At 40.0% G+C, this 117,537-nt stretch overlaps 5 protein-coding genes across 13 annotated transcripts in view; 1 reads left to right on the top strand and 4 right to left on the bottom strand.

Moving 5' to 3' along the window:
• Positions 1-10,490: 10,490 nt before the first annotated feature.
• Positions 10,491-13,682, bottom strand: ubc (ubiquitin C). Of its 3 annotated transcripts, none has more exons than XM_034312276.2 (2): positions 13,518-13,682; positions 10,491-11,049 (listed from the first exon to the last, which is right to left on the bottom strand). In XM_034312276.2, exon 2 carries the CDS (start codon positions 11,040-11,042, stop codon positions 10,581-10,583), a length of 462 nt encoding a protein of 153 aa, XP_034168167.1. In that variant the 5' UTR covers positions 11,043-11,049; positions 13,518-13,682; the 3' UTR covers positions 10,491-10,580. The 3 variants fall into 3 exon arrangements, with proteins under 3 accessions (XP_034168167.1, XP_026799417.1, XP_026799416.1); XM_026943616.2 differs by lacking the exon at positions 13,518-13,682 and adding an exon at positions 12,272-12,335; XM_026943615.2 differs by lacking the exon at positions 13,518-13,682 and adding an exon at positions 12,276-12,335.
• Positions 13,683-15,546: 1,864 nt separating this feature from the next.
• On the bottom strand, positions 15,547-19,194 carry tpst2 (tyrosylprotein sulfotransferase 2). 4 transcript variants are annotated; one of them, XM_034312498.2, is made up of 5 exons: positions 19,062-19,194; positions 17,138-17,652; positions 16,597-16,914; positions 16,264-16,462; positions 15,547-16,118 (listed from the first exon to the last, which is right to left on the bottom strand). In XM_034312498.2, exons 2-5 carry the CDS (start codon positions 17,632-17,634, stop codon positions 16,053-16,055), a joined length of 1,080 nt encoding a protein of 359 aa, XP_034168389.1. In that variant the 5' UTR covers positions 17,635-17,652; positions 19,062-19,194; the 3' UTR covers positions 15,547-16,052. The 4 variants fall into 4 exon arrangements, with proteins under 4 accessions (XP_034168389.1, XP_034168388.1, XP_026799423.1 ...); XM_034312497.2 differs by lacking the exon at positions 19,062-19,194 and adding an exon at positions 18,875-19,009; XM_026943622.3 differs by lacking the exon at positions 19,062-19,194 and adding an exon at positions 18,326-18,454 and having other exon boundaries at positions 17,138-17,685.
• Positions 18,603-88,857, bottom strand: LOC113544706 (seizure 6-like protein). Of its 4 annotated transcripts, none has more exons than XM_026943618.3 (17): positions 88,584-88,855; positions 67,828-68,220; positions 63,720-63,859; positions 62,557-62,752; positions 61,862-62,047; positions 56,147-56,318; positions 48,499-48,668; positions 48,121-48,315; positions 37,490-37,628; positions 36,989-37,185; positions 25,951-26,145; positions 24,124-24,315; positions 23,834-24,028; positions 23,705-23,740; positions 23,325-23,439; positions 19,364-19,463; positions 18,603-19,225 (listed from the first exon to the last, which is right to left on the bottom strand). In XM_026943618.3, the coding sequence occupies exons 1-17, from the start codon at positions 88,666-88,668 to the stop codon at positions 19,196-19,198; spliced, it is 2,736 nt and encodes a 911-aa protein (XP_026799419.1). In that variant the 5' UTR covers positions 88,669-88,855; the 3' UTR covers positions 18,603-19,195. The 4 variants fall into 4 exon arrangements, with proteins under 4 accessions (XP_026799419.1, XP_034168385.1, XP_034168386.1 ...); XM_034312494.2 differs by lacking the exon at positions 88,584-88,855 and adding an exon at positions 64,576-65,030 and having other exon boundaries at positions 67,828-67,944; XM_034312495.2 differs by lacking the exon at positions 88,584-88,855 and adding an exon at positions 64,576-65,011 and having other exon boundaries at positions 67,828-67,938.
• Positions 88,858-101,902: 13,045 nt separating this feature from the next.
• npm2b (nucleophosmin/nucleoplasmin, 2b) lies at positions 101,903-103,497 on the top strand. Its single transcript, XM_026943760.3, has 9 exons — positions 101,903-101,995; positions 102,094-102,157; positions 102,268-102,350; positions 102,433-102,549; positions 102,631-102,724; positions 102,804-102,919; positions 103,003-103,034; positions 103,120-103,156; positions 103,232-103,497. The coding sequence occupies exons 2-9, from the start codon at positions 102,121-102,123 to the stop codon at positions 103,271-103,273; spliced, it is 558 nt and encodes a 185-aa protein (XP_026799561.1). The 5' UTR covers positions 101,903-101,995; positions 102,094-102,120; the 3' UTR covers positions 103,274-103,497.
• A 619-nt stretch (positions 103,498-104,116) lies between these two features.
• Positions 104,117-117,537, bottom strand: part of LOC113544796 (unconventional myosin-XVIIIb) — a 52,943-nt gene continuing 39,522 nt past the window's right edge. The window contains exons 35-43 of the mRNA XM_026943758.3: positions 116,636-116,749; positions 116,441-116,557; positions 116,229-116,312; positions 115,863-116,000; positions 115,286-115,471; positions 108,253-108,386; positions 107,984-108,025; positions 105,511-105,690; positions 104,117-105,345 (exon numbers count right to left, since the gene is read on the bottom strand). Of these exons, the coding sequence (XP_026799559.3) occupies positions 104,424-105,345; positions 105,511-105,690; positions 107,984-108,025; positions 108,253-108,386; positions 115,286-115,471; positions 115,863-116,000; positions 116,229-116,312; positions 116,441-116,557; positions 116,636-116,749 (1,917 nt within the window). The 3' untranslated portion in view covers positions 104,117-104,423. The remainder of the gene's footprint in view (positions 105,346-105,510; positions 105,691-107,983; positions 108,026-108,252; positions 108,387-115,285; positions 115,472-115,862; positions 116,001-116,228; positions 116,313-116,440; positions 116,558-116,635; positions 116,750-117,537) is intronic.

Genomic DNA, 117,537 nt, shown 5'->3' with positions numbered 1-117,537 from the left:
AATCTTGAGAGGAACCAGACTCAAAAGGGAACCTATCCTCATCTGGGTGATATTGGATAGTGCAATTATAAATAAATCCCTTCTATAACTGTGTAGTACGTGGACAAATAGTGCAATTGTGCAACCAGTAAATTCATAAATTTTTACAAGAAGTTTGTTGGTTGTTGAACCTATCCATTGTCCACTGATGGACCAAACCCAGCCCCAAAGCAACCACAGCAATCACAGTCCCAAGCCATCACAGTACAACTCCCCATATGAGTTCCCCAAGCCATCTCCACAACCCCCAAGCGACACCATCCCCAGCAATCCCAATGATCTTCAGGCCGTCCATGTGGGGCCACCCCCAGCAGCAGTGAGCGATCTCCAACCGATGGGGTGATGTGGTCATATTTTCTGGTACTGGTTCCAGTCTTTTCTGGAGTCAATGATCACACCAAGGTCTTTTACTGCTGCACATCATGAAACAGAAAGGCCATCCAGAGTTGTTATGTAATCAGAAAGCTTACTTCTAGCTGCATGTGGTCCTAGTACAAGTACTTCTGTCTTGTCAGAATTAAGTAAAAGAAAGTTAATAAGCATCCAGTGTCTAATGTCCTTTACACATTCCTCAACTTTCTTAAGCTGGTGTCTGTCATCTGGCTTTGGTGAAACGTACAACTTTGGGTCATCAGTTAAATAACAGTGGAAGCTAACACCATTTTTTACAAACAAGTTTGCCCAGAGGTAACATATATAAAGAAAAGAGCAGTGGGCCTAAAACAGAACCTTGTGGAACACCAAACCTTACCTTAGTATGCAAAGAAAAGTCACCATTTACATCTACAAACTGATAACGATCAGTCAAATAAGACCTGAGCCAGGAGAGGGCCTTAACGCCTACAACATTTTCTAGTCTATCAAGGAGAATAGTATGATCAGTGGTATCAAAAGCTGCACTACGGTCAAGCAACACAAGCAAGGAGACAAAACCCTGATCAGAGGCCAGTAGTAAGTCATTTATCACTTTAACCAGCACTGGCTCTGTGCTATGATGAGGCCTAAATCCTGACTGATACATTTCATGAATGTTATTCCTATAAAGGTATGAGCATAACTGCTGTGCTACAACCTTTTCTGATCTTGGATAAAGCGGAGATTTGATATTGGCCTATAGTTGGACATTTGACAGTGGTTGAGGTCAGGTTTTTTTAAGCAGGGGTTTGATAACTGCTAGTTTAGAAGATTTAGGTACATAGCCAGTGCTAAAGGAAGAATTGATTATTTTTAGAAGAGGTTCGATTGCTTCTGGAATTATCTGTTTGAAGAAACATGGTAAGGGATCTAGTACAACCCCTGGCAAAAATTATGGAATCACCACACTTAGAGGATGTTCACCCAGCTATTTTACTTTATAGCAAACAAACAAATCACAGATATGACACAAAAAAAGGTTTTGTTCAATAGCTTAACATTCTGGTTTGTGAAATATACATAAAAAAAATTCAAGGACATTTTTTTTTATTAATGGCATGTCTTTTTCCAAATCAAGTAGAGGAAAAAATTATGGAATCACTCAATGTTGAGGAAAAAATTATGGAATCCTCAACAAAAAAACACAATTAATACTTTGTTGCTCCTCCTCTGGCTTTTATTCTTTGAGGCATAGACCTCACTAATGAAAAGCAATCATTAGTGGTTCCAACTTTCTCGAATAGCAGTTGACAGATCAGCTTTGCAGGGTGGAGCCTTAACATGGACCAGTTTTTTTACTTTCCACCATAAATTTTCAATTGGTTTGAGATCCGGACTGTTTGCTGGCCATGTCATTGAGTTGATGTGCCTTTCCTGAAAAAAAGCTTTAAAACTGTTTGCTCTGTGGCGAGATGCATTGTCATCCTGAAAAATTATTTCATCATCACCAAACCTATTTTCTATGGATGGAATGAGAAAATGTCCAAAATTTCACTGTACAACTGTGCATTGACTGCTGAGGTAATGTCTGCCATCTCCCCTGGTCCTTTACCTGACATGCAACCCAATATCATAAATGAGTTGGGAAATTTGATTGATTCAGGCAGTCATCTTTATATGTTTTGTTAGAACGGCACCAGACAAAAGTTCCAGTTACAGTATCATCTCCTTGGCCAATGCAGATTCATGATTCATCACTGAATTTCACTTTCATCCAATCATCCACACTCCATGATTGCTTCTCCTTAGCCCACTGTAACCTTGTTTTCTTCTGTTTTGGTGTTAGTGCTGGTTTTCTTTTGGCTTTTCTATATGTAAATCTCATTTCATTCAGCCGGTTTCTTACAGTTCTGTCACAAACATTGACTCCTGTTTCCGCTCATTTGTTTTTCATTTGTTTTGTTGTGCGTTTTCTATTTTCAAGGCATAGTGCTTTGAGTTTTCTATCCTGATGCTTTGACATCTTCCTTAGTCTGCCTGTAGATCTACCTTTCATAACCTTCCCATTAAGTTTATACTTGCAACAAATATTAGACACAGCTGACTGGGAGCAACCAACCTCTTTGGCCACACTCCATGTTGAAATTCCTTGTTGAAGGAGTTTTATAATCCTTTCCTTTGTTTCAACTGACAACTCTCTCATTGGAGCCATGTTTCCTTTCAATTAGCCAAGTCCAACAGCTCATTAAAGTGTGTAAGCACTCCATTTTAACTGCTGACTTATTAGCATTTTTAGACTTGTCCCAGTATTTGTTTTAGAAATGGATATTAAAAATTGATTCCATAATTTTTTCCTCAACATTGATGATTCCATAATTTTTTCCTCTACTTGATTTGGAAAAAGACATGCCATTAATAAAAAAAAATGTGCTTGAATATTTTTTATGTATATTTCACAAACCAGAATGTTAAGCTATTGAACAAAACCTTTTTTGTGTCATATCTGTGATTTGTTTGTTTGCTATAAAGTAAAAAAGCTGGGTGAACATCCTCTAAGTGTGGTGATTCCATAATTTTTGCCAGGGGTTGTATACATGATGATTTTGTTAAGGAAATTAGTGAAATTAGTTAGGTCTCTCGAAGGGGAATAAAACATTCTAATCATTGATCTGATGTTGTATTATTATCTACAGGGTTAGTTATAAAACTGTTTGGTTTTAAATTAATAGTCTGAGTTTTTTGCCTGATACTTTCAATTTTACCATTGAAAAAATTCATGAAGTCATTACTGCTATGTAATGATTGTGTGCATGTTTCTATTGTGGTCTTATTCCTACTTAGTTTTGCTACAGTATTAAATAAGAATCTAGGATTATTTTTATCTTCAATTGGGGTGGAGCGATACATTGATCTAGCAGCACTAAGAGCTTTCCTACAGCTCAGAACGCTCTCCTTCCATGCTGTTTGAAATACCAATTTAGTTCGACGCCATTTACGTTCTAATTTTCCAGTGGTCTGTTTTAAGGTGCATGTATAATCGTTATACCAGGGTGCTAGCTTTTTCTCTCTAATTATTTTTCTTTTAAGTGGAGCTACCTTATCTAGCATGTAGCAAAACATTGATTCTAAGCATTCAGTTGCCTGGTCAAGTTCTTCAGGATCAGACGTGATCCAATCAAGGTTGGTAACTATGGGAGATTACTGATAAAATGCTGTGCAGTTGCTAACATGAATGTATGTTTGACGCGGTAGCATGGCAAGGTGCATATATTATGATTAAGACATATTTTAAATGGGATGAGCTAATGATCTGAGATAGCTTCAGACTGCGGAAATGTGACTATATTTTCTATATTTAATCCAAATGTTAGTATTAAATCAAGGGTGTGACCACCACTATGAGTGGGTCCTATTACGTTCTGATTAACCTGGGAGTCTGTAAATAATAATTAGTGGAATCAACTGGGTAGACTTATTTTTTGTGGCTACGTACGTTATGTTGGTATACAGAACTTCAAACGCGTTGAATTTATGACTAGTTTTTGTGTGACGCCTAGATTATCATTATAAATAATTGTGACACCTCCTTTTCTGCAAGTTAGACGGGGCTGATGTATATAACTATCTGGGAGGACTAGCTTCATTTAATGCTACATACTCATTTGTTTTAAACCACGTTTATGTTAAACACAGTATATTAAACTCCTGAGCAGTAATAGTTTCATTAACAATAAGCACTTTAGATGTAAGAGATCTAATATTTAACAGTCCTAGCTTCAGATCAAAGGTGCTGGCAGTGCATTCGGTATGATTTAATTTTGTGTTAATTAGGGTAGTAAAGCAAACTTTGAGTATTTCTACATTTCTGTTTAGCTCAGGAAACAGACACAGTCTCAGTATGGTGGAGCCTAAGTGACGACTCAGTGAAGCTAGCAGATGGTCAGTTTAGCCTGCTTGCCTGCTCCCTGGTCTTGGCTCTGGATTGTCACTGATTAACTAGGCCTGTTCTGAGACTATGTGCTATGCTGCAAGAAATGAAGGCAGCACCTTCCCGAGTGGGATGGACACCGTCCCGCCCTAATAGGCCAGCCTTGCCCTCAGAACTACTCCAATTATCTATAAAGCCCACATTGTTTTCGGAGCACCACCTGGACATCCAGCAGTTCAGCGACCATAACCTGCTGTAAGCTACATTGCCATGGCACATTGGGATGGGGCCAGAGCATATTACAGCATCGGACATCCCCTTTGCTAATTTACACACCTCTACAATGTTATTCTTAGTAACCTCTGACTGACGAAGGCATACATCATTAGCTCGTACATGAATAACTATCTTTGAAAACCTATGCTTGCCTAAGACCCTAAGATTACTTGCTATGTCTGGCACCCTGACCTTTAGTTAGTATACACCTAACTAAAGCTGCTGGTGCCCCTAAAGGCCTAGCTAATTTCACATGCCTTAAGATAGAGTCTCCTGTAACCAGAGCTGTTTCAGGTTTCTCAGCGGGTACTTTGAGGAAACCCGTTGGACACGTGAAGCGGAGAGGAGTGGTGCTCCTGTGGATGAGCCTTAGCGTTAGCTTTGGCTTTGTGATTATGCCGCCAAGTTGTCACCCAAAGTCCAAAGTAAAGTCCCTCGCAACCTTGAATGATTTCAATACGTCGTTCTTTTGTCAAAGGCATTTTAAAGGCTATCTGAAAAAATATATAATATACACTAAGTATATTATTAATATTATTATTAACACTAAGTTCTAGAAATACCCCTGCTAGAGCACAGGTTCCCAAACTAGGGCTTGAAACCCCACATGGGTTCGCATGATTTACAAATGGGGTCACGAGAGAAACTCACAAACTCTCTTTTTTTGTCAAGTTCGTTTATTTTACAAATGAATATTGGAAATATCAAAGACAGATTTTGTGTGCTAATATTTTGAAATGTTAATGGGAATCACATTCAGACAAGCCACAGTTAAATGAACAGGATAAATGTTATTTTAGTCTTTTTCTCTATCCTGACATGCTAGTGAACTAGCGTAGTTCAGCAATAAAATGAACAAATTTCCCCATCCATCTACCTCCGCTAAACAAACTAGCTTTGTGTCTCAAATCTCATATGTATGTAGGCTACTGCTCCATACTGTTAACATTATTGGAGTAAGTGTTTGAATTTTAAAAACCTCTCATGATGCCTTCAAACCTACTGAAAGGTTTTGTGTATCAGTGTTCTGATTTTCTAGCTTTCCTAGTATTTCTAGCAAATACTTTTGAATGAAAGGTCAGTTTTCTATATTAACTGCAGCCCATGACAATAACCATGACAGAGGTGGAAAGTTTTAAGAGAGACAGAGCTCGTCAGTTTGTAAAATATCTCTGTGCGTAAGATTGCTAAGCATTTTACAGTTCAACCTGGAAACCAGATGGACGGGGATGTTTGGCTCTGACCTGCCATCTAGTGGATGTCGCTTTTGAATCTTCTGAATGTACATAAAATATGCATCAAGTGTGTGACCAATGCTGCTCCCATATAAGTAAGTATAAACCAGAGCCCTCAGGGCCATATCACACCACCCTGGCATGGATTATTTTCCTATAACAACACAACACTTCCCACAAGACTGGTAAGTCTGTGTAAGGAATATTCTTTTGGTTTTAGTCACCGACATTATACATAGGTATGTTACTAACATAATAAAATGTTGAAATATTACAGTAGTCACATATTATAAATCTGTTATTTTTAAAAATTTAGTGTTGTCAAGTCTTGGGGACCCAGAAAATTTATAATGTCCATTTGGGGTAATTTGCCCAAAAATTTTGGGAACCCCTGTGCTTGATACTATCTTGAGTAAGAGCAAAGTAGGTAGCTTAAAGCCATCTTAACCTGGGCCAAATTTCTAGGTCCCCAACAAAGGTTCTAGTGTGTGAGACCAGTGTGTTTGTACGATATAGCTTTAGCTTTTCCACATTCTCTGTGTAAAGGCTCTTGGACAGGTGTATTGGGGTAGACCCTGGCCTGTGTCTGTTAAGGCGTAGTCTATCAAGGAATCTAGCATGGCGGAGTAGTCTGGCTTTCTACACCTCCAATAGAGGTATCAAGGCCTGTATTCCTACTAAGAATTTCCACATTCACTGTAGTGATGGGCAGAACAAAGCTTTTGAGACAGTAACACGTTTGAAGCAAAAATTATTTGGAGCACCAAAGAATTTGGCACACAGCTCCATACTGACATCTGCTGGATAATAAAAATTCTTACACCACTCCCATGTCAATTGAGTGTATTGTTGAAATGCTTTGTAGATTTCTACACAAGAGCTCAAAAACCAAACAAAAAACACAATTTTATCTGAATTAGAAGTGTTTTCTTATATTAGATTCCAAAGGACTGTGTATCTTATCAGCAAACTATTCATAAATATTTTGATAAATAAGACAATAGTAAGACACTGTGCCTGTGTTTGTATTAGTCTATATAAGCTATTTGCTTTCCACATTCTCTGTGTAAAGGTTCCTGGACAGGTGTATTGAGGTGGACTCTATGTGTCTGTCAAGGAATCTAGCAAGTCAAAGTAGGCTGGCTTTCTAGGCCACCAGTAGAGGTACCAAGGCCTGTGTTCCTTCTATTGGGAATAGTGCTGTCTTTTCCACATTTACAGTTCCGTATAAATGCCCCTGGGCTAGTGTACTGGCATGGAGTCTGGCCGCTGGAACATAAGAAAAATACCATCTATGTTCATGATGCTGTTACTGTTTCCTCTGTCTTTGCAAGATAAACAATAAAATGAACAACCACTTATTTGCACTGTCTTGCTCTGATTGCATTTTTACACTCTGTTCCACTGCTCGTCTTGTGACTATTTATGACCTTTACAACAAGGGGATTTTTTTTCCTCATTTCCTGAACTGTCAGATAAATTCTCCCCCATTCCAACCTCTTCCACTATTTTCAAGCAGTTGGATGAGCAGTTGGAACACATACTTGACTTGGTTCAAACCTCCTCTATATGTGGTAGACATGGTTTCATGCAGTGTAAGGAACTATACATTCCATCTGAACAGCACAGACTAACAAAGATTTACCCAGACAGAAGTCAAGTCAAATTTTATTTATAAAGCACATTTAAAGACAATAGTAGTTGACCCAAAGTGCTGTACATAACATCATTACAGTGGTAGTAGACAGAGGTGCCACCTGTAACGCTAGCTGATCTAGTCCGCGTTTTGGTCTGTCTGAGACTAACTGAACTTCGGTCCAAGATATCTGACACCCTTGGGAATGCTCTTAAAGAACTATAGGCTCACAGCCCTATTTAGAATCCCTTCTAGGCCCAGTACACCCACACCTGCATAGCACCATTACAACCTTCTGGCCAGGGAGCTCGTTCTCCTTAAGTGGAAACACACCATGCCACCTACCCATGATAGAAGGTTTCAAGAGATACTTCAGTGCATTAAACTAGAAAAAATGTGTTTTTCCTTAAGAGGTTCTCTCAAATCTTTTTATGAAACCAAGATACCCTTTTTAAACTACATTCACTGAGCACTTTATTAGGAACACTATACTAATACTGGGCCTCCCTTTGTTCTCAAAACAGCCTCAATTCTTCAAAGGGAATGCACATGGTCAGTAACAAAGTGATGACTGACTGGGATTAATGGGCCCAAAGTGTGCCAAGAAAACATTACCCACACCATTACACCACCTGCACCAGCCTGGAATGTTGACACAAGGCACGTTGGGTCCATGTATTCATGCTGTTGATGCCAAATTCTGACCCTACCATCGAGATTCATCAGACCAGGCTACATTTTTCCAGTCTTCAACTGTGCAGTTTTGGTGAGCCTGTGCCAACTGCAGCCTCAGCTTTCTGTTCTTGGCTATCTAGAATGTCCTATTGTAAGATTATAATTAAAAATATATAAGATTATTAAGTATATTTCTAGGCATTTTTACTAATCTATAAATCTAATAAATCTAATTTATTTTACATGAAACAAATCACAGTGAACTGCAATGCAGATTGCATTTAATGGTGGACATTATTTACTTCTGACCTTCATTCAGCATTTAATTCTTAAAAAAAGGTTCCCTGCTTTCACAGAAGAGATCAAGAGACATAAGAGCAATGCAGTGAAGGTCTTGCTTTTTGGTGTGGTGTGTTGTCATTGTCTCAAATTTAAAAAAAAAAATTCCATCTGTGTATTTCATTTCATGTTTTCCCCACAGTGTGATTGCTTTTATACCTGACACGGAATCTTCTACATACAGGGATTGTCAAGTTTGATCCAAGAATAATTGCTGCTGTCTTACTTTACTCCTTGCATTGTACCTCAAATAACATTATGAGTATAATGCCCATTCTTCTGATCTGTTATACTACAAACATATTACAGAAATAGTTCTACTTTTTTCTAAGGTATTTGCCCAATTAGTAGCACTCAGTGCATTTACGTGTACTCAGCAAAAACACATCCCTAGGTAATATAATTTTTATAATAGAACATAATCAGATGTTCATACATTCTTGTCAATTCCAGTCTGCTTTCTAAATTCACGAATGCGAATTCACTCCCTCAGAACTTGACATGAAGGCCCCTATATTTTCATAATACTGCTACTGTCTTCATGCAATACATTTGTTCTGACTGTGTCCAACACAGGTAAATTGTGTTTGGCTGGGTCACCACTCAGTCCAAAATAACCAATACCCTTATTTCTATTGTACCCTTATGACATGGCTCCACTACATATTAGGAACCTAACCTATATATATGACACTATACACCGATCAGCCATAACATTAAAACCACCCGCCTAATATTGTGTAGGTCCTCCTTATGCTGCCAAAACAGCTCTGACCCGTCAAGGCATGGATTCCACAAAGACTTCTGAAGGTGTGCTGTGGTATCTGGCACCAACACATTAGCAGCAGATCCTTTAAGTCCTGTAAATTGCAAGGTGGATCAAACTTGTTTGTCCAGCACATCCCACAGATGCTTGATCGGATTGAGATCTGGGGAATTTGGAGACCAAGTCAACTCTTTGTCATGTTCCTCAAACCATTCCTGAACAATTTTTGCAGTGTGGCACAGCACATTATCCTGCTGAAAGAGGTCACTGCCATTAGGGAATACCGTTGCCATTAAGGAATGTACTTAGTCTACAACAATGTTTAGGTAGGTGGTACATGTCAAAGTAACATCCACATGAATGCCAGGACCCAAGGCTCCCAGCAGAACATTATCCAGAGCATCTGCCAGCTTGCCTTCTTCCCATAGTGCATCCTGGTGCTATCTCTTCCCAAGGTAAGTGATGCACACGCACCCAGCTGTCCACATGATGTAAAAGAAAACGTGATTCATCAAACCAGGCCACCTTCTTCCACTGCTCCACGGTCCAGTTCTGATATTCGCATTTTGGAGATGCTCTAACCCAATCGTCTAGCCATCACAATTTGGCCCTTGTCAAAGTGACTCAGATTCTTACGCTTGCCCATTTTTCTTCCAACACATCGACTTCTAGATCTGACTGTTCAGTTGCTGCCTAATATATCCCACCCTTTGACAGGTGCCATTGTAACAAGATAATGTTATTCACTTCATCTGTCAGTGGTTTTAATGTTATGGCTGATTGGTGTATATTTGATCTGGAAAGATAGTTTATTTATTTGGCTTAAAAAGATGAATTAGCTCTGATCTGGCCCTATAAGATTAATTGTGAATAAACTTCACAACACTGCAACATGTACATACCATTCCGTGGAAAGTACAAGAGAAAACTGACACACCACTCTGAAATTCTCTGAAATAAGTTACACATTGAAGTACTGTTTATTTTCTGTAGTGAATGTGCATACATTGTTTGTCTAAAGTGGGGGCTTTAGGCCTTTCTAGAATTACTAGATTAAAGGACAGTGGTTATTACACTTGTCACATACCACATGATACCTACTGGTACATAAAGTGCTCAGCAATCCACTAAATTTCTTCAAAAAAAAAAATCATTAATTTAACCATCATTAACTGGCTACTACCCCACAATATTGCAGAGCCATTGTGCAATTTTAGCAACTGTGCAAAAATGAGAAACAAATTCATGAATGCTTTAAATTTATTAAACATCTGTATCAACAGGTATATGGAATGTCAGACATTTAAGATTTAAACAGCAAAAATTAACAGATCAGTTGCCCCCACGAAGACGGAGTACAAGATGGAGAGTGGACTCCTTCTGAATGTTGTAGTCTGAAAGCGTGCGGCCATCTTCCAGCTGCTTTCCAGCAAAGATAAGCCGCTGTTGGTCAGGGGGAATGCCTTCTTTGTCCTGAATTTTGGCCTTCACATTCTCAATAGTGTCACTGGGCTCCACCTCCAGGGTGATGGTCTTGCCAGTCAAGGTTTTTACAAAAATCTGCATACCTCCTCTGAGACGCAGGACAAGATGGAGAGTGGATTCCTTTTGGATGTTGTAGTCAGAGAGGGTGCGGCCATCTTCCAGCTGCTTTCCAGCAAAGATAAGCCGCTGTTGGTCAGGGGGAATGCCTTCTTTATCCTGAATTTTGGCTTTGACATTTTCAATGGTATCACTAGGCTCCACCTCCAGGGTGATGGTCTTGCCAGTCAAAGTCTTCACAAAGATCTGCATCTTTATGCTGGAACAATTGAGATAGGGAAATTAGCAAGCTGCTGAAAATCAAACACAGGAAAACACTAAAACCAAGGCCAGCCCTCATGAAAGGGAAAAAACACTATGGGTGCAACGTCTGGCTAAATGACAGTCCTAGAATGAAAGCGCATTGTTTACGGTTATTTCACATATATATTACACACACACACACACACAGACACGCATACATAATTATAGACAGATAGATAGATAGCAAGACAGAGTGTCAAATTTGCAAAAGACTAAGTAAAAAAATGAACAAACCATGCATCACATTGCATTTTTATGTATGGTGCAGAAACTGCAATACAATCTTTGTTTACATAAAATAAGTGTTTAGTTTTATTGTGTCTTGTGGACTGTATGTAAACGTCTGTTATGTGACATAGCTTATTCAGCACAGTACGAAAAAACTAAATGCAATTTATGATCCCTCTTTTATTTATTTATTTATTTAATTATTAACATTTTGCAGATTTTTTGCAGAGGCATATGTAAACTTATGACCCCAACTCATATATATAATTTCATTAATAAACTGCTGATAGCTCTCTTGAAAATGCTTATTTTTTCACACAAACTGCATTAATTGCACTTCGAAGCAAGGCGAAACTACACATATATTTTTCTATTCGTTAGTCACAGCGTAAAACTATAATACAAATTTAGCGTTAACAACGTGAAGTGCTGCTGTTGCAGCGTCGAATACCGCCGCAAGATGGCGAACCTCGCTCAGCCATTGACGAGAAAACGAGGCTAAAGAGGGAATACGGCATCTGACTTCATCCCCACCAGCCATTCCAAGTACCAGAAATATCATGGCCTAACAAGTGCCTAACAACTGATTTACGTAAAATATTTACCCGGCAGTTACAATAGTCATATTTTAATATGACTAGAAAACACAAGAAAGTCATGTAAAATCAAGTAAATAAACAAAAATGGATTTCACTCATCAGCTGTGCTGCCAGAGAGCTAACGTTAATCGAATTCGCAGCTGGCGAGCAGAATAAAAGCAGCCAACAGCCTCGACCTACTTGTGTTTTTAACAAATATATTCGAAAGTCAACAAACATGCCATTGTTCGTCGCCTAACGCACACTCTATATATATGTGTATACACACACATTATTTGTGTGTGTGTGTGTGTGTGTGTGTGTGTGTGTGTGTGTGTATATATATATATATATATATATATATATACACACCTACCAACAAATGTTCTTTCCTTGAGGAGTCGCTACGCCTGAACCCTGCCTCCGTGGAGCAACTCTACGAAGAAAAACAAAGGGCGACGGTATTTATACAAATACGGAGGTATCCTTCCGCCGTTACGCCCAGCGAACTATAAAATGCATGACTCGGCAGTAAACCATAGTTTAATTAACAAAATGGTTAAATATTTTAAGCAGTGGTCTAAAACAGAAATTATATAAAACGACGGGGAGGGATTAGCCAAAGTACAGTGAACTAGAAGAATCCAGCGTTGCCAGGTCCGCGATTTTCCTGCCAAACCGGGCTAGTTTGCAGTGGCGTCTTGCCCACAGGGGAAGCTGAGGCAGAGCAATGCATATGCACTAAGTGGCCAAAAGTACACGGACACCCGGACACCTAGGGATGGGTAAATGAAGTTTTCTGAAGCAATGACGCTTTTAAGGCAGTTGTATAGAAAAAAAAATGCTGCCAAATGCTGAGAGCTGAGCAAGCACCGCACCTGATATAAAATAATTTTTAACACAGCATGTTTTATTAAAAATGAATAACTAGAAGCAACATAATCTAGGACAATATATGTATTGAATAAAATGTGAATAACTATACGTGCTGTTCAAAATGTTCCCAAGCTTGAGTACGACCCTTCTTTCTTTAAGTTTCAACTGTTGGCAAATAGTGTGTTTGACAGTTTGAATCCTAACACCACCTTACTGCCTCACGCGAAGGTTTCAAGGCTTTCTGAAACACTGCACCTTCAAATGAACCGCTTTCGAACCAGTCACGTGAGTGGGTGTCCCGAATCAAGCGTCAGACATCAACGATCACGTGACTACGGCAAAGGTATGCAAGCATCAGCACACTGCTTTGGTAAACAATGCTTCGCAATTTACAATACAAGTGCCAGACCGTAAGTGTTACTGTTACATCACTATGAACAGCTAACCATCTCAATCATGTGTTCTTGTTGACATCCCATTACAGAGTTTGTCCCCCCTTGCTGTTATAATAACCTTCACTCTTCTGGGAAGGCGTGGCTGTAGGGAATTGTGGTCATTCAGCCACAAAAGTATTATGAGGTCAGGCACTGATGTTGAACAGGGCCTGGGGCACAATTGGCATTCCAATTCCTATTTTAGCTATTTTATTAACCTTACAGTTGCAAAAAGGCCTTAAGGCAATAAAGTAATACAAATCAAATATTGCAACAACCAAGAGAAATGTTCAACAAGTCAAAATTACCTTAATTTTTAGATTCTTCCAAATAGCCCCTTTTGCTTTGATGACAGCATTGTAGACTCTTAGCATTCTTTCAACCAGTTTCCAGAGGTAGCCACCTGGAATGCTTCTCCAACGTTCCTGAAGGAGTCCCCACAAGTTCTGGGCACAAGTACGCTGCCTTGCCCTCAGGGCCGGCGCTAGCTGTAGGCAGAGCAGGCAATTGCCTAGGGCCTCGGGCTTGGAGGCGGGGCCTCCATAACCGTAACAAACCTATACTCAAAAGAAACAAAGAAAGCGCAGCTCGTGATGCTGATGCAGGTATGTGAGCTGTCATCATGTATTTTTGATTGTAAATGTATATTAAAATAAACGGAGCCTTATTCTGCCGATTCGCGTCAGCGCCATTTGAAGATGGATCATTATTTGCAGCCGGTTTAATCTGAGTTCAAAACAGCGTGAGCGTCGTGACGCGTTAAATTCACGTATGACGCTTTGAATCCGAGCTGATCGACTGTACAGTGAATCAGCAGGAGCTGATTTTCAAAATACTAAAGAAAATGTAAAAGTTTAATAAAAACAGCAATCGCAGCTAGGCTAGACCATTGTTTATGGTTGTTTATTATTTCAAAAAAGTACCTCAACTGTCTGTATAAATTCCGGTGATGTTTACATTATCATAATAACCTACTTCATACATTTTTTTTAGTTTTCAAATAAACTGTGCTGTTGTATTTACTGAATAAATACAATTTAAGCATACAAATACAACTGATGAAGTTAACTATTCTTTCTGCTTAGTAGTTTGTCTTCTTCACTTCCACTGTTGATTTGGTATAGTGCATATTTAGGGTTTATAAATGCAATAGATAATATGACCATCTAGCCTATATTGCTTCAGTAGGAGGGGGAAATTGTGTCCATCTCCAGCTAGAAAAATGACATCTTACCCCCCATTCTACCATAAAGACCTGATTCCCACACTCTCCTCTGAATAGTTGGAAAGCATTTATTTCAGCTTTAATCTTGCAGTGCTGTTAAACTGCCCATTTCTTAGGCTGACGACTCTAATATGCTTGTCACCTACAGCAGTGGTAGCACATGGTCTTCCTCTCCTGGGCCAATCTTCATAAGAGCCAGTTTCTTTGTAGTGTTTGGTGGTTTTGGCCACTGCCTTTGAAGAAACTTTCAGAATTTTTGCAATTTTCCAGATTGACTGGACATCATTTCTTAAACAATTATGGACTGACATTTCACTTCAAAAAGAAGAGAACAACAATTCAGCTTTTATTGCCATATTATTGATTATTACAAGAAAAAAAACAAAGCTTTCTACCAAAGAACGAACAGTGCGATGTTGCAGGGAGATATTTGATCACAGAAATATTGAACTCCACCCAGACTGATGATTAATATAGACACTTTGATAAACATTTCATTTCTGCAATTTAAAAGGTGCATGTGGTTTACACAACTAGCCATCTTGGGTTCTAGTGGGGTGAGAAAAACACTGTACCTGGCTGACTGGGGTGTTTTAACCTTTTTCTTATCCTCTTGTAAGTTACTAAAATTTAAGTTGCGTTAGTGCAGTTTACTAATGTTTAGATGAATTTTTAGTTGTAAATTGCAATAAGTATCATATTGTTATATCATGTAGGTATTACCCTGCATTTATATGAACATGTTTGTAGTTTGAGTTTATAGAATTTGAATTTATTGTGTTATTTCTGTGAATTAAATGTATTCTCATATTTCTGAATACTAATATTACTTCCATCCTTAAACTTTTTTGTCATGGACATCACCTTTTAATAAATGGTGATCCAGTTTTTAAATCACTCCTGCCTGTGAAATAATTTATCAGAATACAACCTTTGACAGCCTTATTCTACCAGTGCAAGTACCCTAAGAAATTTACCTTCATATATTACTCTAAAACTCTATTACTCTAATCCTCATACTTCAGCTTATATATATATATATATATATATATATATATATATATATATCAGCCATAACATTAAAACCATGGACATGTGAAGTGTATTTTATTTATATATATATATGCATGTGCTCCCTCAGCCAGAGGCCTTACTAGGGACTATTGCTCACCCAGTACATTATTGTTATTGCACAAGTGCAGTTCTTGATTTGTGATTAAAGCCACTGGTGTAAAATGGGAGGAATGTTTACTGTTTTAAACAAAAAAGTACAGGAAACAGGAATTTTGTTAACTCTTATCATTTGTTACAACTTTAATTATAATTTTTCTCTATATTTGTCAAAAATTACAATACAATTGTGTAGTTTAAACTACAAACAGTAATAAAAAAAAACAGTGTTCCAACATGAGCAGGATGGTAGAGTGCGTGTAGCATTGCAGGTTACTGTATGTGTGGAGTTCTGCATGTTCTCCTAGTGTCCACGTGGGTTTCCTTCCACCTCACGAAAACATGTCAATAGGTGTAAAATTTGTGCGCGGAGCATTGTCTTGCTGGAACATGTTTTAACCTGCACTTAATTAAAATATAAAAAAGGACCAGATATATACAGATATTTTTATGTCATACTTTCTTGTGATGGTCTTTTCAAACTTGCTGGAGGCTTAAAATCTCCCTTGAGCACCTGTGAAATCAGGCAAGAGAATTGTGCCTTTTACAACTTAAATATGATCACCAAAGTGTTGTATAGGTACATTAAAAAAGAAAGCTATAGTGCCAATTGTGACCTATGGTAGAAGCACATAAATGAGTTCACATATTTAACATACCCTTTCTGTATTATGAATCACTTCGGGATCTGGTTGGCCATAGTCTGGGGGATTGGCAGTGGGGTCATAGCCCAGCTTGTTAAGCATTGGAGCAATATTATCCATATCTTTTAGAACATCAGTTGGAATGTGGCCTACCCAGCGAGTGAGTGCCTCTAGGTTAACTGGTTTGATGACCTGGTCAGTGGAGCGCTCTATTCTGAAAAATCACAGAAATGAAAGAGTTGCAGTTGTGTACAGCATTTAATGCCATCAAATAACTCAAAATCAAAATTGGGCCCATTATTCAGTTATGTATTCTGCAAGTATTCTTTTCAAAAGATAGAGACTGACCGAGATAAAGAAACTCCTCCAGGCTGCCCAATAGCTTCCTCATGGTGAAGTACCCCCTCATGCCATGGTACATTCAGGAACTCCAGTACTTTCACCATTGTGGTGCGTGGCTGCAGGACCAAATTTTCATAGCGAATGGTCAGACAGCGTGTAGAACCTACCAATGTGCACTGAAATAACATGACCTCTATTGCTTGGCTCCACTTGCTAAGGCAGTCCCTGTAGCTGGAAAGGTCAAAACCAGCAATTGTAACTTGTCTTGAGATCATAGAGTGCACTGAGGCCCGACCATCACGTACCATAAGAAGAAACTTTGAGCTGAAAGCATAGTATAAGAAAACTGGTAAGAATAAATATGGTGGATAGTGACAAGTGGAAAAGGATTAAAATCAAGTAAAAATAACAAGTGGTATTACTTAGATCAGAATATGGCTCAGATTAAATTGAATGTAAAGTAACAATGCAAAAAAAAAATACTGAAGACAGTTTGAAAACAAATCTGCAGGTTTCTCTATGAAATACTCTACTCCAAACCTCTTACTTGGGAAATAATTTAGAGAGGTAGATGGAGCTCTTCAGCGTAAATGGGTCCTTATTGCAGAGCAGCGGTGCAGGCTCACCATGACGAGCAATGACCTCAAGCAAGAAGGCAGCTGTGGCTGAGTCCAGCATCTCCTGGGTGATCTCTTCTTCATCCAGGGCCCAGCGGTCTTCTGCCGACCTCCTCCAGCCATGACGCAGAGCCAGAAGCCGGGGGATCACCCGGGTCTCCTCTCCACAGCGGATATCCGGGTGGGCATCAAGCATAGCACGCATCAGCGTGGTGCCTGAGCGAGGTACTCCACCAACAAACACCATTGGTGAGTCCTGGCTGTAGTGGTATAGGGTCTGATTGCTGCCCTTAACTAGTACTGACACTCCTAGGCTATGAGGATATCCACTCTGGCATATAAGCATATAGTACAGTGCTTTCACAGCAGCATACAGTCCAAACAGACACAATAGCAGTATGAATCCCCGTCGAACAGACAGCCGCATCACTCAGTTAGCTGGCCACTGTATTCAGAAAAGCCAACAGACAGCAGAAACCTGTCAGTGTGAGTAGTTTTACATATAAGCAAAGACAACGTGTGAAAATGAGGAACTCACCCAACTTCCTCTATTACAATCAGTTACAGTACAATCAGATAATCTAAGTCTTCCAGAATTCACACTTTTTCGAAGTGTTTTGAAAATGTTTGCAGGCACAATGGCCCAGAAAAAGTAACATCATATTTGTTAGAACATTGTTTTGTTACTGCATTTCTGTAATGAGTAATGCTAATTGCAGTACTAAAAAATGTTGTACAATAAAAAAATACCAAATGCAAGCACTGCTCATTTGCATGACTTGCACCGCAAGTGTGCCTTCACCAGAATGATGCTTGAAGTTCATTAATGACTAAGAGTTTTACGCAAAAGACCTGGTTTGAAATCTCTAATAAGGAGGATGTGTGCATATTTTTGTACTTCTAACATGTCAGCTAAAGGACTTCCTGAAACAACTTCCTCGCATGACAAGGAAGCTTGATTATGATTTTAAATTCTTTTAACCAAACACGAGATAAAATGCAAAACTGCTAATGGGCATACATAATTCTTATAATATTTCATGTTGTGACACCACTAGTCACAGAACCTGTTTATTTACAATATTCCTTGAAGAGGCAAAGAGATTTTAGCAACTTACTCTAGTGAGAAATCTGGCATTGTATACTAACACCTGCAGCTACATTCCTCATCTTCATAGTAATCCATTCTTCAACCATTTTTTTTCAATAAAAGTTGTAGAAAGCACAGAAGGCAACATGTAAAAAATACCAGCTCAGATAAAATACAAACAGCTTCAGGAAGTAGGCGGGTTGGAAGAAAGAGGCACTTTTCATTTCGTGTTTCAACATGCAGACAATTTTCAAGTAACAGGAAACAGAAGAGACTGACTGAAAAATGCACAATTGTGACAAATCTTTCATAAATAAGAACACAAGTTTATTACGAAAGTTATTCAGGTTACCAATGATTTTATTTCTATGGTTTCATCACTATTCTGTTCAAATGTACATTTATATATATATATTATCTGTTCTCTGTTGTAATATGACATCACTTGCATGAGAAAAATACTACTTTCAAACCTGCACTACAAACGTGTTTAGGTACAAAGCCTTAAAATGACAGACAGGAAGTCAGGGCAGACAGACAGAAAGACAGACACGCACACACGCACACGCACACTTACTTTTTTAAACAAGACAGCTCCTGTCATAAGTGCATAATATTCAAATTGGATAGTAAAACCAGTCACTTTTTCAATTATTCACCTTCTGTCCAACTGCTTTACACAGCCACCCTTCCCTATGACCACCTCCCTTCCCTACTTCATCTCTCTCTCTCTCTCTCTTTCTCTCTCTCTCTCTCTCTCTAACCTGATTTAGCTGCCTTGCATCCTGCAGATTTGGAGTTTTGGGAGGTTGGGGAGGTAGGGTAGCAGTGGAATTGTCAGGAGCTATATACATCACTTCCTCTGAATTTGAGAATTCATCCACAACAGCAGGTCTGTTCATATTGACACTTCATATTCTCTTGTGTCCTGCAAAATATGACAGTTGCAACCAATAACTTATATTCATGCAAACAAGATTATGCTAACAGACACCCACATTTAAACACTGTTTGCCATACTAGTCTTTTAGGTGTACCCTTTAAGAATGTTCTGTGTTATACTCACCCCTCCAGTCTCATATAAAGGATTGTCAAACTCAGTTTCCACAGTGATCTGTCTGTATGGGTGAGGGTACATAAGAGGCAAGCGCAGGTTTGAATGACACCTGGATAACGAGAGTGGGATATTATGTATTCAAACAGAAAGCCCAAACATTTGGTTTCATAACTGTGCATGCCAGCAACTTTTCAAATCACCTGGTCTTATTTCTCATATGCCAAGGCATTTACATTTATGGCATTTGGCAGACACCCTTATCCAGAGTGACTTGCAGAAGTGCTTTGAAGTCTCTATCAATAAATACATCCTGATTCTGGTTCACTAGGTCATGGACTAAGAGTACTATCAGTCTAAAACACTCTGTTGGGGAGGTAAGAAAAACACACAGCACAAGAATCTTGTTTAAAATAAAGTGCTAATTTAAGTACTCCATGAAGAGGTACGTCTTCAGTCATTGTTTGAAGACTGCCAGTGACTAAGATGTTCGGACATCTTGGGTAAGTTCATTCCACCACCTAGGTGCCAGAACAGAGCCTTGATGCAGGCCTTTCTTTTACCCTGAGAGATGGTGGGACCAGTCGAGCAGTGCTAGAGGTGCGTGGTGCAGTGCAGTCCTTTTTTTTTTGGCTTTATAGGCAAGCATCAGTGTTTTAAATTGGATGCAGACAGCAACAGGAAGCGAGTGGAGGGAGCAATTAGGAAGGCTGAAAACAAGCCATGCAGCTGCATTCTGGATCAGTCGCAGAGGTCAAATGGCGTGCAGAGGCAGACCTGCCAGGCGTGAGTTGCAGTAGTCCAGTCTTGAAATGACAAGGGACTGAACAAGCACCTGAGTGGTCTGTGTGAATCGAAATGGACAAATCCCTCTGATGTTGTAAAGGTGAAATTGGCATGAGTGTGTCAGATTAGCAATGTGAGAGGAAAAGGACAGTTGATTGCCCATGGTTACCCCAAGGTATGCAGTGACAGAAGGTGAGATCTGAGAGTTGTCCAGGAAGATCACAAGATCCTGACATGGGGATGAATTACCTGGGATTAACAGCAGTTCAGTTATGCCGGGATTAAGTTTCAGATGATGCCATCCATGATGAGATGTTTGCCAGACATTCTGAGATCTGGGCAGAAACATGAGTATCTGAAGGAGGAAAGGAGAAGATAAGTTGTGTGTCATCCGCATAACAGTGGTATGAAATCCCATGTGGGGATATGACCTCACCAAGAGATCAAGTATAGAGGGATAACAGACCAAGTACTGAGCCTCGTGGGACACCAGTGGAGAGTCTGCATATACAGTCAGGTCCATAAATATTGGGACAGTGACACAGTTTTGGTAATTTTGCCTCTGTACACCACCACAGTGGATTTGAAATGAAGCAGTCAAGATGTGACTGAAGCGTAGACTTTCAGCTTTAATTCAAGGGGTTTAACAAAAATATTGCATTAACCGTTTAGGAATTACAGCCATTTTTTACAGAGTTACTCCATTTTCACAGGCTCAAAAGTAATGGGACAATTGACTGATAAGCAGTTTCATGGCCAGCTGTGGCCTGTTTCCTCCTTATACCTTATACTTAGAATTTGCATTCGGTAACTGTTCATGGGAACTCTCAATATGCCATCCAAAGAGGTGTTGATGCAAGTGAAGGAGGCCATCATTAGGCTGAAAAACCAAAACAGACCTATCAGAGAGATAGCAGAAACTTTAGGAGGGCCAAATCAACAATTTGGTACATTCTTAAAAAGAAGGAATGCACTGGCGAGCTCAGCAACACCAAAAGGCCTGGGAGACCACAGAAAACAACTAAAGTGGACGATTGCAGAATTCTTTTCTTATTGAAGAACAACCCCTTCACAACATCTAGCCAAGACAGGAACACTCTGGAGGAGGTAGGCCTATCATTGTCAAAGTCTACAATCAAGAGCCACCTTCATGAATGTAAATACAGACGGTTTACCTCAAGATGCAAACCGCTGGTAACACTCAAGAACACAAAGGCCAGATTAGACTTTGCTAAAAAAAACTCTAAAAAGGCTGACCAGTTCTGATGCAAGATTAACTTGTACCAGAATGATGGGAAGAGAAAAGTATGGAGAAGGAAAGGAAGGGCTCATGATCCAAAGCATACCACATCATCCGTCAAACATGTGGAGGCAGTGTTATGGCATGGGCATGTTTGGCTACCAATGGAACTGGGTCACTGGGGTTTATTGATAATGTGACTGTTGATAGAAGTAGCAGGATGAATTCTGAAGTGTACAGAGCTATACTTTCTGCTCAGATTCAGTCAAATGCTGCAAAACTGATAGGACAGCGCTTCACAGTACAGATGGATAACAACCCAAAACATACTGTGAAAGCAGACCAAGAGCTTGGAAATTAAATGTTCTTAAATGGCCGAGTCAGTCACCTGACCTCAACCCAACTGAGCTGCTTTTCACTTACTGAAGACAAATATGAAGGCAGAATGACCCACAAACAAGCAGCAACTGAAGATGGCTGCAGTAAAGACCTGGCAAATCATCTCAAGGGAGGAAACTCAGCATTTGGTGATGTCCATGGGGTCCAGACTTCAGGTAGTCATTGACTGCAAAGGATTTACCTCCAAGTAATAAAAATAATCCTAATATTTATGATTATATTAGTTTGTCCCATTACTTTTGAGCCTGTGAAAATGGAGGAACTCTGTAAAAAATGGCTGTAATTCCTAAACGGTTAATGCAATATTTTTGTTAAACCCCTTGAATTAAAGCTGAAAGTCTACGCTTCAGTCACATCTTGACTGCTTCATTTCAAATCCACTGTGGTGGTGTACAGAGACAAAATTACCAAAACTGTGTCACTGTCCCAATATTTATGGACCTGACTGTAGCAGATGTGTATCCCCTCCATGTCACCTGATATGACCGACCCTCCGAGTATGAAGCAAACCACTATCATGCTGTGCCACAAATTCCAGCACCCATGAGAGTGGACAAGAATGTCTTGTGGTTGACTGTGTCAAATGCTGCTGAAAGGTTGAGGGGGAAGAGGACATTTTGGCTGATCTAGCGGCACGTAGCTTCTCAGTGACAGCCATAAGGGCAATTTCTGTGGAATGTGACGCTTTGAAGCTGGACTGGTTTGGACTTTGGAGGTTGTTCTGGGTGAGATAGAGAGGCAGTTGATTGTAGTCAGTGCGTTCAAGGATTTTGGAAAGAAAAGAGAGAAGTGATACCGGTCGGTAGTTGCTGATGCCTGAGGGATCCAGAGGGTTTTTTTTTTTAGGATGGGCATAACCCTTGCTCTCTTGGATGCAGTTGGTACATGACCAGATGTTATGGAGCCATTAATAATAGTAATGTTTTTCAATCTTCCCATCATAAAAAGTAGCAAAGTCTTTAGCAGTCAGAGAGGATGGACCCAGAGGAGCCGGTAGGTTAAAAAGTGACAAAAAGATGTTGTGGAGCTTGCGAGGATCTTGTGCAGATCTTCCAACGTTTCCTTTTAGAAGGCAATCTTAGCAGAAGTCACATCCGATGAACAGTGAGTGATAAGAGTGGTAAGAGACGAGATCCGTGTCGAGTTGTGATTTCTTCCACTTTCTCTGCTGTTCTTAATTCTCTCTGATTGTTTTGGAACACATCCGAGGAATAGGGCAAGAAACCTTCCTGGGTTTAGAAGATAGAGGGCAGAGAATGTCCTTGGATGCAGAAAGTGAGAAGAGGAAAGTGTATGTGTGGCTAACACCAGTGGTAGAGAGGAAAAGGAGTCAGGGTCTGGAAGGGATGATAGGGTGCAGGAAGCTATGGAGGAAGGGAAGATATAGTCGAGGTTTCGGCGAGTACCAACAAATTATACCAGTTAGTTTAATTGTAATTTATTTAATTTATTATAATAGTATTGACCAAAATTGTAATTTGACTTTAATTTATAATAAGGAAATAAGCAATTAGTATTCTATTCAAGCTTTTAAAGAAGTATGCTAACCTTCTGACATAGATATAGGTGCCTCCAAAAAAGACAGACAGTAACAGTACTAATATGAATATGGCCAGAGCCATGTTTCCCCAATCCAGCGATGACTCTGACGTAGCCTCTGCCACTAGAGGAGTATAATACATTAGTAAAAGATAAAAAAATACAGAAATACAACTCTTTAGGCCAAACAGAGAAATACGACAATGTTACACAATAATGACAGAAATAATGCACTTGTTCATGGAGTTGCATGGATCATAGTAGTGGTCATTTAAAACACATCTTCTTCTCTTCATTGATGTAAAGTTAAAAATAGGACTAAAATGAGTACTTGCACTGGTGGATCGCTAAATAACTATAAGTTGGAAGAACACAATAACAAGACCTACCTTCTAAAGCATGGTTGCCAGAGCATTCATGATTTGCTACAGTTGCAATTGAGAAAAAAATGTATCAATAAAATATTTACATATATTTGCATACAGCTACATATATTTATTATATATGACAAGCTTTACCTCTACACATGGGTAATGGTCCACTCCAAAAGGAGGGATTCCCCAGTATGCACTTGATTGTGATCTCACCGATGAGCTCATAACCCTGATAGCACATGAAGTTCAGGGACTCGCCCGGCAGATACAGTTGCTTAGACAGAATCTGATAGCCATTGTCAGGAAGGCCGGGATTCTCGCAGGACACTGACTCTTCCACTAGGATAAAGAGAAAGAACATGATCAAGATAGAATGTTTGAAGGAGAGATGTAAATCCTAACTGAATTTTCATAACTGAGTTATTGAAACTCACAGATACAACGTGGCAAGTGAGATGTCCATACTGGAGTTCCAGGTTCACGGCCATAGCAAGTTAAAATGGCACCACCCTGCAGTATGTAGCCTAGATTGCAGCTGTACTGAATGGTAGTTCCCACCAGCAGTTTGGGATCTGAGAGCGTCCGTACAGAGTGCTCAACGTGACCTGGGTCTGTACAGTACATAACTAGCAGAAAGAGGACAGACAGGACAGATGCAACATTCTCCATGCTCAGCAGATTTCACAAGCTTGCTTGAGTGCTACTTTTATCTCCAATCTGCAAGCACCCTTAATATTATAATTTTTTTTGGTGCTCATCTAAACTGCATGTCATTCTCAACAAGCAATACATTGGGATGTATCAAGAATGCATGATGTTATTTGAGAACTGAAGATGAGAAACTATATTTACAATATTACTCAAACAATTTCAAACACATCCTCAGAGCCGGCACCAGCGGAGTACTGAAGAGGGGGCATTTGAAACAAAAGGGGATGATAACGTAATGCAGAGTATTCCCAGCTAGAAAGACAATTTATTTGTCGGGCCGTAAACAAACATGTCACTACTACAACACAAAAATAAAAGCTACAGAGCAATGTACAGATGGGAAAGTATCGAATAATCTTACTACATAAAATAAAAAGCAAAATAGCCTAGACCTATTCGAAAACTCGACTCATCGATTGCCATGATAGGTATAAATACGCCGTAGACCACTAGATGTAAATACATCTTAGATACACCATTTCAGTAGTTTTACTGCAAATACAGACAAGTTACCATGACACCATCACCACCACAAGCAATTAATTGTGCCTGCTTTACTATAACACACACACTCATTGCAACCTGTTTAACAGGTGCATAATATATGAGTGATTTTGAGCAACGGGCATTGTCCAGAATGCTTGTTTGGAGCCCAGGACCAGAGGTAGGTTGTAGGTACTTTCTTTTTAATCCATTTCTGAATTTCCATGTTGAAATGATCTGACGCAATGCAATGTTGAATTTACGCAATGCACGTATGTTTATGCTTTTCGTGCCGCAGAAAGTTTAACATAACGTAACCTAGCCTAATGTGTGGGAGCACACTTCATTAGACAACCAATCGAAATGTGACTTTGTGTGAAAGACTGCCCTTAATTAAACTATTGTTATTTTAGCATAATATTCACACTAGAAACCCACTTGGCAAATGTGATTTTTTTAAAATAGTCTATTTCATCATTAAAATCCCTTTTCACATTCATCTTGACTAAGGGGGCGGGACAGTCCCGGTGAGGGGGGCATCACCCCCACACGCCCCCTTGTGGCGCCAGCCCTGCACATCTTACATTCTTATCATTCCCAACACACATCTCATTGTACAAAAGCAATTCCAGATAACCATTTGTCTTATGCACAACATCATCCTTGTCTTTCGTTTAAAAAAAATCTGTGGGGTTCAGGTTGGGTATTTGGCCTACCCATAGTGGTATGGGCATTAAATCACTGGCAACAATAATTCACTTTACTTCACTCTAATTTACTTTACTCTTTATGTTGAGAGAAAATAACAGACTGAAAAACGCATATTCTATTATCTAGATTCAGATCCACCTAGAACAGACGTATTGTTAGATCTCTTTTTCATGAACCAACAATGATACTACACACAGCTGGATAGGAAATAATGAAGCAGCCAACTGTCCAATAATTTTTGGGCCCCCGAACATGAATATAGTGGAATGTGATTCCTAAAATTAACTCAATATGGAAAAATAGTAAACTGGAATACTGTACTGTCAGAGTCTTATTATCACTGCTGCTAGACTCACTTTTCTCACAGAAGGGTGGCTGGGTGCTCCAGCTTAGGTCCAGCTGACAGATGAGGGTCTCTCTGCCCACCAGGTCATAGCCTGGGTCACACTGATAAGTGATACGTGTCCCTCGCACCAGTGCAGTGTGTGATGTTGTCTTCCAGCCATTCTGAATCTCAGGCAGGTCTGGGCATGAATCATTACGAGACACCTCTGATATAAAGATAAAAGAACAATTGGTTAGCCTAAGAATAATTATTAAAGAATTTTAGTGTTTGACACTGAAACTTCAAAATGTAGATTATTGCAAAATGGTTAAACCCTTCAGACAACCCTAAAAACAGAGGAACTAAATATTTTGCTTAATTTCATTCTAATTGATGAGGGGCAAACATGGTTTCATTATCATGGTTTCTCTATTTTTTTTTATTGTTTGTTTTTCCATGGCTCTGGTATAATCATGGAATTATTTCCAATAATAATGCTCTTACTATTATAACTTTAGGGGTTATTTAGGGTTATTATGAATTACAGTTTTACCATGGTTACTATACCATAGCACTCATTGCAAATTTTACCGTAGTATATAATAACCACTATTATAGCATTACCATTACATGTATTGTTGTGTATTTATAGTAAGCATACTAAATAATAATCAACACAACACAGATCACAGTAGATTATGAAGATTTATTAAAATTAATTATTAAAGAGTTAAATAAAAATTAAACGTGTCATTAAAATAAAAAAGAACATTGAAATGCTGCAAAGCAGTGGGGCCAAGACTGCAGTTCGGGTATACGCCACTGTATCTCTCCAGTTGACCTGCATATGAGACAGAAAAAGAGGAAAGTATAAAGAGAGAGAGGGAGTTATCAAGACAATTAAAAAATTGTGAAACATTGTACACAAAAATGTTGCTATACTCTCAAACTTTCAGAGTCTGTAGTCAGTTTACAGTCTTACAGATTCAGTGTCGTATAGGTTTCTCTGAGTAAGTTAGTTAGTTTGGACAGCTGCCTTCAGATCTTTTATATCACTTTTCTAGAATTTCCTTAAAGTTTACTCTGTAAGACAGTGTGACAGTCATGCAACAGACATACACAGACACATAATAAGCAATTAAACACAAGATGAATACATAAACAGGTTATCTGGTACATCAAGGTGTACCTTGCAGAAACAATAAAACAATACCTACGAAAATAGCATTGACAAGGTGATCAGTTGAGGTTAGTGATTTTGGTTTTGCACTCCCTTTGCAGCCATTTAAGTTGTCTCTTGGTAAGAACAGAAAACTAAGGAGGCTGAAGACAAGTTTTGCTGGTTGCTGATGGTTGCACCTTGGCAATCTAATGTGAATCACCTCTACACCATCTATTACAATCTGAAAGTTCATAAATCACACCAGCTATTGTGTGCTGACCACTAAACTAAAGCAACAGCAATTTAAAGTACAACAGCACTTTAAAAATTGTCATTTATAGGTTAGACATTTGTTTGAACTTGTATGGCCCAAACATACTTTTCTGTCACTACATCTGAACTTACCATCAACAGTATGCCCTAACTGCTCCTCTTCCAGCCTTCTTACTTGCTCCTCAAGTTGTCATGTAGAGTTGAAGGCCAATGTAGTTTGCACACTGTTTGGCTGAATTCTGAAATGACAGTATCATAGCCATTAAAATTTCTTTACATTAATACATTTAGGAAAGCCATTGTGTTTGTATCATTACGCTGACTTCAACCTCTTAAACCCTTGGCTAATAATTCACTTAATCATCTTAAAGCACATTATTCTATATAATATAATGTATATTATAAAATTATGAATTGTGCATCTCATTACTGTGCAATATAGTACTAAAATTTCATTAGAACTTAATTATATAGCTACAGTATGTTTTTTTTAATCTTCCCTGACTTCAGCTGCAGGGGCAGTGGTAGCTCAGATATTGGGCTATTGCTAGGAAGGTTATGAATTCAAATCCCAGTGCCGCTAAGCTGCCACTGCTGGGCCCTTGAGGAAGGCCCTTAACCCTCAACTGCTCAGTTGTATAAATGAGATAAATAAAAATTAAACAAAAAGTAAATCTGGATAAGAGCATCTGCCAAATGCTTGAAATGAAATGTACACTATATTACCAAAAGTATTCGGTCACCCATCCAAATGATCAGAAAGTGTCCTAATCACTTGGCCTGGCCACAGGTGTATAAAATCAAGCACTTAGGCATGCAGACTGTTTTTACAAACATTTGTGAAAGAATGGGCCGCTCTCAGGAGCTCAGTGAATTTCAGCGTGGAACTGTCATAGGATGCCACCTGTGCAACAAATCCAGTCGTGAAATTTCCTCGCTCCTAAATATTCCACAGTCAACTGTCAGCTTTATCATAACAAAATGGAAGAGCTTGGGAACAACAGCAACTCAGCCACGAAGTGGTAGGCCACGTAAACTGACGGAGAGGGGTCAGCGGATGCTGAAGCGCATAGTGCAAAGAGGTCAGCGACTTTCTTCACAGTCAATTGCTACAGAGCTCCAAACTTCATGTGACCTTCAGATTAGCCCAAGTACAGTACGCAGAGAGCTTCATGGAATGGGTTTCCATGGCTGAGTAGCTGCATCCAAGCCACACATCACCAAGTGCAATGCAAAGCGTCGGATGCAGTGGTGTAAAGCACGCCGCCACTGGACTCTAGAGCAGTGGAGACGCATTCTCTGGAGTGATGAATCACGCTTTTCCATCTGGCAATCTGATGGACGAGTCTGGGTTTGGAGGTTGCCAGGAGAACGGTACATTTCGGACTGCATTGTGCCGAGTGTGAAATTTGGTGGAGGAGGAATTATGGTGTGGGGTTGTTTTTCAGGAGTTGGGCTTGGCCCCTTAGTTCCAGTGAAAGGAACTTTGAATGCTTCAGGATACCAAAACATTTTGGACAATTCCATGCTCCAAACCTTGTGGGAACAGTTTGGAGCGGGCCCCTTCCTCTTCCAACATGACTGTCCACCAGTGCACAAAGCAAGGTCCATAAAGACATGGATGACAGAGTCTGGTGTGGATGAACTTGACTGGCCTGTACAGAGTCCTGACCTGAACCCGATAGAACACCTTTGGGATGAATTAGAGCGGAGACTGAGAGCCAGGCCTTCTCGACCAACATCAGTGTGTGACCTCACCAATGTGCTTTTGGAAGAATGGTCAAAAATTCCTATAAACACACTCCTCAACCTTGTGGACAGCCTTCCCAGAAGAGTTGAAGCTGTAATAGCTGCAAAAGGTGGACCGACATCATACTGAACCCTATGGGTTAGGAATGGGATGGCACTTAAGTTCATATGTGAGTCAAGGCAGGTGACCGAATACTTTTGGTAATATAGTGTATATGCATCTTCTAATGATGATTTGAAGATTTTATGTCTTTCCCCTCCTACATATCACATATAGAGAAAGAACATTATAGAATGACTATGCAGCCTTCATGCTAAAAGGGCTATTGTTATGTTCACTAGCTAACATCCTAGCTGATAAGCTACCAGCCTCAGAATGCATAAAATACTAGGAAAAATGTTCCTTACCTGATATTTCCGGTATTTATGGATGGAAGGAGCCTGGAGATTCCAAATTAATGGTCCAACTGCAAGTGAATTCTTTTAAACAATCATATCATCTGCATGATGATTTAACCATTTTCAGTGGCTCAAGAGAACACAGCTCTCTACCATACTCCAAAGAGTTTGCCAAACCAAACTGAAAACACATTCATACAATAGGTCATTACTGTATTCTGTTAAGAGAAATGGTTAAAAATTGTTAAATGTTCATAAACATATTGTTAACAGTCAAATCACAGCTTAATTTGTCCCCTACTACTCCACCCCAATTCCTGACAAAATAGGAGGAATTTGCCCCTAATTTGCTCTTCTCTGCAGGGCTTCTTTGTCTGTAAGCCCAAAGACTGACCCTGTCACATGGCTGATTTACATGTAGGTTGATTTAAATATGTCTGGCAATACAGATTTATGCTGGCCACACTTGGCCCATGTATGAATGCTACCAGTCCAGCTAACTGCACAAATTCAGTAATGGAGAGCATGGTATGACACTCAACCATGCTAGCGGCAGGTATACACAAGGCCCGCAGGTTGTAGATGGTGGGCAATGTGAAAAAAATCTTTGAGGTACCTGGCTAGGGACAAAAAGATTGTTGCTATACTGAGCATCAGAACAGTCTGTAGCTCCAAGGAGTGATGGAAAACAAGGCTAGCAAGCTAAAGAGCGATTTCCACTCAAGCTAGTAGCTCTAAAAAGGAGATGATAGTAGTCTAGTCCAGTAGCTGGTTAGAAAATTTTAAAACTCTTGAGGTGGAATGAGCACGGAGGAGGTCAGAGATATAACTTGTTTAAAAACAAGCATAAAAATCTTGCATTCGAATCTGTATTTGACTAGTATCCAGTGATGTGGGGCCAGGACAGGAGAGATGCTTTCCCTCTTTTTGGTGCCAGTCAGGACCTTGAATGACTGAGTCTTGTGTAGAGAGAACTACAATAATCAATGTGAGAAATAAAAGAATGACTAATAATGTCTAGATCTTTGAATGACAATGGTTCTAAGTTAGAAAAAGCTAACTCTCACAACCAAGTTTACCTGCTTGTTTTAGGTCAGAGTCAACAATGTCAACAAGATTTTACATAGCTTTTTATGTTAGTTGATAGAGATCCCAATTTGGCAGCTATAGATCTTGTAGCGAATGGATGACCAAATATAATAACTTCTGTCTTGTCATTATTTAAGAGAGTCAAACACAATTTGCAGAGAGACATTTTCACTGGGTTTCAATGGGAGATACAGTTGGCAAACATGGTAGGAAATATATTTATGAAAGATAGACCCAAGAGGAAGCATGTACAAAGGCCCAGGATGATTATCACCTCTGGAAGAAGAGAAATTTCTAATCCTTACAAAAAATGTCCTATCTTTGAAGTAAGAGGCAAACTATTTTAGAGCAGTCCCCTGGATGCCAACACCACATTTAAGCTGATCCAGAGGAGTGCTGAGGTCCAGTAAAATTAAAATAGCACAATTTCCAGAATCTTCAATTAAAAGTAGAACATTGGATACTTTGAGGAGGGCAGACTCTGTGCTATGGTGTGCTCTAAAACTGGACTGGAATTTCTCCAGAATATTATTTTGCTGAGTAAAGACAATTTGTCCTAAAATGTAGCTTAGATGTTGGTCTGAAGTTATTAAAAACAGATTAGTCTCGACTGGGCTTTTTGATAAGAGGCAGAACGATTGCATCTTTAAAACAAGACAGAATGGAGCCACTGGCTAAGTAGCTGTATATTATAAATAGAATACTAATGGCAACAATATGCAGCACATCTCTAAGAAGAAGTATGGGGGCTACATCCAAGGGACAAGTAGAAGGCCTCATGTGTAAGATCTGTCAGATAAGCCAATGACACAGGCTCAAACTGTTCTAGTATGGCAGAACAAATAGATAAATAAATAGATTATGCACTGGCAATAAATAATTTTTTTAATAAGAATTCTTTGCACGTTTCAGCAGTAGCTTCTGGAATGTTTGTAACAGCAGGGTTCAGTGCTGCATGTATTGTTTTGAATAAAACTTTGGGACTATGGGATTTTTTTTTAAATGATGTCAGAAAAGTATTGTGTCCTAGCTGTTTTTACAGAGCTCTGATAGGTAGCCAAACAGGATCTAGTAAGGCAGGTGCCCCAGGCCTCCACAGGACTTCCCCCTTCAAATCACCTGCAAAAGCCTATGGAGCGGTGCTGGATATAATAAAAAAATGCTGGTAAGATTTTCCATTGCCTGGTCGCACTGACCTCATTGAGCACCACACTGAGACTGCCCAGCCCAGCTTTGTGCAACTAGCTGCATACTATGTGCAACTAGCTGCATAGCAGCAACTAGCTGCATAAAAGAAAACTGGTTCATGGAAAAGGACAAATTGCTGGATATGGGAGTGATAGAGGAATCACATAATAGCCCTATTCCGCACAAAATGGGACAGGGAGTTCTGATTCTGCATGGTTTTCTACAGATTGAGTGCGAATTTGAAATTGGATGTGTACCAAATGCTGCTGAATAAGGTTGGTTGCAGCTTGTTTTTTATTCAACACTGGCTATAAAAGGTCTCTTGTATCCAAATAAAAAAAATCTGTTTTCTCCACCCATTTGTTTTAGACCAATTTGTCATCCTTCTGGGCTTTGGGCATTTTGGGGTGTCAGCTTATGCTTCAAATTTCAACGGCTCATGCACCAAGTTCTATGACCCCACTGTGCATAAGAGATGGCCTATTTAAATGGCATAATCATTTACAGTAATTATTGGCAGCAGCACATTCAGCATAGGCTGTATTCAGAGTTGAGTTACATATGTGTAGTGAATGCTGAAATTGCATACATCGGTGCAAACTCTGTTATGCAGGCAGGGTGGAGTTTGCCTAAAACAGAGGAGTTACGTGTCATTCTGACCTCTCCCCTTTGCTGTTAGAGTAACCTCCACTCTTTTGCGAAGGCTTTTCACTAGATTTTGGCTGTGGGGACGAACCTTGGCAAACCATGAATTCATGGACGTTGCTTTGTACACAGGGACACTGTAATGCTAGAACATGTTTGGGCCGGCCTCTTGGTTCCAGTGAAGGGAAATTGTAATGCTAATACAAAAACATCCTATACAGTTGTGTGCTTCCAACTTTGTCGCAACAGTTTGGGGAAGGCCCACATATGGGTGTAATGGTCAAGTGTCCACAAATGTTTGAGAATCCTTTGAGGATTGTTAATGCACTGAAAAAGTATGGAAAAGTATGGAACACCATATGCTAAATGCTGTAAAAATGTATTAAATACACAAAATAAATACACTGCAGGTACCATGCATTCACAGATAGGGGGTGCACCTTCATTAAATTACTTTTACAGCAACAGGAAGTACATAAGACAAGTATACGTCACCTCCGCAAACTATCAAAAGGTTTTTTGTTCACTCTCCCTGGGTCCACAGGCAACCAGGATGAACCATAAAAAGAGAGACACTCTCTCTCTTGGGCTGTGTGATCTGGCTGGCTGAGGCCTATTTTTCTCTCATCTGAGGTCGTATTGAGAGAATGCTTACCTCCCCAATGACATAAAATCAACCAATGCTATCCAGCAGTATCATACATGTTTTTGTCTTGCTTTTTTCATGCAAGTTTACTTTTCACTTTTAACAGTAAGCGAAACAACTGCTTTCAACATTGGTGGATGGCCAGACCTCTGCGAGTTATGAGGCTGACTGAACTTTGCCAGGAAGTAAATCTACGGATAGATCAACCTGCAAAATGCACATGAAAATTCCAGCGCTCTTTTACACTTATTATTGTCATACTGTACGAGATGATCTCAATAAGAAAACAGACTGTGTGATAGCATGTTTTCTTCATGTCAGATTAAACGATAGCTACTATGTTGTGCCTTATTCGGTGTGCAGGGATGCAGTACAGGTATAGCTCTTCAACTGGAAAGCATAAAAATTTGTTTCACATTGTGACAATCGTAAATAAACTCTATGAACAGAGCATTTGCAAGATAATTAGCTAACTACACACCTGGAAGCCGTAATTCATCCTCTGTTTCTTTCCATGTAGTGTCTGTTTTTGTCCTCTCATGATATAACTGTGACGAGACATTATGGAGACATTCTGTCTGCTGCCGCAATTCAACAACCTGCTCTTCTTTTAAATCCAATAAATTTTGTTAGTGTTTCACCATTGCCATTACCTGTTTGTATCCGTCCCATGGGTTCTGTGTAATCATATGCCATCCACCTATTGGTAGATTTTAGACGAGTGGCATAGCAGTTCTCACACTCTGGGATTTTAAGCAAAATTTTTTGACACTGCCTGGACTTTGTCATTGGCTATCTTGGGTCGCAGCTGCACTACATTGTCCGCCGTTGAGTGTTATACAATCTAAGATCACCAATCTCAACTCCCAACCAAATAATTATACTTTATGATGTGCTACTGTGCCTGTGACAGCAAAAGTGGGCCAACTATCGTACAGTGCAAAGCCGACTTAAGGCTGTTCATCTGGTCAGGAAAACATAGTGTTTGCTATTGTTTCTTTCTAAGTTTTACTTTGAGTAATTTTGAGTTGAGTAATTTGAAGCAGGATTCTTTTAAACAAAGGGTCACAAACACGGTCACTCGGCTTATATCCAGGACTCCACTGTTATTCCTATTAAAGTTATCATGTTTTGGAACTTATTTTGTCATTGGAAATATTTTTATATTTTTCTCTTTCCCACGTGCACACCCACCCACACAATCCTTTCCTCTCACACACATGTGCGACCCTTCTTTATCTGTTCCTATTTAGAGTTGGTTACTGTTCATTTGTGTTTATTTTTTTTCTATGTATTTCAATAAATGCTATATTACTGAACCTCTTATTGCATTGTTGGGGTTATTACTGATACTGCAAGAAGCCAGATTATTCAGAACTAAGCCTTCAGAAACCAAGTAATTGATTATTATTGTTTTCAATTAAAACTAGATTTTAATAATTTTGACTTACATAATGGTTGGTAATTTTGATCTCTAATTAAAATTCTAAACTTCCAAAAGGGGATATTCTATGAGACTGATTAACTAAAGAGACTGATATATTGAGACAGACATTTTATGAGATTAATAAAAGTTTACAGTAAAGCACCTATACTGCTGGTATGTACCTTGCATTTCCAGTGTTTCTGTATAAACAATATAAACCAATTTCCCCTACAACTCTTTTAATTAATTAATAGTATTGTTGAGTTTTTTCCCACCTGGAGGACATCATAGGAGCCAGCATCTTAATCATAAACACTACTTATCTTGAGAAGCAGATTTAAGTTTGCATTATCATAAAGTGAGCCATAAGTGTAGCAGACGAATGCTTGGTCAGCTTATGCTTCAAACCATTTTCTGTATAAGAGTTTGTATTAAATTAACAAAAACATTATTTATTAATCTGATTATTAACTTAAGAATAATGAGGGTGTAAATTATATATAGCAACATATTGGCAATATACTACATTTATCCACACTTTATCCAGAGCAACTTACATTCATCTCAATTATACAACTGAGCAGTTGCGGTTTAAGGGCCTTGCTGAAGGGCCCAGCAGTGGTAGCTTGGCGGTGCTGGGATTTGAACTCACATCCTTCCAATCAGAAGTCCAACGTCTATTGGACATCATATTAGGCTTTTGTTTTTCCTTTACTATAATTTCCTTCTTCACTCTGCATTTTCTATCCCTGACTTTTTCTGATTTAAAGCCAAATACTTGTGTTTAAAGTCAGTGGTCTAGATGCTACTGAAACCTCCCATCTCTGATGTTTCTATCAAAGATCAATTGGGTAACGTTGCAGGTTACATATGTTACATAATCTAGAAAATTTACTTATTAATTTACCATATTAATAAGACAGCAGCAACTGCAGCTTGTCCACAACCCAAGACTCAAACGGAAGCGAGAGAGTTCCTGGGGCTGGTGGGATATTATTGTAGATTTGTGTCTAATTATTTGCAATAGGCTCAGCAAAGCTAAATGTGAGCAGGATAAGAGGCGAGTGAGCTGACAGGCCGCACTTTTGTTTGCATCGTTTTAAGTTACTGCCTGCTGACCATGCCAAAAGGCATAAGCACCAATCAATAAAAGCTTACATGCACACATACATTGAGTCTGTTGTGTTGCCTGAGCATCATGCTGCCAAGATTGTTACATGCACATGTGCTTTTCACTACTTGTTAGTGGATGCCTTGTTAGTCCACTCCATTTCTTTTTATTTTTTTGCTATACACCTGGAGAACTTATAAATAATATTTTGTGGAATATAGATGCATTAAATCCCTTTTCCTGATGGCAGGTGTGTGTGTGGTATGTGCACTCACTATGTATAAGAGTTGGAGGGAATGTTACAGGGACTCGAAACAGCTCTTTGTTTAATATTTACTAAAAAAAGTAATTTCTAGGAAAACAATCAACACTGTGGTGATGTGATGCAGCCCAATGTGAAGCAGTGTCACTATTACCAACTCAAGGTTGATATTGTTATTGTAACATTGTTTCCAGTAACAGCAAAGTCCAGGGTTTAATATCCCTTATATCACAAATGTTTGCCAGATATTCCAATTTTTAATTTATTACATAATGATATGTCATATTTTTTAACTGATTAATAGTTAAATTTTAATGTTCTAGAACATCTGTGAGACAAGTTAGACCCTGTTATCACTTACATTATGGCAGCTAGAAACAGGTGTTCCCTCATCATTTTTTCTCTCTCAAGTTAATAAGACAAAAAAAAAACGCAGATGGTCATGTTACAGACAATCCAGAAAACAAATTCTTCTTGAAGACTCCTGTTGCAGAACACCTATGGACTGTTACAAAGTGCTGACACCCCAGACTCCTTCCATAAATGATAAATAAGGGTCTCTTTATAGAAAGTTTCATCATATCAATGATAATACATTTTTCTTTGTGTATTGACAGAGTGTGTATTGATTATCTACTAAACATCAACAATTACAAACTGTTGATATATGGTTTAGAATAAACAGTATGGCAGAGCAGGCTGGATGATCACATTCACCTGATAGTCTTGTTGATAGTCTACAGATGTTTTTAGTTAGTTGAGAGTCTGCAGTGGGATATCCAAAAAAAAAATGTTTACCAATTTTTTTTAACAAGTGCAACTTAACAAACATAACATAAGAAGCATAATTCTTAATTGCTGTGTGAATTTTAGCTCATACTCTCTTACACCTCCCAATTCACTCAGATTAGTGCTGTAAATCAGTGGTTTCCATAGTATACTTGCCCTGCACATTAGTGTTTTTCCCACTCAAAGCCTCAGGAAGGGTCTGTAATTAACTGCCTAATTAGCTGCTTATTGGATCAGCTTTGTGAGCTCAAAAGAGGCAACAAAATCCAGCACAGGGGTACTCCAGGCCCAGGGCTGGGAATAGCTGCTTTTAAATATTTGACCTCTTACCCACATAGTTGATGATGAAACCCTCTCCCTTGCCAAAGACCAGGCCAGCTGGGACAGAATGGAAGGTTATGGTAAGATCAGGAGTAGAGGAGGTAAGCTTGAACGGAGTGTTTCCTCCCACATATTGGCCCAAGATGCGTGTGGTGACCTCATCACCATCCAGAATGGTCAGCATATCACTGTCACTAAGGTTCAGACTGGAAAGAGAGAATGTGAGACAGACAGAGATATTTAAGCAGCCTACTATTGCCAACAATCCTTAAATAGAATAAATTTCTAAGATAACTTGATGTTACAGATTTACTACATTTAACCCAGCTTCTTTGTTCCATATATCTTCTAAGTATATCCCTACATCAAAGTACTTCCCTTTCTTAAAAGGTAAAGACTATTTAGAGAGCTGGAACTATTAACTATACAAGGAACTGTACAGGAAAATTTTTTCTGAAAATGTATGTATATTAATGTTAATGTTTCACAGCGATGAGAAAATGAACCCACAGCTGCACATCCAGCAGGATACGCTTATCCTCACCGACATGAATCCTCCAGCTGCAGTCCTCACCTTCACCGTACCATTCAGGCCAGTTCGGGGACAAAATCAAGCCACTGGGTCCAGACAGGTCTCCCCCACATAAAGCTGCACATATAACACACATCAATTAATAACTCATCAGTTTCCTGTTGGATTGCTCTATGCTCTCGCTGTTTCTCTGGAAATTCAGTCAGTGTATTTGTGGGAGGTAACTGATGCCAGCAAAAAAGAAGGCCAAAACAAGCAGCTGTGTTTCCACCTCTTCAGAAGCAACTGTAGTTAGATCTTTTCAAATATATACATTTTGGGTTGTATTCAGAGTTAGTAACACATATTCCTCATATTCTGAGTCAGGTACACAGGTACGCAAGTTGATTTTCTGTGCAGCCTGCTCGGATTACTAAAAATACCTGTATGTAGTTTATGCTGCCAAGGTTGCTTGACTTTTCTTGAGTAAAGGTGTCTGAGATGGGTTATTAAATATCATCTAGACCACTGACTTTAAACACAAGCACCTTTAAGTCCAAAAAAAAATCAGAGGATAAAAGCAGACTGAAGAAGTACATTTTTTTCTTTGCTGTCAAATGATATATGATAAAGCCTGAAACAAAAGACGATGTCTGAATATGAATGACAAGATTGCAAGCATTCAAAAAAACATTAAATAAGAGTCTAGTAAACTTTATTAGGAACATCTGCAGATGTACACCTGCAGATTCATGCAATTATCTAATCAGCCAAACAAACACACTAAATCCACTCCTGAAGTTTGATTAATTCTAACAACCCCCTAACAGTCTAACAGGGCACACCTGGGCAACAAGAAACACCTGTCAGTCACATGTTCCAATGATCACTTGAAAAATGGGTGGGTTATAACAAATGATGAAATGTTCTAAGTTGTTTAAGACATCTAGATATAAAAATCAGGAAATAACACTGACCATAATATGCAAAAGAATCAGTGTGCTACCCTCAGCACTTGTGTGTAGGACATCAAATTGGAATGCCAGTCCTTGAAAGGCAACTCCAAAAAAAAAAAAAAAAAAAACTGTGTCCAGGAGTAATGGTGACATGAAAATGTGCATTTCCTCAGTTTGCCCCAATGACCCATTATGTGACAGCAAACATAAGAAACACACATACATGTGTAACAGGAGGGCTTTAATGAAACAAACAAATACCACTGTCCTTCTTCTAAGTAGTATGTGGAGTAGAAACCTTTGTTCTGTCCATGGGGTCTACCCTTTTGATTGTGTCTCTGTCCCAAATAAAATAAATTTCTTGGAACAGATGGGGTTGCGAGGCCCTGACCTGAAGGCAGGGCTAGTGGAAAAGTTGAAATTTATACCCCTGCAGCTTAGTCAGCACCCGACTGATCTGATGCAGTCACTGGCAAAATCAGCAGCCCTTGTCCTTTATGGATAGGCTCTGCAGGGCTCTCTAGTGGTGGGGGCATTTTTTGATGGCCAAACCATTGTCTCTTTCTCTGTCATAGGTCCCAGCGAATGATAGCTATGGACTGAAGTGACTGCTCCAATGCAAGCAGTAAAATTGTTAGTGAACTGCCTGCATGTGCCCAACTCAAGGAAATGTTTTAAGACCTCATCTGAATTCAATTCAATTCAATTCATTTTTATTTGTATAGCGCTTTTAACAATGGACATTGTCACAAAGCAGCTTCACAGAACTAAATGGATTCACCAAAAAAAAAAAAGATATATTGTAAATATGTGAATCTATCCCTGTGAATTTATCCCTAATGAGCAAGCCAGCGGTGATGGTGGCAAAGAAAAACTCCCTGAGATGATATGAGGAAGAAACCTTGAGAGGAACCAGGCTCAAAAGGGAACCCATTGTCATCTGGGTGTGATGGATAGTGGAATTATAAATAAATCCCTTCTATTACTGTGTACTATATGGACAAATAGTGCAATTGTGCAACCAATAAATTCATCACAGTTTTTGCAAGAAGTCCGGTTGTTTAAAATTTATCCACTGTCCACCGATGGAGTCCTGAGTACGAAGGTGCTCGTGGCAACCGCAGCCCCAAAGCCACTACAGCAATCGCAGTCCCAAGCCATTACAGTACAGCTCCCAATATGTGATCCCCAAGCCATCTCCACAGCCCCCAGGTGGGACTATCCCCAGCAAACCAAACGGTTCTTCAGACCGTCCATATGGGGCCGCCCCCAGCAGCAGCGAGCGAACTCAACCCATGAAAACTCCAACCAGAAGTAGGGCATCAGGATGGGTCAAGCAGTGAGGAGGAGCAGAAGGTGCATCAGGATGGGTCAGGCAGCTAGGAGGAGCAGAAGGGGTCAGGATCACTAGCATCTCAGAAGTAGCATGTATAGCTCGACAGAGAGTGAGGGAGAGAGAGACATGGAGAGAGAGGGAGAGATTGTTAAGTAAGCTTTGTCCTCTAATGGTTAAGGACAATGTACTTTGTGTGCAGAGTGCAAGCAGGGACTCTGGAAAGACTAGCTATGACAGCATAACTAAAAGGAAGAGCCAGAAGCTAACACAGACATGAGGGCACCCTGGGACATAAGGCAGCCAGCCACTCCACCATCGACAAACCTGAGTGAACGCATGAGAGTGGGGGGGCGACAGCATACAAACATCCCAGTTCACCACAACACTCTATGCCTGTGAACCCTCCAGACCTGCCCCTGTACCTAAGAAAAACTATTCACTAAAGGCTTGACTAAACAAATACGTTTTCAGCCTTAAACATATGTTTTCAGACTTAAACACTGAGACTGTGTCTGAGCCCCGAACACTAAGTGGAAGGCTGTTCCATAAGTGTGGGGCTTTGTAAGAGAAAGCTCTACCCCCAGCTGTAGCACGCACTATTCGAGGTACCAACAAATAGCCTACACCTTTTGATCTGAGTAGGTGTGGCGGATCATAAAATACCAAAAGTTCACTCAGGTACTGTGGCGCGAGACCATTTAGTGCTTTATAGGTCAGTAGTAGTATTTTATAATCAATACGAAATTTGATTGGGAGCCAGTGCAGTGTGGATAAGATAGGGTGATGTGGTCATATCTTCTGATTCTAGTAAGGATTCTCGCTGCTTCAGTCTGGACTAACTGGAGCTTGTTTATGCATCTACTGGAGCATCCAGACAGTAAGGCATTACAATAAACCAACCTAGAGGTAACAAAAGCATGAACTAAATTTCTGCATCGTGTAGTGACGATATATTTCTTATTTTAGCAATATTTCTGAGATGAAAGAAAGCAATCCTAGTGATATTATCTACATGAACTTCAAAAGAACGACTAGAGTCGATAATCACACCAAGGTCTTTTACTGCTGCACATGATGAAACAGAAAGGCCATCCAGAGTTATTATGTAATCAGAAAGCTTACTTCTAGCTGCATGTGGTCCTAGTACAAGTACTTCTGTCTTGTCAGAATTAAGTAAGAGAAAGTTAATAAGCATCCAGTTTCTAATGTCATTAACACATTCCTTATTAAGCTGGTGTCTGTCATCTGGCTTTGCTGAAACATACAACTGTGTGTCATCAGCGTAACAGTGGAAGCTAATACCGTGCTTACGAATAATTTTGCCCAGAGGTAGCATATATAAAGAAAAGAGCAATGGGCCTAAAACAGAACCTTGTGGAACACCAAACTTTACCTTAGTATGAGAAGAGAAGTCACCATTTACGTTTACAAACTGATAACGATCAGTCAAATAAGACCTGAGCCAGGAAAGGTCCGTTCCCTTAATGCCTACTACATTTTCCAGTCTATTGAGGAGAATAGCATGATCAATGGTATCAAAAGCTGCACTAAGTTCAAGCAGCACAAGCAAGGAGACACAACCCTGATCAGAGACCAGTAGTAAGTCATTTACAACTTTTACCAGTGCTGTCTATGTGCTATTATGAGGCCTAAATCCTAACTGATGCATTTCATGAATGTTGTTCCTATGTAAGTATGAGCATAGCTGCTGTGCTACAACCTTTTCTAGGACCTTGGAGATAAAGGGGAGGTTTGATATTGGTCTATAGTTAGACAGCTGACAGGGGTCACGGTCAGGTTTTTTAATCAAGGGCTGCTAATTTAAAAGATTTAGGTACATAGCCAATGCTAAGGGAAGAACTGATTATCTTTAAAAGAGGTTTAATTATTTCAGGAATTATCTGTTTGAGGAAACAAGTAGGTAAAGGATCTAGTATACACGATGATTCTGATGATGAAATTAGTGAAATTAGTTCAGTCTCTTCAACGGGAGTAAAACATTGTAATTGTTGATCTGATATTATTATATTATCGTCTACACGGTTAGTTATAAAACTGTCCAGTTTTAAATTAATAGTCTGAATTTCTTGCTTGATATTTTCAATTTTACCATTGAAAAAATTCATGAAGTCATCACTGCTATATAATGATTGTGTGCGTGTTTCTATTGTGGTCTTATTCCTAGTTAATTTTGCTACAGTATTAAATAAGAATCTAGGATTATTTCTGTTATCTTCAATTAAGGTGGAGAGATACACTGATCTAGCAGCACTAAGAGCTTTCTTATAGCTCAAAAGGCTCTCCTTCCATGCTATTTGAAATACTACCGATTTAGTTTGACGCCATTTACGTTCTAGTTTTCGAGTGGTTTGTTTTAAAGTTTGTGTGTGATCGCTATACCAGGGTGCTAGTCTTTTCTCCCTAATTATTTTTCTTTTAAGTGGAGCTACCTCATCTAGTGAGTTGCAGAACGTTGATTCTAAACATTCAGTTGCCTGGTCAAGTTCTTTGGGATCAGACGGTGATCCAGTCATGGTTAGTAAATCTGGGAGATTACTGATAAAACTCTGTGCAGTTGTTGACGTGAAAGTACGTTTGACATGGTGACGTTGTATTATGATTAAGACACATTTTAAATAAGATGAGGTAATGATCTGAGATAGCTTCAGACTGTGGAAATAAGACTATATTTTCTATATTTAATCTGAATGTTTGTATTAAATCAAGAGTGTGACCACCACTATGACTGGGACTTATTATATTCTGATTAACCCCTACTGAATCAAGAATGGACACAACTGCTGTTCTCAGAGGGTCTTCTGGATTATCAAAATGAATATTAAAGTCTACAACAATTAATGCTTTGTCTAAAGAAACAACCAGGTTAGAGATGAGACAGGTCAACAGAGAATGGCCAGACTGGTTCAAGCTCACAGAAATGCTACAGTAAGTCAAATAACTACTCTGTACAATTGTTGTGAGCAGAAAAGCATCTCAGAGTGCACAACACATCGAACCATGAGGTGGATGGGCTACAACAGTAGAAGACAATGTCGGGTTCCACTTCTGTCAGCCAAGACCAGAATGCTGAAGCTGTAGTGGGCACAGTGTCACCAAAACTGGAAAAACGTAGCCTGTTCTGATGAATCTCGATTTCTGCTGAGGCACACAGATGGTAGGGCCAGAATTTGGTGCCAAAGCATGAATCCATGGATCCAGCCTGCCTTGTGTCAACAGTCCAGGCTGGTGGAGGTGGTGTAATGGTTTGGGAAATTTGGACTTTGGGCTTGTTAATACCAACCAATCATCGCTTAAATGCCACAGCCTATTTGCGTATTGCTGCTGACTGTGTGCATCCTTTTATGGCCACAATTATCATACTGGCTTCTTCCAGCATGGTAATGCACCATGTCACAAAGCAAAAGTCTCAAACTGGTTTCACGAACATGACAGTAATTTAAGTGTTTTCAGTGGCGTTCCCAGTCAGCAGATCTGAATCCAATAGAACATCTTTGGGACATGGTAGAACAGGAGCATGAAAGTGCACTTGAAATATCCCCTGGAATTGCATGCAGTCATGTCTACATGGGCCAGAATCTCAAAGGAATATTTCCAACATCTTATGGAATCCATGTCACAAAGAATTGATCCTATTTTGAGATCAAAGTGAGGCCTTACCCAGTATTAGTATAGCGTTCCTAATTAAGTGCTCAGTGAGTGCAGATTATAGGTTTGCATGATAATCTGCTGACAAAAAAAATAATATAACATCCTTAAATCATATTTATAATGTTAACTCTGTTTACTAGAGTTACAAATGTGGTGAACACTCTAAAGCGTGTGCCAGCAATGAAGGTGCCTCCTACCTCACCGTCACTCTCATGCTATACATCATCCAGTGATCTTCAGCCTTCAGCAACAGTGGAAATGGTAAACAAAAAACATTAGTACCCCTGTAACTGAGGAATACAATTATAAAGTGTTGTGAAACTCATTGAGCATATAGAACAGGTCAATAAGCAGTGATGTGCTTTTTCATGTAGGCACACATATATCCAGCCCCCCCCCCCTTTTTTTTTTTTCACCTACTACACTGCTCAAAAAAATTAAGGGAGCACTTAAATCACACATTGGATCTTGATGAAAATTGAATTTCAAGTTGAAAATCTTTACTTATATACATTGTGTAATTTGTTGAGAACAAAATGATGTCACTATGATCAATGGAAGCCAAAGTCATCAGCACATTGAGCGCTGTATTCAAAATCACACCAAAAATCAAAGTATAAAATTTAAATTACAGGCCGATCCAACTTGCATGAATTTCATCACAGCAACTCATAATGTAAATAAGTAATGTGTATGGCCCCCACATGCCTGTATGCACTCTGGGCATCTGGGCATGCTCCTGATGAGATGGCAGATGGTGTGCTGGGGGATCTCCTCCCAGACCTGGATCAGGGCATCAGTGAGTTCCTGGACAGTCTGTTGTGCTACTTGGCGCTTCGGATGCTCCGATACATAACGTCCCAGAGGTTCTCAATTGGATTCAGGTCTGGGGAACGTGAGGGCCAGTCAATGGCATCAATGCCTTTGTCATCCAGAAACTGCCTACACACTCTGGCCACATGAGGCCGGGCACTGTCATGCACCAGGAGGAACCCAGGGCCCACTGCATCAGCGTACGGTCTGACAATGGCTCTGAGGATTTCACCCCAGTACATAACAGCAGTAAGGGTACCGTTGGCTAGCATGTGGAGGTCTGTGTGACCCTCCAAGGATATTCCTCCCCAGACCATCACTGACCCAGCACCAAACCAGTCATGCTGGATAATGTTACAGGCAGCATAACTTTCCCCAACTTTTTTTTTATGCATTTGTACATTTTAGATAACGGAAAAATGCAAAAAGTGAATGGAAACTTGGCTAATAAGAATAGACTATGGTAATGTTACCATTTAATTTTGCCTGTTATAAAACTGCACTCCCCTAATTGACATTTAGGTCCTTTAGGTGTATTAGATGAACTGCTATTCAATTCTTTTTTTTGCAATTGCAGATACTATTCTAGCAGTTTCCTGGGACCTCTCCATCAGCTGTCAGGGCTGTCCTCAGAAGAAAGTGCAACAATGAGAGGTATTCAAAGAGAGATCAAGAAAGTGATCAAGGTTGCCAAAAGACTGCTGCTGATGACAAACCCCAGACAGACAGAGGGGGATCTAGTGAGTAACGGATTACAAAACTGAACTGACAGACAGAGGGAATAACAGATGGACTTAGGATAACAGACAGGAAAAACAGACTGACATCGGGCTAAATGACAGATAAATGACATGACAGACAGATGGGGTAAATGATAAAGAGATAACTCATCTCTAATTGACAAAGGAGATAACAGAAATTTAAATTTTAACAAGAGTTATATTTTTTTGATCAACCTCGTGGTACTGGAGCAGTTCATCGCCCGGAGGGGTTGGTGGAGTGGGTCCAGTGCCTCCGACCAGCATCACTCAACGAGATGGTCCAGCTGGCAGAGGATCACCTGGCAGCGTATCCCCCTTCTTCTCTCTCTCTCTCTTTCTCTCTCTCTCATCCCTCCCCTCCTTTCCACATCCCTGCATCATAGAAACAGGGGCCAACCCCCCCAAAACCAGTTCCCCACACCCATCCCTTCCCCTCCCATCCCTCTCTATCTGTTTCCTCTTCCCCTCAGGTGGGTGGATCCGGAGCTGCAGGTGTAGAAGTAAAGTCAGGGCTGGTGTGCTGGTGTTGTGGGGAGCCTGGGCACTTCCTGGACCAGTGCCATGTGATGGAAGTGGGAGCACTGGTCTGGCTTCCTGATGTGTTACAAGCCTCCCCCAATCTAGCCGGGATGTACTGCATACCGGTGAGTGTCCAAGGGGGTACATACCACACATTGGTGGATTCAGGATGTAACCAAAACTCAATTCAGCAGTGCTTGTTTCAAGGGAGGCATTGGGAAATGCACATTTGGTGAAGGGGTGTGCACGGGGATGTTTATGAATATCCGTTGGTGCCCGTCATTATTAAATTCTGGGGACAAAAACATAAAGTGTAGTTGGCAGTTAGTCTTTGCCTCACCCCTCCGCGAATCCTGGGGACAAATTGGCCAAGGTTTCGAGCATTAGAGAAATAAATGTTTGTGGATGGGCCCTGCAGTAATGAGATACAGTGTGGAATGTGCGCAGCGATGGCTGGGGAGGCAGTGCCAGGGCTGTTGACATCAGCTCCACATCTGGGGGACACAGGGAGTGGGGAGGGCCCCGCTCCTCCTCTCTTGACGGGGATACCCCTTGGGGATTTCCCCTTGTAGCAGTTGCACAATGAGACCCTGAGGCACTCCTTCAACCAAGAGAGAGTAATTGATGGTCAGCAAATTCAGCCCAATGTTGCACTCTTCCACCCCTATATTTAAGGATTAGGTTATATCGAGTGACGTGGGACAATCAAACACAAGAAGAAATCCTGTTAGGTGCGGCTTGCTTTTATTTGACACTGGATTTGACAAAGTGATATTGGCAGATCCTCTTGACTCCTATATCTTAAGGAAAAACAACGTCCTTTTCCACTCCGTTTGGGTTACACCAATTTGTGACCCTTCTTCTTATGTTGTTTGGAGCCCCTGCGACGTTCCAGCGACTCATGGACAGAATCCTCCGTCTGCACGCTGCTGATGCTGCTTATCTGGGTGACATTATCATCTACAGTAATGATTGGCAGCAGCGCATGAAGGGCTGTTCTGAGATCGCTGAGGCAAGCGAGACTCATCCAAACCCAGGGAAGTGTGTGATTGGATTGGTGGAATTCTACTTGGGCCATGGGCAGGTGACACCCCAAATTGATAAGACAGTACTGATTGCAGGCTGGCTGGATACTCTCGCAGGTTTGTGCCTAATTATTCAGATGTCACCAGCCTGCTGACTGATCTTACTAAACAGGGAGCACCAGATCCGGTCTAGTAGATGGAGCCGTGTCATCAGGCTTTTACTCAGGTAAAAGCCGCACTCTGTGGTGGGCCACTTTTACATTCTCCTGACTTCTCTCTCCCTTTTGTTTTGCAGACAGATGTGTCAGACAGGGGATTGGGGGCTGTGTTGTCCCGGGTGGTGGAGAGGGAGGAGTGCCCTGTGCTGTACATCAGCCACAAGCTCTCTGTGTGAGAGTCTGATAGAGACGTAGGAGGAGCACCTCTGTGCAAGAGCACGATAGAGAAGGAGTGTCTGGACATCAAATCGGCAGTCCTCACCTTCCGGTACTGCACCCTTCACCCTCTGTTCGGACCACGCCCCACTCCAGTGGCTCCACTGCATGAAAGATGCCAACGTGCAGATCACTCTTTGGTATCTGGCACTTCAGCCGTTTAAATTCGAGGTGGTCCAGAGGCCGGGGCGCAGATGGCTGTGGCGGATTTCCTCTCTCGGTGAGGAGTTGGCAACAGGCCGACCAGCTCTCCGGCCTGAGTCAGACAGTGTGGGTATTTGGAGAAGGGGTGTGCTTGTGAATGGCAGGTGGAGTCAGAAAGGTGAGTGGTAAGGATTGCACACCTGCAGGGAATTGGACTTATGAATGTTCTGTGTTGGAGTGAGCTGTGGCAAGGATAAAAAGGAGAGAGATGAGCACCAAGAGAGAGAGAGAGCGCCAACCAGCACAGAGCCACATGTGTGTGCATGTGTGTATTTATAAAATAAAACCACTGAAAACCAAAAGTAAAAGATAGAGAATAAACCGCCTTTTGGGTTGTCCAGCTTCCTCATTTCCTACCCGAACCTGGGAACTGTTAGAGTGACTTAAGTGTATTTTAGCTGCAGTATATCTTAATTGAAGTAGTATGCAATATGTGCAACAGTACACTCAGTAGTACATTTATAATACACTTCAAGTGTAACGCAATTATGTCTAAAAAGTGTATACTTAAATCTACTTGCAGTTGTATGAAAAAAGTACTCTAAAGTAAACTAAATGCATTTAAGATGTATTTAAATATAACTTAATTACTATATAAGCACACTTAAGTTGACTTAAGTTGTTCCAAAATAATACATTTGGTATACATTACATTATGTATTAAGTGTTACCACTAAAAGTGTATACTTTTTATAGTAAATACACTTTTGTTTTTAAAAAGTATACTTAAATACACTTTTGTTTTACAGGGGAAGCCAAATAACCTGCAAGTATAATGAGATAATGGGCCCAAATTTTTGGAAATAGACTGCTGAATCCTAGAAAGCAGGCGATAATAAGCAATTAGTCTCATGGGAAGAATCAGTAGATTTTATTGTTTAATTCAAGATGTGTTCTTTTTGCATACTTATACCTTTACACAGAGGCTCTGTGTCATTCCAGTAAGGGTCTCGTGTGTTGATGCACTCAATGACAGGAGGGCCTTGCTCCAGAGAATGGCCAGATTCACAGGAGAACTGTACTATGGCTCCCACACCGTAGGTTGGGTCTGTGGTGCTGAAATTTCCGTTCTGGATGTATGGTTCATAGCAGTGGCCTTTCTCAAATGCTGCTCGGACAAAATTACAACAGTCAGCACACTGTGAATAGCATTGTGAAGGGTTTTTGTCTAATTCTGCAAACAGTTTTTAAATAATTATCATTCTAAATAAGAACAAACATTGTAGGACTTTGTATTCCAGTTGCCAGGGCTGAATACTAATTTTTATATACATGTTAAAAGGTAACTCACCCTCATAATGGATATTGAAACCAGTGTTATGGTTGTTTGGCTTGTCTGTTATAAACTGGATTCTGACTGCTGGGCCCTCACTGATGACTCCCTCAAATGGGATAGGAATCCCCCGACCAGAGTCAAACAGAACTACGGAGCCAGCATCCAGACCACTCCACAAAACAAGCCTGAAGCAAAAATGAGGGGTAAGACTCAAAAACATACACTGCTTCCAGAAAGTATTCACTCCTACTGAGTATTTCCCTTTTTTCTGTATTGCAACACATTTTTTTTGTTCCTTTTGAAGTGACCCTCTACAAAATTAAAAGTAAATTAACTAATAAACTAAAATTAAATCATATTAAATAAATTAATTGCCGTCACAATTACTGAAAAAAGAAAATCTAAAAAAGAACTGCTTAACTGATAAGTATTAACCCCCTTTCTTTTAACAATCTAAATTATTATTAAACACTATTATTTAATTTTTCTGAGCATTCAAACTAGATGTGTTAAACAAGGTACTGTGTTAATTTCAATCCACCTGTGTCCAATTGTATGGTTGCACAATAAATATCACAACTTTGGGAGGTCTCACAGCTAAAATGGCAGATCAGATTAGTCCTGCTGTAATAAGTGCCAAGGAACCACCTGTGAAGCTTTGAGATGAAGTTCTTAGAAAGAAAAAATATGAAGAAGGTTTAAAAAGATATTCACTTGTTCTTGAAGACATGGCCCCTTAGCAGATTGGAGTGGAAGTAATGTAAGAAAGTAATGTAAGTAAGGTTAGCAGTACTACCAGTTGATACTTTCCCCCCCTTGTCTTTTAGTGGGAGTCTCCTATACAGAACCTCCTGTTGGTCCTTAAAACTAGCACGATGAGTGGGTGTATTGTGGTCTTGCTGCTTTGACTAACAATGACATCTGAGCTTGAGCGATTTCAGACATGGAATGAGGTAGGTCCGTTTGGTGGTGGTGATGGTGGGTGACATTCAAGCAAGGTGCAGTGCCCACGGAAAGAGATTCACATGCCCTCGACAAGGCTTCTGGGCCCATGTTGAGACAGCCCTTCCAGTAGTGCACTTTGAAGTGGAATTGTGGCAATTGAATGCCCAGGCGAGTGCCAGATGGTCAGTAAAGACCTCAAACTCCAGTCCTTCTAAGAAATGTCTCTACATTTATACTGCCAAAACCACTGCCAGACACTCCTTCTGTGAGGTGGAGTAGTTTAGCCCAGCCCCTCTTAATGTCCTTGATGCATATGCAATAACTTTCTCTCCCGCCTCAGACTACTGGGTCAATATAGCTCCTAGTTGCAGCTCAGTGGCATCTGTGTGGACTTGAAAAAGGCAAGGAGAGATGTGTGAGCTGGGATGTGTGAGCGCGGGCTTCAATGCTGCAAAGCTGGCTTGACACTCAGGTGACCACTCCCATTTGACCTTTTCTTCATCAGGTGGTTCAGTGGTGCAGCCAGGTCAGCAAAACCCGGAATGAAATTGTGGTACCACCCTGATAAACCTAGGAAGTGCTGGATAAACTTCAGGTCAGTTGGCACCGGGTAGTCTGCCAACACTTGGGTTTTAGCAGCTTCAGCTTCCATCCCCGTCTGGAGACCATATGGCCTAGAAACTTCCGCTGCTGCTGCTTGAAGAAGTGACACTTTTTCATTTTGAGTGTCAGATTAGCTTAGGTGAGTCTCTGCAACACTGCACTAATGTCTTTTATGTGCTGTTCACAGGTCTTAAAATGTATGATGTCATCAATATAAACAAAACAGATCCTTCCCCTTAGTTCAGTACTTGCTCCATCAGCCGTTGGAAAGTTGCAGCAGCATTGTGTAACCCATATGAAGTTTTTTTGAATTGATATAGGCCCTTGCTGGTGAGGCTTTGTTCTGCTTACTTTCTTTCGCCATTTCCACCTGCCAGTATCCGGCAAATCCAAGGTTGTGAACCAGGAGGTGCCTTCCAAGGATTCAAAGATGTTATGCAGTATGGGCATTGGATAAGCATCCAGAATGGTCTTGCTGTTCACCCTCCTGTAGTCTACACAAAACTGGTAGGAGCTGTGCGGTTTAGGCACTAAGACCATGAGTGAAGACCATGGTGATGAGGAGGGCTCTATATTGTCATCCTGTTACATTTTACGTGTTCTTCAGTTAAGGCTTTTTTAAATGGGGGTACTCTGTAAGCTCTGCTTTTTATCGGTACTTCGTCCAGGGTGAAAATTCAGTGCTGGAAGTGATAAAAGGCCAAGCCTTTTATTCATATTCATAATAAAGTGTCATCGCTGAATCTAACTCATGTTTGTGCTTAGGAGGGTTTGACATCCACTGGTGATGAAGGAATGGATGGTAAGCTTAGCCTTTTCCTGAGTGCACCCCGTACTGGTTGTTAGCCACATCAAGAATACCTGCTGTCTTTGTGATGAAGTATAGCCCCAGGATAACAGGAAAGGGCAGGTGGGCATTGTCCATGATGTAAGTGTCTAATGTCATTTTCTCCTCTGCCATAATGAATTTTTGCTGGAGGTGTGGGTCGATGTTGGTCATATCCTTTTCCAGTTGTCTCCACAGACTCTGCTGCAGGGTATAATTACTGCCTGTGTCAATGATTGCTTTTACTTCCTTCCCACCAACCATCAACTGTACCTGGAGTAAGGAGGGTGTGATGAGTCTGGAGACATGAGGCTGTGTGACAGACACCCCAGCAAGATCTCTGGGACCTTGGCTTCCAGGTGGTTTCTTGTTATTCCTTTCTTTGGAGTTCAGCATACCAACCTTCTGCCAATAGTCCTTTGCTCCCATACAGTCTCTTTCTTCCCTGGCGCCCACCTTGACCAGCTGTTCCACTGTCATCACTGTCCTTCTGAGGCAGCCAGGAACCCTGAGATTGATGTTATTAAGGCCTACCAATTCCTCTTCCATGTTATCTGCTTTCCACTTCAAGCAGAGACTGCGGTAATCATAGGCAAAATCTCTGAGCTTCTGCTCCAGCTGTTGTACCAGCGTCCTGAGCTTGTCCTCCACCTCTGCTAAGTAGTCATCGGGTAGGAAAGCAGTCATGAAGGCTTTTTAAAAGCATTCCAGTCATGTACTTTAGATTTCTCTGCCCTCCACCAACTCAGCACAGGTCCTCTCAACACTGTGCTCAACACTGTGCTCAAAGTTCAACGTTTGATAGGGGCTGAATGTCAAGAAAGTTCCCACACTGCTCCAGGAAGTTGAGGACATCAGAGGTTTCAGCTGAGTCACCAAAGGAGGGGAAGTTTAGGCATATAAGAGGTCTCGCACAGAATGAGGGAGCACCAGACAAGACCTGAGAGTGTAAGGTGGTCAGTGGCTGGGTATGTATGGGTTGGCTTACTGTGTATGTAGTGCTCAGAGTTGTGGGAGGTGGAACACATGCTTGAGAGTTATCGTCATGGTGGGATATGGGATGGTGTATATTGGTAATATGTGGGGTAGCTGGGGAATGAGAATGTAGTATTGAAAATGTAGGGGTACTGGTTTGCCTAACCTTCTTAATCTGACTCTCCCACTTAGCATCCCTCCTGAGAAAACAATCTACAACCACCCTCTCAAGTGTTTCCAAGGATTGCTGGAAAGAATCCTGCAGCATCTCCAGGCTAGCCTCCACTGCGTCCCTTAAAGTAGCTTCCCTATTAAGAGTGCTATTAATTGATTGTGTATGATTCACCTCTAGAGTTTCAACTTGTTTTTAAGGCCAATAAAACACCATTTACTTGTTCAAACTCTGTCTGAAGTGCTTGTATTGTACATACAGTCTGGTCCATAAGTATTTTGACAGTGACACGATTTTTGTAATTTTGCCTCTGTTCACCATCACAATGGATTTGAAATGAAGCAATTAAGATGTAATTGAAGTGTATATTTTCAGCTTTAATTCAAGGGATTTTACATTTTTATTGCATTAACCATTTAGGAATCACAGCCATTTTTTACAGAGTCCCTCCATTTTCACAGGCTCAAAAGTATGGCGTCTTATAACGATGGTGAATTTGAGGGTTCTTAGGAAGACAGCATGGATTCAACTGGAGAGCAAGCATTCCAGCAAGCACAGAACCCTCTCTTTGAAATGTGCATAAGCTATGTTGCTTTTTATTTCCAGTTTTTGCTTATATGTTTTTTTTGCAAGTAGTATGGAAATATAATTTTTCACATGTGGGAAAAATGTACTGCATTTTTTCCACATTTACCGTGGCACTGCATTTTCTCACATGTTGCATGGCACTGCATTTTTTCCACATGTAGCATGGAAATGTTTTATGTCATGCACTTGTATGCATGTAATAATAAACAATGGCAAATGCACCAATATGGGCTCTTTAATAGCTAAATATAATTATTATAGAATTATTATTATATAAATATAATAGCCAATTTAACATTCAGCAATGATTTGGGGTACTTATTGTACTTTGTATCTGTGATCATTTATTGTTGCAACAAATCCCGAAAATAGGCAGCACTCAGGTGTCACCAATTGAAGCCACTAGGCTCCTGCGACTGCAACACAATCTGAACAGGACAGGTGGCACAGTATTAACAAGGATGATGTGCCTCCCATATATATTTCTCCTGCCCACACTGCTGGGGTACAACTTGATAGCCACCAGCAACACAATTCTCTCTAGCTGTCCCTAGTTGTTTTTTTGATAAAGCCACAGTCAAGAGTCTCTGCAACACCACAAACCTGTATGCAGAGTACAAGACGATAGAAGGGCATGTAGACACCACTGAGTCCTATAACTAGCCTGAAGATGTGCAAATTCCTGAGCCTAGTCATTTACTGTGGTGTACTAAATCCTAATAAAGCCATCAAGAGTTTGAGATTTGTGGAGAAAGGATAAGGTCTATAATTTTCCATTCCCAACCTCAGTCATGGCAGGCTACAGATTTGAGGCAATATTATGGAACCTGCACAGGAGCAGTGTCAAAGACGACGAGCAGAATGACCAGCTAAAAGACACCACTGGTTACGACTGGTTCTTTCATATGAAGCCCCTCAAGAAGCAACTCTTAGTGACATGCAGGGCATACTACCAGCCTCACCAGAACCTGGCCCTCGATGAAAGAATGGTAGCCACGAGTTCTAGAATTGTGGATTTTGGGAGTGATGAAACCACAAGTTCAGAGTGTGTGGCCATGCTATCCAGTGACAACTGTGGACAATTCAACCTCTGCCAAGAGAGACAAAGCCTCAGCTGGGAGAAAACACTTTGTACTCTGCCAAGGAAAGGAAACAGTACAGCAAGACTATTTACAAATGCACATTTTGCGATGTGACCTTGTGTATTATTGTGGAACGTCTTTGTTTCACTGAGTGGTGGTAAAGTCAAGGACAGCCAAGCTCAGTGATGTGCACTAGACTCTGACTCTTGGAATTTTTTTTATTCAGGTTTTTTGCACTTTTGTTCATGTTTTGCATTTACTAGTCTATACTGTGCCCTTTTATATTTGTTGTAAATAGTTATTTTTGCCTCGTAAAAAAATCCAAACCCACGTCCATGTCATAGGAGGTGGAAACAACACCTTCTGCATGCCTATAGGACATATGTGACAGTGCTAACAGAGCTCTGGTGCTGATTTCAAAAAAGGCTAAATGAACCCTTTCACAACATCTAGCCAAGTCAAGAATACTCTCAAGGAGGTAGGCATATCATTGTCAAAATCTACAATCAAGAGACGACTTCATGAATGTAAATACAGACGGTTTACCTCAAGATACAAACCACTTTTAACACTCAAGAACAGAAAGGCCAGATTAGACTTTGCTTAAAAACCTTTTAAAAACCTGACCAGTTCTAATGCAAGATTAACTTGTACCAGAATGATGGGAAGAGTATGGAGAAGGAAAGGAAGGGCTTATGATTCAAAGCATACCACATCATCTGTCAAACATGTGGAGGCAGTGTTATGGCATGGGCATGTATGGCTGCCAGTGGAACTGGGTCACTGGTATTTAGTGATGATGTGATTGCTGATAGAAGTAGCAGGATGAATTCTGAAGCATATAGAGCTATACTTTCTGCTCAGATTCCGTGAAATGCTGCAAAACTGATAGGATGGCTCTTCACAGTACAGATGGATAATGACCCAAAACATACCATGAAAGCAATCCAAGAGCTTCTTAAGGCACAGAAATTAAATGTTCTTAAATGTCTGATGACCTCAAACCAACTGAGCATGCTTTTCAATTACTGAAAACAAAACTGAAGGCAGAAAGACCCACAAACAAGCAGCAACTGAAGGCAGCTGCAGTAAAGGTCTGGCAAAGCATCTCAAGGGAGGAAACTCAGTTTGGGATCCAGATTTGAGGCTGTCACTGAGTATGAAGGATTTGCCTCCAAGTATTAAAAATAATCCTAATATTTATTATTGTTAGTTTGTCCAATTACTTTTGAGCCTGTCAAATGTTTTTGTTAAACCCCTTGTTTTAAAGCTGAAAGTCTACACTTCAATCACATCTTGATTTCTTCATCTCAAATCCATTGTGGTGGTGTACAGAGGCAAAATTATGAAAATACTTATGGACCTGACTGTATATCAGTAATAGGCACATTCACATCAGATTCATCATCATAGGGAATATACAGAGAGCTAAGCATTGAGGTTATTTCAACAGTGGGTTTGCTCTTAGTTACAAACAGGCCTGCCGTAAAATCCACAGCAGGTTCCACTGTAATACCCTCGGCACGCCAGTAAACAGTGTTAATATTGACATTCTGCTCATTTGTGAACTCCATTTTTTCCTTTTTTCATTATAATAACACACACTAAAAAGGTGTGTGCCATACGTGCCACCACTCTGTAACAACTCGCCCCAGAGAGGCACTAGTTACAATAAGTTCGGACTGTAATCATGCGTGGTGAAGAGCAATAACGACACCAAACAAACACAAAAAATAAATTCAGTAAGTTGTAGTGTATTGTACAAAGGAAAGTAACCCAAATATTTACAAAATAAACCCCCTGCACCCACTGTCTCTCTTGCTGTGTGAAATGTCCCGTCCCAGTAATTACAGTAATTGAACATGTATGTATAAAAAAAGGTACAATAGGTGGCAGTGCTACACTACCATCAAGAATGGTGGTGGTAGCATCATGCTGTGGGGTTGCTTTTCAGCAGGAGGAACTGGAAATCTTGTAGCCATCAAGGGCAACAGGGATGGAGCCAAATACAAGCAAATTGTTGAGAAGAGCCGGTTCCATTCAGCCAGAAATCTGTGTCTAGGGTGAAAAATTACATCCATACAGGACAGTGACCTAAAGCACAGGGCAAAAAATACAACATTCCACCAACATTCTCCAACTAATTTGGGAGAGTTGGAGATTTGTAATGGGGAATGGGAGAAAATCAAATTGTGCAAAAGTCAAAGAGACATATCTGAGAGAATTCAAAGCCACAATTGAAGACAAATCCATAATTGAGGACAACTCACTAAGGGAGACAGTGTTCAGTGTTTTTTTTCTGTTAAGAGTCACTTCAAAAGGAGCAGTAAGCTACCCCACTCATCTACTTAAATCTGATGCTGCAACACAGCAAAACAGAAATAATTACTAGAGGGTTAATACTTTCTAGAGGCTGTGAAATATTATCTGTAGCAAGTGTATGTAAAAAGGAACATGGACCCACACACTCACCGGTCTGTTGGTCCCAAGACCATCCTCTCCAGATGGAGATGTAGTCGCTGGCCACTGGGAGCCTCTAGGGACCAGGAGCAGCTGCGGTCAAGAGTGCTGTTGGAACTCAGGTTAGGTGATGGTGACAGCACTCTGCCCACAGTGGCGTTTTTTACTGTACCTCCACAGAGAGCTGGACAGGGAGATATTTATGTATTTTGATTTCACCTCCCCAACATATCTGGGCCTCATATCTGTCAAAGCTGACATTAAAATGCACCTCTTCACAGAAGCTTATAAGGTCTTTCTCAGTAGTGTTTTTTGTTTTTTCAGGAAATTTTGTTACGTTTGGTAAAATGTGAAAGCCACCCAGGAGTGGTCCAGAGAACCGTCATCTGGGGCTCACTTCTACCAAATCATAGTGCAGTCTACATCAGGTATGAAAGCTATCAGCTTTATCAGATTTTATGGACTGATTCAACCTGTCTGTGATAGAGTTGTCATGGTCAGTGAAGGAGACCTTGATATATAAAACCAAACTTGGATAGGATTTTGTGGTAGGAGTGCTTTCACTAAGAGCATCATATCAAATGCACATCTTGTGCTAGTCTGCATGGCTAAAATTGCCCTTTTAACCTTGTTTACCCTTCACTGTTAAATCTCAACTAGAATGCATCATTTTATTCTTTGATAATGTATTTCATAAATGTTGGTTTACATGAATTGAATGAATTGAGTTGAATAATATGAATTTGAAAGGTGCCGCTATTTTGAGGGGATGACTTCCACGTTCAGCACATTGATTTTAATTGAAATGCCAACTAAGATTTAAGAAGAAGAAAAAAGCATTATATCTTGCAAAATTTCTATGCAAGAGCCACCAGCCTTTTCACAGGATAATTATGTGGTGTCCCTAGGAAGCCCACAACATGCTGAGGTTTCTAGTTTGGTGAAGTAGTCCAAATGATATCTCACAGCCTATACACATCTCTGTGTTTTCTCTCTCTTGCCTACATTTCTTTAGGTATCCAAGCTTTGTCTACTCACATTCCCCCTCTCCATTCTGACACTATCTTCTCTGATACATCACAGCAAAATCTGTCTTCATCTCAAAGCCCCCTTCTTCCAAACAACCTTTCATCCTGCTCACTGTTACTCTCAGCCCTCATTCACGCATCTCAGTCCTCCTTCTCAGCTTCTTACTCTCCATTTTCTCAGCCCTTCTCTCTCTTAATAATTGTACCCTTTTGTTTTCTCAAAGCTCGCAGCCCTTCCCATTTCTCAATGTTCTCAGCTCCTTCCCATCAGCCCCTCCCATCTCTCACAGATCACAGCCATTTTGTATCTGAAAGTTTGCAGCCCTTCTATCTCTCAAAGCTCACAGCCTTTGCCGTCTCTCAATGGGTGCAGCCATTCTTGTCACGCAGAGCTTTTGGTTTTAGCATTTATGCCAAAAATTTCTCTCTGCAACTCAAAGTAGTCTGCTTTTGCATGTTTATCATAAGCTGAATATCAGAAGAGAAGTTGAGGCCAAGCAATAAAATTTATGATAAACATGCAAAATCAGACTAATTTGAATTGCAGTAATGAGGGCACACTGGACATTGTTGTGTCTAGACTGTACATTGTGAAGACCTCAGCACTGCCTTTTACAACTTGAAGATAATTTGCCTACTCTGCCTGCGTGTCCCTTCCTCTGCAGCTTGTTTTGCCTCCTCAATACTAGCTTTCTCACATCAGCAGGTGCTTATATGCATACAGAAGTGCAAAATCTGAACTTATCTGGACCTCTGGTTCTTAATCTACCTGTCTGAATACAGTTGAATGTGGTGTTGCTGGGAGATTAATCTTTGCAGTACAGAATCCTTCTGTTCGTCCTTGAACTTGGCAGCAAGATCCTTTTCAAACAGAAGCAATGAGGTCAGACTTGTGTTTGTGCAACATACTACGCCAGTCCTCTTACAAAACAAATTTTCACATGTTGCAGCTGATGCTTCCAATGTTAGTGCAAGGCTAAAAGCTCTGATGACAATGAGCATGCCCTGCAATGCACAGTGGAATGTACTGATAGTACATTGTCCATTCTCCATACAATGGAGAAAATGCATTGCCAGTCACCTCTAGTCCAGAAGGCTACTATTTTAATGTTTTATTTTTTAAAGAATAATAAGCTGATATGTTTGATTTGAAGAAATACAGAAACTATAATAATTAAATCTGAAAATGTAAAAGCCAGACAAAATACAATGTCATGTGATATCATTCAACTATTTTGGGGGGCCGCCTAAGACCCACCCATGGCGATGGGTATATGCATCAGACCATTCTCTGCTAACAATCTGCACTAGAAACTGTTGTCATTAATGACCAGCCTGTCTGTTAGTGTTTCACTGAAATAACAGTCTTGAGCCAGTTTTCTCAGCCCCTCCACATATTTTGTAACACTTTCTTCCAGCTTTCTGTTTCTATAATTGAACTTCCATTGTTGCACTACACTGCGTTCCACATTATTATGCAAATGTAATTTTTCTCTCTTTTTCCTAAATAATCTATAAAAATGATAGTTCTCATAATTTTCAAGTCATCAAGCATTAGAGTATAACTCGACTGTTTTTGAACGAACCTCCAAATCCTAACGTTTTTTTTTTAAAAATCAAAATCTTAAAATGCACTGTTCCACATTATTACACACAATAGAGTTTCAAAACATTTTATTGTTGTAAACAACTGAAAATGGTCATTAGTTAAACTGCAAGCATTTGCAGGTTATATTTGCTGAAATCAAAAGCTCTTTCAATCAAAAATATCTTAACAGGCCAAATTACATTTTGACATAGGACCCCTTATTGGATAGGAGCTTCACAATTCTTGCATCCATGGAAGTTGTCAGTGTTTGGATGGTTTCTGCTGGAATTTCTTTGCAGGATGTCAGAATAGCCTCCCAGAGATGCTGTTTTGATGTGAATTGCCTCCCACCCTCATAGATCTTTTGCTTCATGATGCTCCAAAGGTTCTCAATAGGGTTGAGATCAGGGGAGGATGGGGGCCACACCATGAGGTTTTCTTGTTTTATGCCCATAGCAGTCAATGATGCACAGGTATTCCTTGCAGCATGGGATGGTGCATTGTCATGCATAAAGATGATCTTGCTACGAAAGGCACGATTCTTTTTTTTGTACCACAGAAGAAAGTGGTCAGTCAGAAACTCCACATATTTCACAGAGGTCATTTTTACACCTTCAGGGACCTTGAAGGGGCCGACCAGCTCTCTCCCCATTATTCCAGCCCAAAACATGACGCCACCACCTCCTTGCTGACGTCGCAGCCTTGTCGGGACATGGTGGCCGTTCACCAACCATCCACGACTCCATCCATCCGGACCATCCAGGGTTGCACGCCACTCATCAGTGAACAACACTGTTTGGAAATTAGTCTTCATGTACGTGTAGGCCCACTGCAGGCGTTTCTGCTTCTGAGCTTTGGTTAAGGGTGGCTGAATGACAGGTTTATGCATAACTGCAACCCTCTTGAGGATCCTACACCTTGATGTTCTTGGCACTCCAGAGACACCAGCAGCTTCGAATACCTGTTTGCTGCTTTGCAGTGGCATTTTAGCAGCTGCTCTCTTAACCTGACACATTTGTCTGGCAGAAATCTTCCTCATTGTGCCTTTATCTGCTCGAACCCGTGTGTGTTCTGAATCGGCTACAAATCTCTTTATTGTACGCTGATCACGGTGAAGTTGTTTTGAAATATCTAAAGTTGTCATACCTTCTCCTAGGCATTGAACTATTTCTCGCTTTTCGGCAGCAGAGAGATCCTTCTTCTTCCCCATATTGCTGGAAAATGGTGGTCTGCTTAATAATGTGGAACATCCATTCTTAAGTAGTTTTCCCTTTAATTGGACTCACCTGCAAACTAATTGGCACAGGTGTCTGAGATTGATTGGAGTGATTGGAAGAGCCCTGACACACATTCCCATCCATGTGTTTAAACTGACAGACAAAAAAATGACCTTTATGACCTTTAAACACAATTTGCATAATAATGTGGAACGCAGTGTATTTGGGGTTGGACTGGGTTTGGACTGAAATGATTTTTCAACAGACTACATGTCTTTGAAAGACCTATCCTCTGGCTTCTCTGTGCTCAGCAGGGTCCTCATCTGTGCATAGTTTTTGAGAGCCAATACAACTCTGCAAACTGTCCGACTTTCAATCTGAGGCCACATCATTTGCCATGAAAAAATAACTGTACGTAATCTCACAATTTTCTTCCCATTACCACTTCTTGCTGTCAAAAAGAACAACAGAGCCTACCGTCACTAACAATGCCAAATCACTTGATTCAAACAGGCAGTGGAGCATGTAGTTGCAATGTTTTTTCAGCCAACTCACTACTTTAACACATTAGCATATTCGATTATTATATCAGCCAATAAACTGTACCAAACCTTACAGTCCTTTTTATCCTTGTTACCTGAGGTGGCAAACAATAAGAAGTTGTTCTCAATTTTTTCATTTTTTAAAGCAGCTTTTTCTGAGACAAGCTTGTCATTCACTGCCCTATCCTAACGGAGATCTAAACATATTTCTACATATGTCAGTACTGATCCCTACTACTGAGAACTGAAATGCAGAAACCCCATTGATGAAATATCACAAATGCAATCTCTCTCCCTCTTATGCATCTCAGTTGCTTTCTCTCTCTCACGCTCTGAAGGATAAGAGATGCCATCTTGTTCTGAAGCACTGTAGCTGCCATATTTCTCTGAAGCATCACCAACATTCTCTCTCTCTCTCTCTCTCTCACCCACACACACACACACACACAAGGATCACAGATGCTCCTAAGCAGTCTCCCTCATGGACAACAGCCCTTCTCTTTTATATTCTCTAGGATCGCAGCCTCTTTAAGCAATGGCAGCATCAATGGTAGCCAAGTCTACTCACCCTTCTCCTCAACATTTCATCAGTTCCTTTTGCTTCTCAGATTATGTAAAATAACATATAGATCTTTTTTGCAGAAATCAGGTTTTGTCTCCTTTTCAACTTTGGAAGTAGCTCTCTCTCCAAACATCTGATATTCTGATTAATTGTATCCCTTCATGGCTTCTACTTTTATTTTCTTATGTAACACATCATGAGATCACAACTTCACTAGGAGCTTATGTCCTAGGCACACTATAGCTACATCAAGATGAAGATGCAGGACCTCAGAAAGACACACTGTCTAGTGCAAAGCAGACACCACCCAAATTTTTACAGTTTTACAGTAGGTTTTGTCATTCAGTTAACACAATTAGAACTTTTTGACTATACAGTATACAGTTATAGAAGAGAAATTATTTATAATTGCACAAACTGGTGTCACCCAGATGACAATGGGTTCCCTTAGACAATGTGTTCCCTTGAGGCTGGTTCCTCTCAAGGTTTCTTCCTCATGTCGCCACCATTGCCTCTAGCTTGCTCATTAGGGTTAAATTGTAGAAATTTATATATTTCTGTAAAGCTGCTTTTGACATTATGTCCATTTTTAAAAGTGCTATACAAATAAAACTGAATTGAATAATAATAATAATTATTATTATTAGTAGAAGTAGTAGTAGTAGCAGTAGCAGTAATGTTCTAACACTAGCCAAATAAAAATCTAAAAATAACTGTTGTTATTATTAAGGTTTCTAAAACACTTTTTTTTTAAAATCTGTCTGTGTATGGCTTTTGGGCTCTTGCTCACCTCTACAGCTGGGTTCACGGTGGTTCCAGGCAGGCAGAGAGGCGTTGAGGCAGGTCACCACCGTTGCACCCTGCAGATAGTAACCCATGTGGCAGGAGAAATGTGCTGTACCTCCTGGGCGCAAATCCAAAACTGATACCTCCCCAAAGTGAGGCCGTCGTGGCAAAGGGCAGCTCAGATGGAACACTACCCAAGAAAGATTTGAATATTGCATATTTTAGAAAAAGGACACTAAACCTCATGTAATCATTTTAATTTTATAAAATAAAAAAATATTATATCTAAAAAAATAATAGAAGTGATATAAAACTTTTTAAACACTATTATAAGTTGAGAGAAAGCTCGGTTATATAATATTTGGTATTTTAAAATAGTTTTTAACAATATGTCAAAGGAACAGGAAAAAAGTGACTAAAAAGAATTTAATTCCTCTGTATCAGTGTTCATATCTACATACATCTTCCAGCATAATTACAACACATCTTAAGAGAGTATGATGTAGTAAACACAGCATTAAAATCAAAAATTCTCAGCGGTAAGATAAAACTATTTGAGACACAAGAGAACAAGAGAGAAATTGCTCAGTTAATTATATCATGAACACAACAGAAAATTAAACTAATTGGGAAATAACACAGTTAAGAGAAGGTAATGGAAGTTGAACAGCTCTTCAGTACATTTAATTATTTACTCACACTGGTAATGAAGCTGGAATGTGCCCATGCTGCCCTCAGGTGAAGAGCGATAAAATACTGACATAGTATTGGTTGGGCTGCGGATCACCTGACCCTCCACCAGCAGCGTCTGATTGGCAAGTACCAGCAAAGTGCCATCCTTATCTACCCCTCTGATTGACAGCTGCTCACCTTCTGATAGGTTAACACTTTTGACCTATGATAACAAAAAAAGTATTCTGTAGTGTTCTGTATTAAGTGCACGTTCCTTACTCTGATTATAAGTCTTTGTAATTTGGGAATAATTCTAAAAAACTATTTTATAAACTTTAAAGCTTATATAAATGCTATTCAAAGTTATTAATCATCCACATTTACAGTGAACCTAAAGGTCATTATTAACTCTCAATAAATACTTTCCTCATGAGTGAATATTATCTGGTTGTCAGTGTTGTGTTATAGCACTCTAGTCTTATGCATGCATACAACACATTAACTACTAGTTAAATGTCAAATTATGGTAACACCATAAAAAGTGTTTAAAGTGTAATTGAATATTATGTTATGGTGTGAGGCACAGAGAGAGCATCTGATGACATGGGATCTTAGTAATTTGGCAGGTGAAGTGGGCAGATATTATTAACATCTGTTTGTGTGGCAGTGGTTCTTGCAGAAATCGTGATGCAGAATGCATACATGAACAGTAATTTGAGACCTGCGCTACCAAGATTGGCCAGTTGAGGTCACATTCTACCCATTTTCACTACTTCAGCCTCACACAGCTAAGAAACATCCACATTTAAAAGAAAGTTTAATAGAAAACATCCTCACTGAATTTCTGATTTGACTATAGAGCTGACATAGTGATACAGATATACTGGATATAGAATTGCATATACAACTGGATATAGCATTTGGTTAAACTTTTAATAAAACACAAATAAATGATTTAAAGACAATTAATTCTGACTTTTCTACTACCACAGCAAAAGCCTTCCATGTTTCTTCTCTTCTATGTTTCTTGAGTAAACCTGAAAGAACAATGCTTATGACAAGCTAGTGTTCAGTATACATTAGAATTAGTGGTTTAAACCTAAAAAAGAAGAAACCTGAAGCTGGAAGCTTAACATCATACACTAAAAAACTGAAAAAAGTAGATCAGGAGATTTTTTTTTAAAGCATGCCTGCAGTTCCACCCCATAACCTGTATACACAGTCACTGTGTAAGTGCACTGCAGGAAAGCGCCATCTAGAAGCGGCAGATTGTCTGACGAATCAATGTAGCCCTCGGGGTCTGAGAAATTGATCATACAGCTTGATGCAGCTGAGAAGAGATGGAGGATATTGTACATTAAAATACAAACAGTAAAAATGTGAAATAGTACAGGTGTTTTAATAATACAGCATCGGAATAAGAATATAAAAAGAATAAGTAATGAGAAAAAATGATGCAAATGGAAGACCATGTTAAACCAGGCACTGAACAGGTAACTGTGAAGTTCAGCAAACAGAAGCAGTTATTTTAACCCTTCTGTTCTGTATGAGGAACATTTAAAAAAGTTACAAAGTTCCATAAGTCATTACTTTTGAACTAGTCAAGCTAGATGCATGACATTTTCAGGAATTGTTGTCTAATATAAGATGTCTTTAACTTCTAAAATGGTCCACAGTTGCAAATAGCCTGCAAATTATATCTACACATTAAAGACATCAGATCTTTCCAATTTTCATATTAATCTTTTTTTTCAGCAACTAGGGTTAAGTCTGAAAGAATGCAAACTTTCTGATTTGGGAGGTGTTAAAACAAAAAAAAAAATTGCATCTATACTTCAAATGCATCTTGCCCATGTATGACAAGGTCTATCACAAAAAGAATGGTCAGAGTGCCAATGCTGACCCCTGTCCACCACCAAAAGCGCCTATAATGGGCAAGTGAGCATCAGAACTGAACCATGGAGCAATGGACGAAGGTAGCCTGGTCCGATGAATCACATTTTCTTTTACATCACCTGGATGACTGGGTGCATGTGCGTCTCTTACCTAGGGAGGAGATGGCACTAGGATGCAATATGGGTAGAAGGCAAGCTGGTGGAGGCAGTGTGATGCTCTGGGCTATGTTCTGCTGGGAAGCCTTGGGTCCTGGCCACCTACCACCTACCTAAACATTGCTGCAGACCAATGGCAATGGTATTCCCTAATGGCAGTGGCCTCTTTCAGAAGGATAATGCTACCTGCCATACTACAACAATTGTTCAGGAATGGTTTGAGGAACAAAGAGTTGGCCTTGGCCTGAAATTTCCCCAGATCTCAATCTGATCGAGCATCTGTGGGATGTGCTGGACAAACAAGTCCGATCCATGGAGGCCCCACCTTGTATCTTACAGGACTGAAAGGATCTGCTGCTACCATCTTGGTGCAAGATACCACAGCACACCTTCAGAGGTCTTATGGAGTCCATGCATCGACAGGAGCTGTTCTGGCGGCACAAGAGGGCCCTACATGATATTAGGCATGTGGATTTAAAGTTATTGCATTGTATATATACAATATATACAATAATTATAATTATATATAAACAGTCAGGTCCATAACTATTTGGACAGTGACACAATTTTTCATAATTTTACCTCTGTACACCACCACAACGGACTTGAAATGCAGTAAACAAGATATGATTGAAAGTGTAGACTTTCAGCTTTAATTCAAGGGGTTTATTAACCTTTTAGGATTTACAGCCATTTATTTACATAGTCCCTCCATTTTGACAGGCTCAAAAGTCATTGGGCAATTGACTGATAAGCAGTTTTATGGACAGATGTTGCCTGTTTCCTCATTATTTCATGACAAATTAAGGAGATAAAAGGTCTGGAGTTCAACTGTTGAATTTGCATTTGGTAGCTGTTCATGGAAACTCTCAATCTGCAGCCCAAAGAGGTGTCGATGCAAGTGAAGGAGGCCATCATTAGGCTGAAAAAAACAACAGACCTATCAGAGAGACAGCAGAAACTACAGGAGTGGCTAAATCAACAAGTTGGTACGTTCTTAAAAAGAAGGAATGCACTGGCAAGCTCAGCAACACCAAAAGGAATGGTAAAAACCAAAGAAAACAACTAAAGTGGATGAAAGCAGAATTCTTTCCTTGATGAAGAAAAACCCCTTCACAACATCTAGTCAAGTCAAGAATACTCTCAAAGAGGTAGGAGAATCATTGTCAAAGTCTACAATAAAGAGAGCCTTCATGAATGTAAATGCAGATGGTTTACCTCAAGATGCAAACCACTGGTAACACTTAAGAACAGAAATACCAGCTTAGAGTTGCTAAAAAAAAACCTCTAAAAAAAGCCTGTCCAGTTCTGGAACAAGAATAACTTGTACCAAAATGATGGGAAGAGTATGGAGAAGGAAAGGAAGGGCTCACAATCCAAAGCATACCACATCATCTGTCAAACATGTTGGAAGAAGTGTTATGGCATGGGCATGTATGGCTGCCAGTGGAACTGGGTCACTGGTGTTAATTGATGATTGATGATCAGTGACTGCTGATAGAAGTAGCAGGATGAATTCTGAAGTGTATAGAGCTATACTTTCTGCTCAGATTCAGTCAAATGCAAAACGGTGCTTCACAGTACAGATGGATAATGACCCAAAACATACTGTGAAAGCAACCCAAGAACTTCTTAATGCAAAGAAATTAAATGTTCTTAAATGTCCGATGACCTCAACCCAAGCGAGCATGCTTTTCACTTACAGAAGACAAAACTGAAGGCAGAAAGACCCACAAACAAGCAGCAACTGAAGGCAGCTGCAGTAAAGGCCAGGCAAAGGAGGAAACTCAGCATTTTGGTGATGTCTGTGGGTTCCAAATTTCAGGCAGTCATTGACTGCAAAAGATTTGCATCCAACTATTAAAAATAATCCTCATATTTATGATTATGTTAGTTTGTCCAGTTACCTTTGAGCCTGTGAAAATGGAGGGACTCTTGCAAAAAAAAAAGTGTACACTTCAATCACATCGATATTGCTTCATTTCAAATCCATTGTGGTGGTGTACAGAGGAAAAAATAACAAAAATTGTGTCATACTTATGGACTGTGTGTATGTGTATACACACACACACACACACACACACACACACACATATATATGTGTATATATGTGTATATATATATATATATATATATATATATATATGTGTATATATATATATATATATATATATATATATATATATATATATGTATATATATATATATATATATATATATATATATATATATATATATACACCTCATAAATCAGAAACTTTGAGTTCTGATGTGCCTTCTTAAACTTTTCATGCATTGATGCATTAAATTTTCAGCAGGCCATAATTGGGCAAACATGCAACTGTGGACCTTCTATTTTATAAGTTACGCATATACTAGACAACAATATCTGAAAATTTCATGCATCTAGTATGAATAGTTCAAAGGTAATGTCTTATGGAACCTTTTCTGTAGCACTCGTTTTTACATGGCCACACCCCCTTTTTAGAGCCTCTATGTCTGAACTTTTGCACACTATTTACTGTAAATAGTGATATTACTTCCAGAAAGTATGAAGCAAATCTGAGATGTCAGTTGGGAACATTATTTAAAAACTGCTGATTTGAGGTTGATTTGCCCATTAAAGAAACTAAAAGAATATGAAAGCTAATGTAATTCTTTCTTTTTTTGTCATACCCAAATCTACCACTGTTCAAGAAGCTACCACAACTCCACACTCAAACCAAGTCTGGATATTATATCCCACTCACCTGATTACTGTAAATGTTACCTGATTGCTCTGCATTGTTCTGGAAATATGATGGACCTGCTTGCTTCCTGTTTACTATTTTAACATTTAACACTATTTAACAGCTCACACTTTTTTCCCCAGATACTTCTCATGATATTTATCTAATTAACAGTAATTTTAAAAAATCATATTCATATTGCAGAGATATCTTTTGGATTCTTTTTTTTAACTTTGACCTGAGGGTAAAATATTTGCATCATTTAAAATGACTAAATCAGTTTTAACACTTTTGTATATAATTTTGTATATACTTTTGTATGTTTTAAAGTCGGTTTTAAAAGTCTGTTGTAAATTGAAAAATGAGACATTTCTGAATGCAGTGGCACTTTAAAATAAATATGACCATGTGCATAAAATTGATAAGTGGTAAACAGAACAGAACAGTTTTTGGAAACTTTCTGACTTAGATGCTTGAATATATCCTCATTATAACCTGCTCTGAAGGTTTGCACCTACCAGGAGGGAGTGTGTCTGGCTCTGCTTCCATCTCCACTGTTGTGATGACTAATGAAGTGAGTGATGGCTTGGTTTTGGTAGCACCCTGTGTCATTGTGGTAGGATTGTAAGTATTAAGTGTACTAGGGGTTTCAGGAGCTTCTACTGGAGACCAAGTTGGATGCAAAGATTTGTTGTGACCAAGCAGCATCTTCCTTAGGAGGTGTTGCTGCTGAGGAGGCAGTGTTTTATCTTCATGTCCAGAATCAATGTCCTTCTCAAGCATAGGGAGCAGATCTGTGGGGATTTCCACCCCTTTATGAGGCCTTATAAGATCTTGATCTTGGCTTTCTCTAGGAGTTGTACCCTGGAACACTGCACGAGAGGGAAGTGGAGTAGTTTGAACAATCTCATCTACAGAGAGAGAGAGAACAAGCCAGAGAGAGAGAAAGAGAGAGAGAGAGGGAGAGGGGGGGACCTGAAGTGATTAACATATACATGCTAATTTCAAATGGCATTTTCTGTTGTACCATGGTTTTCTCTCTCTCTCTCTCTCTCTCTCTCTCTCTAATTCAGACCTTCCCATAGCCTCCCCACAGCACAATCGGGTGTGTTGGAGAAATGATACAGAGGCAAAGAAATGCACAGACATGCAAGTTCCCACGGATGCTGATATTCTATCCTTGAATTCCTGCACATCAATCCACAGCCTAAAGTGTTACAGAAAGAAAAAAAAAATCTAAGTAGCTCATATGTTGGCTGATAAGATTTGAATGAATCAGTCATGATTTTTCATTACTGTGAAAAGAGACTGCATCTGTACAGTGGGAAGGAATCTCACCGTTAAAATCACAGTTGTATATCACTAATTTGTATCAATACAATCAGATGTATTTATAGGCTATGCCTTTGTATAAAAGAGAATGATATAACATCAGAATTATATAACAAGAACTGCAATTCATGGAGTGTTTGAACTCCCACTGAATGACATGTTGAATAAAATGATATGCAGAAATTCTAAAGACAGATATTTAAGAATATACACATTCATAAATACATTAATATTCACATAATTAAATACTTGTGCTGGATTAGCACTTCCGTGACTCAAGTGCGTTTTTAAAACTGATAGTTGGCATACCTGAGTGAAAAAGAAAGAGGTTCATCAGTTAAATTACACCAGGGGGAAAAAAGCAATTAGTCTGAAATGTGATAGATTCACATATTTAGCTAGCTATAACAACCAGCACTGCAGCAGCAACAACAACAATAATAATAACAACTCAATAGCAGCATGGTGGTACGGTGGGTAGCTTTGACACCTCACACCTTCAGCATCCCTGTTTTGATCCTAAGCCCAAGTTACTGTCTGTGCGGAGTTTACATATTCTCCCTGTGTCCGTGTAGGCTTCCTCTAGGGTCTCCGGTTCCATCCCATGAGAAACATGCCGGTCATTTTCTTGTAACTTCACATGTAAATGTTTTAAATAGAATGTTTTTTACATAGAGAACACAAAGTGGTATTATTATATTATATATCAAAGAACTAAAATATTATTTAACATAACACTGTTCAGTTGCACAAAGAGATGCACCATTTGAAATACTGATACTGATGGGAGAGGGTTTTTTTCTTTAAAACTATTTGGATTTTATTCTACTAATCAAAATGCAGTTTATTGGCTAGGTATATTTTTACATAGCCCAAACAACTATTACAGCTGGTAAATATACAGTAAATGACAGCAAATAGCAGAAAAATAAGACTTTTATTAACAAAGAGAACTTCATGACATCCGAGTCAACAGGAATGACACTGCCATAAGCCTAGTCCTTCTTTTTACTAATTTGTATGCCAGAAATACCCTTAAAATATACTTAAACTGGAAGGAAGAAAAACTTTTTCAGACATTTGACCTTGCTGTGACCTTGACCCTGTTTATATCAATTCCAAAATCTATTCTGTTCATCTGCTGTTTAGAATGATAAATCTATATAAATCCTACAAACATTGAACCACTCCATTTTGAGAAATCACCCTAACGAGAATCTTGGGCAGACACACAGATGGACAGACAGGCTGATGGATGGCAAAGATCATAGATAGATAGAAAATGGGCCTTGAGTTTCTGGAAATGAATGTGTAAGTAACATCTCACTATGACTAACAGGGAGGAAGCTATTGAAAACAATTTCAGACATTTGACCTTCTTCTCACCTTGATCCTGCTTGGATCAATACCAAAATCTAATCAGTTCATCTGCTGGTTACAATAGTCACGTTTACATGGACACTTTTTGTTTCAATCGGAATGAAATCAATCAGATTGATTAATCCGATCGCAGTGTTTACAAGAACGCTGAATAAAGTAATCGGGTTGATATGCGCGTTTACATGACAGAATCTTCTGACATCCGCACAGTGCACGATTACACGTTTCCAGCCGTTCCAACACGCAGATACTAGCAGCCACTCTCTTGCCATTGCTTCTTTTTTTCGTTTTAAAAAGCGGACTTAACATTTGCCTATTTCAGCTGCTAATTAGAAGACGATGAGCACGTGATGTTTTGTGCGGTGCTGCGTGTATTTATCAAGCAATTAAAATGCCCCTTCCCGAGCCCAGAACAAGGCGTCTGTGGATGAGGGTCTGAAGCAAAGACCGGTGGGACAACGTCGTCTTGCACCACTTCACAGACGAGGAGTGGAAGGAGAATTTTAGGATGACACGACAGTCATTTATGACACTATGCTCAATGGTGGAGGGGTACATAGCACCTGGTGAGGCTACGGTCAGAGCCCCAATACCGCTGATAGCCGTGCGTCATACGTCATTACGTGTTTGTACGTCATTGCACATGCGCAGAACTATCTAGTTTCATTTTCAACCCGATGAAGTGTTTATATGTACTCTCCATTGGATTAGAAAAGGTTTAAACCACCCCTTACGATCCGAATGAAATTTTAATCGGTTTTGGCCAATTCATTCTGATTGATGTGTTTACATGTGACTTTTTAGATCTGATTGTGCTTCTAGTCCAATTACGATCGGATTATTAGTGTCCATGTAAACGTAGCTATTGATAATTCCATATAAATCTTACAAACATTCAACCACTTGTTCTTGAGATATTCTCTAACAAGTATCTTGGACAGACAGATGGACAACCCAAAAACACTACCATGTGATGGAGGCATAAAAAGCAGATATCATCAGAATGTGGTCTTATGCTTTAAATGTCTTTTTCTTCCATTTACTAATTATTTATTGAGATAAATACTATTTTATACTGCTTAATGAAAAGCAGATCTGTATTTGGCCACTGTTCAAAAATCCACTTTTGAATTGTCTCAGAATTTTGATACTGTAAATTTGAAGTGATCTAAAATTGTAGCCCTTATTTAAATATAAATGTAGACTACAGTTCTTTTAAATTTCAGTACTGCTATCTGGAATGTCGAAACTCTGATGGTCTATATCTCAAAACTGCTATTCACTCAAACCCTATAATACTAAGGTCACAACCTGACAAAATGAACAAGGCATTAATGCATTTACACTAATGGGAAAAAAGTGATATGCACATGACTAAACAAATATGCACAATATCCATACTAACAAAATAAAAAAACCAAAATCTCATAATCACTACAACCAGTGATTCAACACAGCCTGGCACTGTTGGCTATCTTTCTCCAAACATACTTCAGCGTATGGTATCTCATGTAATTGTGGACTATTTTGCTTGGAATGCAACTTTGGAATCTCTACTGCTTTCTGTCATTTGCATTCTGTCATATGTTAATCTATATCGACTAGTGTGCAGTTTTTCACCAGATCTATTTTCCCTACTTCTTAACTGTCTGATGTGCTGTTTTACATTGGTTGCTACTTATTTTTAGCAAGTTGGTCAGACAAGGTCAACATCATCTTACATGAAATTCCTGTGCCTCCAGGGAGGCCGCAGTTACTTCGATTTGAATCATTATTCACACTTTGTATCATCCCATAGGAGTGAGCTGTGGGAGACATGATCCTGTGTAATGTCAAGAATATTTATTGCGTCTCTTGGCTCTCCTGATAATCTCAGTCACAGTCAGGAAAATCATTATTATGTCTAATATCCTTCTCTACTTTGAATGACAAATGAACCAGTCTGTCTGGTTGAAATTACTTGTATCAAACAGGCACATATTACACTGCTGTAACAATGCACATCAACAGCACAGAAGCTCAGCATTCACCCAGCAGCAGAATATAATGAAAGCCTCCAACATTCAGCAGCAAAGCATTAGAATGCACAGCAATTACCAAGGACAGAGTCCAGCAGGCAATGTGGTGTAAGGCAAGTATTGATTGAATTTCTGATTGAATTGAGGACTTAATCCTCTGTCTGCTATGAACTTAAACGCACATACTTGCTTAACCCTCTGCACATTGCTTTAACCTTCCTTACCCACTTTCACTCACTTACTATCAGATTATGACTCAGACTCTTTTCCTTCTGCAGAGGTGAGAGTCATCTCAGTAAATAGCAAAACAGACATGTGTAGACAAAACTAGATTAAGACTGTAGATTTTATATGTGAATGACAATCCATAAAAAAGAGAGTTAACTATAACTATGACTATGTATGTGTGTCAGTCATCGTGAACCATTGGTGGCTGTATTTTAAGGGCCATGTGTTTCATAACATACAAATTAACTGGTTTATGCTGAAAGATGCATTTACAATAACTGCCTTTGTGGACAGACCTCTCCTCTAGTCTCTCTTACCCATTGTTATACTGTGCAAACCATGTAATTTTTTTTTTGTTTTTACCCCTCAGTGATATTGTATAATATCACTGAAGGATTGGCCTTCTGTTACACACTGAAAAAATAGCAGCCTTTTATTCATATTATACTGGTCTCTGCACAGATCATCTTCAGCTGAAGTGCCATCAACAGAACAACAGCATTATTGTCACTCAGTCATAGCTTTTTGTATAACTGTGAGAGGGCATAACAATCAAGAATTTCATAATATTATAAACATGACTAATTTGTTAAGTACATCCAATTCTCACTTGGTGGAAACACTTGGAGTGACTGATGGAGTCTAAAGGCATGTGGTTGTGCAAAACAAGATCTGTCAACCATATCATTTTTTATTTTTTTTTTTGCTTTTTACCTTTCAGTGATATTGCGTGATATACACATTTAGACAACCACACTACCGACTGTTAAAAATATCTCTATTATCTTATATCATTCGTAAACCTTTAGGAAAGTAGAGTCACCTAAACAAACATTCCAACATTACATTTCAGGCTTTTTGAGGGGTTTTCCCTGAGTTAGGTTCCTGATAGTCAATACTTTTATAAAGGCTTTCAGTCATCTATTTTAAACATCTCCAACATTATCTCTAGTCACCTTGAGTTACTACTATTAGTCAGCCTGGTTTGTCAGTTTATCATATGAGACTCCCCATGTGAGGCTGACAAGAGGAAGAATTGAACTAATGTGGATCAGAAAGCAGCCCAAGACCCTGTCCTATCACATGCTTGGCAACTTCTGTCCCAATCAATTGGGATCAATTCCCCAATTCCAAGGTGGAAATTTATCATATATATTTATCCTATAAACTTACACTATCACTTTAACAAGCTCATTTGTTGAGAGTTGAACAAACATCAGCTTATTTATCCCACCTGAAAACATATAGGAGCATGTTTAATAATTCTAAGCCAGCAGAGCTACAAATGAAATAAATTACCTTACCAGCATGGTAAACAAGCAACAATTTTCTATTACGTACAGCTTTGGTACATCACTCGTTTCCTTTTCCTCTTTTCTCAGATCATACTATTATCACAGTTTAGCACTGTGATGATGAGCTGACTCATTAAAGGTGTCAATGATCCCAGCACTGTGTAGGGTGTGTGTGTGTGTGTGGTAGGTGTGGGAATAATGTGGGATGCTTGATTGTATGACAAGATGGCACAAACATGAAACAGGTGCTGAACACATTTACTAGAAGTATAAATTCCTGGAAATGCATCCCTTTCTTATTTATCTGAGAGCAAACAACTACAAATACAGTGCATTCAGCAAGTATTCAGACCTCTTCATTTTTTCACATTTTGTTATGTTGCTGAAATGGTTTAAATTTTTTCTTTTCCACATCAGTCTACACTCCATAACCCATAATGACAAAAAGTCTGAATACGTATGTCAATGTGATATTTCAGTTTTTTTCTTTTTAATAAATTTGCAAAGTTATCAGAAATCTGTTTTTTGCTTTGTCATTATGGGGTACTGAGTGTAGATTAATGTGGAAAAAAAAATATTAAAGCATTTTAGCATAAGGCTGCAACAACTAAAAGTGAAAAAATAAGGAGGTCTGAATACTTTCTGAATGCACTGTATATTCATATCTACATATCTGACATAGCATTCATATCTTCATACTGCATATCTGAAAGCAAATGCCTACAAATATATTCCACAAACAACACAGTAATAAACAAAACATTTGTCTTAAGAGACAAGAAAATAATTTATTATAATAATTTATTATATTATATTATAAATTAAAATATATTAAATAAATGTAACTGTACTCTGTAATTTACTCTAAACATTATTTGTGGCTGACAGAATTCACTGACTCCTTGACTCTGAGAGGTACAAATGATACACTGGTATTTATTTATTTATTTTTTATTATTCTTTAGGAGATATGCTTTTGGGAAGTGATGGATATATGAGTCTGTTTTTGCTACATGTATTTCATTTGCATTCTGTTTCACCCTGGGCTTTGAGAACTACTTTCCATTATGAAATCATCTTTTTCAGCTCAAATAATGAATGAACTTTCTTACTCTTACAGACCTTATACACAAACTGAAATCTGCAGCCTACATTCCACACTATTAACATTTTTTTAACAATAATTTCTTCCCATAACAAATTTTCACCGGACATCTTATTGATTCATTGATGGAAATCCTGTCCTAGAATGATCATTTTTGCATCGATCTCATTAGCTAAGAATTTGTGCAGTGCACCTAAGGCTCAGTAGGTAAATGTAAAAGGCCAGTGACATCAGGGCAGACAGACAGACAGGCAGATAGACAGACAGACATTGCTAATGAAAGCAGCACAATTACTAGATCAATGCTGTAGGACAGTATCTACAATTGGGTCATTTATCCCACTGGGTCAGCTGAAGGACCAGCCTGTAAGAGTTCCACATTAAAACAGAGCAGCCTTTGATTCTTATAATATTGGTCTCAGCACAAATCATCTTTAGTTAAAGTGCCCTCAACAGAACAATATCATTATTGTTGTCACCCAGTCATAGATGTTTTTGTATAATTATGAGAGGACATAACAATCAAGAATTTGACTAACATTACTAATTTGTTAAGTATATCCTATCTGTATGTGTTTTCAAGTCACTTGGTGACTGCTGGTGTCTAAAGGCATGTGGGTGTGCAAAACAAGATCGGTTAACCTTGGACCAATGAGACAGACGGCACAAAAAATAGGATTAAGCTGGAAGTATATCAGGGTAAAGACAAACTTTGGACAAGGTGAGCATTAGTCTGTGATGCCTGATTTTTGGGCCAAACTTGGGTTACTCATTTACAGGCAAATTCTTCAGAGTGGCATTCACTGTCTGCTTACTTAGCCTCCACACTACAGCCTCATAGGTGTGAACTGTCTGCTTGGGTAGCTGTGCACCTCTCCATTTCTCTCTCTCTCTAGTGATTCAGTGAGCAACACTCATTAATGAATGTCATAAACCACTTCTGTTCCAAAATTGGTATTGACAGAAAAGTCAATACCTTTGCAATTCCTTCTTCTCCTGGGTTCATATAAGAATATGAACATGAACATCAAAACAAGCAAAACATGTACAAGTAGATTGAGCTGTGTTGATATTTGTGTTGCCTTGATAAGGGTTTCTGAACCCCATTCCGCAGTACCCACTGACTTACATGGTTTCAAGCTTTTTCTGCCCCCAACCCACCATTAGCTCACCATTAAACACTTTATGTGTTTGGTCAAGAACAACTCAACTTATCAGTTGAGAAACATGATGCTCATGATAACCCATCTCAAATGTATTCACCATTCACAATTATATAAACATATATAAAACATATATATTGACTTATTTATGATTTTACATAACTTAAAATACCATAACTTAAAGTAAAAGTTCATGTCCCCTATGGTTCAGTGTAAAAGTATTTGTGTTGAATCTTCTATGTTGAATGTTCTCTACTAGCACAAATATGCCAACATCTTCAGACTATCTTACCGTTATGGTGATACCATAATCATATGGTCTTTTCATAAACACACTGAGGTTCAACAACAGGGCCAGCAAACAAGAAGTGGGTTTTTTTTCTCTTACTCCTGTATCTTGTTTTTTCATTCCCCCCCCCTTGTGCAGACTTGAAGTAGGGAGACGCGTGACTGGTGTTTCAATGACTGCTGCCCACAGCGCAACACTCAGTCTGGCCTAGGCAACCATGCCAAGAATCTTCCACACTCTGTCTATCATTCATTCAAATTCTCAGTAGGGATTTTATATAAGACTGGCCAAAAACAGGAGACACAGATACACCTAGTGATTAGATTCCTTAAAGGTTTCTCATCATGGCCTCATATTCAATACAATCAATCAATACATTTATATACGTTTTTTAAAAGATAAAATGTTTTTATGGTGTAAAAAATAAAACCAAGACAAATAATGTCAGATCCTTTTCCAGCCTTAATGTGATAACAACCAAAAACAAATCAAGTGGAACACAGACAGAAATATTTTAGGGAAAAAAGAAAAATAAAAAACTTATATTAATATGGTTGCATAAGTGTGCACAATTAACCACTCACAAGCAAACTCACGTTGAAATGATTCTGATTAACCCCAAATAACGATCAGCTGTTTCTGATTAACCCTAAATAAAGATCAGCTTCAGGAGAAGATAAATATTTTGGAATGGCCCAGTCAGAGCCCAAATCTAAATCCTATTGGAAACCTATGGAATGACTTCAGGAAGGCTGTGCACAGTAGATCCCCTCACCATTTGATATATCTGGAGCAATTTTGCAAGGAAGAATAGAATAAAATTGCCAAATCAAGATGTGCTAAATTGGTAGACTATTAACCAAAAAAACTCGTCACTGGTGCCTTTTTTTATTATTAATACTGTAGTTATTTCAAACTAACAGCAAATAGTCAATACAGCATACAGTGCCATGAAAAAAATTGCCTCTTCTTGATTTTGTATATTTCTCATATTTAAAATTTAATATGAGACAAAGACAACCTGAGTAAACAGAAAATACAGTTTTACGTGATCATTTCATTTGTTGAAAGAAAAAAATTGTCCAACACCAATTGGCCCTATGTGAAAATGTATTTGTTACTTAGTTACTCAATCAAACAACGAACCAAATTTACTTCATAATTGTGTTCTGGGTCCCTGGAGGACTAGTGATTAGGCCTTGGCGCTCTCACTGCCGTGGCCCACGTTTGAGTCCTGGCCAGGGAACCAACCCCAGCCACTGGGGTTGCACAAGACAGTGCACTTCCAGTGCCGGTCCCAAGCCGGGATAAAATTGGGGAGGGTTTCATCAGTGTAACGCCTCGTCTGAGGCGGATTGTGTAGGATCCATCAGCAGAAATGAAAACAGACTAATCCAAAACGGCAGGCAGAAAACACAATCAGGAAACGAGAGCAAAGTCCGAAAAACCAGGAAGTCAATCAGCGAGAAAATACAATACAAAATCGCAAGGCAGAAATCCGAATAAACAAACCAGGGTCATACACATGAAGAAAATACAAGGCAAAAGAAAACGCTCAGTAATGTCCCGAAAACAATACTTCGCGTCCTAGTGTGGTGAACGCGCTGCTTAAATGTGAAAACCCCTGAAAACCCCAGAAGTGTTACTCAAGGGTGGCGTCAAAACTCAGGCGAGGGCTCCCTCTGGCGGGCAGGTGCCGGTGGTGACGTTACAATCAGGAAGGGCATCCGGCGTAAAAACTGTGCCAAATCAAATATGCAGACCAATGATCCGCTGTGGCGACCCTACGGGAGCAGTTGAAGGAAAAACAACAACAAACAACTTGAAAAATGTGTTCTATTAGACTAGGCACACCCAGGCTTGATTACTGCAAGCCATGTTGAAACTGAATAGCACTTAAATAGAACTGTTCCAGTAATGTGAACAAAGCTAAAAGGTCTCAACAAGCAATATGCTAAATTTTGGAAGGATGGGATGAGAAAAAAAGTAATTGAAATATACATTATCAGTCTGGAAAGGGTTTCAAAGACATTTCTAATGCTCGGACACTCCAGCGAACCACCGTGAGAGCCATTATCTCCAAATGGAGAAAATCTGAAACAGTAGTGAATCTTCCCAGAAGTGTCTGGCCTACCAAAATTCCTCCAAGATTGCATCAATGACTCAATCAGAAAGTCACAAAAAAAAAAAAAAAAAAACCCAGACGAACTTCTAAAGAACTGCAGGCTTCACTCACTTCAGATAGGTTCAGCATTCATGATTTCATTCACGATACCATTAGACTAGGCAAAAAATAGTATCTATGGGAGAGTTGCAAAGCGAAAACCACTGCAAACCAACAGGAATATTAAGGAACACTTTTGGGGTATTATTCTGTGGACTGATGAGTTGAAAGTGGAACTTTTTAGAAGACATGGGTCCTGTTACACTTGGTGTAAAACAACAACACAGCATTACACAATATGAACGTCATACCAACAGTTAAACATGGTGGTGGTAGTGTGATGGTATGGAGATGCATTGCTGGTTCGGGGCCTGGGCAACTTGCCACAATTGACGGTACCATGAATTCTACTCTCTACCAGAAAATTCTGAAGGAGAATGTCCGGACACTAGTCCAGGATCTAAGGGTCAGGGGCAATTCTGTTATGCAGCAAGATAACAATCCAAAGCACAAGAGCAAGTTGACCTCTGAATAGCTCAAAAGAAACAAAATTAAGGTTTGATTGGCCCAGTCAAACTCCTGACTTGAACCCCACTGAGGTGCTGTGACAGAACCTTAAACAAGCAGTTCATGCTTATATTACATTTTATATGAGGATGTGAAACGATTTAGTGTGATAAATATGGAAAAAAATTTAGGAAATCAGAATATAAATACAGCACTGTATACTGTAAAAGCAACTTGATTTTATTAAATGAATTAAATTGCTTGTTTTTGCTTGACCTTAGTGCAGCTTTTGATATCACAGATCATAATATTCTTCTAGATAGACTAAAAATGTTGTTGGAGTCAAGGGAACTCCCTCCTGCCTCAGGTCTCATTCGACTGTATATGCAAACTAAAGTAAAGTTTGTTGTTCCACAAGGTTCTCTTTGAGGCCCATTGCTCTTTTATATATATATATATATATATATATATGCTACCTCTGGGTACAATTACTATTACAGTGGAAGTATTAGCTTCCACTGCTATGCTGATGACACACAGCTACCATACTGTATATGTTTCAGTTTAGCCAGATGACAGACACCAGTTTAATGAAGTTGTGGAATATGTAAAGGACATTAGACACTGGATGCTGAGTAACTTCCATTATGTCACGTGCAGTAGTGAAAAACCTTGGTGTGATTATTGACTTCAGACTCTCGTTTTTGAAGCATGTAGATCATCATGTAAATAATATTACTGGGATAGCCTTTTTTCATCTCATAAGTACTGCTAAGATAAGAAATGTAATGCAGAAAAAAATAATTAATGCTTTTGTTACCTCTAGGTTGAACTACTGTAATGCCTTGCTGTCTGGCTGTTCCAGTAGATGCATAAACAAGCTCCAGTTAGTCAAGAATGCAGCAACCAGAGTCAGCAAGGATGATTTGTTCACAACCCTATCTTTGGTTCCCAGAAAAATATTGCCTTGATGTGTCTGATCTTAAGCCAATACTATTATAAACTAATTCAAAAGTAGAGAAGGGGTACTTTACACTGTTCACTGTGTGCATGGCCATGTTCATTTGATGTCACTGTGTAAATGGGGAAGGAACTGGTAGTTGAGAAGACTACCTCAAGTTAATGAGTTGAATTTTCAAGTTGAGGGGATGTTTTTGGTGACTTTTACTGGTTGTAGGCAGAGAATTACAAGGTGCAGCTTTGTCTCAGTGCAGCATTAAAACCCTAATAAATAAAAATGATCCCAATGCTCCTCCTCACTATCCCATCAACAAATGTAGCACTATGTGACTATAGTATATAGAAGTGGATGAATAATAACTCAGAGAGGATGGGTTCCATTTGGGTCTGGTTCCTCTAAGGTTTCTTCCTCATGTCATCTCATGAGGAAGAAGCCAATGAGTTTTGAGTCATGACACCTCATGAGTTTTTCCTTGCCATTATTGCCTTTTGGTTCCTCATTAGGGACAAATTTAATATCCAGATTTCTGTAAATCTATATCCGGATTTCTGTAGAGCTGCTTTGTGACAATGTGCATTATTCAAAGCACTATATAAATAAATTGTATTGAATACCCTTCTTTTATGTTCTTATTGAATCAGAAGTCTATCTCCTTTTCTGAAGGGTCTATTTGCATGTTTAAGTCTACTAAGTCACCCAATTATGGCAGAAATGACTTAGGAACATCTGTTTTGTATTTCGGCCATTAATGTAGTATGAAATATCTTAGGTATGAACATGTGCTTTGCTTGTTTTGAGTTTTTTTTTTTTTTATTGTTCCAGGTTTGTGTGAGTAGTATATAAGTTTTGAACTAAGCTATTTATCAAGACTTTACATCTATTAATTAGGGTTTTAAAGGCTGTACTGGCTGGGTCGCTTTGGTATGCGTTCACCAGGGGACATCTGCAAGAACACACAAGGAGGCAGAGTTCAGTGTTTAATCAAACAATGAGTCTCCGCATTTATTATGCACACTCAAATCAGTATACCTGACGACCCGTGTGTGATGTCTAAATAAATAAAGTAATTTGAATAATCAATTTACAATCAGAATAGAATATACTATGCAAGAAATCAACAGTGGCAAAAAATATTTGAAATAGCTGACTCTTAGACGGTGCGGTGCTTCTAATGGCGCATGACTGTACTGACAATCATAAATATGCTGCAGAATAATGACTGCAATGTCGCTGGTATACAACAGACACCGTAAGGTAGTTAAACAACATAATACAATACAAAACTTGCAGAATTAAATGTGTGGAGGATGGCCAAATCAACATTTTTTTATATTCTTAAAAAGAAGGAATGCACTAGCAAGCTCAGCAACACCAAAAGGCCTGGAAGACCACTGAAGACTATTAAAGTGGATGATTGCAGAATTCTTTCCTTGTTGAAGAAAAACCCCTTCACAACATCTAGCCAAGTCAAGAACACTCTGGAGGAGGTCAGTGTATCATTGTCAGAGTCTACAATCATGCCTTCATGAATGTAAATACAGAGGGTTTAACTCAAGATGCAAGCCACTGGAAACACTCAAGAACAGAACAGCCTTATTAGACTTTGCTTAAAAAAAAAATTCTAAAACAAAAAGCCTGACCAGTTCTGATGCAAGACTGACTTCTACCAGAATGATGGGAAGAGAAGAGTATGGAGAAGGAAAGGAAGGGCTCACAATCCAAAGCATACCACATCATCTGTCAAACATGTGGAGGCAGTGTTATGGCATGGGCATGTATGGTTTATAATGGTACTGGGTCACAGGTGTTTATTGATGGTGTGACTGCTGATAGAAGTAGCAGGATGAATCCTGAAGTGTATTGTATTTATACTTTTTGCTCAGATTCAGTCAAATGCTGCAAAACTGATAGGACAGTGCTTTCCAGTACAGATATGACCCAATATATACAGCGAAAGCAACCCAAGCGCTTCTTAAGGCAAAGAAATGGAATGTTATTTGATGGCAGAGTCAGTCACCTGACCTCAAACCAAGCATGGTTTGAGAATGGTTTTCACTTACTGAAGACAAAACTGAAGGCAGAAAGACCCACAAACAAGCAGCTCCTAAAGGCAGCTGCAGTAAAGGCCTGGCAAAGCCACGTCCATGAAATGGCTAATGGTAAAAAATGGCTATAATTCTTAAATTGTTAGTGCAATATTGCTTCATTTCAAATTACTTCATTTCAAATCCATTGTGGTGGTGTACAAAGGTAAAATTACACAAATCGTGTCACTGTCCAAATACTTATGGACCTGACTGATCTATGCACTCACATCGGTGGGGAAATATTTGCTGATTCATTCAGTTAGTTTTGTTCTATTAGCTACATTTCTTACATTAATGTCTTTTATTATGCCATTTAAACATTTTAAAACTTTGTGGGGTGTCGTCTGTCTGTACAGTGTGTAAGTGCTTTTCTGTATTGATGACAATGTGACTGAGCAGATGCATCTCGGACATTTGGACAGCCACTATTTGACACACAAACTGTATTAATTTCCTTTCACTACGGCATGTATCTCTCCAAAAATGTGATCAAATCATAAGAAAAGCACACTTTTTTGGCAGACTAACTGTTTTACTGCTGTGTTTGTATAATTGGTGGTGGGTTTATGGGCTCACTCTCTGATTGGCTTTGGAATTCGGGAGAACCTCAGAGTACAGTTGTTGCTCCTCTGAATTGAGAGAAGCCACTTGAAGAGGTGTGGGATTTTGTGGTTTAGGGAAAAAAAGATTTAAATGAACCATACTGAATTCAAGTCACAGCACATCTCTGAGATTATGGGTTTATACATCCTTGTCCTGAAAAACTCATGTATCTCCAAAACAGTAACTTTACAGGCTATCTGTCTGTATCTGACAGGACATCTTGGTCACTTGGTCACTTCTGCCAAGCATCGAATTCAATGTTTGTGTTTGGGGTCATTTAGTCCAAGGTAGATATTATCATAGTTTCAGTATGTGCAACAGTAGTGTTGGCTGCATGATCAGGCTGCACATTTGGCCAAACAGTGCAACTGACCAGAAATCAATGAACTCAATTCACTGAATAGACTGAAGAATTTTAACTTTAGTGGTGGCAGACATGGGTATTTAAAGGTATCTTGCTGCCACAAAATGTCCAGTTTGTTTTGGACAGAAGGACATGGTGATCAAGTGGCTCCAAGGTCAGGAAAGCTGCTAAGTAATAGCGGCAGGAGGGGTGGTGTGTTTTACCAGGCATCTGATGTTAACATTTGAGCCAGCCAATTTGACTTCTCATCTGCATTAAGAATTCCACTCATCTACTGCACTTCGCTGCCATGTTTCCATTCCTGGGATAGTGCTACATGTAAGATTTTAGAACCATTTTGCCTGCATTTATGAGCATTATCTCATGTTGGCCAGAGGCAACTGTGCCCCGTGTTAGGGATTTAACCCATATACCACTAGTCTATACCACTAGTGAAATAATTGATGTCTGTACCTGAGGCATTAACTTGAACCCCAGTGCTTATGTTCATTGTAGCCAGTATGTGTGCTCTTTTCTCAGGTTGCAGTTTCAATGCACGTATGAGTATGCATAAGAGCTCTTTAATGCAGTTGATATATTGTGGTATATCTCTGTCACTTGCTTGGGTGACTATACCACAAGTTGGGGTAGGCATTCAATCAACTGTTTCGAGTGATCCAGCTTCAGTTTCATTACGATAGCATTAATATCAGTGTGCAAAATATTCACCACTATTGCTGAGACATACTCCTGCATTACACTCTGGCCATCAGATGCCCTGAAGCTATCAGCACTCTTCACCAACGTAGGCCTTAAAGCTTATAGACTGACACACAACCACTGAAAGTACCTTATGGTCTGTATGGTCTGCAAGGTGGCTGTAGGCTATTAAGCTCCCTCGAGCTCTACAGTCACTAACAACATTATGCTTTAGATAGAGCACAGCTTTTTAAGTGCATGTCCAATTGTTCAGTTCTCAAACAATTTGAGCCTTGACTGAATGGGGCTTGACAGAACAAAACAGCTTGATTTAACAATAACAAGATTAGCAAAAACTCACTTCATGTCTTGAATCCACTTCCTCAAATTCTAGACAAGATGAGAATGGGAAAAGGTAGGGCCATAACAATACAACATATTTCCTTTCATTTGATATGAAGCTTTCAATTCAATAGAAAAACTTCTTGCACAACACGCCTCCTTTGAAAAAGTAACTCCCTCTTTATCTCACATAGGGAGAGGCTATATTTAAAAAAACAAACAAAAAAAAACAATCTGCTCCTAAGCACAGTTTTACTCAAGCAAATACACTAGTGTACAACCATACTAACATTCTTGCTCATACCTTCCAGTATCTTCCTATTCCCCCAAATCTTTAACATTTGGTGTATGGGAGCACTTCGGTTTCAGTAAGTAACAATAAGTAAGTAACAATATATAACGCCCAGGGAATAGTGGACCAAAACATTATAGTGTGTCGAAACTGCCAAATATGTGTAGAATACACCTCTGCTAATATCACAAATATACACTTACCCTCCACTTTAATAGGAACACCTGTGCACCTGCTTATTCATGCAGTTATTCAATCAGTCAATCATGTGGCAGCAGCACAATGCATAAAATCATGCAGATACAAGTCAAGAGCTTCAGTTAATGTTCACATCAAAGAGGTAAATTCAGACAGAATGCATTCAAATTCATTTACAGTTTTTTTCATTCTTCAAGCATCATGAATTCAAGTACAGGTTCCGCTAAATCCAAATGAATACAATACTCTGTATCAGCATCTAAGTTTTACTATCTAAAAACTTAGTTAATTAAAATAATAAAAAATAATTTTAAATGGTTAATCAAGAAGTGTTTTACCTTTTGGCCTCTTTTTCTTTCATCCTTGTTGAGGCCAAAACACTAAAACCAGGTGAACACTCACCCATCTGCAGTGAATATGGGAACCATTCCAGGGAATCAAGAGCTGTGTGGTACTGATGGAGAATCAGTTTGGGGTCTTGCAATGTTAGTGCCTTTTTCTCTCAGGGAACCCCCAGATATAAAACACATACTGTGTGTATCTGAAAGAACAGACCATCATTTCAAAGAAGCTACAAGATCTGAGAGCTGCTCCATTATCCAAAGGTAACCATGCTTAGGAAGTGCTAGGGGCTGAAAACCTTTTGCGTTTGGTTTGGGTTTATTTTAAATGTGCTTGCATATTTAAAAATATACTGCTCAAAAAAATAAGGGAACACTTAATCATTACAGTATAACACCAAGTCAGTTAAAATTCAGGGATATCAATCTGTCCAGTTAGGAAGCATAAGTGATTGTGAATCAGTTTCACCTGCTCTGGTGCAAATGAAAATGACAACAGGTGCACTGGAGAGGAAACAGCAAGACAACCCCCAAAAGGGAATGGTTTTGCAGGTGGTGACCACAGACAGTTGCTCTCTCCTTATCCTTCCTGACTGATTTGTCTCTAGTTTTGTGTTTTGTTAGGGTCCTTGTCACTATTTGTAGCATGAGGCAGTGCCTGCAACCCAATCAGGTTGCATAGATAGTCCAGCTCCTCCAGGATGGCACATCCATATGTGCCGTGTGTCTCCCAGCACAGTCTCAAGACCATGGAGGAAATACTGGGAGACGGGCCGTAGAAGGGCAACAACCCAGCAGCAGGACCGGTATCTGCTCCTTTTTGCGAGGAGGAACAGGAGGAGCACTGCCAGAGCCCTACAAAATGACCTCCAGCTGGCTACTGGTGTGCATGTTTCTGACCAAACTGTCAGAAACACACTCCATGAGGGTGGCTTGAGGGCCCGATGTCCTCTAGTGGGACCTGTGCTCACAGCACAATGCAGCTCGATTGGAATTTGCCAGAGAACACCAGAATTGACAGGTCTGCCATTGGTGCCCTGTTCTCTTCACGGATGAGAGCAGGTTCACACTGAGCATATGTCACAGAAGTGAAAGAGTCTGGAGATGCCGTGGGGAACATTATGCTGCCTGCAACATCAACCAGCATGACCGGTTTGGCGGTGGGTCAGTGATGGTCTGGGGAGGAATATCCTTGGAGGGTCGCACAGACCTCCATGTGCTAGCCAACGGTACCCTTACTGCTGTTAGGTACCGGGAGGAAATCCTCAGAGGTTTTGTCAGACCGTACGCTGGTGCAATGGGCCCTGGGTTCCTCCTGGTGCACGACAATGCCCGGCCTCATGTGGCCAGAGTGTGTAGGCAGTTTCTGGATGACGAAAGCACTGATGCCAATGACTGGCCCTCACTTTCCCCAATTGAGAACCTCTGGGACGTTATGTATTGGAACATCCGAAGCACCAAGTACAACCACAGACTGTCCAGGAGCTCACTGATGCCCTGATCCAGGTCTGGGAGGAGATCTCCATCTCATCAGATCGCTATCTCATCAGGAACATACCCAGACGTTGTCGGGAGTGCATACAGTCACATGGGGGCCATACACATTATTGACTTACATTATGAGTTGCTATAATGAAATTCCTGCAAGTTGGATCAGCCTGTAATTTAAATTTTTTACTTTGATTTTCAGTGTGATTTTGAATCCAGCCCTCAGTGTGCTGATGACTTTGGCCTCCATTGACCATTGTGACATCATTTTGTTCTCAACAAATTACACAATGTATGTAAGGAAAAAAGATTTTCAACTCGAATATTTTGTTCATCGAGATCGAATGTGTGATTTAACTGTTCTCTTAATTTTTTTGAGCAGTGTAGAAGACTCCAACTATGCCACCTAGTACAAAAAATACATTCAGGGAATGGCACCCTGTTCATGTCTACTGAAAATATAAGCTCTCTAAGGATTTAAACCAGCTACTGTTTGATTTCAGTTTGAAGTTTGAAGGAATGCAATAATGGACTGTTTGGACCATGAACAACAAATCTACATTGGTCACTCTATTATTCACAAATAAAGACAAAGCCAGTGCTTTACGTTTACAGTCTATGCCAGAAACAATCCATCCCCACAAGAATTTCATTTTTCTTCAAACAACCCTTCCATTTTTTTTTTTTTTTTACAGGATATTCTTGCTCTCTGTCTCTTTCTGTCTCACTGTCTCTGTCTCTCTCTCTCTCTTCTGATACAGCACGATGTGAGTTTTGCAGAGTTCAGAACAGACAGGCTGTCACTAGAGCTGGGGTCTGCTGATAAAAGCACCATGACAGCTCAGTAGAAATACTGAATTCAGCTTACATTAGTACAGCTGCACTGTACTGATAGTTCCACTCATAAATTTGCTTCAAAATTGTTCACCAAATGAATAAACCACTTGGTCTGCAAGTGAATTTCACTTAATTTAACCGGAACCAGTAAAGCAAGTGTGCAAATGCCATCAAACATGACAAAATGAGAAATCACAATTACAAGATGTAGCCAATGACTCTGGCCCTTGTGTAATCACGCAATCTGTAGGTATTACCTCACATATTGTGGATTTTCGATGAATGCGTAAATGAATCTCTTGCAGTAAAAATGTACAATTTAGCGATTAGTTGTCCTGCCTGGGAGATATAAGTATTTTTTACCTAAATAATTCATCGCTGATGTAAAGGTCTACGTGGAATAACCTACCATCAGCCCGGCAAGAAACCTACCATTGCTTCACACAAGGGCAAGTGACATCGTGTTTAAGGGGAATTTTAATTTAGGCTTCACCCACGGACTTGTGCAGATTTATGCACCCATTCAAAAAGCGCGGATCTCGGAGTGCTTTCCTTTTGTTGATGCGAATTATCACCAGGCGCACAAACAACACCGCATTTGGTTATCTCAGGACGTTCTAAAACGCTACGGTGAAAAACGCTTAACGTGGCTTAATGTACCAAAACAGGGGACCAAGGAAAACCATTTTCCTCTCACATTTCTCTCGTCATAAACATTATCTATCTAGCTAAGACAACGGCGCCGTAATCCAAGTGGAAAGACAATATCTTTACGTTGCGTGTTTTCTACTATGTACAGGCAAGCAGATGAACCCAGAATATGAAGCCAAGGCGCAAAGTTTCACGTTAAGCGTTTTCCTATAGAAACCCGTTATAAAGAAAACGCTTAACGTCACTTAATGGACTAAGACAGTGATATCGCAGAAACACATTTAGTACACACCTTATTAATAATATTAATAATAATAATATAATATTCTGGGTTCATCTGCTTGCTTGTACATAGCCTTGCCTGTACATGTTTCATTAATAAGGTGTATACTGAATTTGGTCTTTTAATATCACGGTCTTAATACATTAAGCCACGTTTTCTTTATAACGGGTTTCTATGGGGAGAAAACACGCAACGTAAAAATATTGTCTTTCCACTTGGATTACGGCGCCGTTGTCTTAGCAGTAGATAGTGTTCATGACAAGAGAAATGTGAGAGAAAAATGGTTTTCCCTGGTCGTTGTTTTGGTACATTAGGCCACGTTAAGCGTATTATAACGTCCTGTTATCTCACTATAGGAAATGACCCCTCCTTGTCCCTGAAACAAGAGCATCACATCAAAGCTTAAATGTTCAAAATGGGCTACATATGGGACCCTGACCACCGATTCGCACTCAAATCTTTCTGCATAGCCCATGCCGCGTGTGACGTCTATATATGTCACCTCTACACTTACACGGAGAAGCACGTAAAACGTTCTGTCGCAGAATAATGCGAAGTTTCAGAAGTGACTGCGGCAATATCATGTAGGTGTATTTATAGAATGAAAGCCAAAAGAGCTCGAGCGGAGAGCACAGCAATTTGCAATGTAAGCTAATAGTGAATATTACCTTCGGTCAGGATGATTCCGCACAGGACGCCCACCCAGACCGCGGCGCTTAGAGCACGACTTTCAGCAGAGCGTGTGACCGGCATGATGAGACGCGAGCACGCACAAAACAACGCAGAAGTCCAGTATATAGGTTAGCTCCGTGAAACCGGCAGGATGTAAATCGAGGGATTAATCGAGGCGGGAAGACGTGTTGATCGTTACATTACGGATCCACTCCGCCTCTAGCGAGTCTCTCTCTCTCTCTCTCTCTCTCACACACACTCTCTGTCTGTCTCTCCGCAGTGTCTCGCCTTTCTCCAATCCGCGCACCCCCACCTGCCAAGAAAAGTTGTCCCTTTGTTGTGATGCCACCGTTAGGTCCAAAAACTGCATTTCACAATATATTATAATGTCTGCTAATCACATTCTGTTAGTGTGTTAGCAAACTAAACGTTGGTTGCTTGAAAAAAAGAAAGAAAGAAAAATATCATGGCTACAACCTGCTCATAGGGCATACTGAGTTCACGCTTAGCCAAAGAGATTTACACTAACATTTACTTTTATTTGACAAAGTGCTTAGAAAAAAGGTTCCTCAAGGATAGTTTGGGTGGTTAATGGTTAATGTATCTAAAGCATTCTACTCTTCTGAACCTTTACTTAGTGGGAACTTTCTGTTGTAGAGTTCTGTATGGAACATTCTTCAGTTTGTTTCACCAGAAACACAAACTGAAGAACCCTATTCTATAAATGCAGTTTGCCACAGGTTAGTTTCATAAATCTTCTAAACTAGCTTAATGGTAATAACAGCTCATCAACATAACATAACATAACATAAATAACCATTACCAAAGTCACAACACTGTTTACTCTCTTTAAAAATTAACAGTCCTGCTCTTTATTTATGTTTGTCCATTTGTGTGTCTGAACCTTTCTGTGTGTCTGTGTGTGTATGTGCATGTGTGCATGCATTTGAGAGGGTGAATCCTGTCTTAAAGAGTCACTCAGTAAGTGACTGTTGAGCTTCAAAAGTAGCTCTCTCAAAATGTATGCATGAACCTTTTACAGTGAATAGAAGATCTGCATGACTAAAAAGTCTCTCACATGCTGCAGTGCCATACCTTCTGAGGTTGGACACGAAAGGTACGTATCCAGCTCTCCAGTCTGAGTTTCCTGATATCATGGATGCAAAGAAGTCACCTTCATCAGAGTGACTGTTGTTTGAGTGGGTATCTTCATCCAAATCGAAAGTGAGGTGACTTTTGATATAGTCATGCCCTGTGGCAAAAAAAATAGAAATGGTATTTTAATATGGACGTTCTTCTAGAACTTGCAACTGATAACATAAGCCATGAAGTCTAACCTGTACATACATTAGTAGTCTCTAAATCAAAGCCAAATGACTCCCTCTTGAATTAATAGATGCATTACCACTTTTAAGATGCTCTCCTCTGTGGTCCAGCATGCCCTGAATTTTGGTAGAAGAATAGCTGCAGCAATCAGCTCAGGGTCCTTCATGCTCTCTCTGAAACGCTTCTGGATCCCCTGTTGTAGGGCTTCAAGGAGAGGTCCACAGACTTTGCAAGTTGGCTTTAGCCTCTTCAGCTTCTCCTGCAGGTGGTACAGCATTGGCTGCAGAAAACCCATATGTACAGATGATTCCCCTTGAAGAATGTTCAGGGCCATGGCAACTGGCTGCATCACAGCAGCATATTCATTCAAAGCCCATTTCAGCTGGATTGAACCTATAAATAAATTTAATAGGCAGAGACTTATAACTATCACACAACCATATAAAATAATTTTTAACAGGCTAAAATGGTCTTTAAAAGCACAGTATGTAAATGTATGTATTTTTAAATTTAATTCTACCACCCTTTACTGGTCCATTCTTAAAATCAGTTGTAAGATCAATAAATGTATCGTTAGATTTGATGTTTTTTTTACACCACCACAGGTTAGATTTACAAATTAGGTAAACAGGCCACTGCTAATTATATTATCACAGGAAACAAAAACAAAAATTGTGGCCATTTTGAAAGTTAGAAAAGTAACAATTAACTGAATGAGAAACGACACTTGTGAATCCATGTTGCTGTGTTAATGGTTACTAGTACATTTGAGCAAGTAAATGAACATGCTGTATGTTTACCAGATAATGAACTTCTGACAACTCACATCTTGATCTTTAATGCTGTGCATACATTCCAGATTGCATTTTCTCCTTTCTCCTTCTGGATATGCACAAGTCGTTCTACAGAGAGGTAGAGGGAGTTCCAACGGGTGTCATTGGGTCGAAGGAACTGTAGTCTGCATTCACCCTCCACAGTTTCAAATGCCAAGGTGGACTCACTGGTTTTGTTCCACAGAGCGTGACATTTGGCAAAAGAAGACTGAGAGAGCCTCTTGTATGTTTGCAGCCAGCTTCTGCAGCATTGGCATCAGTGGTTGACAAAAGATTCAGGAGATGGCATGGCATGACGCCTTGGGAGTTGATACTCCAAGCCATTATTGTTATTTAAAATAGACATCTTGATACTCTAAGTCTTCTAAAGGACTTTCATCTTCAGGATCATTTTTCTCCATTTCCTCACTGATTTCTTCTTCAATGTCTCCATAAACTCTAAAGGCCTCCATAAATTTCATCCACTATCAGTTGTTGGTCACCTTTTTCCTGATTTGATCCTCTGAATGTATTTCCTCTAATGCCACAGCAAGGACATCAAATGTGTTGGAACCTTTCATGTGTCTGCTAGCTAGCACAGCACCTTGCTAAAGAGATCTTGTCTATCTAGTGACAAGTGACACATAAGTAACTATGCTGTCTGGCAGTCCAGCAACGTGGTTCACAGACCTCAACTTTTTAATTATCAAGTCCTTCTTGGTCTTTGCAGCTTCCAGAATTTACAAGCACAGTGTTTTCCTTTTCATTACTGTGCACTGAGGTTGCAAGGTTTCTAGACTTGAATGATGGTACCTCAACCAGAGAAAATGGTTGTCAGGCTTCACATATGAAAATGAGTAAAACCTTGTCAAATGTTGCCTGTGTCACCCATGGGACAGAGAGGGAAAATGCACTGATCTTTGTATTCTTCATAGGAGGATCGTCAGTAGGGGAGGAATTTCGCTTTCTACTGGACTGTAGAAAGTTTGTTGGGGTGAACCCTCTATTGAATAGAAAAAGGTATTTACATATAAGGCTTCAACTTCTGCATTTGAAAGAGAAACAACAAAAAGACAAGTCTTGACACAAAGAGAAGCCTCAAATAGCAGAGCCACTCTATCCTATATGCTTAGTAAAATTGTGTGCTTGGATGCACTACAGAAATATCAGATGAGATTGCTCACTGCTGCTGGGGGTGGCCCCACATGGACGGCCTGAAGATCAGTGGGATTGCTGGGGGTACCACTTGGGGGCCTTGGAGATGACTTGGGGATCTCATATGGGGAGTTGTACTGTGATGGCTTGGGACTGCGATTGCTGTGGTGGCTTTAGGGCTGTGGTTGCCACGAGCAGCTTTGTACTCAGGAATCTATCAGTGGAGTGTGGATAGGTTTAACAAACTGGACTTCTTGTGAAAACTGTGATGAATTTACTGGTTGCAATAATTGCACTATTTGTCCATATAATACACACTTATAGAAGGGATTTACTTATAATTGCACTATCCATTAGCATCCAGATGAGAATGGGTTCCATTTTGAGTCCGGTTCCTCTCAAGTTTTCTTCCTCATATAGTCTTAGTGAGTTTTTCCTTGCCACTGCCGCCGCTGGCTTGCTCATTAGGGATAAATTCACATATTTACATTGGTTACCTATTTGGTTACACACTGGTTACATATTTATTTTGGTTTAATTTAATTTGAATCTATTTATTTCTGTAAAGCTGCTTTGTAACAATGTCCATTGTTAAAGGTGGTATACAAATAAAATTGAAATGAATTGAATTGAATAAGCAGTGCAATAGACATTCATTACAAACTCACCTAAAGTTGGCAACACCTTGTCTTTCAGTGATTTTCTCTGTAACTTTACATTTATTTTAAAAAGGTATTTATGTGTGCAGGGTTGTAGCTAAGAATTTTGAGCCCTCATGCTCCATTACCAAGGAGTGGGTTGTGGCTAACAAAGTTTTTTTTTTTTTTACTTAAAAGAGCTTAAACATTCCTGTCACTACAATTGTTTGAATAATAAGTAAGTTGAAACCACAACTAATTGTCCCCGGACATGTGTCATGCAAGATTTCACAGTGTACTCTCAGATTAATGATAAAGAAGGTAAGGTATCATGATGGAAGCATCATGATATGGGGCTGCTTCTCTGTAAACAGTACTGGGGCATTATCGAAGGAAAAATAAATGGAGCAATGTTGGGACATATTAGAAGAGATTTTAATCTCATCAGCCAAGAAAACGGGGAGAAGATGGACATTTCAACAAGACAATGACCCCAAACATACAGCCAGAATAGCTCAAGACTAGTTTCTAAAAAAGAAAATGAAGGTGCTTGCATGGCCTAGACCATCTCCTGACTTTATTTATGGAGGATTTTGAAACTGCTATCTCAAGAAAGACCCTTGTAACCTTGGAGAATTGAAGATGATTTGCCAAGAGGAATGGACCAAAATTGTACAGCAAAAAGCTAATTTCTTCTTGATGTAGACATTGCAAAGCTGTAACTGCCAACAATGACTTTGAAGCAAAGTACTAATGTTGTTAATTTGTGTCTGAATACTTTTTCCCCTATCAATTTTGTTTTTTAAACATATCTTTTTTTTATGAAATCGCTTATGAATACATATATTATTGTTTGTGTTTATAAGTACAGAGTCAAAAGACATTAAGTGTGTAAATTTGAAGTGGATCTATGTACTGGAAGTATATTAAATAACAGAAAAAGTGTCTGAATACTTATTTCCCCTCACTGGAAGTTTATCAAGAATGACTATTTGTTTGCATTTATTTGAAATATCCCTTTGGGGTGTCAGTAATTTTGGCACATATTTTTGAGAGAAAAAAATATTTATTATTTTAATAACTATTTCTAATGAGTGATTCCACAGACTCCACAGAATCTGCCCTTGTGGCCATCACTGTGAAGCGTCATGCTGCTAGATGTGCCAAACTATCATCAGTCCCCTTCCTCCTGGACCTTTCAGCAGAGTCAACCACAAGACTCTCTTGTCCATCCTCTTGGGTCTTGGAACTTGTGGCACAGCATGACAGTGGTTTGCTTCCTATCTGGAGGGTCAGTTATATCATGACATGGAGGGGATACACATCTGCTCTGTGCAGACACTCCACTGGTGTCCCACAAGGCTAAGTACTTGGTCCTCTTCTGTTCTCCCTCAGTACTTGATCTCTTGGTGAGGTCATATCCTCACATGGGTTTTCATACCACTGCTAGGCGGATGACACGCAACTTATCCTCTCCTTTCCCCCCTCAGACACTCATGTTTCTGCTCAGATCTCAGCATGTCTGGCAAACATCTCATCATGGATGGCAGCTCTTCAGCTGAAATTGATCTGTTGTACATCTCTCGAGACGCATCCCCAAATCAAGATCTTGTGATCACCAAATCAAGATCTTGTGATCTCCTATCACAACTCTTAAATCTCACCATCTGTCACTGCACGCAACCTGGGGGTAACCTAGACAACCAGCTGTCGTTCTCACATCACTAAACTGACACACTCAACTGATGGTTTCTCCTTTACAACATCAGGAGGATTCATCCATTTCTATCCACAGAGGCCACTCAGGTGCTTGTTCAGTCCATTGTCATTTTCAGACTGGACTAATGCAACTCACTCCTGGCTAGTCTGCCTCTGCAGCCCATCCAACCTCTGCAACTAATCCAGAATGCAGCTGCATGGCTTGTTTTCAACATCCCCAAGTTCTTTACTAGCTTTCTGCAGCTGCCCACATCAGATTTAAAACACTGATGCTTGCCTACAAAGCCAAAAATTGACAAGCCCCACCTACCTTCAAGCACCCATGACACAGCACTCCACAAGACACTCCCTCTGATCCTCTAGTACTGCTTGGTTATACCAACCACCTCTCATAGTACAACAAAGGTATGCATCCAGGCTTATCTTTGTTGTGGAACCTAGGTGGAATGAACTTCCCCTAGCTGTCTGAACAGTTGAGTCATTGGCTGTCTTCAAATGCTGACTAAAGTACCTTCATGAAGTACTTAAATTAGCACTTGTCTTGTTTTTACCATACTATACTAACCTCCCCAACAGATTTTTTAGACTGAAAACTGATAATATTCTTAGTCCCTGATCTAGTGGTTGAGCATCAGCTGGCAACAGAGAGGAGGCAGGTTGCATGTTCATAAAGATCCGCTGGTGCCAGTCATTACTAAATTCTGGGGGCAAAAGCATAAAGTGGAGGCAGTGGAGCTCAACCATCCACTAATTCTTGGGACATATTGGCCAGGTTTTCAGGCATTAGTAAGAGAAATGCTTGTGGATGGTCCTGCAGGAGTGAGGCATGGTGTGGAATGTGCATTGGCTGAGGAGGAGATGCCAGGGCTGTCAAAGTCAGATCCACATCAAGGGGACATGGACGGTGGGGAGGGCTCCGCCCCTCCACCCTTTGCAGGGGTTTCCCCTAGAGGATTTCCCCTTGAAGCAGTCATGCGACGAGACCTGGAGGCACGCCTTCAACCAAGTGAGAGTAACTGATGGTCAACAAATCCAGCCTAATGTTACGCTAACCCACCCATACTTTTCAGTTATTAAGGCTAGGTTATATTGAGTGATGCAGGACATTCAAAACAAAGGAAGAGTTCAATCTCCTGAAACTGTGGAGAGAGGCAGTTCCTGTGGCTCTGTGGTGGTTCCCAAGAGGGAGGAGCTGGAACCAGAAGTAAGTCTAAAAAGGGCAGCCCAATTCACCCCGGTCCCTTCCAGAGACCACAGGTTGCCAGGTTGCAAGGGTAAATTTTTGATGAGTTTTCAACTCTAACCAGTTGCATGGACTTCATACACCACCACATCAAGACTCCTCCAGGTGTGGTTGTACTCCGTTACCCATACCGTTTACCTGAACACAAAAAAAAAGTGGTCTGGGAGGCTATGCTCGATATGGGAGTAATCGAGGAGTCCCACAGTGATTGGAGCAACTCGGTGGTCTTGGTGCTCAATGCCGACTGGTCGGTCCATTTTTGTGTGAACATTAGAAAAGTCAACGCAGTCCGGTCCAGTGGACGGAGCTGTGCGAGTGGGCTTTTTGCCAGGTAAAAGTGGTTTTGTGTGGGGGCCAACTGTTGCATTATCCTGACTTTTCTCTCTCTCTTGTTTTGCAGACTGATGCATCAGACAGATGGCTGGGGGCCATTTTGTCCCAGGTGGTGTAAGGAGAGGAGCACCCAATGCTGCACATCAGCCGCAAGCTCTCAGTAAGAGAGAGTAAGTACAGCATGATAGAGAAGGAGTGGTAGAATGGGTTGTCCACTAATCGCAGGGTTGGTGGTTTGATCCCTGGTCCCTCCATATGCCGAAGTGTCCTTGGGCAAGACACCGAACCCAAAGTTGCTCTCGATGGCAGGGTAGCACCTTGCATGGCAGCTCTGCCGCTTTGGCGTGTGAGCGTGTGTCTGAATGGGTGAATGAGAAACAGCGTAAAGTGCTTTTTGTAGAACCACTAAGGTTAAAAGGCGCTATATAAGTGCAGACCATTTACCATTTACCACCCTCCAGTACTACCTACTGGGGCACCCGTTTACCCTCTGTTCCGATCATGCCTCACTCCAAGGGCTCCATCACATGAAGGATGCCATAACACGGATCACTCATCAGTTCTGGATCTGGCACTTCAGCCATTCAAATTTGACATGGTTCACAGGCCGGGGGCACAGATGGTGGTGGCAAAATACCTCTCCCACCAAGGTGGGGGAGAAGATTTCAGCTGTAAGCCTGATTGTTCTCTGGCCTGAGCTGAGCAGTAGGAGTTTGTGGCTGCAGGGGTGTGGTTGAGCATCAGCTGGGGATGGAGAGGAGGTGGCAAATAACGCGTGATGATTCTCACCTGTGTCTTATTACCACCAGTCTGCTTACGTATGTTTCTTTTATACAATAATTTTTTATTGTATAATATAATTTTATGAAGTGTGCCAATAATTATGGAGGACATAATAAATCTATGATCCTATTTTTTTAAAGTATTGTAGGGTGAAAAGGACAGAGGCCATACATTCTAGACGCACTTCAGCCCTCCCACACACATACAGTAGTGAAAGTTCTTCATGAGGAGCAGGGGACAGAGAGAACACACACTTAAAACATACAAGCAAACACTTCTTACATTTAGAACACTTCTCTGTGCAGCTGAAATTATATTCACAGAATAAGAATATAGACACAAGTAATGACACTCTTCAAGTGTGCATTTAAAACGGGCTATCTGGCACTGGCTGTAATCTCTTTGTACCAAACCTCCCGATCTTCCCCTTCTTGCCAACCGTTTAATCTTTTAGCCTTTGATGACAGAAAGACAGAAAGCAACTGGGCTGTGGTATCCAGGGGAGCTGGGGTCACACTTTCAGTGCATGTTCTCTCCTCTCTGTAATCCAGCGAGTGAGCAATCTGTGCCCATGGGGCTACATTATTTATACATTATTATGAGCATAAAAGTAAGCACGTGTGGTAGAGAGAGTGTGTGTGTTTAAACATTTCAGTGTTTTCTAATTGATTATATAACCAGGGCCATTTAAAATGATATTATTTTACCTATTGGTTATGACAGTAGAGCATTTGATTTTCAAATACAATAGTAGCATCCAAGAAACATTACATAACTGGTTGAAATGATTCAGATAATTGGAGACCTCCTTGGTACAAATACAGTATATTATTCCAAGCAACTCTGCAGTAAAAGTGAGGTTTTTGGCAACCAGTTGTGTTGTGAACCACTCATCCATGATACATAATTTGAAGGTTACTTGTAGTATTCAAGCGTTTGAGATTTTCTGAATAAAGTGTCTGACCTTGGATTTAAGCCCAATGGATTTAAATTTTTTTTCCATCTACCAAACAGGGAGCATGGGGCAAACACATGTTTCCTCCAATATATGTAAAGCCAGCCTCTGCATCTTTTCAAACTGCTGCTCACACTGGAGTACAGGGCAGTGTAACACACTGAGAGGCAAGCACTATCTACCCTATCCTGCAAACATGAGCTTCCAGTTGCTCACTATTGTCTAATGTTGCTGTGATTGACAGGAGAGATGGAGTATTCCATCCCTCCCACAGCCACAGACACAGACAGTTGTGGTATCAGGATTCAAACCTGTGATCTCCCAGTGAAAGGGTGAACACTTTTTTGTTCCACCACTTGGGATACCTTGAAGCTAATATTAAATGCAGAAATATCACACTATTCACTAATAATTTGGTAGATTTGTGGCACAAAAGTTACAAAATAAGACGTGAATAGCCTCTTCAGCTTAATGTTAGCTATGAGAATGGCAAGTCAGCCTAACACATTGGGATTTATAGACTGTTTAATTTTCTGCACATTAACTGCTGTGTACAGTGCAAATGAACTTAGTGTGTCATGAATGGTCATGAAACTAGGCTTTTATGGAACATGTGAAGGTCAAGCCAGACTTCTCTATGCCTGGCTACAGATTCCAACTCCTTCCCAAGCAAACTGCATATAATCTCTCTATTAGGTCCTGAGTCTGCTGTAATCAGAGGGCTTTGTCCATAAACTGAGCTTCTGTATTATCACCACTGACCGGTACAGTCACTGGTAACTGTTACTGTTGCCACTGACCCTATCTCATGTTCTCTTTTTCCATCCCAAGATACTTAAACACCTCCACCAGTGGCAAGTTCTCTGCCCTCACATAAAGGGAGCATCCCACTCTTTTCCAAGAAAGAACCATGGCCGCAGATTTGAAGGTGCTCACAGCCACTTCACACTCACACTCAGATCCACTTTGGATGTTGCCAAGATAACTACGAATTACATGATTGTTACCTCTAGCCCCCCTTATTGAACAGCTCTCCAACCTGGGCTGCATCTTGATATCCTCTGTCCATGAAAACCACAATCAGGAGTGGAGACAAGACACACATTTGATGGAGTCCAACACCACCTGGAGTTTGACACCACACCAGAGATTTCAACTTAATGCAAGGAAGTGTACACAGCACTCACTGTACTCATGCCGAGACGGATCACACAATGTAATGACTCAGATACCTCCTGCAATACCTTCCACAGGAAATGTCAAGGCACAAATGTCAGAGGCCTTTTCCAAATCCACAAAACACACTGGGTTAAGGAGTTCCTTAACAATATCCCCAGTACAGGTCAACATTCCCCCACACTTGCACAGCAGAGCTTCTTGCAGCTGAAGCATGGCTCCAGGGGTGGGTCCCAGTAATGCTTGTCTTGGTAGGGCATACAATTTTTTTAAAAATACTTTTCATGGAGGTCTTTAGGATCATTGTTTGACTGACCTATCCACACAGATCTGTTCACCAAGCAAGCTCCTGGTGGTATAGCCCTGAGATTCACTGAAATACATAAGCCCCTCAAGAATACAATTACAATGTGGTTACATATATATTTAAATTCATCATTCATTCATCTTCAGTAACCACTTTATCCACCAGTAACCACTTTATGTTCAGGGTTGCGGTGGATCCAGGCCCTATCCCAATACAGCAAGAGAATACATGCATTCACAAGACAAGTTTAAATGGTCACTTCCTTGGCCCAATGTATATTTTGGGTGGCTATGTTGGCCCTACATTTGGGGTCATAAGTTTACATACGGCTTGCAGAGTCTGCAAAATTTTAATAATTAAAAATAAAAGAGGGATCATAAAAATTGCATTTTGTTTTTTATTTAGTACTGCCCTGAATAAGCTATTTCACACAAATGAACCATTTCAAAAGTTTACATACTCTTGATTCTTAATACTGTGTTTTGTTACCTGGATGATCAAAGACTGTTTTTATGTTTTGGGATAGTTTATGAGTCCTTTGTTTGTCCTAAGCAGTTAAACTGCCCACTGTTCTTCAGAAAAATCCTCCAGGTCCTACCTATTCTTTGGTTTTCCAGTACCTTCTTCATATTTGACCCCTTTCCAACAGTGGCTATATGATGTTGAGATCCATCTTTTCACATTGAGGACACTGAGGGACTCATACACAACTATTACAAAAGGTGCAAACATTCACTGATGCTCAAGAAGGTAACACTACATTAAGAGCCAGATCAATGTAAACTTTTGAACAGGATGATCAAGGGTAAATTTACTTTGTTTAAAGATCTTCTATTCATCCATCAATTTTCTGTACTGCTTATCCTACACAGGGTCATGGGGAGCCTGGAGCCTATCCCAGGGGACTTGGGGCACACGGCGGGGGGACACCCTGGATGGGGTGCTAACCCATCACAGGGCACAATCACACACACATTCACTCCCTACAGACAATATAGAGGTAGCAGTCAGCCTACAATGTATGTCTTTGAACTGGGGGAGGAAAATGTATTACCTGGAGGAAACCCCCAAGCTCCACGCACACAGGGCGGAGGCGGGGTTCAAACCCCCAGCCCTAGAAGTGTGAGGCAGATGCACCTAGTACACATAGTTTTCATTTAGTACTGCCCTTCAGATGCTACATAAGTTACTTACATCTTTCTCAGAAGATAAAATAATTTACACAGATCATCCTGTTTAAGATTTTACATCTCCCTGGCTCTCAATGATTCTCTTGCCTTCTTGAGAATCAATGAATATCTGCACCTTTTGTAATAGTTGTGTACAAGTCCCTCAGTTGTCCTAAGTTTGAAGAGATGGATCTCAATATCATATAGCCACTCTTAGAAAGGGGTCAAATATTCATAAGATGCTGTAAAACCAAATAATGTGCAGTACCTGGATCCCTCTTATTATTTTTTTTAAGTTAACATTTTTCAGGTTCTGCAAGGCATACGTAAACTTAAAACCCAATTGTAACATACACTGATTGACCACTTTACTAAGAATACCTGTACACCTGCTCAATTATGCAGTTATCCATTCAACTGATCATGTGGCAGCAGCACAATGCATAAAATCCTACAGGTCAAGAGTCAGTTAATGCTCACATCAAACATCAAAATGGGGAAAAGTGTGATCTCTGCAACTTTAACTGTGGCATGGTTGTTGGTTCCAGATGGGCTGGTTTGAGAAATTTAGAGACTGCTAATCTGATTTCACACACACCACTGTCTCTGGAGTTTACACAGAATGGTATGAAAAACAAAAAGCATCCTGTGTGCAGAGGGTCTGCAGACCGAAACACCTTTTTGATAAGAGAGATCAGAGGAGAATTACCAGACTGGTCTGAGCTGACAAAAAGTCTATAGTAAGTTAAATAAGCACTTTATAAAAATGGTGAGCTGAAAAGCATCTCAGAATGCACATCAAACCTTGAAGTGGATAGACTACATCATCAGACCACATCAGGTTCTACTCCTGTCAAACAAAATCAGGAATATGAGGCTATCATGGGCACAGACTCACCACAACTGGACAGCTGAAGACTGAAAAGAGACCAGATTACTTTTTTCCCTAATCCAGTTGTGGTCTGATGTTGTAGCCTAGCCACTTCAAGGTTTGATGTTTTGTGCATGTTGAGATGCTTTCATGCTCACCACAATAGAAAAGAGTGTATATTTCAGTTATTATATCCTTCCTGGCAGCTCAACCCAATCTGGCCATTTTCCTGTAGTCTCTCTTATTAGTAAGGCTTTTCCATCCACAGAACTGTCTCTCACTCAATGTTTGTTTTTCACACTATTCTGGGTAAACTTCCCGGGAGATCAATATACTTCTGAAATATTCAAACCAGCTCATCTGGCACCAACAAGCATGTCATGTTTAAAATTACAAAGATCACACTTTTTCCCCATTCATACATTTGATGTGAACATTACCTGACGCTCTTGACCTGTATCTGCATGATTTTATGCATTGTGCTGCTGCCACATGATTGGCTGATTGGACAACTGCATAAATGAGCAGGTCTACAGGTGCTCCTATTAAATTGGACAGTGATTGTTTATATAATACAAGGCTTATCCAGTAAAACTGATTGCATGTTCCAATAGAAAATGTTGCCCGAGTGTATGAGTGGGTTTTAATATTACCTTCAATTAGGGAATGCAAAAATTAATGGAAATTAGTTGAGCTTGTTGTTTATTAAGTTAAATCGCTTTGTGAAATATCCCACAGGTTTGGGACATACACTCTTGAAATAGCTGCTAATATCATTGAGACAATTCTACCTTAACTGGTGTCACCTGCTACACATTAACAACCCACTTTAAAAAAAAAAAAAAAAAAAAAAAAAAAAAAAAAAAAAAACCCTGTAGGGCTGGTTGTCTTTTCTCTATTTGTGTTCTGATTGTTTCAAAGGTCAGTTTTCTTTCTTGTAAGCAAGCAAACCTAATTTTAAAGGCTGAGTCACAACACTGTGTTTTAAAGGGTCTTGACATTACTTTTGACATTTACAGGTCAGTCAGATTAAGATCTGTCAGAAGATGAGCAAATCAGAAAAACCTCTGTCAACACTATGGGGTAAGTGGCTTGGCTTTATTTATTTATTTATTCTAAATGTTATGTGAATATTTGTCCCCCTACATTTGACAGGATATTTTTGTAGCCAAATCCTCTTGCTCTTAATTTAGGCTGTGAACTAAATGAGTCAAACAAACAAGAGTCTTTCAAGACAGATGACACAAATCATCAGCACCAGCTTGCATTAAGAACAGTAAGTTCTGTAACTGTGACATGGGCTAGTTTACTTGTCTTCATATGGTGAAATGAAAAGTATATTCTTCTAAACTTCTTAGATGTGCTTGGGTCACACTGTGAAAGATGAGTTTAACATAGTTGAACTGGTTACTGGGGAGGGTGATGATGCCAAAGGTGTGCCAATTGCAACTCTACATGCCAAGTCAATGCCTACAGTAAGTGAACTCTTCATTGTCTTCTATTTTTGTGATCATTAAGCTGTTGAATTGATGATATTCCTCATCAATGTTGCTCAGGTCAACTTGTCTGGCTTAGACTTGCATCCTCCCGTGACCTTTCGGCTGAAGCATGGCTCAGGCCCGGTATTTGTTGGTGCAGAACATGTAGCCTGTGAGTTTGTGCTGGCCTAATTTTACTTTACAATGCCTTTTTGAAGTTGAACAGTAGCAATGAACAAATACTTTTCTAGTGGAAGACTATTCAGATGAAGAAATGGATGATGAGATGGAGGAGGAGGTGGAGGAAGAAGAGGAAGATATTGAAGAGTCACCTGTGAAGAAAGTTAGCAAAAATGGTGCTGGCAAAGTAAGGCCAAACTTCATTACCTTACTTGCATTTATTCAAGCTGCTTCAGTATTCTGACAGCAGTCTGAATGTTCTTTTTCAAGAGAAAGAAACCAGAAAAGGGGGAAGATGAGGGGTAAGCTCTAGCTCTCTATTCTGTATTAAATAATTAACATGCTACTTTTCCACTAATCATCTAAATTTGTGTGTGTAATATGTAGTGAAGCATCAGAAGGTGAAAATAATCCCCCTAAAAAGGTAAGACTATATAGTGATTTTGATTTTACTTATCTAAAATTGAAGTTGACCATTTGTTCTTTGTTCTTTCCACAGGGAAAAGGAAAGGGTAGAAAGCCATTGGCTGCAAAGGTTTGACCAAGCAAGAGTACCAGTTGAACAACTTGATTCAAACAAAGTAGTCTGTAGCACTGTTCAATTATACCATAGGGCCTTTCGGGGGAACAGATTTTGAAATTATTATGCTGCTTGTCTTGCTTTGCAACTATATCCTGGCTTTTAGTAATAAAATTGCAAAAGAAATGTTTCCTAATTGTCAGACACAAGGGGACTGTATTAAATGAACCTATGTTTGTATTGAGGGAGATGGTTGACTTGCATTCTTATTTTAAAGTGCAGAGTTTAAAAATGGAACTTGCTTCAGATTACTGGCATAAGGGAGCAAATGTTAAACAAGATACATTTTTAATCAGAGTTAAAAGAATATTTGACTTCTCAGGAGGTTTTTGCTTTACCCTGGCTCACCTTTTAATAAGCCAGAGAATTCATGGTCGAAGAATATTTCCATAACTGATTAACTATTATGGTTCAGGAAGGTCTGTTTAAAATCACAATGAGTTAATTAATTTCATTTTTGGACTGACCCAGATGTGTTGGTAATTACTGCTAGTGTCTTGCTAATGTAGATCAGTACATGCTTTTTAAAAAGACCAAGAGGGTGACTGTAAAGGATAATATGGCAGCTGAAAAACTGTACTGTTTCTAGATTAACTTCTGCCAATGCTGATCCAATAATTTTGTCATAGCTTATCTTTATGAAGACTGAATAAGGTTCCACAGTACATATCTTAACCAGAATATAGGTTATTACTTAAATTCATAAAGAATTGATTTGGTGAAACAAATAGAAACTACAAACAAGTTGATAGTTTTAAAAATAATTTTATGAATTTTACAAAAAATATACATACACAATATGAATTGTTTCATTAAAATCCTTTATTCATGTGTACAGTGTAGAATGTGCAGCATATTCATTGTGCTTCCACCTTCAGCAATGTATGTGATTGCATTCTGGGTAGAATGACTACTTGTCTTTTCTCACGTGTAAAAGAACATCAGCAGCACCTAATAACTGAATCTAGTCATGAAAATTTTGATTAAAAGGTAAGTTATGTATTTATTTTTACAGAACTAGTGTGTTTTTGAATAATTTCTTTCCACACTGCTAGAATTTGTAATAAAATGTCCACCATGAAGGGAAAAGTCCTCACTCAATTCCTTATATTCAGTCAACCTCAGCTTTCCTCAGATATTTTTTCATCACTGAATTGACATCTCCCTCACTTCCTTCTGCCTCTAGCCTCTTTTCATGTGGGCCAATCCGGTGCTGAGAGCCTTCAGAATCAGAAGAGTCTGAATCTGAATCCTTGCACAATGCCCTGGAAGGTGGCAGCTCTCCAAAGTGCACACTTAGGGCACGACGCTGACCCCCTCTGGAGCTGCTACTTGCTAAGCTGCTTATAGACTGTGATCTACGGATTGCTGGGACAATGTCTGAGTTGGCGTCCCCTAAATCGCTTCTAACTCTTTCTTTGTCAGCTTCAAGATTTCCTAGAAGACGCCGATTCTGAAAGACAAGTGGTTCTGACCCAAGTAGGGCCTCACCACCACCTTCAGCAGCCAGACCCCTAAACAGCTGGTGGCGGACTGGTTGATGGGTGCCTAGGGCAGGCAGGGTTTTGGCACCAGGATCCCCCTCCCATTCCTCTGGGATAGAGAGGTTGGAGATTTGCATGGAGGACCGCACTGATGTAAGGGAGTCACAGGAGCCAATGCGGTTTACCTTGCTCATAGTGGACGTGGTTGAGGGGGCAGATGGCGTGGATTCGGACAGGGAGCGCAGGCTGGAAGCATGGGGCAGCAGAGAGCTGGACACTTTCAGGATTCCCGGACGCACTGCTTCCTCCAGGCTGTCATTTGTGTCTGGGGAGAGGGTGAAGGCTCGGCGACGCAGGCTGGAGGCTGCTGTGGGCTGGGAAATGGGTAGTGATACTGTACTACCCTCATCCGCCTCTGAGCTTTTGCCCCACCCAGCCCGCTTTTTACGTAAGCCCTCCAATAGCTCAGATAATGCAGTTGAGGATGATGCCCTAGGCAGAATTCTAGAGCCTTCAGCAAGATCATCCTCCAATTCCTGAGAACATGATCTGGTAAAGTACAAATGGAAAATGTCAACTGCATTATTCATTAAATAATAAGAATAAAATAGGAAAATAACGTAAGAAAAATAAAGCGGCAAATTCCACGTTGGTGTTTAGGGATATAACAAGGGTCTAAAATAAATAATTAGAGGTTTGCTTTGTGGTAATTACCTGAAGCTATAGGTGCTCATTGTGTCTGTGACTGACTGGGGGCTAGTGGTACTTCCAGCATATGAAGAGACTCCACCTCCACGACCCTTGTGACCCCCACGTGGCACCCCCAGCCAGTGCTGAATGCCGTTACCAGTGTCCTCTGTGCCAATGCTGGAGCCCAAGCTGGATGTGTTGTCCCTTCCACAAGAACATAGTGTTATTCAGAGCCCTTTATTGCAAAACTCTCCACTTTCACATTGTCAAACACGGAAGCTGGTAATTCCCAAACCCAGTATTGATCATTCATCAGCCATGTGTGTACCAGCAACACATGCCAACAAGAATAAAAGACTATGACTATGATATTGCCTTTGATATCCTCAGTGATACCCAGCTGTACATGTATATTAAGTGAACCATGGGTTCATTAGTAGAGACTCCTTAACTCTGGAGTGCCTTCATTATTAGAAGCCTCTCTGCATGACTTGCTGAATGGCTATATCGTGGAGCCCTTACTAGGGCTTTCTACATCTAAGCAGCTTGTAAATACAAAGATAAAGTGACACCTATCTGCTTATTTTCTTCTTGGACTTACCTATCCACAGATGACCGCAAAATGAGTGGAGTGTTTATCACAGCTGGTGAACTTACAGAAGAAACTTATATATACGAAAAACCTTATCGTTAATGCTGTAGGCAGCGTGTGTTTGTACATCCGCTGCCTGAGGGCAAACAAGCAAATAAAAACACATTCTAGCAGCATTTAGCAGAATTCAAACTTCATTTACACAATGCAAATATTGATTTTAGACTGTATATAGGGTGGTTTTTAAGTGGCCAGTGGTGCTTTCAGGATACAAAGAAATTCAAACACATGCAACCCTTATGACCACAAGGGTTGTGACTACTAAGTGCTCCTAGAATATGGTAACTATGCAACTTGCTGCCAGCTGCTGCGATGCTGTTGGCCAGCTCTATGACATTTACCTTTTTTTGGTTATGGGAAATTAAGTCTTCCCCTATGTGAAGCCTGTATCTGATTAAATGTAATATGCTGGCCATAATCATTTGTGTTTATTTGAGCTTCACTGAACTTTGGCAGAAGTCTGAACTACAGGTGAGCTTAGTAGTGTGAATGTCTTATAATTAAGCTATCTAGAATAGGTATTCTCTTAAGTTAAAGAATAAGAGTTGTCTGATTATAGCCTATCAGCTACTAAAAAGGTACATCAGTCATCTAGCCTACCATACAACATAGCTAACATTATCATTACTTACAAACTATTTTGAGAAAATGAACAGGTGGTCAAAACAAGAGCAAGAGGCAGCAGTCTGTTAAGTGTATAAATAAAACATCTGTGCTATCTACAATAGAGATCACCCAGGTTTACTTCTTTATCACCATCCTGTCACTTGCATTCTAGACAGATAATGATTCTAGACATTTTTAAAATGTGAAAATAAAAAAAGTCTGTTTGAACCTAAATGAACCATATACCCCATGACAACCGCGCCTCCATATACAATATTGTAAACACACCCACTCACCACTTATAGCACTAAGTAATAGCTTGTTTACTGATTTATTAAATAAAACTTTGTTTTTGGCTTTACTTAAACACATTATGTACGGTATAAGACAGCAGTAATATAATTTGATCATTTTCTTTGTTCATTCTCCAGCTCTGGCTCTAGGCTCCTGACCAGATGCTATCTGCCTATGACTAATTCCTACTGTCTCCTCAAGGTTATTGATACAAGAAGTCTCTTTCCACTCCTCACATCTCCATGACAACCAAACCATATACAACTATTGTAAATACACCCACTCACCTCTTATAGCACTAATATTGTAGTATCCAAAGCAAAATTTCTGATTATGAACACAAGAAAGACTCTCAATATAAGCTGCACCATAAAGTAAATTTTGAAGACATGCAACAACGTTGGGTTGCATACTTGTGGAGGATTATTTTTTTTATTTAGTTCATAGCTTTTTGGGCATCAGTTACTGCTCATACTAAATATGCATTGTTCTCAGTTATTGCTCTTTACAAAGAACATTCTGGGCACAAGATGAGTAAAACTGTTCATTTATCTTAGCAATATAATTTTCCCATCCATTCCTGTATATGTTATCTTTTTCCAGGATAAAAATATGATGTTAATTTAAAAAAAATAAAATAATTGTTCATACTACCACCCCAAAGCTTTTGGGAAACTGGGGCTAACATAATTATGCTAGGGTCTTTCTTGCTCCAAAGACCAATGTAAAGGAAAATAGTTATTATGTGTAAAGCAAATGCTGCTGTATGCTGCTCAAAGATAAAGCATAGCTTCAGCCGGGCACCAGCAGGCTTTCAGATGAAGTTAATCCATGCTGCGCAACACGACCCTGTATCCCAGAACCCACATTCATGCCGTCAGACCCACACACAAAACAGGAAAGGGGAGAGGAGAGGAGAGGAGAGGAGGGCAAAGGAATGCGTACATTTCTCTCTTTCTAGAGATGGACTCCACAGCAGTCTGTACACTATGTAGCAGAGAGGAGAAATAGAGAGAGAGGGAGAGAGAGAGAGAGAGAGTCAGCAGTGCCAGGGCAAAGAGAAGAGGGTATCTGAGAAAAGCATGACAAAACAAGAGATTAAGATTTAAGTAGGTTTATGCTGACCAAAGGAAATCAGTTATACAATTTCCTATTAATAAGGAAAAAGTCATGTTTCCATCACAGTATCTACAGAAACTCTAGGAAGGTCATACCTTTCTGTATCACTTTCATCACTTGACTCCACCTCCTCTAGGGCAGCCTGTAGATCAGCGATACGTCGGATTGATGTCTCCAAATCAGCTTGTAGAGTCTGACGCACTGCACTAAGCTCCTCCACTTGCATTTCCTTGGAAGAGGCCAAGAAATTAATTTTCCATCATTTTTCCATACTTACTTTTCTATTCTATGTAAAACAAGAAGATAATTACACAATTAATTTTTTAAACAATTGCACCTCAGTTGAACCTAAAATAGCTTGTTTACTGGTTTATTAAATAAAGCTTGGTTTTGGCTTTATTTATTCAGAATATATACAGTAAAAGACAGCTGTAATATAAGTAATATAATTTGATCATTTCTTTATTCATTCTCCAACTCTGGCACTAGGCTCCTGACCAGACGCTATCTGATTATGATTAATTCCTATTGTCTCCTCAAGGTTACTGATACAAGAAGTCGCTTTCTACTCCTCACATCTCCATGACAACCGCACCTCCACCAGTGGCCCCTCCCTTTCCTTCTCCAATAACCTGGAGAGCATCACAATGTGTATGACTGTGTGTGTGATGGTAAATATATGATTACATATACTTGCAGTATATTCAAAAACAATGCAATTCAGTCCCACTAATTGTATAGAAAGCAGTAGGCAATAGACATGCAGCTAATTTTTTCATAATTGTTGAATCTCCTCCCAGCCTTAACACAGTGGTCAACTTATATTACATACAGCCAGTTGCTCTATTGTATGAATGCCTCCATCCTCATGTTTAATCATGAAAATGTACTTTTTTTTCACTCAAGGATTCAATATTACATAGCCACAATAATATGCCTTAAAGAATAGTACAGAAAGGTGAAGTGTACCAAAGGACAGAAGCAGATGCCAACATTTGTCTTAAGACCACCTGTGTCTGATAGCTCAAAGTGAAGGTTGGTATTTGAACACATCAGTGATTGAATAAGTGAACATCCTGGACTGCAGAATAAGTCAAAACATATTCACTTTAATGTAACATTCATGTAAAGGTTCCTGTCTATCCGCCATTGTCTATACAAAAATGCCAGCTGTCTTTTAAACAAATGTCTTTTAACACAGAACTCTGTCATAATGATTACGTGTAACATGTACCACACTGAGGAGGGTTAAACACAAGCGTTTTCTGGATTCAATTTTTAAGTCAGAGCACTTTTTTGTAATATTTGGTGTTCTGCTCCTATTTTGGCAGCTTCAATAAAATATCTGTTTGAAGGAAAAACTCAGTCTCTGTGTTGACCCAGGTTGTGCAAACAATGTGGACCAACAACATCTAACCAATTTGCCTGTCAGTTTAGAAAACTCCCCCTTTTGCACTAACATTCAATAATTTTAGCCTATTTTCATACGTTGAAATGTGTTTTGTGTTTTGTGCATGTGTTTTGGGGGATGTAACTTTGGAGGCAAAAGATTAGTTTTAGTTTTGATCCGCAACCTCCAGCTAACCTTCACCAAAATTGCTGACTATATCTTTAACACTTAATAGAGTCTGTTTTGAACCTAAAGAATGTAATGCTAGTTATGAACTGTAGCTTGATGAATCCCAGATAACCACCAGAGCTGGTGAGAATGACATGGAGACCTTCCAACAAAGTCACATGTGATGTATGACACAGTATTTGGAATAATAAAAACAAAAAGCCATGTTTCCCTGGAATCATCTCGCTTAGCTGGTTCCAAAGGACAAGAAACCCTGACAGTTTCATAGAACCACAGTTACATATGTAATTGAGGAACAGGCCTGACCTTTGGACTGCCCTGAAAGATGCTCAAATATGACTCCCTCATTCACATGTGCCAGATGGCAGTACCTCTCTTTCAGATAGACTGTAATGAGCTGATGAGACCTCAGAAAGATGCTATCTCTGGTGTAGTGGTGTGCTGCAACGGCTGCCACATTTTAGTGGGGTTTTAGAGACCTCCACTAAAATTGCCTCTCTTACAGAAGCTTCCAGTTTTATTAGATTGTCAGTCACAGACGTGACATTATGCTTTTCATGATGTCACTTACATTTCATGACCTCAATCTTGTGGCTTCATTAAGTTGTGCTGTCAGTTAATTACTGACAGTAATTAAAATGTCAATGCACAATATTTTAAATTTTATGACATGCTGAATCAAGTGGTATTTTATAAGGTGTAATCAGGGTAGAAGTCATTTTTGGAAGTCATATCGTTTATCTGAATGCTTGCCATTTTGTCATTCATTTTAGTCTTTTTTATTTTTTTTAAATTGTTTCTTGCTGTATGTTACATGTACATTTGACATAAAAAATTGCCATCTGTTCAGTTACCATTTTCTATCGCTTTTTATTTTGGAGGCTCTATTCAAATATGGCAACCTTGAAGGCATGAATTATACACATAATCAGAATGGGGCACCCAGAATATTGACCTAAGTTCTTGCATAACCTGTCTTAGGCCAGAATCGAGTCTTAACCAGAATCTGCAGTCCCCTCTGAAAGTACTGGAATGGCAAGGCCAATTCTTTTGTTTTTGTTATATGCTGAAGACATTTGGGTTTGAGATCAGAAGTTGAAAATGAGATGAAAGATCAGAATTTCAGCTTTCAATTCCTGATATTTACATTTAGATGTGTTAAACAACTTGGAACCTGGCACCTTTGGTGGCAGACCACCCAATTTTTAGGTAAGCAAAAGTATTGAAACAGATAGTCTTAAAGTAAAATAAAGTGTGAACTGGGCAGCAGTTGAAGGCTGAGGCCTTGGTGGACCAATCCCTGGCTACCAAAACTGGCTTTAGGAACACGGAATGTGACCTCTATGGTGGGAAAGGAGCAGGAGGTGGACAGATACCATCTAGATATAGTCGGGCTCACCTCAATGCACAGCATGGACTCTGGAACCAAACTCCTGGAGAGGGGCTGGACTCTATTCCACTCTGGAGTTGCCCTGGGTGAGAGGCACCAAGCAGGAGTGGGCATACTTGTAGCCCCCCAGTTCAGCACTGGTATGTTGGAGTTTACCCCGGTGAACGAGAGGGTCTCCTCCCTTCGGCTTTGTGTTGGGGAGCAGACTCTAACTTTTGTTTGTGCTTATGCACCGAACATGAGTTCAGAGTATTCAGCCTTCTGAGTCCTTGGGTGGGGTGCTGGAAGGCTCCCCTACAGGGGACTCCATAGTTTTACTGGGGGACTTTAACACTCACGTGGGTAATGACAGTGAAACCTGGAGGGGAGTGATTGGGAGGAACAGCCCACCCTTGTCTGAACCTGAGTGGTGTTCTGTTATTGGATTTCTGTGCTAATCACAGTTTATCCATAATGAATACCATGTTCAAACATAAGGGTGTTCATAAGTATACTTGGTATCAGAGCACCCTAGACTGTGTCATCGGACTTGCGACTGTATGTTCTGGACAACTGGGTGAAGGGAGGAGCTGAGCTGTCAACTGATCAGTTGGATCAGATGGCAGTGGAAGATGCTGGACAGACCTGGTAAGCCCAAGTGAGTAGTGAGGGTTTCCTGGAAGTGTTTGGCAGAGGCCCCTGTCCAGGAGATCTTCAACTCTCACCTCCGGCAGAGCTTCTCTTGCATTCCGAGGGAGGCTGGAGACATTGAACCAGAATGGACAATGTTCCAGACCTCCATTGCTGATGCAGCTGAACAGAGCTTTGGCTGTAAGGTTGTTGGTGCTTGTTGTGGCGGAGGTCTCCAAACCTGTTGGTGGACAACAAGGGTAAAAGGAGGCCTTTCGAGCTTGGTTAGCTTGTGGGACTCCAGAAGCAGCTGACAGACACCAGCAGGCCAAGCGGAGTGCAGCAAAGGCAGTTGCAGAAGCACAAACTTGGGTATGGGAAGAGTTTGATGAGTCCATGGAAAATGACTTTCGTTCTGCCTCAAAGAGATTCTGGCAAAGCGTCAGGCGACTCAGGAGGGGGCAACAGGGCCTTGCCCACGCTATTTACAGCGGGAATAGAGAAATGTTGACCACAACTGGGGACATAGTCAGACAGTGGAAGGAGTACTTCGAGGACCTCCTGAATCCCACTGCCACACCTTCCATTGAGGAAGTAGAGCTGGAGGACTCGAAGGAGGACTTGCCCATCACTAGGGCTGAGGCAGTTAAACTCCTTAGTGGCAGGGCTCCTGGGGTGGAAGAGATTCGCCCTGAGTTCCTGAAGGCTCTTGATGTTGTTTGTAGGTCCTGGCTGAGATGCCTTTTCAACATCGCATGAAGGTCAGGGACAGTACCTCTGGATTGGCAGACTGGGGTGGTGGTCCCTATCTTTAAGAAGGGGGACCGGGGGTTGTGTTCCAACTTTAGGGGGATCACACTCCTCAGCCTCCCTGGGAAAGTCTATACCAGGGTACTGGAGAGGATGGTCTGGACATTAGTTCAACCTCAGATTCAGGAGGAGCAATGCAGATTCCATCCTGACCATGGAACAATGGACCAGCTCTTTACCCTTAAAGGATCATGGATGGCTCATGGGACTTTGCCCAACCAGTCTACATGTGTTTTGTGGACTTGGAAAAAGCATATGACCGTGTCCCTTGTGGGACCCTGTGGAGGATGCTTTGGGAGTATGGGATGCTGGGACCTGTTATTACAGGCCCTTAGGTCCCAGCATAACTGGAGCAAGAGTCTAGTCTGCATTACCAATGTCAGGTCAGACTTGTTCCCGGTGCACGTTCGACTCTGCCAAGGCTGTCCTTTGTCACCGATTCTGTTCATGATCTTCATGGACAGAATTTCTAGGCACAGCCAAGGGGCAAAGGTGGGCCAGTATGGTGACCTCAGGATCACATCTTTGTTATTTGCAGATGATGTGGTCCTGTTGGCCTCATCGAGCAGTGACCTCCAGCATGCTCTGGGGCGGTTTGTAGCTGAGCATTAAGCGGCCAGAATGAGGGTCAGCACCTCCAAATCTGAGGCCATGGTTCTCAGCCGGAAAAGGGTGGGTTGTTCCCTTCAGGTTGAAAATGAGATACTGCCCCAAGCGGAGGAGTTTAAGTATCTCAGGGTCTTGTTCACGAGTGAGGGTAGAGTGGAGCGAGAGATTGACAGACGGATCACTGCAGCTTCAGCAATTATGTGGACATTGTACCAGTCTGTCGTAGTGAAGAGAGGGTTGAGCCTAAAGGAGAAGCTATCAATTTACTGGTCAATCTACATCCCTCACCTATGGTCATGAGCTTTGGGTAGTGACCAAAAGAATGAGGTCACAGATACAAGCAGTGGAAATGAGCTTCCTTCGCAGGGTGGCTGGGCTCAGCCTTAGAGATGGGGTAAGGAGCTCAGACATTTGGGGGGAGCTCAAAGTACAGTCACTGCTCCTCTACATCGAAAGGAGTCAATAAGCTTGTATGTTTTGAATCATGAGCAGATCTTTTCTTTCTCCACACTTTGGCCTTTCCATCACTTTAGTAGAGGTTAGTCTTGGTTCCAGAGCATTTGTAGTTTATCTCTGTATATCGTTGCAAATTCTAATCTGGCCTTCCTATTCTTACTGCTGATGAGTGGTTTGCTTCTTCTGGTTTGGCCTCTATATTTCTGCCCTCTTCTTTGAACAGAAGATTGTGATACCTTCACCCATGCCCTTGTTGTTGATGTCACTGACTTTTGTTTCTGGCTTTTTCTTTACAGCTCTCACAGTGTTTCTGTTATCAACTGCTGTTGTTTTCCTTGGTGGTTTGTTTCTTTTTCAGAACATTCCAAATTGTTGTGTTGCCTGTACCTGATGTTTGTGCAGTAGCTCTGATTTTACCTCTTTGCTCACTTTCAAAATGGCTTGCTTTTCTCCCATAGGCAGCTCTCTGGTCTTCATGTTGGTTTATCCTTTTCAACAACAAATGTAGTCTTCACAGGTGAAACCCAGGGCTTCTCAGCCTTGTCTCAGGAGCCAACATTTAAAGCTATTAATTGTTTAAACAATCAATATAACAGCGCACACCTGAGCAACAATAAACCTTTGTCAGTCACATGTTCCCATATTTTTGATCACGTGAAAAAAATGGCTGGTGTTTACAAAAGGTGCCATGTTCTAAATTGTTTAAACAGATCTAGATCAGGAAATGAAAGCTGAAATTCTAATCTATTGTTTCATATTCATCTTTTCATCTCATCTTTTGATTGCTGTTACAATACCTTTGGCAGGGAATGTATATCTGCCAGCTAAGGATGCATTTTGACTGCAGCAGTCATCCTTAAAATGGACAATGCTAAGGCAGTGAACACATAGCTGCAGCCCATCTTCAGCTTCTAAGGCATTTAGACACCCACTGCATGATTAAGATTCTTTCAGTTTGCTCTTTTGGCTAACCACCCAGTGTAAATCTATCCCAAGTAAAGTGAAAAGAGTGCTCTCATGTGAAGGGAAAGCTGACAAATGACTCCAACCCTAGAGCAAAAATCCAGCTAACTTAATAGACTCAGAAATGAACAACATGACAAGTAAAAACTCACACGTCCATTTTTAAAGTACATCTAACCCCTCAACCACATTATTCTGCTTCAAGTTCAGCTGGCATGTAGAGTTGCATGTAGTCAGAGTAAACAACTGACAAATCATTCCCTTTTAGCGAATGGTGATGTATGTACCACACAACTACATACATAGGCCTTTCCATGCCTATCTATTATATACATGTGGTGTTGGATGTATGAGGCAAGAAAAAGAAATGTACAAAGAAGAAGAAAAGTACAAACGTGGTATTTATTGCGATACATGGCTACTTGAATTTGTTGGAAGGTCTAGGCATGCATGCATCCACAGGCACACAAGGAGGTATCCAGCTGAATTTCACCACCCCTGTCAATTACATGGGGTGAAACAGAGCCACACTGAACTACACAGAAACAAATATTATGGACAACAAATTTACATTTCCTGCATTTTGCTGGAAATGTTACTGTCTTGGCCCTGAGGACAGAAGCACTCCAGTGAAACAGAATATTTAAGCAAAGATGACAAAATGGTGTGTGTGCGTGTGTGCGTGCGTGTGTGTGTGTGTGTGTGAGATTACCAGCTCCATCCGCCGACGGCTACTCTCCTGCTCTCTGAGGCTTAGATCCTCCATCTCTAGTCTCATGTCTGCCAGCCTCTGCTGGTAGTAATGCGAGTTCTCTCTCTCTCTTGCCTCAGCCTGAGCAGACTGCTCCAACTCCTCACCCATCCTCACCACACTGTCCCTCAGACGCAGAACTAGAACCTATACATATGCAATCAAATCAGTAAAAAAAAAGAACTGTACAGACCAGTGTTGATAAAAAAAAATGATTGAACTCATTAGCAAATCAAACCTTTCTAGCTGTTTCAAGTGTGCCAAAGAAAGAAACAAACAAAATGTAACTGACAAGCACTGCACTCTTACAATCATAACCAACATATGAGTGGTTAATGGGTCTAGCTTGCTAAAGGATATCTGCTTGTATCTTTTTCATAGTGACTTACATAATACATAGTGCCCCTCTAATGGGACAAACTTAAGAACCTTTCAGGCTGCTTGTGGGAACCTTTTTATATCTGAGAATGAATGTCACACATGGTCCCAATCTACCAAGCTGATGAGAAGGGGAGGGGTTCTTTATGTCTGTGCTGACCTCAAATCTCTTGACCTGGCCTCTCTGGAACTCCAGCTTGTTCTCCAGGTCACACACACGTGCCTCCTGCTTGCTCACAATACTCCGGGCCACTGTGGACGACTCCAGGAACTGCAAGTGTGCTGCAGTTGTCTGCAGCTGTGGGGTGGAGAACCAAGGATGAAAAGAAATGAGGTGGAACAAATCAGATGTTTGATGTAAACCTCACATAGCCTGGAGAGTGTCTGAATACCAGAATGCACTACACTTCCATCAGGGTCTGTCAACCTTCTCACAAATCAGTTATGATGATGTCTCACCTTCCTGTCTCAGAAACAGACACAGTGTCGATATTTATTAATTTCTGGCTACCATGTCCAGTCTAACCTGCTCCTGTAGACTCTGCCTTTCCTTCTTTACTTCTTCCAGCTCTGCCTGCAGCTCCCGTATCTGAGTGATGTCACTAGAAGACTGAGGATACAAACCCAGAGCAAGTTGTTGGATTTCTCTTGTGAATTTCAAATGCATACAGAGTTTTAGTGCAGACATATAACATTAAGCTAAGTCCATATACATTGTGCATTCATACCCAGACACACCTGAGCAATAAGGGCTTTGTGTTTCTTCATGAGCTCATTGAGGTCCTCCTGGTCTTCCTCCAGCCTCTTCAGGAAGTCAGCTTTCTCATGCTGCAGCTGAGTCAACTGTTCATCTACCTGAGAAACAAGAAAAACTGCTGCGTGAAAGGCATTCTATATGCTTTCTCTGTTTGTATTAATTATGAAATTTCTCACCAGGCTCTTGTGTTTGCAGATGCTCTCCAGCTCCAGCTGAGCATTCTCCAGCTCCATGGCAAGAGTTTTCTGCACACTCTCAGCCTCTAAACGCCGTGCCTCACTTTCCTCCAGCTAATACACATACAAAGACACATGCACACACTTCATATTACCAAGAGTTCAAAATCACCCAAAGTAGCAAGAATGAAAACCACTAAGTAACTACTTTTATATTTTCTATTTTAATTTATATTTTATACAGTTGAGATAAAATGGTCTGGTGGTTGTGATGTCATATAATAACACATATATTTTATCATATTATACCACAGCGTTATACCACAGCGTAGTTGAATTCTCAAATCTGATTGCTCAGAAAGTGTGCATTATTTTTGTATAACAGGATGGCTTGAATAGTAGATCCGGCTGTAACATGAATGATAGGTTTATATTATTGCACTCATTCTAATATGTTATCATTTTTATACTAACAGGTCTGTTTGTACTCTCCTGCACTTCGGTATACAATGGATATAAAAAGTCTACACACCCCTGTTAAAATGGCAGGTTTTTGTGATGTAAAAAAAAAAAAGAAAAGAAATAAGTTAAACCATGTCAGAACCTTTTTCACCCTTATTGTGAAATTGCAACATATAAAAATCAAGTGACATACAACCAGAAATGTTTTAGAAAAAAAAAACTTCCAACACCCAGCTTGCATAAGTGTGCACACACTTTCATAACTGGAATTGTGGCAGTGTTCAGAATTTAGTATACACCTGCCATCAATTAAAGTTACTGATTACAAATAAAGTACAGCGGTTCCTATAGGTTTTTCCTGAAATCTTCTAGGTAACATCCAACTGGAAAAGCCATGGGCCGCACAGAGCTTACAAAGCAGGTATGGGATCTCATTGTTG

This window comes from Pangasianodon hypophthalmus, chromosome 17, assembly GCF_027358585.1.
Source record: "Pangasianodon hypophthalmus isolate fPanHyp1 chromosome 17, fPanHyp1.pri, whole genome shotgun sequence".
Taxonomy (NCBI): domain Eukaryota; kingdom Metazoa; phylum Chordata; class Actinopteri; order Siluriformes; family Pangasiidae; genus Pangasianodon; species Pangasianodon hypophthalmus.
Note: the sequence above shows the minus strand (reverse complement) of the source record. Positions and strands in the feature narration are given on the sequence as shown.

Excerpts from the sequence above, each read along its gene's own strand:
- ubc (XM_034312276.2), bottom strand. The coding sequence starts at position 11,042 with ATGCAGATCTTTGTGAAGACTTTGACTGGCAAGACCATCACCCTGGAG.
- tpst2 (XM_034312498.2), bottom strand. The coding sequence starts at position 17,634 with ATGCGGCTGTCTGTTCGACGGGGATTCATACTGCTATTGTGTCTGTTT. Across the intron at positions 16,915-17,137 it reads CTCTCTAAATTATTTCCCAA|CTCAAAGTTTCTTCTTATGG; the intron begins GTAAGAGGTTTG and ends CTATGCTTTCAG. Across the intron at positions 16,119-16,263 it reads TGATTCATAATACAGAAAGG|GTGCTCAAGGGAGATTTTAA; the intron begins GTATGTTAAATA and ends CTGATTTCACAG.
- LOC113544706 (XM_026943618.3), bottom strand. The coding sequence starts at position 88,668 with ATGCCGGTCACACGCTCTGCTGAAAGTCGTGCTCTAAGCGCCGCGGTC. Across the intron at positions 68,221-88,583 it reads CGGAATCATCCTGACCGAAG|ATGAGATTGTTCAAACTACT; the intron begins GTAATATTCACT and ends CTCTCTCTGTAG. Across the intron at positions 26,146-36,988 it reads TTTCATCATCAACTATGTGG|AGGTGTCTCGTAATGATTCA; the intron begins GTAAGAGGTCAA and ends TCTTTATATCAG.
- npm2b (XM_026943760.3), top strand. The coding sequence starts at position 102,121 with ATGAGCAAATCAGAAAAACCTCTGTCAACACTATGGG. Across the intron at positions 102,550-102,630 it reads ATGCCAAGTCAATGCCTACA|GTCAACTTGTCTGGCTTAGA; the intron begins GTAAGTGAACTC and ends AATGTTGCTCAG. Across the intron at positions 102,725-102,803 it reads TGGTGCAGAACATGTAGCCT|TGGAAGACTATTCAGATGAA; the intron begins GTGAGTTTGTGC and ends ATACTTTTCTAG.